This window comes from Callithrix jacchus, chromosome 1 (genome assembly GCF_049354715.1).
Source record: "Callithrix jacchus isolate 240 chromosome 1, calJac240_pri, whole genome shotgun sequence".
NCBI classification, from domain to species: Eukaryota; Metazoa; Chordata; class Mammalia; order Primates; family Cebidae; genus Callithrix; species Callithrix jacchus.
In genome coordinates this window covers 189,853,866-189,969,432 of record NC_133502.1, presented here as the reverse complement: position 1 = coordinate 189,969,432, position 115,567 = coordinate 189,853,866, and the positions used below count along the sequence as shown (strand labels likewise).

The 115,567-nt window shown below is 48.9% G+C and overlaps 3 protein-coding genes across 5 annotated transcripts; 2 read left to right on the top strand and 1 right to left on the bottom strand.

Moving 5' to 3' along the window:
- Positions 1–342: 342 nt before the first annotated feature.
- CCDC134 (coiled-coil domain containing 134) lies at positions 343–30,296 on the top strand. The gene is made up of 7 exons (XM_002807943.6): positions 343–484; positions 10,828–10,959; positions 11,824–11,945; positions 12,152–12,236; positions 15,372–15,553; positions 16,151–16,222; positions 25,187–30,296. Exons 1-7 carry the CDS (start codon positions 397–399, stop codon positions 25,310–25,312), a joined length of 807 nt encoding a protein of 268 aa, XP_002807989.4. The 5' UTR covers positions 343–396; the 3' UTR covers positions 25,313–30,296.
- Positions 30,297–30,873: 577 nt separating this feature from the next.
- Positions 30,874–107,193, top strand: SREBF2 (sterol regulatory element binding transcription factor 2). Of its 2 annotated transcripts, XM_017969242.4 has the most exons (19): positions 30,874–31,502; positions 65,280–65,714; positions 66,727–66,908; positions 68,806–68,952; positions 72,000–72,221; positions 73,532–73,646; positions 73,802–73,983; positions 75,489–75,681; positions 76,202–76,383; positions 78,973–79,249; positions 82,952–83,121; positions 92,721–92,889; positions 94,947–95,064; positions 96,218–96,327; positions 98,120–98,252; positions 99,789–99,957; positions 102,590–102,775; positions 104,540–104,651; positions 105,115–107,193. In XM_017969242.4, the coding sequence occupies exons 1-19, from the start codon at positions 31,106–31,108 to the stop codon at positions 105,333–105,335; spliced, it is 3,720 nt and encodes a 1,239-aa protein (XP_017824731.4). In that variant the 5' UTR covers positions 30,874–31,105; the 3' UTR covers positions 105,336–107,193. The 2 variants fall into 2 exon arrangements, with proteins under 2 accessions (XP_017824731.4, XP_035121965.3); XM_035266074.3 differs by lacking the exon at positions 72,000–72,221.
- Positions 107,194–109,041: 1,848 nt separating this feature from the next.
- SHISA8 (shisa family member 8) lies at positions 109,042–114,375 on the bottom strand. Of its 2 annotated transcripts, none has more exons than XM_035266081.3 (4): positions 113,469–114,375; positions 110,696–110,829; positions 109,888–110,319; positions 109,042–109,637 (listed from the first exon to the last, which is right to left on the bottom strand). In XM_035266081.3, exons 1-4 carry the CDS (start codon positions 113,996–113,998, stop codon positions 109,252–109,254), a joined length of 1,482 nt encoding a protein of 493 aa, XP_035121972.1. In that variant the 5' UTR covers positions 113,999–114,375; the 3' UTR covers positions 109,042–109,251. The 2 variants fall into 2 exon arrangements, with proteins under 2 accessions (XP_035121972.1, XP_035121975.1); XM_035266084.3 differs by having other exon boundaries at positions 109,888–110,199.
- Between the last annotated feature and the right edge of the window lie 1,192 nt (positions 114,376–115,567).

Below are 115,567 nucleotides of genomic sequence, written 5' to 3'. Positions count from 1 at the left end.
TTAAAAATCCGGCCACAGACTACGACACAGTTTCGGGGAGAGCGCACAGAAGGACGCCGGGCCGACAGAAGCCGGGGCCCCAGTTTGCTGATTAGCTTCTTAAATTGGGCACACACCCCACCTGCAGATTTACTTCCTCCAACCCAAGCTAAATCCAGAGCCAGGTACCCGGGACCCGCAGGAGCAGCAGCGTAGGATGGGCGAGACCACACCAAAGCACACTGCGCACCAGAGGCGCGCCGGAGATTTGCGGGACTGAGCGGCGGGGAGGGGCCGGAAGTGAGGCCAGCAGAGTCCGGCGGTCGCGGCTCGCGTTCATTGGCCGGGGTCGGCGCGGTGGGCGGGACGGCGCTGGATGGTCTGTGAGCGGCAGCTAGCCGGGTGCTCCTGCTTTCAATGCCTTTGGTGTTAGCGTGGTGGACCCTCGAGCCCAACTGCACTCACAGGACCCAGCCACCTGCCCTTTCCTGTACCATTTGGCCAGGTAGATGGCGGTGGGGGCGGCGGGCTGCAGTTTCCTGGGGAGGATAATGAGGAAACTGAGGGGCCTGAACCTACTGCTGGTGATGGGGAGGGAGTTTCGCGGACCTGGACGCCTCTGTTTCTTGAAAAGGCTCGTTCCCTCCTCCCGGAGCCCCGAAGTCTCGGGGACAACCACTCGGGTCTCCCCGACCCCGGGTAGCCTTAAGCTGTTAAGGCGTGCCACTACCAGGTCACCTCTGCACGTGTTCAGAGCCTCACTGAGCCAGGAGGAGCTCCGGGGAACGCACAGGGCAGGATTGGGATTGAGAGGCTGAAAAAGTGAGTGTAACAGTGGAGAAAGCAAGACCTGTCCCGCAGTCTATTGTTTTGGCTTTTCTTTCCCACGTCAGCTTCAGTCATTGCCAGCTGTCTAGTATTCTTCTTGGCCCCTAAAGTTTTGCCCTAGCCTGGTTCTGGTGGTTCCCTTGAGTTTGGAGCAGGAGGTGGAATATAGAGGGTTCGGGGTGAACTTGGACTATTCCTTCTCTAGGTTTCACTTGTCTCGTCTGCTTAAACGTAGGGGGTTCTCCGGATGACCTCTGCAGCCCCTCACTGTCTGTAACTGAGCATCTCTTCCCTGGGGCAAGTGTCCTGGTAGTTCAGTAACCAGCTCTGATCTCAGGTGTGCTCATTTAGAAAGAGGAGACAGAGTACTGGACTTAGAGCCAGACTCTTGGTTCAGCCTGCGAATAGCTGTGTGACTTTGGGCAGTCACCTCATTTTTCTGTGCCTTGATTTCACATTGGTAACATTGGGGAGTTGTAATCTGAGTGTGAGACCTCTCCTGACCACTGTGTGTAATGTTGCATCTGACTGACACCCTCTCATCCTTCTGTGCTTGTTTTACAAGTTTATTGATTGTCTCTTATCCCTACTAGAGACATAAGTACCATGAGTGCAGAGATTTTTGCCTGTCTTATTTACTGCTGTATTCCCACCTCTAGAACAGTGCCTAGATTGTGGTAGGTACTGTCAACCTAAATAACAGAGTGAGAGACACTAAAAAAAATGATGTTTACTTGGGAATAAATATTGTAGTGACCGAATATGTGTGCCATAGTAACCTGTGTACATATTTGGGGAGGTAAAAGAAGACAAAAATTGTTTCTTTTTTTTTTTTTAAGGGAGTCACACTGCCTCCCAGGGTGGAGTGCTGTGGCATGATCTTGGCTCACCGCAACCTCCACCTCCTGGGTCAAGCGATTCTCCTGCCTCAGCCTCATGAGTAGCTGGAACTACACGTGTGTGCCACCACCCACAGCTAATTTTTGTATTTTTAGTAGAGATGGGGGTTTCACCATGTTGGATGGTCCTGATCTCTTGACCTCATGATGTACCCACCTCGGCCTCCCAAAGTGCTGGGATTACAGGTGTGAGCCACCGGGCCCAGCAACAAAGGATTTTAAGGGAAAAATGAGGAGGATTACATAATTATTTTGAGATAGTTATCCTTGGCTACAAGGTTGAATAACAAGAGTGGTGCCAGTGTGATGTTGGACAGGCAGTTGCAGGGCAGATGTCCTCACAGAAATATTTTTCTGTGTAAGTTTGCAATGGCCTTTGTGCAGGGTTGTGGTTTTTGCATTTTTTCTGATAGTTCTTGTTATCAGTCGTTTGTGCATGAGAACCCTCCTTTCACAACCTTCCTTGGCTCTATGTGTCAGTTTTTCCCATGGAGAATCATGCTTTAAGTTTGTCAACATTTTTAACACAAACTACTCTGTTTTGATTCCAACAACTTTCACATTTCCCCTTTTGGTCAAGATCTTTCTCCAAAAGCATTACTGATCAATCATCCTGTAGTTAGGTCCCTCAGTGCTGGGACAGACCTATCCTGGGTTGTTGGTGTCTTCCCACGTTGGAGGGAGTTATTGGTGACTAGGAGTCATTGTCAAAACCCTTAGAGTGGCTGGGAGCAGTGGCTCACACCTGCAATCCCTGCACTTTGGGAGGCTAAGGAGGGAGTATCACTTGAATCCAGAAGTTTGAGACCTGCCTGGACAACATGACAAAACCCTGTCTCTACAAAAAACACAAAAATTATCCAGGCATCGGTGGGGGAGAGTGCAGGGGGGAGTTGGGTAGAGAATCACTTAAGCTTAGGAGTTTGAGGTTATAGTGAGCTGTGATTCTACTGCTGCACTCACTCCAGCCTGGATGACAGAGCGAGACCTTGTCTTAAAAAACCCAAAATAGGCTGGGTGCGGTGGCTCATGCCTATAATCCCAGAACTTTGGGAGGCCGAGGCGGGTGGATCACGAAGTCAAGAGATCGAGACCATCCTGGTCAACAAGGTGAAAGCCCGTCTCTACTAAAAATGCAAAAATTAGCTGGGCATGGTGGTGTGCGCCTGTAGTCCCAGCTACTCAGGAGGCTGAGGCAGGAGAATTGCTTGAACCCAGAAGACCGAGGTTGCGGTGAGCTGAGATCGTGCCATTGCACTCCAGTCTGGGTAACAACAGTGAAACTCCGTCTCAAAAAAAAAATACCTTTCAGCCACATTTGAGCAAAAAGGGAGGTTTGGAAGGAGTGGCTGTCAAGCTAAGTCTACCAGGATGGAGTTCATTGTTAAGTTCAATTTTGGCTGTTCTATAGACATTACTATTATTGCAAAGTTCTGGGCCAGCATTACTCTGTTAGGAGTGGTACTTCTCTAAAAATTTAAAAAGTAACAGGTCTAAAGCTTAAAAAGAAAATAGGACTGGGCACGATGGCTCACACTTGTAATCCCAGCACTTTTTGGGGTCAAGGCGGGAGGACTGCTTGAACTCAGGAGTTTGAGACCAGCCTGGCCAAGATGATGAAACCCTGTCTCCACAAAAAATACAAAAATTAGCCAGATGCAGTGGCTCACGTCTATAATCCCAGCACTTTGGGAGGCCAAAGTGGACGGATCATGAGGTCAAGAGATTGAGACCATCCTGGCCAACATGGTAAAACCCCCATCTCTACTAAAAATACAAAAATAAGCTGAGCATGGTGGTACACCCCTATAATCCCAGCTACTTGGGAGACTGTTGGCCACTCTCTGCTTTAACTCAACTCAGTTATGACATAGTAGGTGGTAAAAACTAGGTAGGAGAATCATTTGAACCCAGAAGGCCGAGGTTGCAGTGAGTTGAGATGGTGCCACTGCACTCCAGCCTGGGCAACAGAGTGAGACTCCATCTCAAAAACAAAAAACAAAATACAAAAATTAGCCAGGTGTGGTGGTATATACCCAGCTACTCAGCAGGCTGAGGCAGGAGAATCACTTGAACCTGGGGGGCAGAGGTTGCAGTGAGCCAAGATGGTGCCCCTGCACTCCAGCCTGGGCAACAGAGCGAGACTCTGTCTCCAAAAATAACATAAATAAATAAATATATAGGAAAATAGGAAGTAATATTAATAGCAATATGATAATCTTGGTTTGCATATTAGTTCTGAGAGTCCCAGTGTAGTGGCTTATGCCTGTAGTCTCTACACTCAGGGAGGCCAAGGTGGGTAGATTCCTTGCACCCAGGAGTGAGAGAACAGACTGGGCAACTTGGCAAAACCTCATCTCTACAAAAACAAGTACAAAATTTCTCGGCCGGGCGCAGTGGCTCACACCTATAATCCCAGCACTTTGGGAGGCCTAGGTGGGTGGATCACGAGGTCAAGAGATCGAGACCATCCTGGTCAACATGGTGAAACCCCGTCTCTACTAAAAATACAAAAATTAGCTGAGCATGATGGTGCGCGCCTGTAGTCCCAGATACTTAGGAGGCTGAGGGAGGAGAATTGCTTGAACCCAGGAGGCGGAGGTTGCGGTGAGCTGAGATCGCGCCATTGCACTCCAGTCTGGGTAACAACAGCGAAACTCCGTCTCAAAAGAAAAAAAAATTTTCTCCAGGCATGGTGGTACATGCCTGCAGTCCCAGGCTACTGAGGAGGCTAAGGCAGGAGGATTGCTTGAGCCTGGGAAGTCGAGGCTGCAGTGAGCTGAGATGGTGCCACTGCATTCCAGCCTGGGCAACAGAGTGAGACCCTGTCTCAAAAAAAAAAAAAAAAATTCTGAGACATGAACCTTGGCTTGAAGACAACCAACGGAATAAATCAAATGCCCATCGGGAGTTAGATGAGACCTATTGTAACCATGAGGCCTGCTTTATTTTTTGTATTTGAGTCTCAACTTCCCAGAGGAATGTATCCAAGTATAGGAAGTAGTATTAGGAATAGCAGTGACATTTATGAATATATAATATAGCTCAGTTTTTACCACCTACTATGCCGTAACTGAGTTGTTAAAGCAGAGAGTGGCCAACAGTTTTTGGGAGTTTTTGTTTTTCTGTGAGCACCAGTTCCATTAGGGATGTTGCCAAAGTCATCCACTCGGTGGGCTAAGGGATCTCTTTAGTGAGGTTCTGTCAAGTTCCAGCAGAAGCTACTGATTGTGAAATTTCAATTACACCATTATCCTGCCAAGTGAAAAAAAGGAGACATTGAAAGGGATAAGAGTCTCAAAATGATATGGAATCTTGTTCCAGTGTCTTTGGAAAAGCTATCTACAGTGTGAAACCATCAACTTCTTATCCTGGTTTGCAATTTAAATGTCTCTGATTATGGCACTGGGAAGTTTAGTGAACTTTCTATATGACCCATATATTAGACACAAGGCTTGTCCCTCAAAGTTCATCTAGTTTCAACTTATAGGGTTTCAGGAACAGAGCAGTGCCCATTTTTAATAATTTCATGGAAGAAAGTTGCATTGGAGGAATCTAGAATTCAGGAGCTAGTCCAGTGTATACGAGAACTCAAAAACAATGTACAGGGCTGCAGTCTAATAACAGATGTGCCATAGCTTTTTCTAGAAACAAAGTTTTCTCTCTTTTTTTTTTTTTTTTGAGACGGAGTTTTGCTCTTGTTACCCAGGCTGGAGTGCAATGGTGCGATCTTGGTTCACTGCAACCTCCGCCTCCTGGGTTCAAGCAATTCTCCTGCCTCAGCCTCCCAGGTAGCTGGGACTACAGGCTCGCGACACCATGCCCAGCTAATTTTTGTATTTTTTAGTAGAGACAGGGTTTCACCATGTTGACCAGGATGGTCTCGATCTCTTGACCTCGTGATCCACCCGCCTTGGCCTCCCAAAGTGCAGGGATTATAGCTGTGAGCCACCACGCCCGGCCCCAAAGTTTTCTCTTTACAGTGATCACATAGGAATACCAGATTTAAAAATTGTTTAAGGCTAGGAACCAAAACCAAGGCAGACTTTAGATTTTACTTAACAGTCTTAAAGTTCCTGGGCCTGCCGGAAGCGAAGATTTTACTTTCACTGTAAGTCTGGGAATCTTTGAAGGCAGGCTTTCTATGCACATTCTCAAGTGCATAGAAATAGATGAGGCCTATTGTAACCATGAGGCCTGCTTTATGTTTTGTATTTGGGTCTCAACTTCCCAGAGGAATGTGTCCAGGTATAAGAAGTGGTATTAGGAATAGCAGTGACCTTTATGAATATTCTAGTTAAAGCTGTACTAATATAAGCAATATTTATTGTATTCCGTTATAAGAGAGAAACAGGCTGGGCGCAGTGGCACAGGCTTGTAATCTCAGCACATTGGGAGTCCGAGGTAGGCAGATTGCTTGAGGCCAGGAGTTTGAGATTAGACTGGCCAACATGGTGAAACTCCATCTCTACTAAAAATACAAAAATTAGCTGGGCATGGTGGTGCACGCCTGTGATCCCAGCTACTGGGGAGGCTGAGGTGCAAGAATCATTTGAACCTCAGAGGTGGAGGTTGCAAGATCTGAGATCATGCACTACACTCCAGCCTGGGCAAAAGAGTGAGACTGTCTCAAAATAAAAAAAGAGAGAGAGCAAAGTCTTACTGGACTTTTGCAAATAACCATATTGCCATAATAATACTCGTGAATAGGCGGGCACAGTGGCTCACACCTCTAATCCCACCACTGTGGGAGGCTGTGGCAACCTGATCACTTGAACCCAGGAGTTCAAGACCAGCCTGAGAAACATGGCAAAACCCTATCTCTACTAAAAAATACAAAAATTAGCTGGGTGCAGTGTTTCATGCCTGTACTTTTCAGCCACTTGGAAGGCTGAGGCAGGAGAATCGATTGAGCCTGGGAGGTCAAGGCTGTAGTGAGCCATGATTGTGCCACTGCACTCCAGAAGGGAGACCCTATCTCAAAACAAACAAACAAACAAACAAAAAAAACAGAGTACTTAACGGATAGTTTTCAAATTTTGGAGGGATTAAATAGGGGGAAAAAGTAAATGTTTCGACCTCTCTTTACCAAAGTATTTCTTTCTTTTTTTTGAGATGGAGTTTCACTCTTGTTGCCCAGGCTGGAGTGCAATAGCATGATCTCGGCTCACCATAACCTCCGCCTCCTGGGTTCAAGCGATTCTTCTGCCTTAGCCTTCCTAGTAGCTGGGATTACAGGCATGCACCACCACATCCAGCTAATTTTGGATTTGTAGTAGAGATGGGGTTTCTCCATGTTGGTCAGGCTGGTCTCGAACTCCCAACCTCAGGTAATCCACCTGCCTCAGCCTCTGAAACTGCTGGGATTATGGGCATGAGCCACCGTGCTCGGCCTACAAAAGTATTTCTTATGAAATTTCTGTAAACTATATATAGATCGCTTAAGAGAAAAAGTTTCTTTAAATTTAGAAAACAAGTAAAGAATCAATAATGTTTCAAGTATATATCATAAAAACATTACCCTGGCAGGGTGGCTTATTCCTGTAATCTCAGCACTTTGGGAGGCCAAGGCAGGAGGATTGCTTAAACCCAGGAATTTGAGACCAGCCTATGCATATAGCAAGATCCCAACCTCTTGACTGACAAGCCAAAAAAATAAAATGATCCCAACCTCTACAAAAAAATTTTTAAAATTATAATAGCTGGGCATGGTGACATGTGCTTGTAGTCTCAGCTACACAGGATGTTGAGGTAGGAGGCTTGCTTAAGCCCAAGAGGTTGAGGCTGCAGTGAGACTGGATGACAGACTGAGACCTTGTCTTTAAAAAAAAAGAAAAGAAAAAGAAAGAAAGAAAATTGTCTTCATCAGTTTTTAATCAAGTTCTGTTTGATTTTGATTGGAGGCTGCAGGAATTCAACAGTTTCTTCATTAGAGTTCTGAAAAGTTTTTATTTAGTCCATTGATCTTAAAGTTTTTAAGTTTTTAGAAACTTGTATTTAAGATTACTTGTTAGAGTCTTTTTACAGTCTTTTGAACTCCTGGGCTCAAGTGATCCCAGGAGTGAATCTGATTGCAAATGCTTTTAGAGAAGAATCAGAACCATGGAGGACAAAGACTTGGAATAACCATGGTTAAAAGGTTTTTTTTTTTTTTTTCCTTTGAATGGATTCTCTCTCTGTAGCCAGGCTGCAGTGCAGTGGCACAATCTCGCCTCACTGCAACCTCTGCCTCCCGGATTCAAGTGATTCTCCTGCCTCAGCCTCCTGAGTAGCTGGGACTACAGGTGCGCACCACCATGCCCCACTAATTTTTGTAGTCTTAGTAGAGATGGCGTTTCACTGTGTTAGCCAGGATGGTCTTGATCTTCTGACCTCCTGATCTGCTCACCTCAGCCTCCCAAAGTGCTAGGATTACAGGCATGTGCCACCGCACCCGGCCTAATGTTTGTATTTTTAGTAAAGACAGGTGTAAAGACACCATGTTGGCCAGGCTGGTCTTGAACTCCTGACCTCAAGTAATCCACCTGCCTCGGCCTTCCAAAGTGCTGGGATTACAGGTGTGAGCCACCCTTCTGGCCCCATGGTTAAAAATCTGATGGAAGTTCATTATAATCAGCAGTTGACAAGGAAATTTGTCAATTTGTTGTTTTTGTGGCATACAACATAATAGCCAGAATTTTGACTGATGACATGTTATATTTCTAAAAGTTTTATATAATTTTGGAACATTTATATCAATAACTTACCTATAAATGTAATTGAAAGAAGATCCAGCATCAATTATCATTTGATAATGTTTCCCATTCAATTTATCAAATAGGCTTCATTATTTAATATCTCTACAAGATGAGTGATCCATCCTTTGAGGCTCTCCAGTGGCCTGACTAGAAAACCCCTAAATTAATATCAGGTTAAAAATACTTAATTTAGAATTTAATTACTGGGGAAATCCAGTAACAAATGCCAAAAAATGTAAGACAGCTAATCAAAACAGGATCCCAGGTCTGTGTGAAATACTAGTCATTCATTTAACCAGAGTGATAATCAGAGACTTCACAAGCAATACAGAAGATTACAACATTGTAAAAACAAAAAATCTTAATTCTGTCATAGCTCAATTTTTATGAAAAAGTTGTGAATTTCATCAGATGACACAGGAAGAATTTGTCCAAGATTATGAGTTTCCAAGGTTATTAGTGCAATGTAAACAAAAAAGCTAGTACCAGCCGGGCACAGTGGCTCACACCTGTAATCCCAGCACTTTGGGAGGCCGAGGCAGGTGGATCACCTGAGGTCAGGAGTTTGAATCAGCCTGGCCAACATGGCAAAACCTCATCTCCACTAAAAATATAAAAATTAGCCAGATGTGGTGACAAGTGCCTGTAATCCCAGCTACTCCAGAGGCTGAGGCAGAAAGAATCACTTAAACCCACGAGGCGGAGGTTGCAGTAAGCCAAGGTTGCACCATTGTACCCCAGCCTGGGCAGCAGAGTGAGACTCCATCTCAAACAAAACAAAACAAACAAACAAAACTAATACCTTGAACCAGGGAATACCTGGCTCTTAGTTAAAAGCATGATTGATTTCCTAGTTACATGGAATAATTTAGACACATCAAGAAAAGCCAAAAGTACAGAATCCAGTTATAGTAGAGGAAAACATTGTTTTTCTAGGCCTTCAAGACAGAACATTTGGTTGGGCATGGTGGCTCTTGCCAGCACTTTAGGAGGCCGAGGTGGGCGGATCACCTGAGGTCAGGAGTTCGAGACCAGCCTGGCAAACATGGTGAAATGCCGACTCAAAAAAAAAACATTTGAATGTCAGGCCACAACAGAAGAGTTAGAACCAGAGAAAAAAGTTACAGTAGCTGGGCGTGGTGGCTCACACCTGTATCCCAGTACTTTGGGAGGCAAAGTGGGTGGATCACTTGAGCCCAGGAGTTCAAAACTAGCCTGGGCAACTTAGTGAAACCCCATCTCTACGAAAAATACAAAAAGCAGCCAGGCATGGTAGCATGCACCTGTAGGCCCAGCTACTCAGGAGGCGGGCAAATGACTTGAGCCTGGGAGGTGGAAGCTGCCGTGAGCCATGACTGTGCCATTGCACTCCAGCCTGGGAGACAGAGCAAGATCCTGTCTCAAAAAAAAAATTACAGGAGCTGACAAAAAAACGTTAAGAGAATTACCACCCCAGCCAAGTGAAAAGATGCATCCTTTCAAAGGGGAGGAAGGGCGGAAGGCAGTGGGAATCATCAGGAAAGTGATGATTGAGTGCTTCACAGCACTCAATAAATATGTTGGCCAGGCACAGTGTCTCACACAGGCACAGTGGCTCACACCTGTAATTCCAGCATTTGGGAGGCCAGGACAAGAGGATTGCTTGAGCTCAGGAGTGGGAGACCAGACTGGGTAATACAGCAAGTCCTCATCTCTGCTAAGAAAAATAAATTAAGTAAATAATTGTGGCATGTTGCCTGAATAGGAACAGGTGTTGTAGTACTTGTGGTTCCAAAGTGAGTGAGTAGCAAGCCCCCTTACCCCAAGACTGCCCTGCCTTCCTCCCTGACCTTTGTTCCTTCTTCCTTTCTGATGACAAAAGTCAAGGAAGGAGGAAAACCCCAGAAATTTCACATCCCCTCTGATTGCCTGGGTTCCTTGACCAGATGCCTTCCTGGGAGACCAGGATAGGGGAGGGGGAGGGTATACTGTTAACGAGCCCATCCTCCCTAGGCACAGTGCCTCACCTGTACTTCCTTCCCTGCAGCAGGGAGGTGACCTCCTTATCCCGGTTCTACAGCTGAAGAGGCTGAGGCTCAGAAAGGCTGGGCAAGCTGCTTGAGGTCCCATAGTCAGGGGCAGGGGCAGACCTCCAGCCCAGAGCTCTAGCCGCTGGCCCTGTGCTCTAAGCATCCCTGTGTTACATATATCTTACTTCCTTCTCCCTAACATTCCATGGGTCTGCGTTGTGTGCCTGCTGGCCCTGGGATAGGAGCAGAGCTTCAGGGCTCCCCAGAGCTGGGTTCTTGATATTCGGAGGCTGTGCCGTGTCCAGGGCAGTTGTTGTTCGCCTGCGCCCTCTATTTTATGTAATACCAATCTTAGGTCTCACTCTCTTTCTTTAGGTTATTCCTTCTGCTCCAGAGGCTTGGATATGGACCTTCTTCATTTCCTGGCCTTTCTCTTTGTCCTGCTTTTGTCTGGGACAGGAACCACAGGCACCTTGAGGACCTCCCTGGACCCGAGCCTGGAGATCTGTATCCTTTGGGATTGGTAGTTGATGAGTTGTCTTTGAGAGGTCTGGAAATGAGGTTTCTCTACTAGGGGATTCCAGGGACAAGCAAGCCCAGCCAGCGGGAACAGGGAGAACAGGTGAGGTGCTCTGGCCAGACCTTGAGCAAGCCAAGTCTCTCCGGAGCTTCCGCATGTGGTAAATGGAAATGACAAGGCCCATCTCTAGATTGCAAAGGCTCAGTGAGGACTGTGCATGGCCTGGCATTTTGTAGGCAACATCCTGGGTGGAGACTCAGGAATTCTGGATTACTGGCCCACCTAGACCCTGGTGAAGTGGGCCACCTGCTCTAGGCCAGGCCTCCGGGACATAAAGGTGAATTACAACGAGCCCCCTGGCTTTGAGGCATCCATAAGCCTAGGGAGAGAAAGTGTACTAACAAATGATCATTTTACTCTGTGACCAGTGCTCTGATGGGCACAGGAGGGATCAGGGAGAAACACTGTGTGATGGCTTTTGAGCCAGGCCTTGAAAGGATAGAAACTCCTAGAGTAGGGTAAGGGGCATCCTGGGCAGAGAGGTGGAGGCGCTGGAATAGCAAATGCTTGTGGGAGAGGGCAGGAAGACCACAGCAAAGGGAAGGCAGGAGCCAGGTCTGGAGGTTTGGTTTCAGGCTGCTGGGTGTGGAGTGCTGTGGGAACTGGATGAATGGTGCATTGCCGGGCCGTGCACTTGTCAGACAGTTTGTTAATTTCCTGGAGGCTTCTAGCCCTGGGCATCCATGGCCCTTGCAGATACTTGCTGGTTAGGAATGGGCCTTCTGCGGCAAGACTGCTGGATTGTCCAGGCAGGGCTATCCATGGCAGCCCCTTAACTTAATGCTGCCCAGACAAAAAGCTGTTTGAGGTGAAGCGGCGGGAGCAGCTGATGGCCCTGAAGAACCTGGCACAGCTGAATGACATCCACCAGCAGTACAAGATCCTTGATGTCATGCTCAGGGGGCTCTTTAAGGTGTGTGCAGGTAGGGGGCAGCTCACGGCAGGTCCAGTCTTTGATCTGGGCACTGATGGGTAAGTAGGAATTCCCTATAGGGATGGTGTTCAGGGACAGGGAAACTGCCTGCACGTAAGACTTGAAGTGGGGTTCAAATAAATGGGGATGGGACCAGTTTGTGATGGGCACTGCGAAGCCACTCAGCCCTGGTGGGGTTCCCTCAGGTGCTGGAGGACTCCCGGACAGTGCTTATTGCTGCTGATGTGCTCCCAGATGGGCCCTTTCCCCAGGACGAGAAGCTGAAGGATGGTATGGTCTTCCCCACCCCGCCCTGTCCTCTGTGCCACCCGATCTTTTCTAGCTGCTCCTTCTGTCCTGTCCTTGTCACTCTTTTTTTTCCTTCCTGGAGGTGCTTTCTTGTGGCACCTTCCAAGTGGTCCCCTTGGGCAGATGGGCATTTCGTGAGTGGTTCCCCTCATTAACTGGCCACATTTGAACAATAGTGTTTTGTAGATTACACTGAGAGGATGGGAGCAACCCTCATAAATTAAATAGTGGACACTTTATAACCATCAACTCTAACCTCCACCATAACTCTGGGGGAAGGCACTGTTCCCTTTACATTGTAGATGAAAGAAGGTAAGTGATTTGCCTTGGCTCTTTCCTCTGATCAAGCTGACTCCTGAGTTCTCTCAGGTTCAAGATAATTCTGAAGCCCCAGGGTCTCTGCCTGACACGTCTCAGACCCACCCCGGCATATCTTTGCAATCTGCTTCTCTCTCTGCGTGGCCAGGCTAGTTCTGGTGAGGGCTACCTGGGCCCTCTCCGAAGGGCTGACTGCAATAGGGCTACTCAGAGTTATTTACACAGTTACAGTTTCTGCTAACCTGGGTCTGGGGGACTTGCTACCGTGATGCACACATGTTCCACAGTGAGTAGGTCTGTACAAACCTACCCTCAAAGGCTGAGGGAGCTGAGAGGGCCAGTTTCTCAGAAAGAAACATTTATTAGGGACTTCTGAACAGAAGCCATGTCTCACGTGCAAACGAGATGGTGATCTCTGCACCCAACCTCCAGAAAATATTCTTTTTTTTTTTTTTTTTTTTTTGAGACGGAGTTTTGCTCGTTACCCAGGCTGGAGTGCAATGGCGCATTCTCGGCTCACCGCAACCTCCGCCTCCTGGGTTCAAACAATTCTCCTGTCTCAGCCTCCCAAGTAGCTGGGATTATAGGCGTGAGCCACCGCGCCCGGCCCAGAAAGTATTTATTTGTTATTTTGCAGATGACAATGCGTGTATGGAAAGTAATCTTTTTTTTTTCTTTTGAGACAGAATCTCACTCCATCACCTAGGCTGGAGTACAGGGACACAATCTCAGTTCACTGCAACTTCTGTACCCACCCAGGGTTCAAGCAATTCTCATGCCTTAGCCACCTGAGTAGCTGGAATTACAGACGTGTGCCCCCATGCCAGGCTAATTTTTGCATTTTTAATAGAGGTGGGGTTTTACCATGTTGACCAGGCTGGTCTCCAACTCCTGACCTTAAGTGATCTGCCTGCCTTGGCCTCCCAAAGTGCTGGGATTATAGGCATATGTCACCATACCCAGCCAAAAGTATTCTTCATACAGCAAACTTTTAGGGTAAAAAATGCAGCTGGTGACTCTCAGTCTTTTGTGTGAAACTTATTATCACTAGGGAAGGTAAATAAGCATCTTTATGAGGGGTTATCTATGCGATAGGCATTGTTTAAAGACCTTGCTGCAGAATACCTTGGTATGCAGGGGTCAAACCTCAGCCATTATGGCTTTAAGATGGGGCCACTCTTGTCTTGCAGCAGGCTGTTTTCCTGTAGCACGCTAACAATACTCAGTCTAAACTGACCTGTTGAGCAGTAGAAGCACATGAGTGGGAAAACAGAAAATTCAAATAAAGTGTGTTAGGTTAGTTTGTAGTATCGTATTGCTGTTGATTTCCTGGTTTAGATCGTTGTATGTTGGTTATATAAGATGATAACATTAGGGCAGGCACAGCGGCTTACGCCTGTAATCCCAGCACTTTGGGAGGCTGAGGCAGGTGGATCACTTAAGTTCAGAGGTTTGAGACCAGCCTGGCCAAGCATGGTGAAACCCCATCACTACTAAAATATAAAAAAGTAGCCGGATGTGGTGGCATGTACCTGTGATCCCAGCTACTCAGGAAGCTGAGGCAGGAGAATCACTTGAGCCTGGGAGGCGGAGGCTGCAGTGAGCCGAGATCACACCACTGCACTCCAGCCTGGGCAACAGAGCGAGACCCCGTCTCAAAACATAATAGTAAAAAAAGGTAACACTAGAGGAAACCAAGTAAATGAATTTTATGTTGAATTATGTAAATATAAGATAATTTCAGGTCTAAGATGATATCAGGCATAATTATAGGCTCATGCCTATAAACCCAAAGCTTTGGAAGGCTGAGGTAGGAGGATCACTTGAGGCCAGGAATTCGAGACTAGCCTGAGCTACAAAGTGAGACCTCACCTCTAAAGTAATTAACTAATTAAATAGATTCATTTGTTCATTCAAAATAAGAACTTAAGCACTTGAAATAAAATGGAAAGAATAATAAAAAAGAAAAATGTGCCAGGTGCAGTGGCTCACATCTGTAATCCCAGCACTTTGGGAGGCTGAGGCAAGTGGATCATGAGGTCAGGAGATCATGACCATCCTGGCCAATATGGGGAAACCCTATCTTAAAAAATACAAAAATTAGCTGGGTGTGGTGGCACATGCCTATAGTCCCAGCTACTTGGGAGATTGAGGCATGAGAATCACTTGAACCTGGGAGGCAGAGGTTGCAGTGAGCCAAGATTGTACCACTGCATTCCAGCCTGGTGACAGAGCGAGACTTCATTTCAAAAAAGAAAAATAAGAAAAATACTGGCCTGTTCTCTGGCCATCCTAAGAGACCTGACATCTTACAGACACTCTAGTTTTATTAATACCCGGGCCAGCACTGGACATTTGGATAACATGGTGGGTGCGGGGGTCAAGCCCAGCAAAGCCTTGTGTGATGCATCAGCATCCATGTGCAGAACAACGCTCACTTCTCTGGTCCCCACAGCAAATGAGTCTTCTAAGCAGCAAGATGTGTCTTTGGACTGACATACCTGGGTTTGCAGCCCAGATTTGCCCCTCACTAGCTGCTGAGCCTCAGTTTCCCATCTGTAAAATGGGAACAGCAGTCACATCTCCCTCTAAAAGCTGTTATGAGGACTTGGTGAGCTGGTTGATTTAAGGCCCTTAGTTCACAGTATACATGCGATTGGCAGGCTGTGCTCAGTGGGCACCATTCCTTCCTTGCTTGGTGGGTTTGGTGGATGTCTCTGTTCTCTAGAGGATGCCAGGGGCCAGCAAGGCAGCCAGGAGGGCATCTGCCCTGGCCACTCATCAGGGTCCTCTCGCCAGCTTTCTCTCACGTGGTGGAGAACACGGCCTTCTTCGGTGATGTGGTGCTGCGTTTCCCAAAGATTGTGCACTATTACTTCGACCACAACTCCAACTGGAACCTCCTTATCCGCTGGGGCATCAGTTTCTGTAACCAGACTGGCGTCTTTGACCAGGGGCCCCACTCGCCCATCCTCAGCCTGGTAAGGACTGGGGTGGAGGTGGGCTGGGAGCTGTCTGTCTGATGGTGGGCTAGGATTCTCATATCTGCCTTCAGTCGGGCCTGAACGTCAGTGCCTGGTTACATTTTCCTTTTTTTTTTTTTGAGATGAAGTCTCACGGTGTTGCCCAGGCTGGAGTGCAATGGCATGATCTCAGCTCACTGCAACCTCTGCCTCCTGGTTCAAGCAATTATCTTGCCTCAGCCTCCTGAGTAGCTGGGACTACAGGCACACACCACCATGCCCTGCTAATTTTTTGTATTTATTTAGTAGAGACGGGGTTTCACTGTGTTGCCCGGGCTGGTCTCAAACTCCTGAGCTCAGGCAATCTGCCTGCCTTGGCCTCCCAAAGTGCTGGGACTACAGGCCTGAGCCACAGCACCTGGCCAGTTATATTTTCTTTGTTGAGCTTCAGGGTGCCTTGGGCCACAGAGGCCCCATAACCCAATTCCCGTGGGGTCATCACCTGGCCCATGTCTGCCCAAGCCAGGGGTCTGGATCCTAGCAGGGAGGGAGTGGCTCTTTGGTGAGCAGGATTCAGGAGAAGGCAGAGGATGACTAGCGTTTCCTCATTTGCAGATGGCCCAGGAGCTGGGGATCAGTGAGAAAGACTCTGACTTCCAGAACCCATTTAAAATCGACCGCACAGAGGTGAGCTGTCAGGGCCTATGCCTGTGTCTGCTTTGCCTCTGCTGGGGCATAGGATGCTGAGGACTGCAGGGGCTGGGGACCTTGGGTGGCTTTGGACTTGGAGACAGGCAGCCTGGGCCTGGGTCCAGAAGCCATCACTGACTCATCGGTGCCTGTGGGCAAGTCACTGCTCCCCTCTTAGCTTCAGGCTCCCTGTCTGTTCATGGAATGTGGACTCCAGCTATAGGGGGTAGTTAGAAGGCTATGAACAATCCCATCCCAGGGCAAAATAGGCATCCCTCTTCAGGTGAATATCAGGGCAGCCAGGGAGGTCAGGAGATCCTCTTACCTATCTTTGAACCTCTGACCATCAACCGGGTTTCCATCTGCACTCCTGTATGCTTCTCTTTCCAGGGGGCTGAGGTGGGCTTTGAGAACTAGAGACAAAATTTGGGATAAAAGATGGGGACAGATACAGCAGAGGGAGAGAGGGATTGGAAGTGGCAAGGCTAGGACGGGCGAGAAGGAAGGGCTGAGTGGTAGCTGGAGGACTGGACTTGTCAAGCTACATGCTGGTCCCTAGTGTGGGAGGGGCATTGGGTGTCTGAGGGGTCTAGGATTTAATTCTGCCTCCAGGCCTATGAGCTAGACTGCTGCTGTCTCATGGACACTAACAGGTCAGAGACACTGGACTGTATTACAGCAAAGGCAGTGGCTAGACAGTTGGTCTGGTTGTGTTGGTTCACGTTGTTCCCCAAGTCCCACGGGAGTGACACAGAGGGGCCCAGGTGGGTGCTGTGCATGCAGGGATTGTGTATCATAGCTGAGAACTGCCAAGCTGGGAAAATTCATGATTTTTTTTTTTTTGAGATGGACTCACTCTGTTGGCCAGGCTGGAGTGCAATGGCACGATGCTGGCTCACTGCAACCTCTGCCTCCCAGGTTTAAGTGATTCTCCTGCCTCAGCCTCCCGAGTAACTGGGATTATAGGCCTGTACCACCATGCCTGGCTAATTTTTTGTATTTTTTTTCAGTAGAGACAGGGTTTCACCATGTTGGACAGGCTGGTCTTAAACTCCTGACCTCAGGTGATCTGCCCACCTCAGCCTCCCAAAGTGCTGGGTTTACAGGCGTGAGCCATTGCACCTGACCTATTTCATGATTTTTATAGTGAATTACAGCAAACGTACTCTTTGGAAGGAGACGTCACCACGCCCTTCAAGGTTGCTCTCTGCAAACATAATCTTGAGACATGACCCAGGTAAAGAGTGGTCAGGGCTTTGTATCTTTGGTGTGCTCAGCAAGAATATGTAGGGGTGCCCAGAGCCATGATGGACTGCTTGCCCCAACAGTCTGCCCCAAGCCCTCCATGGCCTGGTTTAACTCAAATTTTCACGATTGTGCTACTCAGTCTGATTAATCTGACAGAGAGACTAGGACCAAATCTGTTTAATTAGTCTCATACTTTATTTAATTAAAGCTACTATCAACTGTATTCTGAATAGCAGGATAAGGTTAATCTAAATTATTATTATTATTATTATTTTAGAGCCAGGGTCTTGCTCTGTCACCCAGGCTCTGTCATCCACCTAGCTTACTGGAACCTTGAACTTCTGGGCTCAAACAGACCTCCCACCTCAGCCTCCTGAGTAGCTAGGACTACAGGCCTGTGCGACATCACTCCTGGCTAATTAATTTATTATTATTTTTTAGAGACAGGTTCTTGCTGTGCTGCCTAGGGTGGTCTCAAACTCCTGGGCTCAAGCCATCTTCCTACCCCTGCCTCCCAAAGTGTTGGGATTATAGGTGTGAGTCTCTGTGCCTGGCCCCTAACCTGCAGTATTAACCAGGGTCCTGGTCTAAACCATCTGTGAAGGTCCTGGGGGACCAGTAAGTCTCATTTTGGATAATCAGGATATGGTCTCAGACCAATCTGTTATCCACGACCATCCACTTAATAGAGTTTAGATTGACCTGCCAATCTTGGATGTTATTGACAGTAATTACAGGGGACAATAGATGGGCCCAAAGCAAGCCTCATGCCCCCCATAAGGAGACATTCCATGACCCATTCTCTCCCACATGTTACACTTGATTTGAGTCACGAGAACAATGTTTGGCTGAGCCTGAGGACAGGGTCACTGTGGAGCTTCAGCCTCAGTTGCTCTACACGGTATAATCCAAGGCTACTCAGACATCAGGAGAAGCAGATGAATTTTTGTTTTGTTTTATTTTTGAAGCAGATGAATTTGTATTTGTCAGGTTGAAACAAGATTGTGCTGGCTGGTGTGTCTGCACAAGGTCACTGTTGGGAACTACCTTTGATAGCATTAGGCAGCAGAATAGCTCAGTATTGATGTGTCTATGTGAGTGTTCCTATCATGTGGATTGAAATGAGACACCCAACAGTTGGCCATATTGACAGCTGCAGCTGCCACTGGGCTTGGGCAGACCCTAGGATTGTTTTGCCAGGTGGCAGTGATGGATCTAAGGGATAAAGAGAGCATTAGTTGTTCCCTGTACTTTCTGGGATCTAAGGTATTTTTTCCCCAGGTGGCAGGATTATTGCTATCAAATCCATGTGTCCTATGCCAGCACTTATCATTTCACTTTTTCTCCAGTTGTTGCCTACTCTCACCTAGACCTTTCAATCAGAAGTGTCAGGTATGCATGGGACCAGCGCATTTTTACAGATTTATAGAGACCTCTTGTATCTCAAGGCAGTAGGGAAGTAGTTCCAATCCAATATAGCTGCTATACTGGTAAGAAGCATAATGAGCTGTGGATCCCTGAGGGGAGCCTGACCCAGCCTCGGCAGGGAGGTGGCGGAGGCTGTGGGATGAGTTAGTTGCTGGGTAGACCAGCTGAGGCAGGGCTTTGCAGGCAGAGGAATGAACTTACCCAAAGGCTTAGATGCATTGCACGTTCATTCATTCAGCATCAAGTGAGCATCTATTACATCCTGGCCTTTGGGGAAGCAGGCTAGCCCTGTTTTCCTGGGAGTGTCATTCTAGTTGGGGAAGACAGGCAGTCAATTAAAAAATATTGATATTAGTCAATTAAAAATACATAAAATGGGCCTGGCATGGTGGCTCACACCTGTAATCCTAGCACTTTGGGAGGCCAAGGAGGGCAGATCACCTGAGGCCGGGAGTTCGAGACCAGCCTGACCAACATGAAGAAACCCCATCTCTACTAAAAATGCAAAATTAGCTGGGTGTGTTGGTGTAGCCTGTAATCCCAGCTACTCAGGAGGCTGAGGCAGGAGAATCACTTGAACCTGGGAGGTGGAGGTTCTGGTGAGCTGAGATCCCGCCACTGCACTCCAGCCTGGGCAACAAGAATGAAACTCCGTCTCAAAAAAAAAAAAAAAAAAAAAAAATATATATATATATATATATGTATAAAATGCATATATAATGCATATATATAATATGTGTGTCTATGTATGTGTGTATATATACACATGTACATAAAATATGGTAGGTGGTAACAAGGGCTGTGGAGAAAAAAGGCAGGGGAATGTGGTTAAGGAATGCCCAGGGTAAGGTAGGCATGCAGTTGCTATTTCACACAACTTAGACACAGTCTTACCGAATTATCCAGAGGAGATGAGGTAACCAGCTGTGTATCCCAAGGAATAACATTCCAGGCTGAAGGAGCAGCAGGTGCAAAGGCTGTGTTGGAAGCATATTTGGGGGCTGGGGAGTGTGAAGAGATGGGCTCAGAAGACCCTTAGAGGTCTTCACAAGGGCTTTGCTACTTACCTTGAGAGACCTGGAGAGCAGGGTGACAGGCTGTGACTGTCATCCTTTAAAGGGATCGCTTTAAATGGATCATCTGGCTGCTGTGTAGAGCATGGTCGGGGGCCAGAAAGAAGCAGGGACACAAGTGTGGAGGCTGTTCTGCTTATCTATGTGGGAGTTGATAGTGGCTTGAACCAGACGATGGCAGTGGAGCTGGTGAGAAATGGTCAGGTTCTGATTCTCTTTTGGAAGTAGAGCCAGTGGGATTTGCTGAGGAAGCAGATGAGGTAAGAGAAAAAGGAGCATTAAGCATGACTAGAAGACTTTTGGCCTGAGTGTCTGGGAGAATGGGACTGACTGCCATTATTTCAAATGCTTGGAGAGGAAATTAAGAGTTCGTTTCTGCACCTGGTGAACATTGGAGTAAAGACATCAAGGAGGCAGCTGGATCTATGACTCTAGACTTCAGGGAGGAAGTAGAAGCTGGAGCTGTAAATGTGAGAATCATGCCTATGTAGAAGGCACCAAAAGCCTTGAGACAGGACGCAGTCATCTGGGGCATCGGGCAGGTAGAGAAGCAGTCTGAGGACTGAGGCCTGGGATGGGGCTGCAGATAGAGGTTGAGGGTCTGAGGAGGAAGCAGCAAGAAGGAGCAGTCAGCATGAAGGTGGTCGACCCAAGTTTCCCAGAGGCCACACAAAGAAAGCGTTAGAGGAAGTAGGGAGCGATCAGCTTGTCAGATGTTGCTGGGAGGTAAGGAAGATGAGGACTGAGAATCAACTGCTGGACTGAGCAATGTGGTGGCCACTGGTGGTCTTGATAAAAGCTGCTTTGTGCCAGGGTTGGGGGGGCGGGATTGGGAACAAGAGATTGGATTTACAGAGAATGAAAGGAAAGGAAGTGGATGTGGCAAGTATAGACAGCCCTTTAGAAGAGTTTTCCTTTCAAAGAGAGCAGTCTAATGGGAGAATAGCTGGAGGGCAATGTGGGTTCAAATGTTAGTCCCATGGGAGAGACCACAACAGGCTTGCACTGTGTGGATGGGTAGAGAGGGAGGAGCCAATGAGGCCTGGGGCCAGGTTGCTGGAGCCTAATCTGGAGGAGGTGAGGAGGGATGAGATGAAGTGCTGGGGGAAGGCTTGGCCTTGTACAGAAGAGCAGAACCTTAACCTTGAACAGGAGGGCAGGCGGAGCATGTGGGCACAGAAGCAAATGAGTTAGTGGGCGTGGTGGTGGAGCTGTGGGAGTTGTCTCCTGTGAGATAGGAAGCAAGGTCATGGTCTGGGAGTGAGGGGACTGTGGAGGCTTGAGGAGAAGGTATGTGCAGGAGAGCAGGAGGGTGATTGGACCAGGGAATAAGGCTGGATTGCCAGCGCTACGGAAGGCCTGCCGTGGTTATGGTAGGGCTAAGGAGTTAGGGAAGATAGGAGGTGGTGGCCAGAATGGCATGCTTGGGGCTATGGAGGATGTGGTTGTGGGCTATGGAGAGGCAAAGCAGGGTAGCTGGAAGATAGGAGATGAGGCTTGAGAGGTAAGAAGGGGCCCGGGGCCTTGAACACCAAGCTTAGGAATCGGGCTCTATACTGGAGCTAGATGCATTTTTGCAGAGCAGGCAATGAAGAGTGAACTTGGAATAGAGATGCAGTAAATTGATGACTGGTGTAATGGTGAAGGCAGCAGTGGCACAGGGAGGTACAGTCATCAACCTGAGGTCTCATAGCCAGTGATGGAGTGAAGGTTCAAATGCATGTGGTCTACCTCTTGAGCCATGCTCTTATTTTTTTTCTTTCTTTTCCTTCTTTTTTTTTTAGAGATGGGGTTTCACCATGTTGGTCAGGATAGTCTTGAACTCCCGACCTCAGGTGATCCATCTGCCTTGGCCTCCCAAAGTGCTGGGATTATAGATGTGAGCCACTGCACCCAGCTGAGCCATTCTCTTAACCACCATACTATGTTGGCATCAGCCTGCTGATCTGACCTAGGCTGGTCAGTTGCAATCAGGGGTGGTAAGGGAAGATTCCTGGGGAGACATCTAAACTAGACTCAAAAGATGAGTAGGCACTGCCAGGCCTAGGTGGGGAAGGGGATGCCGAAAGGATGGGTGTGTTTCTCTTCTGACCCAGCTAGGTTAGGCTGAGCCTGCTGAGGCTGGAAGGTTTAAGATCTCTTGACTTGCCCTTGCCCAGCCATAGTCAGAGAGGAATGGGGTCTCTGTGGCCTAAGGGATCTCCCACCTTCCCCTCCTCAGTGGGTCAGAATTTACTCAGAGAGAGCAGAGTGTGGTAGGGAAAGTACTAGGCAAGAAAGTGGGCAGCTTGTGAGGCTAGTCCTAGTTGTGCCTACCACATGCTGTGTGACTCCAGCACATCACTTACCCTCTCTGGGCTACACTTCTGTGAATCCCCCCCATCTTCCAAAGGCGTGACTCAATCTAACCTGGTAGGCAGATTACTCCACAAGGTGGAGCTGTTCATTTGTTTTTGATACCTACTTTGATCGGCTCATTTATCACAGTTGCTCTAAGAACAAATAAAAGGGTGTGTTTTACAGCACAGCTACTTGAATTGTGGGCATAGTAAATCTTCACTTAACATCATCCATAGATTCTTGGAAACTGTGAATTGAAGTGAATCTATGAATTATAAAGCAACTTACCATAGGCTAATTGATATAAATAAGAGTTAAGTTACTACAGCATATTTCTGTTCATAAAACCATTACCAGACTTTTTTTTTTTGAGACAGAGTCTTGGTCTATTGCCCAGGCTGGAGTGCAGTAGTACAATCTCAGCTCACTGTAACCTCTGCCTCCCAGGTTAAGCAATTCTGCCTTAGCCTCTCAAGCAGCTGGAACTATAGGCGCGTGCCACCATGCCTGGCTAATTTTTATATTTTTAGTAGAGATGGGTTTTCACTCTGTTAGCCCAGATGGTCTCGATCTCCTGACCTTGTGATCCACTCGCCTCAGCCTCCCAAAGTGCTGGATTACAGGTGTGAGCCACCGCACCCAGCCTAATTTTTGTATTTTTTAGTAGAGATGGGGTTTTACTATGTTGGCCAGGCTGGTCTCGAACTCCTGATCTCAAGTGATTATAGGTATGAGCCATGGTGCCCAGCCTGCAGCCTTCTTAATAAAGACCAAAACACTCTTAATATGAAACATTGAAATAAATGTGAACTACATACACATTGAAGAAAGTTTCATCAAAACAAGTATGGTAATTATTTATCCATTTAGTCCCATTCAGGCTCCAGCCTCTCCCAGCAGCTTAGAGCATAAGGCAGGAACCAACCCTGGGCAGGACGCCCTCCCATCACAGGGTGCTCACAGATGCCTCCACACTCAGACTGGGGCAGTGTGGACATGCTAGTGAACCCAACATGCACATCTTTGGGATGTGGGAAGAAATTGGAGTGCCAGAGAAAATTGGGCTCCACACAGACGATGGCCCCAGTCAAGAATCGATTGGTTTTCTCCTCATCCACATAATGACACGACCTTGAACTAAACCACATTATTTGAGGACCTGCTGTACTATTGTATTTCCTATTCTAACGTGGCTCGCTCATTCATTGAAAAAACACATATTGAGTGCTCTCGAAATGCCAGGAAGACTCTGCGCTAAGGCCTTGTGGCAGAGGACACTATCCTCCTACCCTCATGGAATGTGCTGTCTGGGAGGGCCATGGGCACAAGAAAGAAGGAATCAGTACAAAGTTGAAGGGAGCACACCACCAGGAGCAGCCCCTCAGGGAGGAAGGGCAGGTCTGAAAGGCAGTGCCAGCTGAGCCCAAGCTAAAGTGGCAGAGGGGAGGGCGCTGGAAAGAATGTTCTGGGCCTCGGCCACAGCACATGCAAAGGCCTGGAAGTGAGAGGGTATAGGGAATCCAAGAACATAAAGGCGGGGGATATGAGATAGGAATGGAGGGGTGGATGGGGTGGACCTACAGATGCACCGTGTGGAACTTTGTCTTAAGAGTCACAGAGAGCTGTGGAAGCTAGAATGTGACACGAAGAGATTTGCATTTTGAAAAGATTTATCTAGGCGCAGTGGCTGATGCCTGTAATCCCAGCACTTTGGGAGGCAAGTGGATCACCTGAAGTCAGGAATTCGAGACCAGCCTGGCCAACATAGTGAAACCCTGTCTCTACTAAAAATACAAAAATTAGCCAGGCATGGTGGCAGGCATAATCCCAGCTACTTGAGAGGCTGAGGCAGGAGAATCCCTTGAACCCAGGAGACAAGAGGTTGCAGTGAGCCAAGATCATGCCATTGCACTCCAGCCTGGGCGACAGAGCAAGACTCTGTCTCAAAAACAAACAAACAAAAAAACAAAAACAAAAAAAGAAAAGAAAAGAAGATACTCAACTGCAGTGAGGAGAATGGCTTCAGAGGGACCAAAGGGGGTGTGGAAAGTCCTTGGGAAGCCCCTAGAATCATCCAGCAGAGACACAGAGGTGCTGATAGGGGCAGCAGTAGTAGAGACAGAAAGAGAAGTGGGTGGGTTTGAGAGAGATTGAGGGCTTGAAATGAGCCAGGCCTTGGTGATGGACTCACAGAGGGGATGACCCGTGCAGGTTGGGCTCCTCGGTTCCTGCTCTGCTGCTTGTCAGAACAGGGACTCTGGGTAGAGGGAACCATACTAAGTTTGGGGTACATTTGGGACATCCTAAAGGAAGTCTCTGACTGGCATTTGGACATGGAGATGCGAGTCTGAGGGGTGACTGACCACACAGGCCAACAGAAGCTATGAGTTAGACGAGACGGTCTGGAGGGAGAGAAGGGAGGAGAGCCAAGGGCCCGGGTTGCGGTTGTAGAATGCCCTGCTGAAGTCCTCATCCTCTGCCCCCGCTACTTGCCCTGTTGTCTGTGACTGTGGCTGACTTCCCTCCCATCCTCCCGAAGGGTGCAGCAGGTTTGTGGTGGTCTCAGCCGCTCTACCCCTCACCCTGGAGGAGTCTGTGTCATTTCTCAGATGCCCCATGTAGGTTCCCACCTCAGCATCCGTCCCTCCGCCTAGAATACTCTTCTCTTCCCTCATGCTGTTGCTTTAGCAAACTCCTGCTTATCTTCAACACCCATTCAGCAGTTCTCCCCAAACCCATTTCACTCTCTCCATGTCTGAGGCAGGGCCTGTGTCCAGGCAACCTTCCTATGCTCACACCCTGCTGGCTGCCTAGCTCAGAGCAGGCTCTTTGTGCCAGAGACTAAATGAGACTTCTCTTCTCTTCCTTTCAGTTAATTCCCAGCACCGACCCTTTCCAGAAGGCCCTGAGAGAAGAAGAGAAACGCCGGAAGAAAGAGGAGAAGCGGAAAGAGATCCGAAAAGGCCCAAGGATCTCCAGATCCCAGTCTGAGTTATAGCTCTGGAGCAGCTCAGGGCTCAGGGCCAGGAGGAGACAGTCAGGAGGAAGAGGAGGTGGAAGTGTGGTGGTGGTGGTGAGCACCAGCTAGGCCCTTCCAGAAGGGGAGGCCACATTTGCCTGGCCCCCTGGAGCTGAATCTGAGCTCCAGCTGAAGGAACTGAGCCTCAGATGGCTGGATGTTCTCTCAGGGGCCTCCTGCTGAAGGGGCCTTCAGAGGACTTTATGCTGCAAATATGACCTTGTGCAGACTGCTAGGGGAGGCAGGGGGATGTCTGCTTGGACTTCTTGGTGGCTGAAGACCACTGGCCACCTGGCTGCTGCCCTTGGTGGGGAAGCAGCAGAACCAGGTTCTGAGCCACAGGTGAGGGTGCCCCCCTGCTGTTGGCCCCACTGTGTCATTGAGTGGCCGGGCACAGGTCCCAGCCCCTCTACAGAGACACAATAAAAGCCTGCAGACCTTTTGGACTGACCAAGGCTGGTGGAGGGGCTGTGATAGGACCAGTGCCTCTCAGGGATGTAGAAACAGTTTGGAGGATGCTCCTGCGCCATCAGGAGGGGCCCCAGGCCCTGGCGGGGCAGAGAAGCAGGGACTTGGCTTGGGCCTTTTATTCCCGCCCCAGCACAGTCCTTGACGAAGGATCAGTGTTGGGAAGGGACCTGGGAAACATTTAGCTTAAGAAGACCTTGGAGCAACATGATCTCTGTCCTCAGATGTCTGATCAAGCACAGAGAAGTCAGCTTGTCCTCTCCGGCAGTGCTGGAAGACAGTTGACCTGTTGGTGGGGGCTACAGGGGGCCAGGCCGCAGCCCTGCAGGAGGCTGTGTTCCGCAGTGGCTGCTTTGAGCTGTGTGGGTCAGACGGCTTCCCATCCCGGGAGGCCACAGAGCAGGGAAGCTGCAGTGGGCATGTGGCCCTGGGTGGGGCAGCTGCCCTTCACTCATGCCCCTCCCAAGCAGAGGAGGGAAGCGCTTTAGTGGGAATTCTAGCTCTGCCTCTTTGACCTTGCCAAGTCAGGATCTGCCTCTTAAAGGAGCAGAGACAACCATCCCAGATCCCCTGGACACCCAGCCCCTACCACTGACAGAGCCCAAGCGAGATCTGAGTCTTAGCCCTTCAGATTTGCTGACTGGCCCTGGCCCACCCCTTCCCCTCCTTGTGCTGCAGCTTTATCAGCAAAATGAATCTGATGGTATCTGAATCCCCTGCCCAGCTCTAACCTGTTTCTCTGAGGTTGGCCTCCCTGCAGGGCTGAGACAGTAAAGGGAAGCCGAGCCTTACAGAGACCTCGTGGAAGGGCTTAGAACATCCTGCACCAATCAGTTACTCAGAAGTCAAGGGACAAGCAGCAGCTGGAAGAGAGCTGGGTGTGGGGGCTGGGAGGAGTGCTGGAGAAATTTCCCCATCTGAACTGCACCAGCCACCTGGGCCCCCTCGCTGGGCTGGGCAGTGGAGGCAGGGCAGTGTGGTGGGACTGACTCAACTGACCTCAGTCCGTCCCCACCCTGCCCCTCTCAGGTTATGTGACCCCAGGCACATTTCTGTGAGGATCCTATGAAGTAATGGACACTAGAGTCTGTAACTAAAAGGGCTGGGTCGTGGTGTTAACCATGGAGGGTGTCCTGCTTCTCAGTGTCTTGAACAAAGAATTGGACAAAATGCACAAAGCAAGGAAGGAATGATGAGTTTTATTGAGAATGAAACTACACTCCACAGTGTAAGAATGTCCCGAGCATAGGGGCTCAAGGGCCCTGTTACAGAATTTTGGGGAGTTTAAAACACCCCTAGAGGATTCTATTAGTTACTTGAGGTACACCCTACGTAAATGGAGAGGATGAAGTAAATTTACAAAGTCATTTACAGCATATGCCCTATGGAGAGGATATTTCCTGTTACAGCTGAAGCGTGAATTGGCCTTATGTTCCCTGCCTCCAGACTGTTTTCCTGCATCAGTGGGAAAGGGTCAGATTCACTGGCTCAGCTGTTTAGCCTGTCCTGGTGCCAGCAGCTGGAGCTGGGGGTCAGGACCAGCTCACACGCTCTTCCCTGCTGGGAGGACCAGGCCAATCACTGTCCTCTTCATGCTGAAGAGTGATTGTGGTTGCTGACTTCACAGAGAAGTTGCTTAGCCTTTCTCTTAACTGGGGAAAAAACTTTCTGAACCAGGCCTGCTTGGCAGCAGACCTAGCTTTCTTGGGGTGGCAGGGAGGTTAAAGAACCCCTCAGGACAATTGGGTGGGTCCAGGTTCAGCTGAATGACTTCTAGAGGCTCTGTCATTAACAGCATTTGTATAATTTGAAGTAGAGCTAGGCAACTGCAAAGCAATGAGGAAGGCAGCCCAGTGTGGTGGTGAGACCTGGGCAACTTGGGACCAGCCTGCGCTGTCTCTTGCCAGCTGTTATCAGAAGCAGGCTCTTCACCTTCAGATCCTTGAATTTCCCATCGCAGAATGGCCAGTGGTTGAAAGAATGAGACCTGAAAAAAAATTTTTTTTTTTTTTGAGACAGAGTTTCGCTCGTTACCCAGGCTGGAGTGCAATAGCACGATCTCAGCTCACCGCAACCTCCGCCTCCTGGGTTCAAGCAATTCTCCTGCCTCAGCCTCCTGAGTAGCTGGGATTACAGGCACATGCCACCATGCCCAGCTAATTTTTTTGTATTTTTAGTAGAGACGGGGTTTCACCATGTTGACCAGGATGGTCTCGATCTCTTGACCTAGTGATCCACCCACCTCGGCCTCCCAAAGTGCTGGGATTACAGGCTTGAGCCACTACGCCCGGCTGAGGCCTGAAATTTAAGTGATGTGTGCCCTTCTCTGATGGTTCTTTGTTCATCCCATATATTTGCTGACTGCCTGCTGTATGCAGGGCCAAAGAGAGGGGCCTAGTCACCTATCTCCTCATCTGTCCCTTCTGGCACCTCCTTCCTCCTGGGCTCTTCCTTGTACCTCTTTCCATTTTAGTTAATCCTGTCCTTTCCACCCTCAAATGGGCACCTTCAAAGAAACAACTACTCCACTTGCTCTCTCTCTATTTCCCTTTGCTGCCACTGTTGATTGTTGTAAGTCACTTGCTCCAGGAAGTCCACTTTGAGTCTTACTATAGGCAGAGCCCACCCCCGCAGCTGTAAAGGGCCTAGGGCACATGTTGGTCCAAGCCTCTTGCAGCTGGGGTTGTTAGTGACTGTAGCTCTACCAATTGCACTTCCCACGGTGTGGGAGTCGTGCTGGTGGTGCTGGCGGTCACAGGTACCAGGGGCAGCAGTGGAGGAGTGGTTCTAATGGCCAGTCCAGTGACCAGTGCCAGGGGTGCCCAGTGGTGGCAATAATGGTGTTTTCGGTGTGATCTTGGACATCGATACAGTCTATTGAGCTGCTGGGCCCAGTCTTTGGAACTGTTGGGGAGTCTGGGAGCTCCTTGATATCCTTTAAGGTAGCATTTTCCAGCAATGGCACTATTAATGTTTGGAGGCAGACAATTGTTTGCTGTGTGTGTGTGAAGGGGGGCTGTCCTGTGCATTGTGGGCTATTTTAGCAGCATCCCTGGCCTCTCCCTACTAGATGCCTGTAGCAGTCCCCCAGTTATGACAACCAAAACTGTTTCCAGACATTGCCAGATGTCCACTGGGAGGCAAAAACCTCCCTGGTCCACAGTCCTTCTCCATTCTTATTCCAGTCCCACATCTTCCTCCCACTCCCTGTCACTGTCCTTGGAGAGATGCTGTTGACAGCTCCTCCCAGGCTTGTTGTCCTGGTTCTCTGCTCATGTCTGAGCCTGCTGTCTCTTCCAGATCTTCTTTCCTCACCTGCCCCCATTTGCATGAAGTTTTTTGTGGGGGCTGTCTCTATTTTCTTCTTGGGCAGCCATACCCTCTTAAGACCTCAAAGCTGAATACCTGCCTGTTACTACCTGATAACTCTCATTGCTTATGTTTCCCAAACCAAACTTGTTATTTCCCTCTCTAACCCCATCTCTGTGTCAAAAGTGGAGTACATGCTTTTGGTTAATCCATTTGGAAGGCTTCCTACAGGAAGCAATATCTGAACTGAATCCTGAAAGATTAGGGAAAGCAGAAGAAAAGGACAGGTGGTTTTTCATTTACTTCCTCTGACATATCGCCCTTTTTGCTCACAGCAAAACCATATATAGAATTCTCTTCTGTGACCCGTAGCAGGTGCCCAACCCGTGGTAGACATCTAAACGTAGTGGTTACTCAGTCGAGTCCGTCCCTTTTGCGATGAAGAGCTTCGGTCCTGAGAAGTGACTTGTCAAAAGCTGCCCTACACCTCAGAGCCAGTCCTTGTCTTCCTGCCAGCCAGGGCAAGGTACCACCTGGAAGAGATGTTCAGTTACATGGGATCCAGGGCCAGGGGGAAAATATCAGTTTCCTGAGGTTTGGGTTTAGCCACTATTCTTCCAGCATTTCTACTGAGCCTTCACTTGTACCCCCTCAGTCCACTTGGCCAGGCATCACAGCCTCTGGGCAGGTCCAGGGAGGAACTATGGGCACAGGTGCTGTGTGCCACCTCTGCAGGGGGTTACTGAGGCTCTGGGTTATAGGTGGGTGCCCTGGGCCAGAGAGAGTTATATGGAAGTTATTGCTGAATACCCCCAGAGTACCAGTCACACAACAGTGTGAAGGGCCCTGCAGGAGCCACTGGGCAGCACAGTTGAAGGTGGCACCTTTCTGCTGAGTGCTGGGGCCAGAGCAGGGTTTAGTTTTCTGTCTTTCAGGGTGAGACTGGTGTATTCTGTACCAGCCTCCCTGTGTGTGAACAATGAAGAGAACAATCTTGTCTTGTTTTCCCCAAAATTAAGACACTATTTCTCACTAGTTTATACATGTTTATTATAAAAGGTAATTTAAACAATACTGAAATGTCAGAAAAACGTAAAATTCACCCCAAATCTCACCACTCCCGTAACTATGACTGACAGTGTGATCGCCTTTTTTTTGGTCAATAAATATACCTTTGTGTGCGTAATTTTTAATGATCCATGGTATTCCGTCGTGTGGATGTAATTTACATATTCATTTCCTTATTCTCACTTCTTCCTAGTTACAGCACTTCTTTAAGTACTTGTGATTTTATTCCTTGGGATAAATTCCTAGATGTTTACAACACGACCAGCTGGCCAGCTGCAAGATGGGGCAGTGAGGTCGTTGAAGGAGTAGGAATCCGTAGGTGGGCTGCGCTTCAGAATCTCGGTGGAACTTTTTCAAAATACTCGTGCTCGGGTCCCCGTCTCAGGAGGCCGGCGGTAGGGCTGGGCACTGGCATGGTTTTCAGGTCTTGTGGTTCCGAGGTCCCAGGGATTGAGGACCACTGGAGTAAGCGCTAGTTCACGGCGGGTGCAAAGCAGAAGACGATAACTCCTGACTGCCCTGGGACAATTCGCAACCCAGTCAAGCCTCGGTGCCAGCCTTTGTAAAGGGGCTGGGAGCAGCGGGACTTCGTTGACCCGGACTCCGGTCCTGAGCGCTGGGGGGCCAGATTTGACTCCGCCGGCTTTCTCCAGCGAGCAGGGCCCCCGGAGGCCGCTGGGAAGGTGACGTAATGTGCTTCCAGCAAAGGCTGTAGGCGGCGGCGGTCGCAGGTGGAGGGTGGTCTGTTAACCCTTCACTCCCAGGCCGGTGGACGGAATAACGTGTGGAGCAGATCCAACGGAAAAGGCAGCGGCTCCTTTAAACAAGGAGGAGCAGGTTAAGATGAAGACCGAGCGGTTACTCACCGCATTCGCTCCCAGGTTGCGGGGGGAGGGACCTCGCTATGCAAATCTGAGCTGCTGATCGATGACGCGCCATCACCCCACGCGCCGCCTCGCGCGCCCATTGGCTGAGATGAGCCTGGTCCCATTGACAACAAACAAGGGGGCGCGCGGCCTGGGGGCGTGGCCGCAGGGGGCGCGGGCTGGGGCGGGGGAATCCCGCCCCGCCCTTTCCGCGCGGCGCCAGGGCGCAACGCAAACATGGCGGCCGCTGGCATCCGCCGGTGAGGCGATACCGGACGGGGGTTGTCGGGTGTCATGGGCGGTGGCGACGGCACCGCCCCCGCGTCTCCCTGAGCGGGACGGCAGGGGGGCTTCTGCGCTGAGCTGGGCGATGGACGAGAGCGGCGAGCTGGGCGGTCTGGAGACCATGGAGACCCTTACGGAGCTGGGCGACGAGCTGACCCTGGGGGACATCGACGGTGAGTGGTGGGTGGGTGGGAGTACGGGGGCCGCGCGGGGAGGAAGGGGTTACGGTGGCGCGCCCGGGTGCGCGTGCGCCCACTCCTCGGCAGCCCCGGCTCGCGCGGGAAGCACCCCGCGCGCACAATCCCCCCCGGCGGCCCCCAACCCTTCCGGCTCTGCGAGCGTGAGCCCAGCCCAGCCGCGCCGCTCTGGGAGGCCGTGGGATCTGGGGCGCCGCGGAGCCGAAAGCAGCTCGAGGGTCTTGGGTTCTGGAGCGCGGGGCCAGCGACATCGCGGGGGCGTCTCAGGGAGCGGCCTAAGGAGAGCGCGTGGCCGCCGCCTCCCTTGCGCGCCCAGACGCCCTCTCCGTGGTCCGGTCTCCCGCCGCCCGCGGCAGCGTGTCACACCTATCACTACCTGCCCGGCCGCAGGGGCGGCTTTGAGATTCCCGGGGCCCAGCCCCGGGTCTGCGCACCCCGCATCCTTGGTCTTCCCGGGATTGACCGACGGCCGGGTCGCCGGGTGCTCTGCGAAACTTTGGGCAGTGGCCACAGAAGCAAGTTGCTGATGAAGAGAGCGGTGGCAGCGGAGTGTGGATGCATCTCTCCGGGATGGAGACCCGGGCGCTCCTGCTGTCACGCTACAAAGGGAATTGAGCAGAAGGAATTTTGAGTTGTGGCCCCTCGGGTACGGGCTGGGGAGCGGGTGGCCTTTGTTTCGGCGCCTTAACAGCGGAGTGGAAGAGCTGGTAGGAGCCTAGGGATCCTCTCTTAAAAATACTCATTTTGCGACCACGAGAATCACGATTTGGAAAGGGTCAGCGGCTTGCTCAAGGTCACCCAGCTGGTTAGAGCCCAGTTCTTCGATTTCCTGGGCCAGTATTGATTTTTTTGTACCCCTTCGTTCAGAGAGTCCAGTTGACTAGGCTAGTAATCTTACTAACTTGATAGTGTGTTCTGGGCTCCAAAATACTTTGTGTTATTTCACTTCTTCACAACAATCATGTGAGATATTCTGATTACCCCTATTGTAATACGGTAATGAAAGAAGCTGAGGACAGGAGATGCTGACTTATCTAAGGCCACGCACCTTAGAGAGCTTTAGGCAAAAACGCAGATGCATGGTACTTTTCAGTTTACAGAATGCTTTCATATCTAGGATCTCACTACAGCCTTGCAGGCATGTATGATGGCTGCATCCCTGTTGTGCAGATGAAGAAACAGAAGCAGCAGAAGATTCTCTTCAAGAGAAGAGATAAATGCAGCAGCTAATTGAAAAGGATCTGTTTGCCATATCCCCATTTTGCTTTTTGTAGTATTTCTCCCCTTGGTGTGTCCTTGTTTTCCATTTTAGTCTTGTGGACAGTGTGGTAAGACCCTTAATTGAAGCCCCACTTCTAACCACAGACTCTTCACTGAGTGCTCCTAAATTCAGAGATGGGTTAACAAATGGGGGTTGGAGGTTGGGTACCTACCAAGGGCAGCTAACATGTTTGAAGAACTTCTGTGCCAGCCAGTGTTAAACACTTATACACATTAATGTTCTTAATTCTCATAACCATCAGGTAGCGAGAACTGTTACACTAGTCATCTCCCTCTCACAGATCCTGAAAGTGAGGCCCAGGGCAGTTCATTAATTTACTGAAGATTACACAGCCAGTAGAAAGTACTGTATGTCTGTAACTGTCTACCAGCAAGGGCACAGAAAGGAATTCATGTGCATTTTGCATTCCTGTTCCATGATCAATTCCTACTTGTTTATTTATCTAATTTTCAAATTTTAATTTTTATATATTTAGTTATTTTTTGAGACAGGGCTGTATTCTGTCACCCAGGCTGGAGTGCAGTGGCACAATCACAGCTCACTGCAGCCTTGACTTTCTGGACTCAAGCAGTCCTCACACCTCAGCCTCCCAAGTAGCTGGAACCACAGACGTGTGCTACCACGCCCTGCAAATCTTCTGAAGTTTTGTAGAGATGAGGTCTCACTCTGTTGCCAGGCTAGCATAGGTCACAAACTTTTGGGCTCAAATGGTCCTCCTGCCTTGGCCTCTCAAAGTGCTAGGATTACAGGTGTGAGCCACCTAATTTTTTTTAGAGACAGGATCTGGCTCTTGCCCAGGCTGGAGTCCAGTGGCATAATCGTAGCTTACTGCAGCCTTGAACTCTTGGGTTTAAGCAATCCTCCCAGCTCAGCTTCCCAAGTAGCTAGGACTAAGGCATGTGCCACCACACCCAGCTAATATATATATATTTTTTGGAGAGCCAGTGTCACTATGTTGCCCAGGTTAGTCTTGAACTCCTGGGCACCTGCGGTCCTCCTGTCTGGGCCTCCTAAAGTCCTGGAATTACTGGCATGAGCCATCACACCCAACCCTGTCTTAATTTGTAATGCTTTTAAATTATCTAGTGGTTAATACTGTCTTAATCCCCATAGATTTCTGAATGAAATGGAAACTGCCACACTCTGGAAACTACCAGAGTGGTTCAGTGGTTTCACAGGTCCCTTAGGTTTAATCCCAGTGGAAGAAGATTCCACTTCGCTGCCCTTCCAGAAGATCTGGTTTATAACAGCACATGAGGCTTTTTCTCAAAATACAGTTGTATACTGCACAAGGTGTGGCTATTTTGTCACAAGAGACCTAGGGACCAGTTCTGGGAAAAGTGGTTCCGTGTCTTCAGTTGATTAACAAAAGTATTCAAGTGCTGGCTGTGGCTTCTGAGCTGTAAGGAATTATGAAAGATAGCGTAGAATTTTATGGCCTCATGGAGCTTGAGATGAGAAACTATAGTGCCAGCATGGAACAGCTTACAACTGCACAGGGCAACAAGTGAAAGTCAGCAGTGAGGGTAGCTTGGTAAAGGCTAGCTTACCGAGAAGACCACACCAAAGAGGTAGCTCTTGACCTGGGCCTTGGAGGACAAGAAGGGTTGGGCAGGCTGAAGATCAGTGGTCTGAAGATAATATTATCCCTTGATTCTTACCCCTTTGTTCCCCTTACTGAATGTTAGCTCCATAAGGGCAGGGAACTTCGTTTCATTCCCACTGAATTCTCTGTACCTAGAAGAGTGCCTGGCACAGGGAGAGTGCCCACTAAATATCTGTGGAATGCCTGAGTGATCCAGTGTGATCTTGGGCTGGGAAGGATATTAATTGTCTTGGTTATGGTTTAGAGTTGGATTAGATCAAGGATAGCCAGACTAGGTGCTTCTAGGAGCAAGTCAGGTGAGGAAGAGGAGAGGCAGGGGGAGTACATTTACTTCCTTTGTATGTGTATGGTGGGGATAAGGGGTAGATGCAACCTAGAGAGCCTCCAGGAGGAGCATGCAGGCAAGGATCCATTCTACAATATCTGCTGAGTTCCAGTCCATTGGGACCCTTCCAAGGATATGGGCTCAGTGAGGTCATATTCATTCACTTATTCAACACAGCTCTTGAGTGGCTTCTAAGTACTTTTGTGATGGACAAAAGTTAACTTGAGCGAGACAGACAATGTGCCTTCTCACTGAAGGCTTATATGCTTGATGGAGGAAATACAAGTTGAGTAAAATAAGTATGCAGTTTTGGCAGGGCACTGTGAAAGAAATAAAATTGGGCCATATTATAGATTGGCCTAAGTATGATTGGGCTAGCATACTTAGATTCGGTAGGCCAGGGAAGCTTCTTGGAAGAGAGGTATCAGTGTCTCTTTTTCAAGAGATGCCTAAATCTGGTTTTTTATTCGAAATACCCAGATTCTTGACCGGGCATGGTGGCTCACGCCTGTAATCCCAGCACTTTGGGAGGGTGAGGTGAGTGGATCATGAGGTCAGGAGTTCGAGACCAGCCTGGCCAATATGGTAAAACCCCGTCTCTGCTAAAACTATAAAAATTAGCCAGGAGTGTTGGCGCACGCCGTGGTCCCAGCTACTCGGGAGGCTGAGACAGAAGAATCACTTCAACCCTGGGGTGGAGGGGAGGGCGGGTGGCAGAAGTTGCTGTGAGCCACTGCACTTCAGCCTGGGTGACAGAGCGGGACTCCATCTCAAAAAAAAAAAAAATATCTCTAGGCACCCAACAAAGCATGTGTGCTAGTTGAACTCTGGGATTTTGTTCTCCTGCAGAATGTTCTCTTGTCCCAGGCCCCCCAGTAATAGAATGACTCTGCCATTTCATTTTGTGGTATATATGTCTATCTTGAGAAAGGGCCTCATGCACTATTATGCACCAGGTCTTCGGGAAGGGCAGCGAGGTGGGATCCTTTTCCATTGGGATCAGGAAAGGCACAGTCATGGAGGTGATCTTTTTGCTGGGTCCAAATAGATGGGTGGCAGGAGCAGCCTGACAAATATGTGGGAGGAGTTAGAACAAGCTGCTTTTAGAAATAAAAGATTACTACTGGAGATTTCTTAGAATATAGTGTTTGTAAGGAAACAGTAGAAGATGAGGTCTGAGAGGTGAGGTAGAGCTAAATTTTACTCCAGATGCAAGGCGTTTTATGGAATATAGGGAGGGAGTTGTTGAAGATTTTCAAGTAAGGGGTGACACATTAATCATGGGTTTTGTCGGCTGGGCACGGTGGCTCAAGCCTGTAATCCCAGCAGTTTGGGAGGCTGAGGCGGGTGGATCACGAGGTCAAGAGATCGAGACCATCCTGGTCAACATGGTGAAACCCCGTCTGTACTAAAAATACAACAAATTAGCTGGGCATGGTGGCGCGCGCCTGTAATCCCAGCTTCTCAGGAGGCTGAGGCAGGAGAATTGCCTGAACCCAGGAGGCGGAGGTTGCGGTGAGCCGAGATAGTGCCATTGCACTCCAGCCTGGGTAACAAAAGCGAAACTCTGTCTCAAAAAGGAAAAAATCATGGGTTTTAAGAAAATTGAACTATGGGCCGGGTGTGGTGCTCATGCCTATAATCTCAGCACTTTAGGAGGCTGAGGAGGGTAGATCACCTGTGAGGCCAGGAGTTTGAAACCAGCCTGGCCACATGGTGAAACCATGTATCTACTGAAAATACAAACATTAGCCGGGCATAGTGGCACATGTCTGTAGTCCCAGCTACCTGGGGAAGCCGAGGTGGGAGAATTGCTTGAACCTGGGAGGTGGAAATTGCAGTTAGCCCAGATTGTGCCACTCTACTCCAGCCTAGGCGACAGAGCAAGGCTTAGTTTAAAAAAATAAAAAATAGGGGTGGGGCGCGGTGGCTCAAGCCTGTAATCCCAGCACTTTGGGAGGCCGAGGCGGGTGGATCACAAGGTCAAGAGATCGAGACCCTCATGGTCAACATGGTGAAACCCTGTCTCTACTAAAAATACAAAAAATTAGCTGGGCATGGTGGCGTGTGCCTGTAATCCCAGCTACTCAGGAGGCTGAGGCAGGAGAATTGCCTGAACCCAGGAGGTGGAGGTTGCGGAGAGCCGAGGTTGCGGTGAGCCAAGGTTGCGGTGAGCCGAGATCGCGCCATTGCACTCTAGTCTGGGTAACAAGAGTGAAACTCATCTCAAAAGAAATAAAAAAAGAAAATTGAACTGTGGTGTTAAGGAAGATTGGAGGGAGGGAGGCCATTTAGGAAACTAACCATCCAGGTATGAGGTGATGAAGGGTGACAAATTTGGATGGGAGGTAGCCCTCATTCAAGTGCCTTTCCGTGGCACTGACTTGGGCCTCTGCTTGCTGCTTCCTTCAGACACCCAGTTTTTCACCTTTGGCAGAGTACCTTACAGTACCTGACACCGAATAGGTGCTCTGTAAAGGTGTGTCTAGTGAGGGAAGGAAAGCACCTCAGGTGTTCACACCATCGGGAAAGTTGGAGTGGCCAACTGGGTGAGCTAGGAGTGTTGGGGATGTGACAAGACATGTCCTCAGTGAAGGCTTGGCCCTGAAAGCAGAGCAGAGGTAGAATTCTAAGATCCCATTACTGTGAGCCTAGACCACTGGGAGAGTTTAGAAGTCAGCAGGAAGAGCTGGTTTGGGGAAATTTGTCTTAATTGGGCTGAAATTGGGGTGTGTGGGGGTCACCCAGTAGGAGATTCAACAGAGATACTTTAGGAGAAGGTAAAACTGGGGTGGAGACTGAAGAGTGGGCACTGTTGAGACAAGAGGAGAGAACTGGAAGATCTGAGGTTACAAAAGTGTTACCTTTTCGAGGAGTAGTCTGTAGATGATGGAGACTGTGCCACAGAGGACAGCAAGGATGACAAGGCCACGAGTGGAGTCATGGGACTTGGTATTAGGAGGCCGACCTTTGCCAGAACAGTCAGGTGAGGGAATCCAAGGCCAAAAGAAAGCAGAGGTGAGTGGGAGATGGGCAAGGGGAGGCAAGTAGTTCTCTTTGAAGAGAGTTGAGTAATTTTTTCAATGAGCTAATCTGTCTTTTTTTTTTTTTTTTGAGACGGAGTTTCGCTCTTGTTACCCAGGCTGGAGTGCAATGGCATGATCTCGTCTCACCGCAACCTCCGCCTCCTGGGTTCAGGCAATTCTCCTGCCTCAACCTCCTGAGTAGCTGGGATTACAGGCACGCACCAGCTAATTTTTTGTATTTTTAGTAGAGACGGGGTTTCACCATGTTGACCAGGATGGTCTCGATCTCTTGACCTCGTGATCCACCAGCCTTGGCCTCCCAAAGTGCTGGGATTACAGGTGTGAGCCACCACGCCCGGTGAGCTAATCTGTCTTTATGAGTTTGCCTATTCTGGACATCTCATAAATGGACTCAGACAGGTAGCTAATCATCATGTTGCAGTGTAGCGTTCCATTACCTGGACACACCACATTCTGTTCACTCCTTAGTTGATGGACATTTGGGCTGTTTCCACTCTTGGGCTACATTATGAATGAGTTTGCTACAAACTTTTGTGTACAAGTTTCTGTGTGGACACATATGTTCATTTCTCTTGGATAGGTCTTCATTTTTTTGTAGTTTGTATTTTCCAAGGGCTTTTATTAAATAGTCCCACTTACTCACATGCTTAGTTTCTATGTTCCTGTAACTAATTCAGCCCTAAATCTTGTGACAGAAAGTTTCTCTTTTTTTTTTTTTGAGACGGAGTTTCTCTCTTGTTACCCAGGCTGGAGTGCAATGGGCGCGATCTCGGCTCACCGCAACCTCCGCCTCCTGGGTTCAGGCAATTCTCCTGCCTCAGCCTCCTGAGTAGCTGAGATGACAGGCACACGCCACCATGCCCAGCTAATTTGTTGTATTTTTAGTAGAGACGGGGTTTCACCATGTTGACCAGGATGGTCTTGATCTCTTGACCTTATGATCCACCCGCCTCGGCCTCCCAAAGTGCTGGGATTACAGGCTTGAGCCACCACGCCCGGCCCTCTCTATTTTTTTTTTGAGATGGAGTCTTGCTCTGTTGCCAGGCTGGAGTGCAGTGGCGCAACCTCAGCCCACTGCAACCTCCACCTCTTGGGTTGAAGCAATTCCCCTGCCTCAGCCTTCCAAGTAGCTGGAACTACAGGCATGTGCTACCATGCCTGGCTAATATTTTTGTATTTTAGTAGAGACAGGTTTTCACCACATTGTGCAGGATGGTCTTGATCTCCTGACCTCGTGATCCACCCGCCTCGGCTCCCCCAAAGTGCTGGGATTACAGGTGTGAGCCACAGTACCCAGCGGACAGACACTTTCAATGGGGTGGTCAGTTCCTTTCTTTCCTTCCACATCTGATGGCTATTGTTTAGGTCTGCTCTCCTCACTTATCTTGGGACAACCCCTAACCATCATCTTTAGGGGCAGTGTTGAACTCTTTCCCAGTTCTTGTTTTTTTTACTCACTTATTTTAGTGGAGCACATCCTCCAGTGGCTTCCTGAGAAAGAATACATTGGAGGTTAGTTTTTGAGGCCTTGCCTTTCTAAAAAACGTCTTCAGACTAACCTCATTCCAATTTGGTAGCTTGGCTGAGTTTAGAATTTTAGGTTGGACAGAGTTTTATGTCAGAATTTTAAAGGCATTGTCTGATGATCTTCTTGCTTCTTGTAGAGAAATCTGATGCCATTTCTATTCTTGATCTTTTATGTGTGACCTGTTTTCTTCTCTAGAAGCTTTTCGGATCCTGTCTTTATGTCCATGACAACGAGCCTTGATGTGACTGGGCTGACAGTCACTGTCCCTATTGATTGGGGCTCTGGAGAGCTGTGTCTGATACCTGAATTCTTGCAGTCCTCTGCTATCAGCCTGCTCGTCACCGAAGCCTGCAGAGGAACTTTTAGTGCCTGAGCCTTTCTATGGCACCAATTTGGGCCTCTGCTTCCTTCTCCCCGAAGACACCCAGTTTCACCTTTGGCAGAGTACCCTACAGTACCTGGCACTGAATAGGTGCTCTGTAAAGGTGTGTCTAGTGAGGGAAGGAAAGCACTTCAGGTTCGGTCTGGGTGTTCACACCGTTAGGAAAGTTGCAGTGGCCAACTGGGTGAGCTAGGAGTGAGCGTTGGGGATGGTTGGGATCAGCACACCTCTGGGAGGTAGAGGTGAGGAGAAGAGTGGAAACTAACTTCACATTTCTCCAGGGAGGGATGCTTTGGAAACACTACTCTGAGAGGTGAAGCACAGATTTGCTGTTCATTCCTGTGTGTACTTTTTTTTTTTTTTTTTTTTTTTAAGATAAATTTTGCTCTTGTTGCCCAGGCTGGAGTGCAATGGTGCAATCTTGGCTCACCGCAACCTCTGCCTCCCGGGCTCAAGCGATTCTTCGGCCTCAGCCTTCCAAGTAGCTGGGATTACAGGCATGCGCCACCACGCCTGACTTACTTTGTATTTTTAGTAGAGTCAGGGTTTCTCCATGTTGGTCAGGCTGGTATCGAACTCCTAACCTGAGGTGATCTGCCCACCTCGGCCTCCCAAAATGCTGAGATTACAGGTGTGAGCCACTGCGCCTGCCCCCTCTGTGTATGTTTTTAAAGACATAAGCTGCCAGGCATGGTGGCACCTGCCTGTAGTCCCAGCTACTCGGGAGGCTGAGGTGGGAGGATCACTTGAGCCCAGGAGTTCTGGGCTGTAGTGTGCTGTGCCGATGAGGTGTCCGAACTAAGTTCAGCATCAATATGGTGACATCCTGAGAGCAGGGGCCACCAGGTTGCCTAAGGAGGGGTGAACCAGCCCAGGTCGGAAACAGAGCAGGTCAAAACTCCCATGCTGATCAGTAGTGGGATCGCACCTGTGAATAGCCACCGCACTCCAGCCTGGGCAACATAGCGAGACACTGTCTCTTAAAAGAAAAAAAAAAAGACATAAGCTGTGTTTTGACACTGGAGTATTTATGAGTGTTGCTGACATTTGGATTGAAAGAGCTGCTGTTGTTCACAGTTTATTTATTTGCTACCCATTTTAGCTCCTGGTCTCATCCAGTTGCATTTCCTAGGAAATGTTTTTGGGGGTTGCTCAGATCAGGACACTAGAGTCCCCTTGGGTTTCTCCTCCCTCCTCTATTTGTCAAGGCCTCGCCCTTGACAAACATTCCCCGCATTCACACCCAGGCCTTTGGCCTAATGTTCTTGAATGCTGCTTGCCTCTCACCGAACAGGCTTTTATTTCGTTCTCATGTTCCGCTCATATCTTGGCATTTTAAAAAATACATACTTTTGCTTCTGTCTCAACTACATCATTTCTCTCCTCAAATTTGTAATTAAAAAAGGAAATTCTCAGGCAGTTTTATTCAGTTAGAACTTTCTGAACATCAAATTGTCCATATCCTTCTGGATTCTTGTCTGAACTTTGCTTATGTGCACACATGTCACAGTGTTTTCACATGTGGGCTATTACTTGTTGAAGTAGTTGAAGTGTAATAGCCATGAAATCTAATGTAATCCATCTGAATAGGCAAATGCTTGCGTACCAGTGTAATTGTTGAACTTTTTAATCATTTGCAATTTTTGCTTAATATGAGCACTGTTCTGAATATTTATGAACAAGTCAGTTGGGAGTTCGTTCATGGGTGTGTGTCTTCCAAAGAGTAGTCTTCAAATTGAGCTGGGTTACACATTGCCAACTGTAGTCCTTTCATTGTAAAAACATTTCCAGTGCTACAAATTACTGTGGTGATTGGGAATTGTAACTTGGTAAATATTTTTATTTTTTGAAAAGGTAGTACATTCATATGAATAAAAATAAAATATATAAAAAGGTACTGTGAAAAGTCTTGCTCCCAGCCCTACCCACTATCTGCCTAGTCCCACCACTCCCGCATAAGTAATTACATGTTTAGTTTCTTTTACTTACTTCGAAATGTATTTGTTATTCCCAAACAAGCTAATAACAAATATGGATTTGAATTTTTGCTCTCCTTTTTATTTTGTCTGAAAAAGGTAGTATGCTATAAGCCCTGTTGTTCTGTGCCTTGCCTTTTCTTTTCCACTTACCAGTGTATCTTATAGATCTTCCCAGACTTTTTCACTGCTGCATGGTTTTCCATTTATCATGCACTATGATGTATTCATCCAGTCTTTTTTTGATGGACATCTGAAGGTACTTTCAGTCTTTTGCTATTAAAAACAATGCTGCAGTGAATAGCTTTGTAAATTCATCCTTTCACACGTGTGCAAGTGTCGGTGCAGGAGCAATTACCAGAAGTGGGATTGGTGGTGCTGTCTCCAACTAGTTGCCGTAACAATCCACTTACGTAAAAGGTAAGAGGAAGGGGCAGGAACGAACATTTGCTGCTGGCTCTGTGTGCATTTGTAGTTTTGTTAGATCCTGCCAAACTGCTGTCCTTAGTGTATGAACCAATTTACACTCCCACCAGTGTTTGGGAAAGGGCCTGTTTCCCCACAGCTTCCAGGCACAGTCGAATTGGGACTCTTTATTCCCTTTGTTCTGCCTGTCTCTTTGCCATTTTAGAGCTCATACTACCCCTAGCCCCAGCATGACACACATACAGACTTTCAATCCAGGCCTTCTGTCTCCTCACTCAATTTTTCTGTGCTCAAGACCACGGAACAGTCAGTGGGTAAAGACCAACTTTCTTTTTTCTTTTTTTTTTCCTGAGACAGAGTCTTACTCTGTTGCCCAGGTTTGAGTCCAATGACACGATCTCAGCTCACTGCAACCTCCGCTTCCTGTATTCAAGGGATTCTCCTGCCTCAGCCTCCTGAGTGGCTGGGATTACAGGTGTGCACCACCATGCCCGGCTAATTTTTGTATTTTTAGTAGAGATGCGGTTTCACCATGTTATCAGGCTGGTATTGAACTCCTGACCTCATGATCCTCCCATCTCGGCCTCCCAAAGTGCTGGGATTACAGGCATGAACCATCGTGCCTGGCCTTAAGACCAACTTTCTAAGTGATCCCTTCCAGTGCCTCAGATGTCCTCTTTGCATCCTTAGGCTCCTGGTGGTTGGAGTTTTCTTACACTTCTGGTGCTCTGGGTTTCATGGAGTGATCCTTCATCTGGTTTGCCTATTCTCCTTGCTTTTAAAATTGCTTCTTAAGATTTGTACAGGAGGCTGGGCACATTGGTTCACGCCTGTAATCCCAGCACTTTGGGAGGCTGAGGTGGGCGGATCACTTGAGGTCAGGAGTTCGAGACCAGCCTGGCTAATATGGTAAAACCCCAACTCTACCAAAAATATAAAAATTAGCTGGGCGTGGTGGCACATGCCTGTAATCTTTGCTACTCAGGAGGCTGAGGCATGCTTGAACCCTGGAGGTAGAGGTTGCGGTGAGCTGAGATTGCACTACTGCATTCCAGCCTGGGCAACAGAATAAGACTGTTTAAAAAACAAGGAAGTTCCACTTCAGGCCTTGTTAAAAATTAAAAAAAAAAAAAAAAAGGAAGAAGAAGAAGAAAATATGTATAGCAGCTCCTTCAGTCCTCTGCTTTGGGGGACTCGGAAAATGGTGAGATCTCTTTCATGTAGTTTCAGAGAGGGTAGTCCTTGCTGCCCCAAAATTTCAATGCATCCTCATGTAAAAATTATTTGGGGCTTTCCATCACTATAAATAGAGGTGTTCTCGATGTTGCTTCCTTTCACTGTAGTTCTCTTACAATCTAGGTGTATGTGAGTATACTCTGTGATGTTTGCACAGTGATGCAGTTGACTAATGACACATTTTTCAGAATGAATCCTGTTGTCAAGTGACACATGACTGTATTTGATAATGAATACAAACACAACTTTTTCATCTTGATCCCACGTAGAGGTGCGTTGATGTTCTCTAAGAGAACATGACTCATTCTGTTCTTTGTTAGTTATTGACTGTTACGCTAGTCACTTCTACTTTTGATCATTTACCAGGTTTTGAAATCACTGTGTAGGCAGCACCCATTATGTGCCCAGTACTGTGTCTGGTCAGACCTGCACTTCAGACCTTTATGTAGGCCTGTTTTATACTGGGCTCCAGGTACAGTATTGGCAAATAAACAAGGTCCCTGTTCTCACAGAATGTGTATGGCCCTGGGTGCCAAGCACTGTTCTGTGCCTTAACCTACATTGTCTCATAATACATTTTTGCTTTTAATCTTTTGTTCAATTCTGTGGTAGGCTACAGGTGAAGAAACCAAGGCCTAGATCACATAGCTTGTCAGAGATGGAATGAATAGTGGCCTAAATCCAAACGTGAGCAACTCCAAAACCCATGTATTTTTTCTCTACCCCATGCCCCGTCTGATGTAAGCAGGCTTCTAAGTTGCAAATACCATGTGGTGTGGTGTGCTATTCACTCAACATGTATTTATCAAGAAGTATCTGGCCAGGCACAGTAGTTCACACCTGTAATCCTAGCACTTTGGGAGGCAAAGGAAAGAAGATCCCTTGAGCCCAGGAGTTTGAGACTAGCCTGGGCAACATACCTGGACAGCATAGTGAGATTCCATTTCTATAAAACAGAATACAAAAATTATCGAGGGTTGGTGGCAATGGCCTGTAGACCCAACTACTTGGGAGGCTGAGGTGGGAGAATCACTTGAGCTTAGGAGGCTGAAGATGTGGTGAGTCAAGATCACACCACTGCACTTCAGCCTTGGCCACAGAGTGAGACCCTGTCTAAAAAAAAAACAACATATATATATATATATATATATAACATGTATTATATATTAAACACATACATACATATATAGATGTATATATGTACATAAATGTATATATATTTTTTTTAATTAAAAAAATGTCTGTTCTACACAGACTTCCCCTGGGTCCCAGGGTACTTTTCTGAGCCTCAATTTCCTCTGTAAGATGGAGGTTGGGCCTCTGTACATTCTAGGTGCTGCAAAAACTAAGTGAGCTAAGGTACAGAAAAGGAAGCGGGCAGGAGCTAACTAACCTCTTTTGGCTCTATTTTAAAACGAATGAGGAACTGAATGAACTAACTTCAGCTTGCAAGTTGATGTAGTCTGGGATCTTTTTTTAGAATATGTTTTGAAATGTTTAGTTTTTCCTTTTGAAATGGCTTTTGTAGGTGTGGTGGGTGGGACACAGAGGAGCAGTCACAGAGTGTGGTGCAAGTGACCACAAATCTCAAGGATTAAACTTGTTGACTTGATGGAATTTTTTAGAGTAGCAGAATCCCAGAGCCTGCGTCTTAAGATAAGTTTCCCTGGGGAACTTTTGTTTCGAAATTAATGCTAAACTATTGGAGGGCTTACAAACTAGAAGATTTCTGCATATCTCAGGCCTTCAGAATTGCTAATGAATATGTGTCTAAATATGTGTACCTTACAAGCTTGCTCCACCTTCTGCCCCTGTGGAACAGGTCTGTTGGGTTCAGGATCTGGTTTGAAACAGTGATGAAATTTCGAGCAGCTGAACCAGATGTGAAACTGCCTTGCTAACCTGGTGTCTGCCCAGCTTAAGCCCTCTCTATCCCATAGCTGTGAAAGGAAATCATGCTTCCCAAGTGCTGACATTCCTGTGAGGCCTTATGCTTTACCCAAGTCCTCCTGATACATTTGTCTTCCTAATAAATTCTATAAGATAGAGGCTTGATTCCTGCCTCCCCACTGCCCCCAAGACAGTCTTACTCTGCTGCCCAAGATGGGGTACAGTGGCTCAATCTTGGCTCACTGCAATTTCTGCCTCCAGGGTTCAAGCAATTCTGTCTCAGCCTCCTGAGTAGCTGTCATTACAGGCGTGTGCAACCATGCCCAGCTAATTTTTATATTTTCAGTAAAGGCAGGGTTTCACCATGTTGGCCAGGCTGGTCTGGAACTCCTGACCAACGTGGTGATCCACTCGCGTTGGCCTTCCAAAGTGCTGGGATTACAGGTGTGAGCCACCACACCTGGCCGAGGTTTGATTTTTATTCCCATTTTACATGGACATAGATGAAGGCACTGAGATAGAGAAATTAGATGATTTGCCAACACTTCCTATGCTGATGAAGTGGAGTGAACTTGGATCTTCTGATGTGAGATTCCATATTCTTCGCTGTCCTGTGAAAATGAGGTAGAAGATGCCCTGATCCAGGAAGCTTATCTGTCCAGGAGCCCCTTCTCTGGTCAAAAGTTGTTTTTAAAAAATTCTTGCTGCATTTCAACATGAATGCATATCCACTGTATTCACAGTGCAGTGCTAGAAAGTGTTAGAGATGAATGAAATGGCCTCTGCTTTCAGGGAGCTAACATGTAAACATCCAGTCATAATACATGGGAAAATACAACAGAGGCCATAACAGAGGAACACCTCTAAATTTTTGGAGCACTGAGGAAGGGAATTAGATCTTCACACGGACTTTGGCATTTGGGCTGAGTTGTGAAGGGTGAGTAAATAGGATTTTAGAAGGTGAAGGAAGAGGCAAGGTGTTGATTTAAGATGGAATTAGACAAAGTTGGGAATAATTTGGCATACTATAGGAATATGTTTGTCAGAGCACTGTATCGGACAGAGGTTCTTTTTTATTTTATTTTATTTTTTTGAGACGGAGTTTCGCTCTTATTACCCAGGCTGGAGTGCAATGGCATGATCTCGGCTCACCGCAGCCTCCGCCTCCTGGGTTCAAGCAATTCTCCTAGTAGCTGGGACTACAGGCTATGCCACCATGCCTAGCTAAGTTTTATATTTTTAGTAGAGACAGGGTTTCACCATGTTGACCAGGATGGTGTCTCGATCTCTTGACCTAGTGATCCACCCGCCTCGGCCTCCCAAAGTGCTGGGATTATAGGCGTGAGCCACTGCACCCGTCCAGGACAGAGGTTCTTAAACTTGAATGTGTCTATGAACTCCCAGGGTATACTACCAAAGATCTGAATCTGGAAGGTCTGGGATGTCATCCAACAGGAGCACCTAACTAGTGGAGGAGCAGGATCAGAGAAGCCTTCTCAATGGTAAGCTGAGGTCTTAAAGGGGTGGAAGGAGAGAGCAGCTGTGTTCCAGGCTGAGTGAACAGCCATTTTGAAGGGCTTGACTAGTGCTGGTGCTTAGGTGTCTGGGTTTTCCGCAGACCACACTCTTGATAACTGTGTTGTTTGTTATCTTCCTCAAACAGGGTTTTGGTCAGGCGCCTCCTTGCTTCAGTATGTTGTTTATCAGTCAGGATTCTTGGTGATAAGCAGCAGAAACTGCTTCTATCTAGCTTGAACAGAAAAGGATTTGTTAGAAGGGTAGTACATGGAATGACTAGAAAAGCTGGAGAAGCCAATTTGGAAAATGGGCCAGGACCTGGGAGTCTCCTGCTTAGTGTCCTCCACTTTCATGTTCTGTATATTGTCTCTGCTTTCCGGGGTCATTCCTTCAAGGGTCGTGCTCCTGGTGGGAGCATGCATTAATCATGCTTCTCTCTCTGAGCTTGGGGCATTCACTGTACTCATTCATGAATGAAGCACTTACTGAGGACCTGCCCAATGCTAGGCTCTGTTTGGTGATATCCATAGAACCAAAGCATCTGCATTGTGTGGTGGCTGAGAGCTGACTGGTGAGAAGCCTTCCCTCACGTGAGGACTGTCCAATGGGGATTCTCCAAAGAAAGATCAGGGTGCTAATGCGAGGGTCGGGTCTGATAATGGACAGATGGAGCAGAAGTGGCAAATGCCCACCATAGATTCTGTGCCTCTCTTTGCCTCTGAAATAAAAGCGGTTTCTGCAGCCAAATGTCTGTGGTCTCATTAAGTAAGGGCTTTCACAGTTCAATCACAGGCAGCTCCATCTCTCCATTTTGCTCCCTGTTTTCTCTACTTCCGCAGCTTGCAGGACATTTCATGTTGCTGTGGTTTTGCTCAGACTATTTCCTTTGCCTGGAATACCCTTCCCTCTCTCTAATATATAAAACCTTTTCATCCTTTAAGCTCGGTTTTCACTGCCTGCCAGGATGGATCAGTCCTTTCTCTACTCTGACAGCTCTTTCTTGGTGAGGCACTTGTCTGTTCTTGCCCTTGTCACAGTTTATGGAGTTGGTTAGGTTTCTCTGTCTTCTCTGTGAGCAAGGGAGATGGGAAGAAAACCAACACTTCTCAGTCCTTCCTCCATGCTGAGTGCCACACAAGGCCCATAGGATCCTCCAGCTCCCAGCCCAGAGTATATAGCACATGCAAATTTGGGTGGATGTTCGTATTTGTAGCATTATTTGATAACCTGCTTTGCAAGTATTCTTTTTCTCCTTATTTTAGGGAGATTTGGGGGCATGCTAATGAATGGAAGGGTAAGATGGTGGGATGTTGGGGTCTTTCATTTTTGCCTGAATGGTTTAAGGGCTGAAAAAGACTTGCTTTGTAGACTCTGCCCCAAGCAGGAAGACAGTTCAGCTGAAGTAGCTTGTGCCTGATTTTGCTGACCGTGGGTCACCTGTTGTGAAATGGGAGGGCCTCCTTTTTCAGAACAGGATCAGTTCCTTGGAGTCTCTGCATCTTGCTCAATTTTTAGACTCCTGTGTCAAGAGAGTGAAAGAGGGAACAGTATGATGCTAGGGCAGCAGCAGGTGAAGGGCTGGGAAATACAGGAAAGACCTGGGATGACACATCCTTCTCTTTCTGAGCTTGGGGCATTCACTCTACTCATTCGTGGGTGAAGCACTTACTGAGCACCTGCTCAATGCTAGGCTCTGTTTGGTGATATCCGTATGATAATAGAATTAAAGCATCTGCATTGTGTGGTGGCTAAGAGCCTGACTTTAAATCCCAGCTCCACGACCTGCTGACTGGATGACGTTAGACAAGTTACTGAACCTCTGTGTGCCTCATTTTCCTTGACTGTAAAGTGGAGATTGATAAGGCATCTACCTCAAAGTGTCATTGAAATTAAATGAAATATATATAAAGTGTTTAATATAATTGCTGACGTATAGTAAGAGCTCAGTAAATGTTCATTTCTATACTATTTTTTATTAATATTACTTATTCGCTCAGTTTTTCTTATTGATTGTTGTTCTCAGAGTCTAGTCTTGACCTGGTTTTAAGAGCAGGCATTTAAAAATAATAAATGGAACAAGAGACCGCCCTTCAAACATGAGATGACAAGAATCTGATGTCTCTGTTTTAGCATTATGCAAGAATTGGAGTTCCTAGTGGCATCAGAGGGTGAGGCCATTGCATGGGTGGGGACTCTGGTTGATTGCAGCATTGTGGAGCCTAGCCACTGGGAGGCGGAGGCAACCTCGAGGAGAAACTCCTAGGAGGAAGCACCTCCCTGTGGTGACTGGGGCAACTTCTGGAGCAGGGTGCTTGTGAAAAGAGCACAGGGTTTAGGAGGGAGTAAGGCTCCTATCTCTTGTCTGCTACTTGCTCCCTCACCTGCCTGAGATGTGTGCAGATCACCCCCTCTTTGGACTTGGATTTTTCTTCCTGTGTAAAAACCATGACCAACACCCTTTTCAAGCATTTATGTGCCAGACACTATCCCAGGTGATTTACATATATTAACTCACTTAAAACAGTGCTTGGAACAGCTACCTCACAGGGTGATTTTGAAGATTATATAACACAGTATGTGAAAGTGCCTATGAAGGATTTAAAAGGAAAAATAAGGGAGCCACAGTGTTAATAAAGTTATTTTCCAGTAAAAGAAAAAAATCATGTTTAAACTTTGTAAATAAATACATACGTATACACTGAAGTAAACAGCAGTGAAAAACAGCAGCAACAGCTTTTTAAGCAACATTCCAATAGGGTCCTCTCATTCCATGTATCTCTTTTTACCCTAATGCTTTACCTGCAGTCCTGGCAGATTTTCTTTTCTTTTCTTTTTTTTTTTTTTTTTTTGGAGATGGAGTCTCACTCTTGTTACCCAGGCTGGAGTGCAATGGTGTGATCTCAGCTCACTGCAACCTCTGTCTCCCTGGTTCAAGCGATTCTCCTGCCTCAGCCTCCCAAGTAGCTGGGACTGCAGGCGTGACCCACCGTGCCTGACCTGGCGGATGTTTTCACAGCCGGTTTCTTATCATAACATGTGCCTCTTTAAGGCATTTATTTTTGTATCCGGCACATAGTAGGATCTCAGTTAATGTTTCTTAAATGTTTGTCTTAAGGGATATGTCTTTTATTAACTTATATTTTACTTAGATTGTTTCAGAAAAGAGCATCTTATCAAGGCATATAGTCTCATTTGAAGAATAATTTAATAATTTGGATAGGAAGGTATACTCGTAGGCCGGTTGTGGTGGCTCATGCCTGTAATCCCAGCATTTTTGGATGCTGAGGTGGGTGGATCACCTGAGGTCAGAAGATCAAGACCAGCCTGACCAGCATGGTGAAACCTCATCTCTATTAAAAATACAAAATTAGCCAGGTGTGGTGGCGCATGCCTGTAATCCTAGCTACTCAGGAGGCTGAGGCAGGAGAATCGCTTGAACCCGGGAGGCGGAGGTTGTGGTGAGCTGAGATCGTGTCATTCCACTCCAGCCTGGGCAATAAGAGCAAAACTCTATCTCAAAAAAAAGGAAGGTATACTTGTAAAATACAGCCAGGCAGGCAAAAATATCTCTTCCCCATTGCTCTTGATGTGTCCATTACATACATGTTCACCCTGAGATTGATCTTTTATTAGCATTGAAATGAACACTGAAAGTAATGAGATGATTACCTAAGTGCCCCTCCGCATGGCCTGAAATCTCCTTTTTTGTCACTCTAAGTCTGTGTTACAGCTTTTTTACAAGTTATGGTGAGAATAAAAATGTAAAATCCAAGAAACGTTTGTTTTGTAAGAGGGAAAAAGTGTGGGTAGAGAGAGACTCAGACAAACCTAAATATAGATATAAAGTCAAATCTCAGTTCATCCACTTCGTAGCTTATATAGGGGGCTTTGGCAAATTATCTAATTTCTTTGAATCTTAGATTCCTCACTTTTTTCTTTTTCTTTTCTTTTTTTTTTTTTTAAGACAGTCTCTGTCCCTGTGCTGGAGTGCAGTGGTGAGATCTTGGCTCACTGCAACCTTCACCTCCAGGGTTCAAGCAGTTCTCCTGCATCAGCCTCCCAAGTAGCTGGGATTACAGGTGCCCGCCACCACACCCAGCTAATTTTGGTATTTTTGGTAGAGATGGGGTTTCACCATGTTGGCCAGGCTGGTTTTGAACTCCTGACCTCAAGTGGTCTGCCTGCCTTGGCCTCCCAAAGTGCTGGGATTAGTTTCCTCACTTTAAAATATAATAATATTGGTCTCAGAGTTGATATAATGTACCAAGTGGGTACCGTGGTAGCTATTATTATGTTGTTCTTGTGAAGGACATGAATGAATTTAATTTCAGTAATAATCACCTTCTGTACATTTAAAAAATATATAAATATGCTTTCTACCCAGAAAATAAGTTTATTAACTTTGTAACTTCGTTGGTTTTGTTCTTAAATATCAGTAGTGTGACCATTGGCTTTTATTCAAAGGTTTAATTGGAGTCTAACCTAGGGATGTTTCCCTTTTTAAATTTATGTCTAAAAAAAAAAAGCAGGCCAGGCCAGGTACGGTGGCTCATGCCTATAATCCCAGCACTTTGGGAGGCCGAGGCGGGTGGATCATGAGGTCAAGAGATCAAGACCATCCTGGTCAACAAGGTGAAACCCTGTCTCTACTTAAAATACGAAAATTAGCTGGGCATGGTGGTGTGCACTTGTAGTCCCAGCTACTCGGGAAGCTGAGGCAGGAGAATTGCTTGAACCCAGAAGGCGGAGGTTGCGGTGAGCCGAGATTGTGCCATTGCACTCCAGTTTGGGTAACAACTGCAAAATTCCTTCTCAAAAAAAAAAAAAAACTATGGAAAGTTGGCATGGTCTGGGGCTGCTTGGGAGCCTGAGGCAGGAGGATCACTTGAGCCCAGGAATTTGAGATGATTCTGGGCAACATAGTAAGGCCCTGTTTCTAAATACACTAAAAACAAAAACAAAGCAAAACCATGGGGGCCTGGCCTGGGAGAGAGGGAGGAAAAAAATAGAAAAAAATTGAAATAATTAAATACATTTTATTGTTTGTTTGATGTATTTCTGTGCATTGATATATATCCTTTGTTGTATTGATATATATCCATTTGTTTGGATTATTTCCATATTTTCAAGTAAGTAACTGAGTCTCAAGGAAATTAATTTTCCAAATATAGCACAGTGATATATTACTGGCGTCACAGCCATTTCTCATTGAATTTAATCGTGAACTCTCCATTCAGTTTGGCCTTGCAAAATAGGCCTTGGTTTATCTTTTTGACATCTTGCTTTTCTCCCTAAATCTGATCCCTCGTCACCCGTTCTTTATTATTGTTATTTTTTCCTCTCCTGACTTTCATCTGAAACCCTTTCTACAGGCCTTGGGAGATGACCTGTTTCCTAGCGTTGGTCGCTTTCTGGGCCATATTTATAACCAAAACTCTTAACTGGTTTTCGGAAAATTCTCAGCATCTTCATCTGTTGATGAAAGTTATCTGACTTTTTATTCCAGCCATTCTGATATTCTCAGAATGATTTTCTTTTTAATTTTTGAAGACAGAGTTTTGCTCTTTTTGCCTAGGCAAGTGCAATGGCATAGCCTTGGCTCCCTGCAACCTCCACTTCCTGGGTCCAAGTCATTCTTCTGCTTCACCTTCCGGAGTAGCTGGGATTACAGGCATGCGCCACCATGCCTGGCTAATTTTTGTATTTTTAGTAGAGACAGGATTTCACCATGTTTGCCAGGCTGGTCTTGAATACCTGACCTCAGGTGATCCACCCACTTTGGCCTCCCAAAGTGCTGGGATTACAGGCATAAGCCACTGCACCCAGCCAATGATTCTTAATTAGTTCATGATATTATGGGGTTCTAGGCAGGACAGCAGCCTCTCTGCCTCCTCAACCGCATATAAACCAGAATGAGCAATTACTGGGCTGGAGGAGCTCTCCTTCTTAGAGCATTGCTGTGGGTTCTCCTTTATTTTCAATAAGGAGAATGGCCAAGTTCACTACCACAAGTTGTTGGGCCCTTTGTGCTTTGGCCCCTAACAACCTGTCCAGTATGGTGCCCTGCCCATCACCCATTCTCTTTAACAGCCTATCATGCTGCTCCATGCCTCCCTGCCGTGGTTCATGAGGTTCCCTAGCCTAGACTGTAGGCTGATCAGCCTTCAATCCAACTCCTTCAGGGAACTGTTGACCTACTGGAGTCGGTGATTTTTGTCACGTTCCCTGTGTCCTCTTTGGTGTCTTATAGATAAATGTCTCTGCTGTGACAATCTCCACAAACCATATTGTGATTCTTTCAGAAACTCTTTGAGGTCAAGGACTAATGTATTATCTCTGTGCCTGGTACACAGTAGATGCTTAATCCATTGGAATCCTTCTGTATTTACATAGTTACCTCCCTAAAAGTGAAAAGCTTTGCAGAAATTACATAGATTTGTCCAAATTTTCCAGGCTAGTCTAACTTTTAAAAATATCTTATTCTGGCTGGGCATGGTGATTCATGCCTATAATCGCAGTACTTTGGGAGGTTGAGGCAGGCAGATCATGAGGTCAGGAGATTGAGACCATCTTGGCCAACATGGTGAAACCCCATCTCTACTAAAATACAGAAAACTTAGCTGGGTGTGATGGCACATGCCTGTAGTCCCAGCTGCTCAGGAGGCTGGGGCAGGGGAATTGCTTGAACCCAGGTGGCAGGGGATATGTCTTAAGCGGAGATAGTACCACTGCACTACAGCCTTTGTGATAGAGCAAGACTCTGTCACAAAAAATTGTGTGTGTGTGTATACACACACATACATATGTATGTATGTATATTATTCCATTATGAAGTGAAACATCTCCATCCCTTCTAGATTCTGGTTCAGAAAGCATGATCACCGTTTTTATAGGTTGCATGACAATTGCTATTAAGAGAGTTTCAGTCAGTCTGCCAGTTTTTTGGTTGTTGTTATTGGTTGGTTTTGTGTGTGTCGTTGTCTTTTTTTTTTTTGAGATGGCGTGTCACTCTTGTCACCCAGGCTGGAGTGCAATGGCGCAATCTTGACTCACTGCAACCTCTGCCTCCCGGGTGCAAGCGATTCTCCTGCCTCAGCCTACCAAGTAGCTGGGATTACAGGTGCCCAGCCCACCTGGCTAATTTTTGTATTTTTAGTAGAGACGGGGTTTCACCTTGTTGGCCAGGCTGATCTCGAACTCCTGACCTCAGGTGATTCACCCGCCTTGGCCTCCCAAAGTGCTGAGATTACAGAAGTGAACCATGATGCCCGGCCTGGTTTTTGTTTTTTTAATACTAGTATGCTTGGTGCTTGAAGTGGTACAGGGAATGGGGATTTTCTTCATGTCCTCATAGAACACAAGACATGAGAAAAACATCTTTAAAATTTATTTATTTAGAATCTGGGGTGGTGGCTTATGCCTGTAATCCCAGCACTTTGGGAGGTTGAGGTGGGCAGATCTTTTGAGGCCGGGAGTTTTAAGAGCAGCCTGGCCAACATGGTGAAACCCTGTCTCTACTAAAAGTACAAAAATTAGCCGGGTTTGGTGCATGCCTGTAATCCCAGCTAGTCGGGAGGCTGAGGCCTAAGAATTGCTTGAACCCAGGAGGTAGAGGTGGAGGCGGAGGCTACAGTGAGCGAAGTTCACGCCACTGCACTCCAGCCTGGGGGACAGTAAGCCTTTGTCTAAAAAAAAAAACCCAAAAAACCATAAAATTTATTTAGAGATGGGGTCTCGCTTTGTTGCCTAGGCCGACCTTGAACACCTAGGTCCAGGCGATCCTCCCACCTTAGCCTCCCTTGTAGCTGGACCAACAGGCATGTACAGCATTTTTAAAAAATCACTTACTATATGTAATATACCAAAGTAAAGTTTTTTTAAAGTTAAAAACATACTCTTATACTAAAATGTCATGAGCACATATCAGAGATTTATTAACGTTGTTAATGAAGATAGCAGGATGACAAATGCATCAAGGGAGATTGCAAGAAACTGATATTTACATAGTAGAAGAAAGAATGCAGGAATAAGATTGCGAATTTAAATGCAAAACTAGGGCCAGGTGCAGTGGCTAACACCTGTAATCCCAGCACTCTTGGGAGACTGAGGCAGGTGGATCACTTGAAGTCAGGAATTCAAGACCAGCCTGGCCAACATGGTGAAACTTCGTCTGTACTAAAAATACAAAAATTAGCTGGATATGGTGGCATGTGCCTGTAGTCCCAGCTATTTGGGAGGCTGAGGCAGGAAAATTGAACTTGGGAGGCCGGTCACAGTGGCTCATGCTTGTAATCCCAGCACTTTTGGAGGCCAGGGTGGGCGGATCACTTGAGGTCAGGAGTTTGAGACTGGCCTGACCAGCATGGAGAAACCTTGTCTCTACTAAAAATACAAAAAATTGGCTGGGAGTGGTGGCTCGTGCCTGTAATCCCAGCACTTTGGGAGGTCAAGGCATGTGGATCACGATGTCAGGAGTTCGAGACCAGCCTGGCCAACATGGTGAAACCCCGTCTCTACTAGAAAATTACAAATATTAGTCGGGCATGGCGGCGCATGCCTGTAATCCCAGCTACTTGGGATGCTGAGGCAGGAGAATGGCTTGAACTTGGGAGGCGGAGGTTGCAGTAAGCCTAGATTGTGCCGTTGCACTCCTGCCTGGGCAACAAGAGCAAATCTCCGCCTCAAAAAAAAAAAAGAAAAAGAAAATTGAACCTGGGAGATAGAGGTTGCAGTAAGCCGAGATTGTATGGCTGCATTCTAGCCTGGGTGACAGAGTGAGACTCTGCCAAGAAAAAAAAAAAAAAGCTAGTTAATGTCCTACAGTGGCAATGAAAACAAAACCTTAAAGGTTATCTTTTCTACCAGACAGAAATCATTTTAACTTACTAATTTTCTGAAGGCTAACATCTAACTTTATAGAATGGGTGCCCTAGTCGGTAGTAAATAGAAAGTCAAACAAGGTGATGGTTCCGTAGAGCATAAGATAACTTTTAGACAGGCAGGTTAGACAGTGCTCTAGTGTAACTTTTTTTTCCCCACTCTGGATTCAGGGGTCTTGCCCTGTTATTCCAGGCTTCAGTACAGTTGTACAATCATGGCTCACTGTAGCCTTGAACTCTGGCCTCAAGTGATCCTCCCACCTTAGTCTCCCAAGTAGTTGGGACTACAGGCATGTAACACCAGGCCCGACCAAGTTTTTTTGTTTTTTAGAAATATGGGGTCTTACCATTTTGTCCAGGCTGGAATACAGTGGCACGGTTGTGGCTCACTGCAGCCTCGAACTCCTGGCCTCAAGTGATTATCCTGCCTGCCTTTGCCTCCAAAGTAGCTGGTATCATAATATAACTTTAAAGAGATGCATAACTTTTTTTGTTCTTAATTCCAAGTTTTAGATAACTTTCCTTTCTTGTTTTCTTGAGACAATCTTGCTCTGTCACCCAGGCTGGAGTGCAGTGGCACAAACTCAGCTCACTGCAGCGTCCACCTCCTGGGCTTTAGCAGTCCTCCCATCTCAGCCTCCCTAGTAGCTGGGCCTACAGGTGCATGCCACCACGCCCCACCAATGTTTGTATTATTTGTAGAGATCGGGTCTTGCTGTGTTGCCCAGGCTGGTCTCAAACTCCTGAACTTGAGCAATCTGGCCACCTCGGCCTCTCAAAGTGCTGGGATTACAGTCATGTGCCATCACTCCTAGCCAGTAATTTTCTTTAACAAAATAAATTACAATTGAGTTCAAGAACTAAAAGATGGCTAGATTATCTGAGGTGGAAGAGTGCTTGGTAAAAGTAATTATAAATAGTTTTGAAGTAGAATTGTGAAATTCAGAGTTTGGAGAAAGGAAGAGGGTAGTCATAAGTAGAAAAGAAGAGGCATGACACTTACATTCAAAGAAAGATTGCCCCACTCCACCCTTCAAAGGCATGTGCAGAAAAGGGAGTGAGTACTTTTCCAGGGTGGATGATGAGCTAAGGTGGACAGGAAGTGAAAACCCTTAGAACATAAGGGCACAATTCATAGGAAGCTTGGAAGCTTGTGCTTAAGAATTTGATTTGATTTAAAAGGCTGTTGGATGAACAAGATACTCAAAAAAGATGATTGTCACTGGGTAGGAGGTTGAAATTATTGCTTGCATTTTAGGGCTTCTCAATTGAAGGATGTGGTTGAAAGAGCCCAGTTCCTTAAGACCAGCCTGGGCGACAGAGCAAGAGTCTGTCTCAAAAAAAAAAAAAAAGGAAAGTGGAGCTGCAGATCCCTCTCCTTTTCAAACTGAGAGCTGGCTCAGGTCCCCTTCTGTAGTGGCCCAGGAAAGCCTGGACTTGCTTTTTCCTGCAGAGCTGACCTCCTCCGGGGCTACCATGAAAGGCTGGAGAGAGAGAGAGAGCCCTAGACAGAGAAGCCAGAGACCATTTGAGAATTCCTTTGGGTTTCTTTCCTTCATGATCCCCTTTCTTCTCATTCTGAATTGTTTTGTTTTATTACGTAATATTTGGTATATGCAAAGGAATGTATGACACCTTTGTGTGTGTTACAAAACACAAGCATTTGAGGATCCCCACCTCTCCACCCAGTTTTCCTTTGTGGTTTCTTTGCCAGTAAAAGAGTTCACTCATCTGTTGCTTAAAATATAGGATGCTTGAGTCACCAGTTTGCCAGCCTGTGTCATTCAACACCTCCTCCAGATTCTTCCAAGGAAGGTGACCCAGAATCCCCTTGAAGTACATGATACTGTCCCTGTGCTCTGATGTGCCCCCTGGTGTTTGAGAGTGGAGTGATTTTTAGACAGCAGTTTGCCTTTTAAAACCGTCCCTTTGTTCCCTACATTACTGCTTGCGTTTCAGGGTGTATCAGTTGAAGGATGTGGTTGAAAGAGCCCAGTTCCTCAACTGGTCCTCTGGGTGACTAGAGTGGGGGTAACTGATGTTTTTGGACCTGGAGAAAGCAGTGGTGATCACAGAGAGCAGAATGGTAGAGAAATGGTTATCTCACATTGACCTTCAGGTTTAATACTAGTCTACATTTGGTTTTAAAAATAACTATTAGAAAAAAAACATTGTACATGGGGGGATAGGATCATTATAATGAAAGTTCTAGATGTTCAATCAGGATACTTGTTGGGAATTACATTTTGCATTTACCTCCCTCAATGGTTTTAGTCCATCTCGTTCCCAGTGGCCTACACGCATCACACACCATGCTTATTTCTATGTTCTTGTGTTTGTTGGGCAACTCTAATATAAAAGATAAAAAGAACAGAAAGTTACAAATGAAGAAAGTTTAGGTGAATATTCCTGTAATCTTGAGGGTGAGAGTTTTTCTTAAGTGTCACACAGAAGCCATGTGATTTCACTATACAATATAAAATTTGTATATAGTCAGTTCTGCTATAGTACAACACGTGTATTTCTAAAAATCACCATGCTATGCAAAATCATGCAATAAAAAACAGGGGGAGCGGGCATGTTGGCTCATGCTTGTAATCAGGAGGCTAAGGTGGGAAGATCGCATAAGGCAGGGAGTTCAAGACCAGCCTGTGCAACAAAGCAAGACCCCATCTCTCTAACAAATAAAAATAAAAATGATATGGGCATGGTGTTGTGTGCCTGTATTCCCAGCTACCCAAGAGGCTGCAGTGGAGGCCTAGGAGCTACAGTGGGCTATGATCATATCACTGCACTCCAGCCTGGGTGACAGAGTAAGACCCTGTCTCTAAAAAACCAAAACCCAGAACTTACTGGGAAATGGAGGATTAAGGATCACAACAATAAAAAATTTCATACATGACCTAAAAAAAAAGGAAAGACTTTATTTTTTAAAAAAGATAAGGACCTTATGGTCAGACACGGTGGCTCAGACCTGTAATCCCAGTACTTTGGGAGGTTGAGGTGGACGGATCACGAGGTCAGGAGATTAAGACCATCCTGGCTAACACAGTGAACCCCTGTCTCTTCTAGAAATACAAAAAATTAGCTGGGCATGGTGTCACGCGCCTGTAGTCTCAGCTACTCCTCAGGCTGAGGCAGGAGAATCAACCCAGGAGGCGGAGGTTGCACTGATCCGAGATCATGCCACTGCACTCCAATTTAGATGGCAGAGCGAGACTCTGTCTCAATTTTTAAAAAAAGATAGGGACCTAATAAAACAGTCACACAGTTTTATAGAACAGAAAAACCAAGAAACACATAAATATCACAATGTAAAGGCACGTTGGCTTGAAAAACACCTGAGGTTTGCTTGTGGGAAGTAGGTGTCATTAGGTTACAGCTTGGAAGTTATCAGGAAGTGGTAGAAGCAGGGCTGTCCGAAGTCTGATGGAAAGTGCTGACATCAGTGTGATAGATATGATTCATAACACGTGCAGTGACCTGACGAAGCTGGTAGGTGTTTAAGGTGCGTGTGTGTGTGTGCACACATTTTGTGCATTCCTGCATGCTCATTTCAGCTGAATATGGTTTTCTATATTTCCTAGTATTCCTCTTACATATAAGCAAATGCAAAATTTATGTTATGCTCAAATTGTTGCTGGATATATCTGATGCATTGGAACAAATTCACATTTTCAAAGTAGAGTTAAAGCAAAAGAGTCAAAAAAAAACCCCACCATGAATAATGCATACTAGCTAATACTAAGTGCCAGGCATGGTGCCATAGATTCCACGTGACTTATCTCATTAACTCCATGAGTTAGCTATAATTGTTAGCCACATTTGTACAGATGAGAAATATTGCAGCTCAGAGAGGTAAAACTTGCCCCAGGTTCCAAAGCTAGGACATGGTGATTCTCTACTGCTATGTCATTCTTTTTTTCTGAACATATTAAAAGAGAAATAACAAAAGTGGGGGAAATACTTGCAGACTTATAAGAAGAACAAATATCCATAATATCTGGAAGTTTTTAAAATCAATTAAAAAAAAAAAAAGGTTTCTTTAAAGTTAGCCAGGTTTGGTGATGCATGCCTGTAGTCCCAGCTACTCGGGAGGCTGAGGTGGGAGGATGGCTTAAGCACAGGAGGTAGAGGCTGCGTTGAGCCACAATCACATCACTGCCCTTGAGCCTGGGCAACAGAACAAGACCCTGTCTCAAAAAAAAAGTAGTAATAATGATAATGCTGAAAAATGGAAAGCAATCATCCATCATCATTGAGTAAATTAAACAAATTCTAATACGCTGATACTGTACAATGGCATACAACATGATACTGTGGGACTCTGAGAAAGATAATGTTATGTCCATAATGGTTGACACTGGACATTCTTCACATTTTATTAAGCAAAGGGAGCAAGGTGCAAAGTAACATATTCAGTGTGATCTCATTTTTGTAAAACCATTGGCGTGCATATGTGCATGCTTATGTGTGCAAGCAAGCCTTGTAGAGGAAGAAGTCTAGAAGGGCACACATTAAAACATTGACAATGGATGATTCAAGAGTAGTGGAATTGCTGGATGGTTTTTATTTTTGTTCTTTTCATTTATATGTTTCCTAAATTTTTCTTTAGTGGAAATATTACTTTTATGATTTTAACAAATGATTTAAAACAGGGGTAGGTGTGGTGGCTTACACCTGTAATCCCAGCACTTTGAGAGGCCAAGGTGGGCGGATCACCTGAGGTCAGGAGTTCAAGACCAGCCTGGCCAACATGGTGAAACCCTGTCCCTACTAAAAATACAGAAGTTAGGTGGGCATGGCTCTAATCCAGCTTCTTGGGAGGTTGAGGCAGGAGAATCACTTGAACCCAGTAGGCAGAGGTTGCAGTGAACAAAGATCATACCACTGCAGGCCTGGGTGACAGTGCAAGACTTCATCTCAAAAAAAGTATTTAAAACATTGTCTAACACAAGGTGCATAATGCATACAAAATATGAGAATAAATGACCTTTGTAAACTAGGTTCCCAGCACCAACAGGGCTGGATAACAAATACCTATTAAAGGATTATTGATAGATTCTGCAGTTTGGAGACACTGTAACCCCATTTGGAGGCTTCAGATTCTTAATTCTTGATCAGAATTAATCTGACCAGATTTTAGGTTACCTCATTCTCAGGTAGATGCTGCAAGGCTGAGCTGGGCAAAGTGATTTGTGTTACCTCCAGGCCAGAAGCTCCATAAAGTACATGTGAACTCCGGGTCTCTGAGAGTCATGGGGCTGCTTGCAATGTTTGGATGATAACAGGAACCTCTAATTTTAGTCAGTTGCTTTTAGAGACCAGAAGCTAGATAAAGTTTTTTGGGGCCTCACCTATTTTGTTAAGCAACTTAGCTGTAAGTTTAAGAAGCAGCTAAAAACAGGACCAGGGGAGTGAGATGAACTTGAATGTTTCAGCCTAGCTCCTGGGAGGCCTGTCTCTGGCCATGGGCTCTGTGGGCTGCTGCAGGAACTGGAGCTTCATTTTCAAAGCTCCATAAAACTTGTACCTTCTCCCAGGCCTCCCTTTTCTGGATTTTATGGCTCTCCGTGGAAATGAGAGCCTGTGTAATCACAGAATGTGAATGATCAGAGCAGGGAACAGTGAAGAGCCATTAGGACGTTCCCATGGGGTGTAGATCAGAGTTACAGAGCACAGCTGCACCCTGGTTCTTCCAGGCCTCCTCTTTTCTGGCACTGCAGACCAGATGGGGTCCTGGAGAGGCTCTGTGTGCCCTGCTGGAGCTTCCCACAGCTCCTTTCTGCAGATGCTCCTCTTAGCAGCCCCTCTGTACCACTCAGCCTAGTACCCGGCTGCCTGGCTGACTGGAGATGGTTCCACTGGAGCTTTTTGTGCGTGGGTTGAAAGGGTTTTTTTTTTTTAATTTAAGCGGTTGCATTCCATCTGCCTACATACTCTTAGGCTTTGTGAACTAAGCTTTCTGACCTTTGTAGGCTACTTCACCACACCAGCCCTATCTTCTCCACAAAAGAGTTTCAAGTGTACTTGACAAAATGAGATCAGTGTGCCCATGTGCCTGTGTAGTGGGTGCTCTGGAAGTATCACTAATAGAAACCTGCATAAGGGTCTGCCCTTCACCACGCACTCTGGATAAATTATCTTATTAATCATCAGAGCAAAGAGGCCAAGTGTGTATTTTCAAAGCAGCCTTTTGTAGTGAGGAAACTAAGGTGTAGAGAGAAGTAACTTGCTCATACTCACACCGCTGGTTAGGTGGGCCTCTGGAGACTCACACCCAGCTCTGCCAACACCAAAGCTTGTGCCCATCTATCAGGCCACCCTGGCCTTCTGCCCTCTTTAAGTCTCCATGGGTGAAAACTGTCAGCCAGTGAGTGATATTTTTCTGGCTTACAAAGCAGCCCTCTCTGTTGATTTCCCAGAGAGTTGGGATCTGGGGGGAATTCTCAAAGGTTCAACAAATTATTAGATTTCTCTTAATAGTTTTCTTTTTTTTTTTTTTGAGATGGAGTTTCACTGTTGTTACCCAGACTGGAGTGCAATGGCACAATCTCAGCTCACTGCAACCTCCACCTCCTGGGTATAAGCAATTCTCCTGCCTCAGCCTCCCGAGTAGCTGGGACTACAGGCACGCACCATCATGCCCAGCTAATTTTTGTTTTTAGTAGAGACGGGATTTCACCTTGTTGACCAGGATGGTCTCGATCTCTTGACTTCGTGATCCATCTGCCTCGGCCTCCCAAAGTGCTGGGATTATAGGCATGAGCCACCGCGCCTGGCCCTCTTAATCATTTTCTTAAATCATTTTATCATCTTGTACTTGGAGTGTCAGCACTAAATTATATTTTGTTTGAATGTGCTGAATTTGAGGACATTTCTTAGTTTAATCATGTACACGGAATTGGAATTAGTTTGTAGAAGTTGCAATATCTGTAGCAATCTGCCCATTGCTCCCTCACACAAGGCTGAGTGAGGACAGAGCTGAGTGTCGATCAAGGTGTTGGTAAATAATGCCACTATGTGGGAATTTAGTCTGTGCGATGCTGTTCTGCCCAGCAGGTGTAACTGACTGAATATTTCAGGTGCCTAGATTGAAAGGCTAAGCTCCAGTTATCCCATATGGAGGCCACACTAGAAAGCCCCAGCAGTTTTATATCTTTATTTACATTTATTTACGATTTATTTTTCCTATTCTTATGTAAGCTTCAAAAAATCTTTTTTTTTATTTTATATTCATTTCCAGTGACCTTTGATAAAAAACTCTTTAGTTTTTTTTTTTGTTTGTTTGTTTTATGTTAAGAGAAGGGATCTGGCTAGATGCTGTGGCTAATACCTGTAGTCCCAGCACTGTGGGAGGCCGAAGAGGGTGGGTTGCTTTTCAGGAGTTTGAGACCAGCCTGGGAAACATGGTGAAACCCCATCTCTACAGAAAATACAAAAATTATCTGGGCATGGTGGCTCACACCTGTGGTACCAGCTACTGGGGAGGCTGAAGTGGGGCTTGAGCCTGGGAGGGAGAGGTTGTAGTGATCTGAAATTGCAACACTGCGCTCCAGCCTGAGTGACAGAGCAAGACCCTGTCTAAAAAAAAAGAGAGAGAGTCTCACTGTGTTGCCCAGGTTATTCTCAAACTCCTGACCTCAATTGATCTTCCCACCTTGGCCTCACAGTGCATTGAGATTACAGGCATGAGCCACCACATCCAGACTCAGCAGCTTTCTGTTTGTCAGATATACAAACATGCCCCAACTGAGGACACCCTGGTGGTGGTGGAGTGGAGGTTTGGGGGAACGTTTTTTGTTTTTTGTTTTTTGTTTTAAGAGACGGGGTCTCACTCTTTTGCCCAGGCTGGAGTGCAATGGCTATTCACAGGTGAGATCCCACTACTGATGAGCATGGGAGTTTTGACCTGCTCTGTTTCCGACCTGGGCTGGTTCACCCCTCCTTAGGCAACCTGGTGGTCCCCCGCTCCCAGGAGGTCACCATATTGATGCCGAACTTAGTGCGGACACCCGATCGGCATAGCGCACTACAGACCAGAACTCCTGGGCTCAAGCGATCCTCCTACCTCAGCCTCCTGAGTAGCTGGGACTACAGGCACATGCCACCACACCCGGCTAGGGGAATGTTTATGGTGATGTGGTGGTTTTTGTTGTGGTACCCAAATCAGAGCATCATGTGGCCTTGAGGGTTTGGAAAGGAGGGGCCATAGTTCAAGAACAAGCAGTAGCTTCTTGGGATTGTATTAGAGAGAGGAAAGAGAAAAGAACGTGGACAATGTAGAGAATTATAGATCTGAAAATATCTAGGACAAAGCCGAGGCCCCTGACTTCTATACTGACCAGTCATATGAAAAGAAGGGAGTCATGAGAGATGAGGGGTTAGTTGTGGGTTAAGTTGGGTTTTAGAAAGCCTTTGGGCAGATTGACCAAGGAAGAGGCCCCGGAAGCAGGCTTGAGACCCTTTGGGCTGGGAATTTAGGGGTCCCAGGTACTTGGAACATGATCTAGAAAAGGGAGCATGGTTTCCAGGTGGACACACCTTTGGACCCAAGATCTCTTGCCCAGAGGAAAGGGGTACAGTCAGACAAGAGCCAACGTGAGCCCTCAGAAACATGTAGTCCAGGGTGGGGCTGAATTACTATGTTCTTACCTGGCAACACACGCACACTGTGTTGCGGCAGAACACAAAGCTGGGAGGCAGAGAACTTGTTCTAATCCTGTGTGACCTTGGCCAAGTTACTTTCCTCTCTTGGACTTCATATATGGTCTTCCCATCCTTTCCACTCCTGAAGATCTGTGACTTAGGGGCCATCCACTTTGTTGTCCCTGAGTGTTTCCAAGAATGTCAACAGTGCCCAGGGCTTTACTCAGCTTGGAGAGGGAGCCTCCCTGTGGTAAGGAGGAAAGTGGTTAGAGCAAGTTAGGGTCTGCAGTGCTAGGTTTGGAGCTGGCCTCCCAAGACAACGTTGCTATACTCACAGCCTTAGGACCGTGACTCCCTACTTGCTGCCTCATCATCTCCAGCTCTAAAAAAGGCTGGGCGTGGTCGCTTATGCCTGCAATCCTAGCACTTTGGGAGGCCGAGGCTGGCAGATCACCTGAGGTCAGGGGTTCGAGACCAGCCTGACCAAGATGATGAAACCCCGTCTCTACTTAAAATACAAAAATTAGCCGGACATGGTGGCAGGTGCCTGTAATCCCAGCTACTCAGGAGGCTGAGAAAGGAGAATCACTGAACCCAGGAGGCAGAGGTTGTAGTGAGTTGAGATCGCACCATTGTACTCCAGCCTGGGCAACAAGAGCAAAACTCTGTCTCACAAAAAAAAGGACGCGCAGTACCTTTGACAATGCAGCACCATCTAGTACAAAGGTAGTTTCTTTTATGATTGATCAAAATAATCAGGAAAATGAGGGAAAGAGCCTGGAGGTGGGAGTGAGGAGGGAAAAGAACATCAAACAGATAAAGTCCTGTCCTGTTGTCCCAGGACCTGGGTTGGCCATCTTGGTCCAGGTGATCCCCACAAGAGTTTCCTGACCCATTTCGGCCACAGTTTTAGGAAAGCCTTTGAGTTTTCATGTCTTAGTTTCTGAAGCAAGTTTGCAAGTGAATATTTTGGATAGCAGTAAAATTACTCCTTTTCTTTTGTTCACAGAGATGCTGCAATTTGTCAGTAATCAAGTGGGAGAGTTCCCTGACCTGTTTTCAGAGCAGCTGTGTAGCTCCTTTCCTGGCAGTGGTGGTAATGGCGGTAGCAGTGGCGGCAGCAGCAGCAATGGCAGGGGCAGCAGCGGCGGAGCTGTGGACCCTGCAATGCCAAGGTCATTCAGCCAGGTCCCATTACCTTCTTTCTCACCCTCAGCGGCTTCCCCACAGGCTCCAGCCCTGCAGGTCAAGGTCTCTCCCACCTCAGTTTCCACCACACCCAGGGCCACTCCTATTCTTCAGCCCCGCCCCCAGCCCCAGCCTCAACCTCAAGCTCAGCTGCAACAACAGACGGTAATGATTACCCCAACATTCAGCACCACTCCGCAGACGAGGATTATCCAGCAGCCTTTGATATACCAGAATGCAGCTACCAGCTTTCAAGGTGATTCAGAAATCAGATATGGTAGTGATTGGTTGGTTCCAAAGTTATGTGCCAGTTTGCAGACACTGTAAATATTTCTGTCCTCTTTGGGAATGACAGGTGTATGAATATGGCCCTGTCTGAATGAGTTTCTGATAACTGGCAATAAGAACTGGTGCAGGAGCATGTCACATCCTGCAGTTCAAATAGCTTAATATTTATTGTGCCTATTTCAAAAATACTTGGTTAAAAAAATCCAGCAAACATAGTAAACACAAGGCCATCCCGATAAGTAATGGTGGAGGCTTTAATAAAGTTAGGTTTGAAATTGGCTAAGCGGCAGCCAGATCTCAGCCACCACAGTTGAGAACTATTCATGTGGCAAACATCTGAGCATCCACTTCTGAATATGACTCTTAATATAGGAGCAGCAGCTTCAAGTAGCAGGCCTCAGGCTGGGCCCTCAGTGTGTTGAGGGAATGGATGACTGAAAGGGGCTTGTTCTTTCTGTGATGTGCTGCATCCCAGTGCCTTTTCAGCATATTTCCCTCTGACTCTGTGGGGAGCCCTGGGTGGGATTAGTATTGCCCTGAATTTCAAAGAATCTAATGGTTCTTCAGTGGAGTTGAAGAATTTGGAGGGGGTTGTTAAGGCAAAAAGCTGAGACAGTCCTCCCAAAGTACACTTTCAGTCCAGAAAGGATGGGAGGAAATGAAGCCCCAGGGGGTTGTTGATTCTCAACATCTGTTAACTCCCTTGCTGGGTGCAGTCATTTGCTGATTAGTTTCCCTTTCCTCCACCCTGGCACCCAGAGAAATGAAACAATTTGTACTCGTTCCCTCAGAAGTGGATGCAGCCCTTATGGGATGTTCTTGTTGTCTAAAGCAGCTTGTAAATGGCTACACACATCTTCTTCAGTAGCAGGTGGGGAGTTGGAATCGTTATGAGATACTCCATCCTCAGGTTACTGCTGCAGCTACAGTGACAGAATGCATTCCTCATCTCTGTGCCTTTTTTCTCCTCTTCTCCCAAGTCCTTCAGCCTCAAGTCCAAAGCTTGGTGACGTCCTCCCAGGTACAGCCGGTCACCATTCAGCAGCAGGTGCAGACAGTACAGGCCCAGCGGGTGCTGACACAGACTGCCAATGGCACACTGCAGACCCTTGCCCCGGCCACAGTGCAGACAGTTGCTGCGCCACAGGTGCAGCAGGTCCCGGTAGGTGTCTGGAAGGGATTCAAGGAGGCACTGGTTGGGGTTGTTAACTGGTCCTTGGTTGAAGATGTGGTCTACATACTGAGAAGGACCAGCCAGAGTGTACACAAAGCAGCTTGTAGGGCGCCAGGATGCACCTGTGAGCAGTGTAGAGAGACCTGGCTGGGCCCATATCTGTAGATAGACACTGGCACTCAGGAAAGGCTGGTGCAGTCTCTTACGTACACATGTAATGGGCACAGGACTGAAATGAAATGTGCCAAATTGGCATCTCACAGATCATTTTCTTTTTCACAGTGGTTTGTTTTTTTTTTTTGAGATGGAGTCTTACTCTGTCGCCCAGGCTGGAGTGGAGTGGCTTGATCTTGGCTCATTGCAACTTCTGCCTCCTGGGTTCAAGCAGTTCTCCTGCCTCAGCCTCCTGAGTAGCTGGGACTACAGCATGTGCCACCACACTCAGCTAATTTTTATATTTTTAGTAGAGACAGGTTTTCACTATGTTGGCCAGGCTGGTCTCAAACTCCAGACCTCGTGATCTGCTCGCCTTGGCCTCCCAAAGCACTGGGATTACAGATGTGAGCCACCATGTCTTCCATAGTTTATGTTTTCCATATTTTCTACTCTACTATAGATGCTGAACATATATTACTTTTGGGTTGGCAGAGGGCCACATGGTGTTTTTGTTTTTGTTTTGAGATGGAATTTTGCTCTTGTTGCTCAGGATGGAGTGCAGTGGCACAATCTCAGCTCACTGCGACCTCCACCTGCTGGGTTCAAGCGATTCTCTTGTCTCAGCTTCCAGAGTAACTGGATTACAGGTGCCTGCTAACCATGCCCAGCTAATTTTTTTTTTTTTTTTAAGACAGGGTTTTACCATGTTGGTCAGGCTGGTCTTGAACTCCTGACCTTAGGTGATCTGCCCGCCTTGGCCTCCAAAGTGCTTGGATTACAGGCATGAGCCAGCATGCCTGGCCATTTTTTGTATTTTTAGTAGAGGTGGGATTTCACCGTGTTGTGTTGTCAGGCTGGTTTTGAACTCCTGGCCCCAACAATCCACCCATTTTGGCCTCCCAAAGTGCTAGGATTACAGGCCTGAGCCATTGCATCTGGCTGGGGGGCATGTATTAGTTTTATAATCATAAAAAAATGTCTTTGTTATATATCATCATGGACTGTATTTTCTTATTAACAAGGTAATTTGTTTTTAAAAATTCAGGTTTATTTTGCTTCTCAGCCGTGTTTCTGGCTTTCCTGAGTACATCAAAGTCAGACCCTCTCCTCTCTGCCATCCACCCTGCCCATCTCTGCTCTGTTCCTGCTTGGCCACTGGCACCACCCTCCTGAAAGTCTTTTAGCCTTAAAGCCCAGGACCCAGCTTGACACCATGGCTCATACCTGTAATCGCAGCACTTTGGGAGGCTGAGGCGGGTGTATTTCTTGAGCCCAGGAGTTCAGGACCAATCTGGGCAACATGATGAAATCCTGTCTCTGCAAAAAATTAGCCAGTCATGGTGGTACACACCTGTAGTCCTAGCTACTCAGGAGGCTGAGGAAGTAGGATCACTTGGGCCCAGGAGGTCAGGACCACAGAGAGCTGAGATTGTGCTGCTGCACGCCAGCCTGGGCAACAGAGAGCGACTCTGTCTCAGTTTAAAAAAAAAAAAAAGAAAGAAAGAAAGAAAAGAAAAACCGGGACCCTCTTTAGCTAGCCCCTCTTTCTCCCACTGAACCCAGTATTCAGGCTGTATGAAATAGCTTTCGAAATGGCCTTTATGATTCTCAGTGTCATAAAAGTTGTATCACTTCTCATTCTTTCTTGGAAGGTCTGTGCAATAAGAAAAGAATGCAAAACAGAAGGATAATGCTATCATCCTTTTCCCGTTTTTCCTTCTTCATTCAGGTCCTGGTCCAGCCTCAGATCATCAAGACAGATTCCCTTGTTTTGACCACACTGAAGACAGATGGCAGCCCTGTCATGGCTGCGGTCCAGAACCCGGCTCTCACTGCCCTCACCACCCCTATCCAGACGGCTGCCCTTCAAGTACCAGTAAGAGCTGCCTTCTCCCCGATCCTACTTCTTCCTCCTTCATTCCTGGAGGTGTTAGTTTTCAGAGATGTTAAATCTCTATATGCTGAGTAGGTATGGGAAGGTCTGTAGCACGAATCAGTGGAATTGTAAATGTCACCCCTCTTAGTCATTTTTCCACTTGAGAAAAGTATTACCAGTGTGTGTTAGATGTGGGAATACTGGGGTTTACAAGAGGGCAGTAAAGGATAGCAGAAGGACCCTCGGTTCTTGCCTAATAGCTCCACACAAGATCGTTCACCTCTTAAGTCCTGCTGATGGCTTCTGAAGGAGCCTAGGGCTACCAGGCAGGGAAGGGCTTCAAGGTAAGATACATGGAAGGCACCCCATCCTTCAGTTTTAGGTTCTCAGCTGCTTTCAGCATCCTAAAGCATGAGAATCTGATAGAGCAAATGGTAATTAAAATTTGGAAGCACTAGCTTTATTCATAAAAGCCAAGAACTAGAGCAACTCAAAATATCCAGCTGCAGAAGAATAAGCACATTGTGATATATTCATACAATGAAATATGCCTAGCAATTTAAAAAAAGAACTGCTGGCCAGGTACGATGGCTCATGCCTGTAATCTCAGCACTTTGGGAGGCCAAGGTGGGTGGATCAGCTGAGGTTAGGAGTTTGAGACCAGCCTGGCCAACATGGTGAAACCCCATCTCTACTAAAAATATAAAAATTAGTGGTGCATGCCTGTAGTTCCAGCTACTCAGGAGACTGAGGTAGGAGAATTGCTTGAACCTGAGAGGTGGAGGTTGCAGTGAGCCAAGATTGCACCACTGCACTCCAGCCTGGACGACAGAGCGAGACTTTATCTCAAAAAAATAAATAAATAAAATAACATGGGGCTGTCTCTCAAAAATAGTGTGTTTAGCCAAAGGAGCCCATCACAAAAGAGTTCATGCTAATGATTCAATTTATATGAAGTTCAAAAAAAGGCAAAATGAAGCTATGGCGCCAAAAGTCAGGACAGTGATGACAAGGAGGGAGGAGCATGCAGGAACCTTATGAGCTGATAGAAATGGGCTATATCTTGGTCTGAGTGGCTACATACATTGTGTACATATGTAAAATTCATCAAGCTATAAACTTAAGATTTGTGGTTTTTATTGTGTATGACTTGTTGGCAACTACAACTAATGAAATTGAGCACCTTTTAATTTATTTACTGGCCATTTAGGTATTGAGGCCATTATTTAAGAAAATAAACTAAAATTGGTCTAGGGCCAGTGGCTCATGCCTATAATCCCAGAACTTTGGGAGGCTGAGGCAGGCGGATCCCCTGAGGTCAGTAGTTCAAGACCAGCCTGGCCAACATGATAAAACTCCGTCTCTATTAAAAATACAAAAATGAGCCAGGCATGGTAACTGGCACCTATATTCCCAGCTACTCAGGAGACTGAGGCAGGAGAATCACTTGAACCTAGGAAGTGGAGGTTGTAGTGAGATGAGATCACACCACTGCACTCCAGCCTGGGCAACAGAGAGAGACTGTCTCAAAAAAAAAAAAAAAGCGGGTGGGCTGGGGGCGGAGGTTCATGCCTGTAATCCCAGCACTTTGGGAGGCTGAGGTGGGCAGATAACCTGAGGTCGGAAGTTCGAGACCAGCCTCAACAACACGGAAAAATCCCATGTCTACTAAAAATAGTATATTTTTAGGGTGTGGTGGCACATGTCTGTAATCCCAGCCACTCTGGAGGCTGAGGCAGAAGAATTGCTTGAATCCAGAAGGCGGAGTTTTCGGTGAGCTGAGATTGTGGGAAACAAGAATGAAAATCCATCTCAAAAACTTTGTCTCAATAAAAAAAGGAAAGAAAATAAACTAAAATTAGAAAAAGTAAGACGGGAAAACAGAGATGAAGAATAAAAGGGGGAGACCTCCATGGTTGGCCTATTTACTTAATCAAATGGCTCTGATAGAGAGTGTCACTTCTGCCCTTGAGCTTTTTGATGGCCAAATTGTATAAAGAAATGCAGTAATTTGCTTAATTGTCATTTGAGAGGAAAAAATGTGTCATATACTAGGAGAAAGTTTTCTCTGGTGCCAACTCGCGGTTCACCGTGTACAAGTTTAGAGGTGGTTAACAGTTTGACAGCAAAGCAGAAATCATATGACTTGTTTCTGGCATACCTAGATCAAAAGTTAAAACATATTTAGCCTTGCTAATCCTCTTGTGGTATAGTTTATCAACGGCGATTTTTTCTTTTGAAACGAAGTCTCGCTGTTGTTGCCCAGGCTGGAGTGCAGTGGCGCAATCTCAGCTCCGTGTGATCTTGGCTCACCGCAACCTCCACCTCCCAGGTTCAGGTGATTCTCCTGCCTCAGTCTCCGGGTACACGCCACCACACCCAGCTCATTTTTTTTTTTTTTTTTGTATTTTTAATAGAGATGGGGTTTCACCATGTTGGCCAGGCTGGTCTCAAACTCCTGACCTCATGATCCACCTACTTTGGCCTCCCAAAGTGCTGAGATTACAGGTGTGAGCCACCATGCCTGGTGATTTTTTTTTTTTTTTTTTTTTTTGAGACGGACTCTGACACTGTCACCCAGCCTAGAGTGCAGTGCCTCAATCTCAGCTCACTGCAAACTCCACCCCTGTGGTTCAAGCGATTCTCCTGCCTCAGCCTCCCGAATAGCTGGGATTACAGGCGCCTGCCACCACACCCAGCTAATTTTCGTATTTTTAGTAGAGACAGGGTTTTGACATCTTGGCCAGGCTGGTCCTGAACGCCTGACCTCTTGATCCACCTGCCCCAGCCTCCCAGAGTGCTGGGATTACAGGCATGAGCCACCATGCCTTGCCTTGAAGGTGATTCTTAAAGGGAGGTAGTAACCAAGGTACCGTGACTCCTGAGACTTCTTGGGGCCTGACTTGATTAACCGAGGAAGAGTCCCAGATCTCATGAAGTACTGCCAGGTGTGGCAACATTTGGCTGGGGCGGGCAGGTCTGTGTTGAGGTTGCTTTACTTGGGCTAACGAAGGGATCATTCTGCTCTGTACCTGTGCCTGTTCTAGACCCTGGTGGGCAGCAATGGGACCATTCTGACCACAATGCCTGTAATGATGGGGCAAGAGAAAGTGCCCATTAAGCAGGTACCTGGGGGAGTCAAGCAGCTTGAGCCCCCCAAAGAAGGAGAAAGGCGGACAACCCACAATATCATTGAGAAACGATATCGCTCCTCCATCAATGACAAAATCATCGAATTGAAAGATCTGGTCATGGGGACAGATGCCAAGGTGGGTGCCAAGCAAAATCATGTTTTATGCCTCACCATCTCCCATCTACCTGTTTTTGCTTCAGAAGCTTAGAGAAGAAGTCCCAGGATCAAGATAAGTGAATACAAGAATGAGTTAGAGATCCTTTCTAATGAAAGCATCTTGGTGGTGTGTCAAAATTATAAAATATTAAGAAACATCAGGGGACTGGTGAGGGTTGTTAAGGCAGTGGCCCACTGAGACCTTTGACTCCTTCAGCTATGCTCTGCAGGGATGGGGGACCCCACTGTCAGAGGCAGAGAAAGACGCCTGCACTCACTAGTTCCAGGTACAGAACTGTGTGTACTAGGAGGCAGCTGATGGCATAGTTTTAGCTGTGTTTAGGGGTTATCTTTTAGGGAAAAGAAAGAAAAAAGGTTGAGTCTTTGACCAACAACAAGTAGAGGAAATTGATTTTCCAAATGCTTCTGGTGTTTCAATGAATGTGTCATCTGGAAATAGGAGATTTTCTTTTTAAAACCTATTATCTATTTTTAAACCCTATTTTGGAAGAAAATTGTATTATTTTCCTTGTCTGCAAATCTGAAAGGTACACATCTTAAGTAAAAATATAGGCCTTAAGATAACTGTCCAAAAATGCTGTGGTTGTTTCATTTGTTTTCCTTAAAGTTTGTTTTGGTGCTAAGATTATTATTATTATTTTTTTTTTTTGAGACGGAGTTTCACTCTTGTTACCCAGGCTGGAGTGCAATGGCATGATCTCAGCTCACCACAACCTCCGTCTCCTGAGTTCAGGCAATTCTGCCTCAGCTTCCTGAGTAGCTGGGATTACAGGCACGTGCCACCATGCCCAGCTAATTTTTTTGTATTTTTAGTAGAGACGGGGTTTCACCTTGTTGACCAGGATGGTCTCGCTCTTTTGACCTCATGATCCACCCGCCTTGGCCTCCCAAAGTGCTGGGATTACAGGCATGAGCAACCGCGCCCGGCGGTGCTAAGATTTTTATAAGAAGTAGGAACAATAACTAGTATTTATTTATTGAGTTTCAACTATTTGCTAGGCTCGAGGCTAAGCCCTTTACGCTCATTATCTCATTTAGCCCTCGAGGCAGCGATTCACATTATCTCCGTGTTAAGGAGGAGGAAAGTGAGGTTCAGAGGTATGGAATAACTTGTCCCTGGTAGCACAGCTGATCACTGGGAAGGCCAGCATCTGAACTTGGTTTCTCCCCTCACAGAGCCAGCCTCTCAACCCAAGTTCTAGGGCTCTGCTCTCTTTACCCTGTAGCCTGCACTAGTCTCACTGTGTTTTCCCTCATCTTCCTTCTCAGATGCACAAGTCTGGGGTTCTGAGGAAGGCCATTGATTACATCAAATACTTGCAGCAGGTCAATCATAAACTGCGCCAGGAGAACATGGTGCTGAAGCTGGCAAATCAAAAGAACAGTAAGTGTGCTGGCTGAGAAAAGGATTTTCAAACCATCCTGTGCTGGGCACTGGGCAGGGCCCACAGACATGTATGAGGCCTAACCTGGCCCAGCCCCGCCCATGTAGGGCTTTGTAAAAGCAGATCATTTTCACCAGCTGGGTTTTCTTTGCAGAGCTTCTAAAGGGCATCGACCTAGGCAGTCTGGTGGACAGTGAGGTGGATCTGAAGATCGAGGACTTTAATCAGAATGTCCTTCTGATGTCGCCCCCAGCGTCTGACTCAGGGTCCCAGGCTGGCTTCTCTCCCTACTCCATTGACTCTGAGCCAGGAAGCCCTCTTTTGGATGATGCGAAGGTACAGACTTTGGAAATCTCTTTATCCCTGGAATTTTTCCCATTTCCCATAAGAAAGTAGCTGGGAGGCCACAGTTAAGCAGCCAGGCCACATGTTCAGACGGCCTAGCCTGGAGAGGAACAGGAATTCTGTTAAATTAGCCAGTTCCTGGAGAATAAAGAAGACTGACTCTGGGAGGGAAACAGTCCCTCAGGTTTAACTGATCCTTGCTGATGGGCCCTGTCAGAGAGGAATGAGTGCCTGATCCAGAATGAGAATGCGAAATAGCTGTTTTGAGGGCGTTGGGAGCTGCTAGAGGCACCTCATTGCTTCGCTCTGCCTTTAATGGGCCTGGCAAAACCACTTTGGGAGGCTGATCAGTTGGTTTAGGATGAGGCTGCCTCTGGGTCCTCTTTTCAGAAATGATTACAGCTTGCAAGTCTAACAGATAACATTTCACCTAGGACCTTTAATCGTCAAAGAAAGCTCCAGGCAATTGTAGTTTAATGGAATTACTTAAGAGAGGCTCTGGACCTAATGATCTTGCTGGGAACCTATAGAGACCACTGGGTTCTGTACTGTATTTTGACGTTGGCAGTTTCTGACTCTGAAAGCACACAGTTCCCTTCTAGTTTTTTTTTTTTTTTTTTTGACTAGCTGTTTATTGTATCATATACTTAATTTTACTAAAGAAGCTCTGTTTTTTATATATTCTTATAAATGTGATTCTGTTTGGTAACAACAGGCTGTTTGACATATAAATTGAATTAGCTGGGCTTTTGAGTCATCAGAAGAAATCTTAAATGGTTTTAAAATATTGAAAAGAAGTGACATGCTATATACACATTGAGGCTCAGGGGAGATCTGGTTCCAGCCCTCCTGCTATAAAATGAGGAGTAGTGTGGGTGTAGACAATGGTAGGGTTTTAGAACAGGTAAAATCCTTTAGATAGAGTCACACTAAATACAGTCTTTGATCAACTTTATTGAGGTATAATTTAAATGCAATAAAATACACCTACTTTAAATGTACAGGACCAAGAGTTTTAACATAATGTACGGTACTGTGTAACTATCAGTATAATCAAGACGTAGAACGTTTCCATCACCCCAAAAAGTGCTTTGTACACCTTTGCAGGTAGTTTCCCACACCCCTCTCCAGCCTCAGACAATGACTGATTCATCGGTTTCCTGTTACTTTAGATTCGTTTTACCTGTTCTGGAATTAGACAGAAACAGAATCATACAGTGTGTTCTCTTTTGTGGTAGAGCTCTATTTTAAAAGAAAATGTCTTCTACCTTTGTTCTTCGGAACATGTACTTTTCTCATTTAGCAAGCAGGTGAATATGCCAGTGTTTGGGCACAGTTAGTGAATTATAGGCTTCTCAGTTCCCATCTGGCTTTAGTCCTGAGTTAATGGACTTGAATTTAAACCTTATAACCATTTCTCAATATATGTATGTATTTATAAAGTGCTATAAAAACCTATGCAGTATTTATTCCAACCTTGAGGCCTTGTTTTGAAGGTCAAAGATGAGCCGGACTCTCCTCCTGTGGCACTGGGCATGGTAGACCGCTCACGGATTCTTCTGTGTGTCCTCACCTTCCTGTGCCTCTCCTTTAACCCCCTGACCTCCCTGCTACAGTGGGGAGGGGCCCACGACTCTGACCAGCACCCAAACTCAGGCTCTGGCCGCAGTGTCCTGTCATTCGAGTCAGGTAGGTCGAGGCCCCTTGCATCACCTGGGCATGGCTGAAGCACTCTGGCAGGAGAAGGACCCTGTGTACAGACTTCTTAGCTTGGCTACCAAGTCCCAAGGGGCTTTTATGGTGGGCCCCCACCTGCTTACTTCTGATAGGGACTGGAATAAGTTGCATTTTGGAAGTAACAAGGCAAGCCCAAGTTGAGTCAAAATGAGCAAAACAAATCAGGAACTCACACTAAATACCCTGGGGTGGAGGGGTGGTACCTATTTGAAGGAGGATATGGTGTTTTTTACCTGAGTGGCAAAACCAGTGACTTAATCCCCCTTACAAGCTAACAGATTTTTGTGGTACTTGGCTCCATAATAACAAGGGTTGCAGTCATTAGCCCCGTTTAGATTATAGAATTACTTGCCCTTCCTTCTAAAAATGCAGTAGAAGCCTCTTTCATGTGATAATGTGCTGGGGTCTGTCAGGTACCTGGTTGCTCTGCAAGGCCTTTCCTGGCAGGCTCTGCTGAGACACTCCTCTTTAGGTTCTGGGGGCTGGTTTGACTGGATGATGCCTACTCTTCTCTTATGGCTGGTAAATGGTGTGATTGTCCTGAGCGTCTTTGTGAAGCTGCTGGTCCATGGGGAGCCAGTGATCCGGCCACACTCTCGCTCTTCAGTCACCTTCTGGAGGCACCGGAAACAGGCAGACCTGGATCTCTCCAGAGTGAGTTCTGTGTCCGCCCTGCCCCATCCTCCATAGGCTTGACCAATAATTCAGCAACTCATGTTGAATCCTCCCTGTGAGGGAAGTCCTACAATAGATGCTTGTGGTGACTGAGAGGAAAAAGGGACCCTGTTGCTGAACAGCTGCAGGGCAGTGGAGACGGCGTCTCTGCATAGATAATTAATTCCAGGGACATGAGAGGATCTATGTCTCTGATACAACAGAGGAAGAATAAAGTTGAGTTCGGAGGGAGGGGTTCTAGGGCTTGAGCGGGGCTGCCAAGAGCAAGAAGGAAGGGCAGGTAGGGCAGAAGGACCTTCCAACCCGAAGGCATGAATAGACAGGGTATTTGGAGACTGGCAGGTTCCAGGGTGTGTTGAGTGTGGGATATGTCAGACAGAGAGGAAGGCAAAGGCTGGTAGTGTGTCTAGGCCCAAATTGGAGAGGGCTTTTACTAGGAACTGATTTGGGGCTTTATTCTCAGTTTGCTAAAGAACCAGAAAAGGTTTTTGAATAGGAAAACTAGCTGAAAGTTTTCATTTGAAATCAACAGGAAGTTTATGGAAAAGATTCTGAGTCAACTTACAGCATTGAAAGGAGAGTTAAATATCCACATTTCAGGAGGAACAAGAACCAGAACACTCCTCAGCAGCAGTGAGCCATGAGACTGCTCTCCCCACCTCTCCAAGCTGCAGGCCCATTAGTGAGAATCTGATTGGCCATCCTGAATCCGTCAGCCTTACTGGGGCTATGGGTCTCAGAATATAGATGTGATTTTAAGAGGCCTGTTCCCAGAGCATAACATCCCAAGATGTATATCCTAGTGGCAGGCTCAGGTGTGTGTTTTACAGGCATCATTCTGGTGGCATGAAGGATAGATAGGAGGGAGATGTGAAATGCATGGAACCTAGAAACAAGTTAGGGGCTCTCTTTTTTTTTTTTTTTTTTTTTTTTAAGTAGAGACGAGGTCTCACTATGTTGCCTGGCTGGTCCCGAACTCCTAGGCTCAAGTGATCCTCTCACCTTGATCTCCCAATGTGTTGGGATTATAGTTATGAGCTACCACGCCTGGCTGAGTCAGGGGGCTCTTGAAATAGGCTAAGAGATGATGGCAAGGACCTGGAATTAAAATGAAAGGTTTGAACTGAATAAATATTTGAAATGTAATATTGGAAAAGGAAGTGATAGTGACATTGACTCAAGGACCAGAGAGGCTGGAAGATGGAGCAGACTCCATCTAGGCCACGTTGCCTGGAAAAGCTGGGAGAGGCCCCTGTAGCAAGAGCAGTGATTGAGAGGCAGGCCATGGGGACTGAGGAGGGTCTAGTTCCCAGCAATAAGAGAGAGAGAAAGCAAGTGGTCTTCAGAACGGTACAGTAGATTATTAGACCCTCCAAGATTGACAAAGATTAGTTCATCTGAATCCTAGGGTAGGATGGTTTAGCTGTGAGTTTGCCTAAAACTCTGGTTCTTTTTTTTTTTTTTTTTTTTTGAGACGGAGTTTCGCTCTTGTTACCCAGGCTGGAGTGTAATGGCGCAATCTCGGCTCACCGCAACTTCCACCTCCTGGGTTCAGGCAATTCTCCTGCCTCAGCCTCCTGAGTAGCTGGAATTACAGGCACGCGCCACCATGCCCAGCTAATTTTTTGTATTTTTAGTAGAGACGGGGTTTCACCATGTTGACCAGGATGGTCTCGATCTCTTGACCTTGTGATCCACCCGCCTCGGCCTCCCAAAGTGCTGGGATTAAAGGCTTGAGCCACTGCACCCGGCCCAAAACTCTGGTTCTTAAACTTGAGCAGGCCTGAAGCCAGGTGCTGTGACTCACACCTGTAAATCCCAGCTACAGAGGAGGCTGAGATGGGAGGATTGCTTGAGCCCAGGAGTTCAAGAGCAGCCTAGGCACCATAGCAAACCCTCATCCCTAAAAATGAAAAGAAAAACATTAGCAGGCATGGCATGAGAATCACCTGAAGACTGCCAGAGGTTCTGATTCAGTAGCCCTGGGGTAAGGTCCAAGTGCTTGCATTTCTAACAAGCTCCTAAGAGCTGATGCTACTGGCCTCTGGGGGCCACACTGTGAAACCCTAAAAGCCTAAAGGATCATGCAGTTTATCTAAATATTTGTCACCATCTTATGTCTAAAAGCTACTGTTGGCCAGGTGCAGTGGCTCACACCTGTAATCCCAGCACTTTGGGAGGCTGAGGTGGGTAGATCACTTGAGGTCAGGAGTTTGAGACCAGCCTGACCAACATGGTGAAACCCCGACTTTACTAAAAATAGAAAAAAAAAAGCTACTGTGAGGGAACTCTGACCAGCATTTGCTCAAAGAAAGAATGTAATACAATCTCAATTGAGTAAAAAGCCTGGAAGGAAATACCTCAAAATGTCAGCAGGGATTCTTTCTGGGGGATGAGATTGTAGGTTGTTTTGTTTTACTTTCTTGTAGCTTTCTGAAGTTTCCCTCATTTTTATAATGAGTATGCACTAATTCCTCTGATAACCGGCGGTGGGGGGAATAGAAGTCTGTCAAAACAGAAAGCCCAGGCAAGGCCAGTGACCATTAACACCCCCTTGATACTCTGTAGGGAGATTTTGCAGCTGCTGCCGCCAACCTGCAAACCTGCCTGGCAGTTTTGGGCCGGGCACTGCCCACCTCCCGCCTGGACCTGGCCTGCAGCCTCTCCTGGAACGTGATCCGCTACAGCCTGCAGAAGCTACGCCTGGTGCGCTGGCTGCTCAGGAAAGTTTTCCAGCGCCGGCGGGCCACACCAGCGACCGAGGCAGGCTTTGAGGACCAAGCTAAGACTAGTGCCCGCGATGCAGCTCTGGCCTATCACCGGTTGCACCAACTGCACATCACAGGTGAGGGGGCGACTGCTGCCTGGCTTGCGACAAGGCTTCTTGTGCTGCCTCACCTCCTTAGCTTGATTTGCCAGTTCTGCACCCTAGTTGAAGCCCCTTTAACACTGCTCTTTTAGAGTGGCTAGACCAACCTTCTGCCTGTTTCCATAGATGTAAGGATGGCTCGTTGCTTTAGCTTGTCAGTTCTCAGATCCATGTGTTTCCATGAAATCATCACTATACTCAGGATGTGTCCTATAAACAATGGCACATTGTAGATAAGTTGACAGTGTTTTTCTTCAGTGATACTTAAATTAATGGCAAGACTTAAAATTGATGACATCTTAGATTCAGTGAAATATGATCATTTATTTCATTCCGTAAACTCCTGCTATAATAGAAAGGCAGAGAGATCAGCAAATGAATGACAGTTCAGTGTGAATATGTTAGACTTAGCTGGAGGAACATGTTTTCGTTGGGAGGGAGCAGGGTACCCGTTGGGTAGGGTTTCACAAAAGGCTTTCTGGGGAAGTAGAGTCTTGGCTTTGCATAGAAGGATGCATAGAGGTCACCAGCTCTGCAGGAGATGAGCCTTCTGGGCAGAGGGATGTTCCCAAGGAGGAGCCCCACCTGGGGTGGCTCTTGAGAATAAGCCTTCAGTGGTCCTAAAGGGAGCCAGGGCACAAGGGCAGTGCTCAGACCATGATGGATCTGGATACCAGGCTGGGGATCTTGTAGTGTATCAGAAGGATTCAGTGAAGAGCGTTAGGAAAATAATGATGCTCAGATTTCTGCTTCTCAAGTTTAGAAGAGTCAGGCTGGGCATGGTAGCTGGCTCACGCCTGTAGTCCCAGCACTATGGGAGACCAAGACAGGAGGATCACTTGCATTCAGGAGTTGCAGTCCAGCCTTGACAATGTGGTGAAACCCCATTTCTACAAAAAATACAAAAATTAGCCAAGCATGGTGGTGCATACCTGTAATCCCAGATACCGGGGAGGCTGATGGAGAATTACTGGAGCCTGAGGGATCAGGGCTCCAGTAAGTTGAGACTGCACCACAGCACTCCAAAAAAAAAGTTGAGAAGATTCACTCTGATGGCAGATAAGGAATGGATCCCAGAGGAGTTAGAGAGGCCAAATAGAAGCTGATGCAGATTGAAGATGAGAGATGCTGTAAGGACAGATGAAAGGAAATTAGAATGTGGATTGATTGGACTGATAGATGAGGAAAGGAGTCAGCTAAAATGGTTCCTTGGTTCTTCTTGGGAGTTTGGGTGAATGGTGGTGCCACCAACAAAGGTAAGGAAAACAGAAGGAAGAGCAGCTTTCCAGGGAAAAGTGATGAGTTCCCTTTGGACACTTACCTGTGAGGTATGGAGGGGAGCTGGACATGCAGGATCTGCAGCCCAAAGACCTGCAGGTGAACGTGAAAAGCAAGGGAGCTGATGAGAGTGGATGTGGTGAAAGGGAGACCCTCAGGGCCATTCAGAGGAACACCCACATGTAAAGATGGGCTGGGGGCAGTGGCTCATACCTGTAATCCCAGCACTTTGGGAGGCCAAGGCAGGTGGATCACCTGAGGTCAGGAGATTGAGACCAGCCAGGCCAACTTGATGAAACCTCATCTCTACTAAAAATACAAAAATTAGCCGAGTGTGGTGGCGCACGCCTGTAATCCTGGCTACTCGGGAGGCTCAGGCAGGAGAATCACTTGAACCCAGGAGGTGGAGGTTGCAGTTGGCCAAGATTGTGCCACTGCACTCCAGCCTGGGTGACAAGAGTGAAACTCTGTCTCCAAAAATAAATAAATAAATAAAAGAACAGATAGAGGCTGGCACAGTGGTTCACATCTGTAATCCCAGCACTTTGGGAGGTCAAGGCAGGAAGGTCACTTGAGCCCAGGAATTTCCCACTAGCTTGGAAATACAGGGAGACTCATCACTACCAAAAAAAATTCAAAAAATTTGCCGGTCTTTGTGGGGTGCACCTGTGGCCCCAGCTACTTGAGAGACCAAGGTAGGGGGATCACTTGAGCCTGGGAGGTAGGTCAAGGCTGCAGTGAGCTGTGATCCTGCCACTGCACATGCACACAGAAATGAACAGATAGAAGACGAGGTGTTAGGGGGAGAGGCTGCCTGAGAGGAGCAGTCTGAGGAGACACTGAGAGGCTTAGTGTTGGAGAAGCAAGGGCAGAGGGTTGAGGAGGAGAGATTGTTGCTGGGATACCCAGTAAGATGAGGGCCAGGAATAATAGTAGGATGTGGTAACTGGAAGGTGTTGGATGCCCTGGTGGCTGCAGGGAGCTTCAGCCAAAAGTGGAACAGAGCCAGGCAAGTGATGCAGGAAACCAGGAGACTGACACAGTGGGGCCAGTGTGCAGCTTTAATATGTGGGCTCATGGTAGAGTTTTAGCAGAAGATCCCTATCTGCAGATTTGTCCTGCTCTTACCTTGTCTGTTTTTCAGTGTGCCCTTGGGACAGAATAAGCCCATATTCCTGTCTCTGATCAGGCTGTGTCCTCCTTGCTGCCAAGTTCTGGAGAATTCTAGCTGAGAAGCTTTACATCACTCATTCCTTCCCTACTCTCTGACATTTGCTGTGTGAGACACTGAGGGGACAGCAGTAACTACAGTATGGTTGCCACACTGCCCTCTCTCCTCCCTCCTTGTGAAGGTGAAAGCCCGGTGTCCTTGCTTTTCACGCTCACCTGCAGGTCTTTGGGCTGCAGGTCCTGCATGTGCAGCTCCCCTCCGCACCTCACAGGCAAGTGTCCAAAAGGGAACTCATCACTTTTTCCTTGCCCTTGTAGCGAGGACCAAAGCAGGTGACAGTACGAAAGCCTGAGGAGAGCTGTGATGGGCCTTTGTGCCTGTGCAAGGATACTCTGTCCCCTGATTAGGGAATCAGCCCCAGATGAGCCACTGTGTACCTCTCATAGGGGAGAGGGTAGTATGCCTTCCTGGCCTCCCACCCACTAACCCAACATGTATTTAGCTGTCCTTGCTCAGTTTATGTCACTTCCCCCCTCAAAAGTGTGTGTGCTTGTATATTGTGAAGGTGGGTTCTTTTTCTGGGGGACAGAGTCTCTCTCTGTTTCCCAGGCCAGAGCGCTTCTCCTCCCTCAGCCTTCCAAGTAGGTGGAATTATAGGCATGCACCACCACGTCCAGCTAATTTTTTCTATTTTTAGTGGAGATGAGAGTTCACTGTGTTTGCCAGGCTGTTCTAGAACTCCTGGCCTCAAGTGATCCGCTGGCCTCCGCCTCCCATGGTGCTGGGATTACAGATATGAGCTATTGTGCTTAGCCATATTGAGAAGGTTCTTTAATGAAAATAAATTCAAATCAGTTTGTCCAAAAAAAAAAATGTCATTACCTCTCTTGAATGTTTGGAGACACAGGATGTGGCTGTGCTGCTGACGCTGTTTTGGGAAATGTTGCACCGTGTGCCTCTGAGTCCCATACTACAACCTGTAATCGTGACAGCTCTGTTTGCAACAGAACTGGGTGCCATGTTCCCAGCTACCCTGTGAGGTAGACAGGAACACACAGCCAGTATGTCACAGAGCCTGGCGTCCTATCCTGTGATCTAGCCTGTCCGATCACAAAGCTCACCTGATTTCTCTCCTGGTTTCTCTCTTACTTTGATCGTACTGGGGAGAGCAGGAAAAAGTTTGGGTTGGGAGATCCAGCAATGATAGTGTGTGTTTCCGCCCACCCTAGGGAAGCTTCCTGCAGGATCTGCCTGTTCAGATGTACACATGGCATTATGTGCCGTAAACCTGGCTGAATGTGCAGAGGAGAAGATCCCACCAAGCATGCTGGTTGAGATCCACCTGACTGCTGCCATGGGGCTCAAGACCCGGTGTGGAGGCAAGCTGGGCTTCTTGGCGGTGAGTACCCTTCATTTCCCTTCTGTAAACCTCCCCTGAGCACTTACCTAGCCAAGAGCTAAGATGCAAAAGCAGGTATTGGTCGCCTTCCCCCTCAGGTGCTGCCCACCTAGAGGGGTAGGCATTCATTCAGTTGCTCATTTCACCAGTACTCCGAGCAACCAATAAAACAGACCACAATTCTTCCCCTCGTGGCCTTAACAACCATAGGCCTTGCAGGCAGGACATTTTGATGGCCTGCGGTAATATGATGATTGGTTAGATACAGATTCCAGAGCTACACTGCTTGGAGGTTAATATGCAACTTTCTGCTCTTTGGGTGGTCATAAAAATTCTTAGAATCTCTTGGTTATGTTTCTGTTCTTTTATTTACCCAAAAGGTATTTATGGGCATCTGGTATTGATCACAGCACTGTGAATCCAGAAATAAAAGCTAGTGCCTTTGCCAAGCTACAGAGTTACAGAAAAGAATAAAAATAAAGAAGACCTGTGCCTATCTACAAAGAACTCAGGTCAGACCCAGGGCAAGGATTGTGGTTATCAAGCACCCCTCACATGCCTGGCTAGGAGCCAACCTTGGGAACTCTCAAATGGGTAATTCCCTGATCCTTGTTATCAGCTAGTTCACAACATGCTGACCTCAGGCTTTCTCTTACTCTAGCAGAAACAGGCACGTTTTACTCTGTGCCCCACTATGGGTAGACTGCTGAATACATCAAGTATGTTCAAAACAACATTGTCACATCTCTGTTTCTGTATCTCAGTAATGGCAGAGGCGAGCCGAGAATGAATCAGAACGTACCCTGTGGTGACAGTGACATATTTCCTGAGGTGCATCACGATAGTCTAAGTTACAAAGGGTGCAGGGAAGTCCAGTGTACTTTCTATGCCTTACCTCTGTTTCTGGTGACCACAGATAAGAGATTCATCCCTTGATTCACTCATTCAGCAAACACGACTGAGCACCTTCTCTAAGCAGGACATTTCTTGTTCTCAGGGAGCATACAGTCTGGCAAGGAATCTAGACAGCCACCCTTCTAGGCTTTGACATTGATCTTCTCTGAGGAGGACTGGGCTCCAGGTGGGGAAAGAACCCCATCCTCACCTGTGGCTAGACAACCTGGGAGTCCACAGACACTGAAGGCACATCATTTTTCCTATTCATTTCAACCTTCCCTCAACAAATCTTCCTGGGACCAGATCTTCAGGACAGTGTGAGCTAGGGTGAGCTCCTGAGTTGTCTTGAGGGAAGTCAGGGTGGGCTTTCTGGGAAAGGTGTATCTAGGCTGAGAGCACAAGGCATTGATGAGGTCTCTTCCCTATTCGGTGTATTGAAGTGCTCTGGGCTGATGTCATTACATTTGTAACTTCCATGCTCCCCAACAATGTTTAAAAGACATTCATTTTATCAAAACATAACATATGTGCAGAAGAATGCACACATTTTAACTTACGGGCTTGAAGTAAAGTCACCAATGTTCACCCACCCACGTCAAGAAGTTGGACATTCCCAGCACGGCCCTTCCCACTCTTCCTGCTTCTTCCCGCCCCAACCAAGGTAACCACTTTTCTGAATTGTCACTGTAGTTTAATCTGCCTGTTGTTTCTCATTTCAGAAAACTTATCAAAATACACACTTAGAAGTCTGGCCGTGTGCAGTGGCTCACACCTGTAATCCCAGCACTTTGGGAGGCCGAGGTGGGCGGATCACCTACAGTCAGGAGTTTGAAACCAGCCTAGCCAGTATGGTGAAACCATTTCTCTACTAAAAATACAAAAATTAGGCCAGGCATGGTGGCACGCACCTTTAATCCCAGCTACTCGGGAGGCTGAGGCAGGAGAATTACTTGAACCCAGGAGGTAGGGGTTGAGTGAACCAAACTTGCACCACTGTGCTCCAGCCTAGGTGGCAGAGTGAGACTCCATCTCCAAAAAATAAATAAATAAATACAAAATACGAAAATTAGCCGGGCATGGTGGTGCACACCTATAATCCCAGCTACTTTGGAGTTTGAGGCAGGGGAATCGCTTGAACCCAGAAAACAGAGGTTGTGGTAAGGCAAGATTACACCACCACACTCCAGCCTGGGTGACGGAGTGAATGACACTCCATCTCAAAAAAAGAAAAGTACAATATGCATGTCAAAAAGTATACAAATCATAAATACACAGTTCAGTGACTCCACAGGGTAAGCGCATCCATGTAGCCAGCAGACAGCTCAAAGCACAGAGCCAAGATGTCAGAAGCCGTTCTTGGGCCCTTTGCTATCACTAACCTGCAACTTTCCCCAAGTCGTCCAGCCTTCCGTGGGTAACCACCATCCCAGTCACCTGAGATGTTTTGCCTCTCTTTAAACTTTATGTTAATATAAGGTGAGTCTTGCAGTATTTACTGTTTTATGTCTGATTTTTTTTTTGGAGACAGAGTCTTATTCTGTTGCCAGGCTGGAGTATAATGGCATGATCTCAGCTCACTGCAACCTCCGACTCCCTGTTTCAAGCAGTTTTCCTCCCTCAACCTCCTGAGTAGCTGGGATTACAGGCATGCGCCACCATGCCAGCTAATTTTTGTATTTTTAGTAGAGAAGGGGTTTCGACCCAGATGGTCTCCTGACCTGGTGATCTGCCCGCCTCGGCCTCCCAAACTGCTACAATTACAGGCATGAGCCACCGCGCCTGGCCTTGTGTCTGACTTCTTTTGTGCAATGTGTAAGAATCATTTATGTTGTCATGTAGAATTATAAATTGTTCGTTCTCATACTTTATAGTGTTTTGTTGTATGACTAGAATGTTGCAGATGAACTTTTTCGTTGCTTTCTGGTTTTGGCTATTATGAAGAGTGCTGCTGTGAACCTCCTTGAACACATCTCTCAGTAAACATGTGACTGCATTTTTAAGAATGGCATTGCTGGGTCAGAAGTTGTGCGTATTTCCAAATTGTTTGCCATTCTTCACTCCATCAGCAGTGGGCAAGAGTTCCAGTTCTACATCCTTACCAAACACATTAATGTCAATTTTTTAAAGCTCTTCTAGTGTATCTCATTGTAGTTTTCATTTGGACTTCGCAGGTGATTGACGTTGAAGTTGAGCGCCTCTTCTTACATTTATTGGCAATTTTGATAGTCTCTTTTGTGAAACTCAATTCAAATCTTACCTCTTTTTTTATTTGGGGTATCTGTCGTCTCATTGGATATATGCTTTTCATATCCCTTCTCCCACTCTGTGGTTTGCTTCTTCTCTCTTAATGGTGTCTAGTGATAGCACAAGCTCTTAATTTCAGTGAAATCCAGATTATTACTCTTTTCCTTTACATCCTGTTCAGTAAATCTTTGTCCTACCTCAAAGTCATGAAGATATTCTCCTTTGTTGTCTGCTAGAAGCTTTATTTGTTACTCTTTATACATAGGTACCTAATCCACGGGGAATTAATTTTTATATGAGTTGGAGGCAGGGGTACAAGATCTGTTTTTTTCCTTAAGGATATTTACCTTAAGGATATTTAAAATAACAGAGCCTGTTATTTTAAAAACTGTCCTTCCCCTGCTACACCAAGTGGCACCTTCTTTTCATAAATCAAGTGTCCGTGTACGGTGTCCGTGTCCTGCCTCCCGATCTGCTAGTCTGTTCCACTGTTCCCCCACCACCCAACCCTAACGGCCCTTATGTCTTAATGTCTAGAAGTGTTGGTCTTCCAGATTTAGTGACTGTTTTTTGCTCCTTTACCTTCCCACATTAATTTTAGGCTTATCTTTCACATCATCCCAGAAGACCAGTTTTCCTTATCACTAAGATGCAACTGCCCTCTGAAAGGGACTCAGCCTATTTGAGGCAGGCATGTGTGTGGCAGCTGACGATCAGATCACTGGTTTCCTTAGAGTCGTCTCTGCCCATGAGCCCCCAGAACACATTTGGTATGCCTGACAAGCAGTGACCAGTTCTGTATTTCCTCAAATTTTTTTATGCACATACTAACATGCATATAAATTACTGTGATTATACCATAAGCCCTGACTTTTTTTTTTGCCACTGACTTTTTTCAGCCTAACGATGAATCTTGGGTGTTTCTTTGTAGCCTCTTCATTCTGCAGAGGTACTTGGTGCTGCTGCTGGACATTTGGGTTATTTTACAACCAGCATTTGCTGTTGTAAACAGCGCTATAGGGAATATTTTGGCCATTGTCTTTACACACCTCTGTAAGAGCTTCCTCAGATTAAATCTCTAGAGATGGTGATGCTGTGTCAAAGGATATAAATACTTGAAACTTAATAGTATTACCAAATTTGCATATTCAGTAAGATGGAAAAAGAAGAATTGTCATCTCTAAAGCAGCTGCTCTTCTCTGTTTACTTCTCTTGAGAGAGAATAAAGAGACTCGGACAGTACTTTCTTATAAAGGAAGTAGCTTTGAATTTGGTGAGATATATTTAGCTAGCAAATGAGCCAGGTGTTGGGGGCAAGTGGAGGGCTGGCCTTGGTGAATATGGTTTGGACTAGAGGTTCCCAAACTTGCTCGACTCACTATGTCTCTGCAGATTTTTCATGGTGTCCCGTAGTCAAAAGAAATACCTAACAGTTCTGTTTTTGTTTGTTTGTTTGTTGAGATAGGGTCTTGCTCTGTTGCCCAGGCTGGAGTGCAGTGGCACGATCATGGCTCACTGCAGCCTCAACCCCCCTGGGCTTAGGTGATCCTCCCCCCGTAGCTTCCCGAGTAGCTGGAACTGCAGGTATACACCACCACACTGAGCTAATTTTTTTCTATTTTTTGTAGAGTCAGGGTTTTGCTATGTTGCTCAGGCTGGTCTCAAACTCCTAGGATTATAGACATGCACTACTGCACCTGGCCTCTGTTAAGCAGTTAAGTTTGAACATCCTAATAGGTATTTAAATTGTCTTAACATGAAGTTGAAAGAAGAAATAATACTTTTTGCTAGGAGTCATAGCATATACCTGTAGTCCCAGCTCCTCAGGAGACTGAAGCAGGAGGATCTCTTGAAGCCACAAGTTTGAGGCTGCAGTTAACTATGGTCATGCCTGTGAATAGAGCCACTCCACTCCAGCTTGGGCAACGTAGTGAGACCATGTCTCTATAAAAAGGCTCACACCTATAATCCCAGCACTTTGGGAAGATGGTGGGTGGATCACCTGATGTTAGGCGTTCAAGACCAGCCTGGCCAACATTGTGAAACCCCATCTCTACTAAAATTACAAAACTTGGCCAGGTGACACAAACCTGTAATCCCAGCTACTTGGGAAGCTGAGAGAATCGCTTGAACCCAGGAGACAGAGAGGTTGCAGTGAGCTGAGATCGTGCCACTGCATTCCAGTCTGGGTGACAGAGCGAGACTCCATCTCAGTAAAATAAAAAGAGAGAGAGGATATTTTGGATTCTTTTTTTTTTTTTTTTTTTGAGACGGAGTCTTGCTCTGTCACCAGGCTGGAGTGCAGTGTGCAATCTTGACTCACTGCAACCTCCGCCTCCTGGTTCAAGCGATTCCCCTGCCTCGGCCTCTCAAGTAGCTGGGACTACAGGCACCCACCACCATGCCTGGCTAATTTTTTATATTTTAGTAGAGACAGGGTTTCTCCATGTTGGCCAGGATGATCTTGATCTTCAGACCTCGTGATCCACCTGCCTTGGCCTCCCAAAGTGCTGGGATTATAGGCGTGAGCCACTGCGCCCGGCTGAGGATTTTGGATTCTTAATAATTTCTTAGAAATCATGGTTATTAAGAATCCAAAATATATATATATTATATATACATATCTATTTTGTTTGTTTGAGACAGAGTCTCGCTCTGTCACCCAGGCTGGAGTGCAGTGGCGCTATGTCAGCTTACCACAACCTCCGCCTTCCAGGTTCAAGCCATTCTCCTTCCTCAGCCTCCTGAGTAGCTGGGATTACAGGCGTACGCTACCACGCCCAGCTAATTTTTTAGAGACAGGGTTTCACCGTGTTGGTCAGGCTGGTCTCAAACTCTTGACCTCATGATCTGCCTGCCTCTGCCTCCCGAAGTTCCGAGATTACATGCGTGAGCCACTGGGCCTGGCCTTGCCTTTTTTTTTTTTTTTTTTTTTTTTTTTAAATAGAGACACAGTCTTACTCTGTTACCCAGGCTGGAGTGGAATGGCTGTTCACAAGCATGGTCTCACTATGTTTCTTACCAGTACATGCACCTGTCAAGCACTGCACACCTTTTCAAGCTTTGGGATCAGACTAGCCACCACCACTCTCTCTTTTCCACATTGATTTTCACACAGTACTATGACAAACATGACATCATCCAAAGGAAGGTAGTGTGGTTTCAATGCTGAGGCTGTAGGCTCTCCCCATGTAGTGACTTACAGTACCCAGCTGATGATGAATATCACTGTTTTCCTCCAAAGTTTAAAATAGCCTATGGTTGCCTGATCACTTGCTGTGGGACCTCAGACTACCTTGGCACCTGATTTGAGAGCCACGGGGTTAGACTGATGCTAGGGGACACAACTGGAGTTGGGACTGGCCCAGGGGTACTGAGTGGCTCTCAGGATCTAGGCAGTTGTGGGGTTCTTGCCACAGCCTCTTTCACATCAGGCAATTAGCAGATGAGTTACAGGGGAGAGGCTCCTAGGCCCCAGCTGGGGAGAATCCTGATGTCTATAAAATTTAGGAAAATTAAAAAAAAAAAAATAGGTCAGCCATGGTGGCTTGTGGCTATAATGTCAGCACCTTGGGAAGCTGAGGTGGGAGGATCACTTGATCTCAGGAGTTTAAGACCAGCCTGGGCAACGTGGTGAAACCCCATCTCTACCAAAGATACAAAAGTTAGCCTGGCATGGCGGTGTGCCCAGCTAACTTTTGTACGGTCCGAACTACTCAGGTGACTGAGGTGGGAGGATTGCTTGAACCCAGGAGGTCAAGACTGCAATGAGCCTTGATTGTGCCACTGCACTGGAGCCTGGATGACAGAGCAAGACCCTGTCTCAAAAAGAAAAAAGAAAAATTTGAAGGAAAATTATTAGAGGACTAAAATGCCAAGAAAATTAAAAGCTGTTTTCTCAGTTTCCCTTATGGAAGCCATACTTTAGATGACTGTATCCCAGGAGATATATATATGTAAATATATATGTATGTATATTTCTTGAGGTGGAGTTTCACTCTTGTTGGCCAGGTTGGAGTGCAGTGGCACTATCTCAGCTCATTTGCAACCTCCACCTCCCAGGTTCAAGTGATTCTCTTACCTCAGCCTCCCAAGCAGCTGGGATTACAGGCACCCGCTACTGTGCTAGCTCATTTTTGTATAGTTAGGAGAGACAGGGTTTTGTCATGTTGGCCAGACTGATCTAGAAGTCCTGACCTCAGGTGATCCACCTGCCTCAGCCGCCCAAAGTTCTGGGATTATAGATGTGAGCCACCACACCTGGCTTTTTTTTTTTTTTTTTTTTTTTTTTTTGAGATGGTGTCTCACTCTGTCACCCTGGAATACAATGGTGCAATCTTGACTCACCACAACTTCTGCCTCCTGGGTTCAAACTTGAGCCCAGGAATTCGAGACTAGTCTGGGCAACATAGCAAAAACCTGTTTGTACCAAAAATACCAAAAAATTAGCCAGGCATGGTGGCATGTGCCCTGTAGTTCCAGCTACTTGGGAGGTGAGGTGGGAGGATTTTACCTGATCCCAGAGGTTGAGGCTGCAGTGAGCCATGATGGCCCACTGCACTCCAGCCCAGGTGACAAAGTGTGAGACCCTGTCACAAAAGAATTAAGCTTAAAATACATTTTAGCTTCGTGATTTCCACATTGGCCCTTCCTGGTTCCTCTTGCCATATGACCTAGACCAGGCTTTGTTTCTGCTTCTGTTTGTGACATTTGGGCCCTTCTGAGGGACTAGTTGGTCCTCAGTTTCTCCTGGAGCAGCCACCAGGCTCCCTTGCTGATTGGACATGTGGAATAGGCTGTTCTGGAAAGAGAGTTGGAGCCAACCATTTGAATGTTCTGGGACCTCAGAAGCCCTGGAATCACACCGCCCTTGCCAGCCTCCATCCTGACTCAGCTTCTCAGCTACTGTTCTCCCACCACTGCAGTTACCAGCTCAGATTCAGTGAGTGTTTTGTGGAAGGTTGGTGGAGGGTCACAAGGTTCCTTTACATTTGTTCTCCAATATACAGTATCAACACTGATTAGCAAAGAGGAGATAGGACTATTAGTGCCACTGGTCCCGTGATTAGAAATGTAAGTGAAATGCCCCACCTCGTGCCATAAGCTGCCATGAGATTATATGTCTATAGAACAGGTTATTTTCTCTCAGATTCAGGCAGTATCTCCAGGTTCTGCCTTGAAGGGAGACAGACTTCTCTGTCTGTCCTTGAGTGGCACTCTGACAGTGCTATTTCTGACCCTGGCATTCAAGTCTTCTGAAGCTGTTACATTTGCTGATAGCTACTTAGTGCCCAGTAAAGGTCAGAACCATCAGACTGAACCAGACCATGAAACAGCTCCCCTCCTGTGGGGGCAAGAGCTGGGGTGTGGAGGCTGATGTCTGCAGGCCTTAGCCTGGCAGCCCTGCCCCTGGGCTCCTTGGACTTTCTATCTTATGCTTCTCCCTCCCTCCTGTCTTCCTGTCCTCAGCTCCTCACTCACCCTGGCCTGTTTCAGGGAATAGTTATGGGTTGGAAGTTGTGAATGTTACTGAAGATATCCTCACTCAAAAAATGACAGAACTGAAAACGTGATAGATCATATTGTCCCTGCAGTTCTTGTCACTGGGGTCCTGGAATTATATTATCCCCGAAAGTGGAGGAGGGGCCCAGAGACCGGAGGCCCTGGCCCTTTTAATTGTCCCACAAAGAGGCTTTCCAAGATCCCCCCTGTTGTTTCTCGCAGGCTGGTGTTCACATCAGGGGCTCATGCAGGGGTGCTGTGGGGTTTCTGTAGGGGGCTGCAAAGCTGGCCCTGCAGGGAGAGTCTCTCACCCACCCGCACACAGATACTTGCCTGCACGGGGCCTGGGCTGGCCTCCAAGCTGCCCCTTCACTACAGTGCCATCTAATGTGATCCTGACCGCGGGCCATGTGCTATGCACTCTTCTAAACTTTATACACAAAGTAAAAGAAATATTAGTGAAAGAAGAATAGTTTTGCCTAAAATAGTCTAAAAGATATGTAATTAAAACAACATGGTGAAAAGTTCCAGAATAGAAGGGGCTGCCTGGCTTGGCACTCACAGGCCGAGGGTGGAATACAGCAGCCAGGGGGCCTCTGAGCCCTCTCCTTGGGAAACTCCCCTCCCAGTTTACCCTGCAGGTTGAATGGCAGTAGGATCAGGCAGCCCCAGCAGGACAGGATCCAGCAGGGGCCTCACACATGTCTCATGGCTGCTCCCTGCCCTCCTGCTGGGATTTCAACCCAGTCACCAAGTCTAACACACTCCACTGGTAGGCTTGCCCTAGTTTCCATGGTGGGGTTTACTTCCAGGTACCTGTGAGAGTCCTAGCCCTGCACTGATCTTTCCCAGTCTCCCCGCAAGCCCATCTCCACCGTGGTGCTTTCTAATGGCCCCACAGTGGCTGCAACCAGCATTCTGCCACCTTGGTGTTAACGGTCCTTGTCCTTCCACAGAGCTACTTCCTCAGCCGAGCCCAGAGCCTGTGTGGCCCCGAGCCCAGCGCTGTTCCTGACTCCCTGCGTTGGCTCTGCCACCCCCTGGGCCAGAAGTTTTTCATGGAGCGGAGCTGGTCTGTGAAGTCAGCTGCCAAGGAGAGTCTGTACTGTGCCCAGAGGAACCCAGGTGAGAATAGCTCGGAGCCGTTCAGAATTGGAGAAAGCCATGTCAACTGTACTACAGAGCTACTGTGCAGCAGACATGTGGTGACACGGTTGTCTCTCAGTATTTTTGAGTCTGTTTGTTTGAACTGAAGTTCAGGGAGGTCACATAACTTGCCTAAGGTCACAAGCCCGATCAGAAATTGTCAGTGGCTAAGCCGGGTGTGCAGCTCTGCTCTCTCTGACATTCAGAGCCCATGGTCCTTATCTCACACAGTGATGCATTGTGATTAAGCACCAAGTGCGAGCTCTTAGCCCTTGTTTTGGGGCTTTGGAGACACAAAGGATGTGTGAGCCTTGCTCTCCCTGGCCTCCAGAGTTCGGGAACAATAGATGGCAGGCGGTCATCAACTGCTGAGAGTGGTGACAGGGACGAGGCTCCAGGCATTGGAAGGAGGTGCTGGCTTTCTGTCCCTGGCATTTGATAGTGATTGGAGTTGACTTGCCTGGCCTTGGAGCAGTAGAGGCTGGTCGGGATTGACTTAGACCTTGAGTGCTCAGTGGCTCTCAGCTTTCTGCTGTACTTTTCTTCCCCTCTCAGAATTGAGAGTCTGTGGAGAGCGTGAGGTTCGGCAGGTTCAGGGGTGTGTGTCAAGCATCATGGGGGTTCGCTATCCTTTTTTCTTCTTTTTTTTTTTTGAGATGGAGTCTTACTCCGTTGCCCAGGCTGGAGTGCAATGGCGTGATCTCAGCTCACTGCAACCTCTGCCACCTGGGCTCAAGCGATTCTCCTGCCTTAACCTCCTGAGTAGCTGGGATTACAGGCATGCACCACCATGACCAGCCAATTTTTTTTTTTTTTTTTTTTGAGATGGAGTTCCGCTCTTGTTACCCAGGCTGGAGTGAATGGCGCGACTTGAGCTCACCGCAACCTCCGCCTCCTGGGTTCAGGCCATTCTCCTGCCTCAGCCTCCTGAGTAGCTGGGATTACAGGCACGCGCCACCACGCCCAGCTAATTTTTTGTATTTTTAGTAGAGACAGGGTTTCACCATGTTGACCAGGATGGTCTCGATCTCTTGACCTCATGATCCACCCAGCTCGGCCTCCCAAAGTGCTGGGATTACAGGCTTGAGCCACTGCGCCCGGCCCATGACCAGCTAATTTTTATATTTTTAGTGGAGATGGGGTTTCACCATATTGGCCAGGCTGGTCTTGAACTCCTGACCTCAAGAGCCATTGCGCCCGGCCTTCTTTTCTTTTTTAAATAGTAACTTTATTGCTCAACATGAGGAATTATATGCTACACCAAAATATAAAGGAGGAAAGCAAAAGCAATCCTCAGTCTTTCTACCCCACTCCTACTGGCTAGCCCTGGACTTCCCAGTGGCTTTGTCATTTCTGGCAGTCTCTGCTTCCAGGTCTTGTTACCTGGAATACATTCATAAGTGTCCCTCCTTCTCCTGGTCATTAGATCAAGAGCCCACATATCTGCCACATATGTATCCCACATACCTCACCACATTCGAGGAGAGAGAAGGGGCTAATGATTTCAGGCCTGCCAGTAAATAAACTTGCTGGTAACTGTCAGCCGTCCAAGCATTGCAAGGCCCTGTGTCTAAGCAGTTCAGACAGGTCACTGCTGATGGCACATTCCATGACGAGGCTCTGGGAAAACAGGAGCATGGGAGCAGCCACCACCTTTTTCTCCTTGCCTGGTGGTTCTTCTAAGCCACATGGAGAAGAGACATCCTCTGAGACATTCCATTTTTTGTTTTCTGATCCAACTCCCCTGACAGCTCCCAATCTTGGAGTACTGAGCACTGTGCCAGGAGGCACAGCACCCTCCCCATCCCCCCTCCCCACTGGAGCTCATATGGAACTAACCTGGGCTCTTCAGCCTGGGAGTGAACACTCTCCCCCAGCCTCCAACTGTTCAGCACAGTCATTCTGGGCTTCGGTTGAGAAGGGGGATCTGATCCCCATTCACAGGGCATGGCTGTGTTTTGAGTTTCTCTCCATAAAGACAAAGTGGATTTTTAAATGAGCCTCATATAACCCTCCTTTCCTGTCTCTTTTTCCAGCCGATCCCATTGCCCAGGTCCACCAGGCCTTCTGCAAGAATCTGCTGGAGCGAGCTATAGAGTCCTTGGTAAAACCTCAGGCCAAGAAGAAGGCTGCAGACCAGGACGAGGAAAGCTGGTAGGGTCCCCAGACCAGTGCCCCTGCCTCAGGGCTTGTCCAGCCAGGCAATTCCAGGACCACCTGAAGACCTGCACTCCTAGAGGGAAACGGCCCTGGCATCAGGTTGGCAGGGCAATCAAATGGTTCCTTTGTATTTAACTTCTCAAAAATGAGAGCCCACATGAACTCTCATCTGGCCTTTCCTCCTAGACCACGTGCGTCCATTTTTATGTATCCCTTTACCAAGCGGAGTCAGTACTTGGACCAAATCAGGAACTTCATTTGCTTGCTTTGCTGTTTGGGGTAGGGAGCAGTGTTGAAAGGGGTTGGGAATAAAATGTGGCAAGTTCAACAGAAGGGAGATACATCTGGCCCGGACATCTTGGGGACCCAACCCCTCATGGAATGTGCAGGCAATTTTTGTCTCTGACATAGTTACTGAATACAGTCCTTTCACAGAGTAAGACCTGAGGGGCAGATGGGTGCCAAAGTCACTTTCTTTTTTTGTTATTTTTGTTTTTGTTTTTTTTTGGGGGGGGGGAGGTGGGGGCATTGAAATAGTGTCTCACTCTTTTGCCTAGGCCAGAGTGTAGTGGCACGATTTCGGCTCACTGCAACCTCCACTTCTTGGGTTCAAGTGATTCTCCTGCCTCAGCCTCCCAAGTAGCTGGGATTACAGGCACGCGCCACCACTCCTGGCTAATTTTTGTACTTCTTGGTAGAGGCGGAGTTTCACCATTGGTCAGGCTGGTCTCGAACTACTGACCTCAAGTGATCCACCATGCCTGGCCCCAAAGTCACTTTCATACAAGGCCCAGATCCTGATTAGCGTGCACTAAGTAGAGGGAAGGGGAGTCCTGCTTGGTAGATAAGAAAACTTCTGGGAGGAGATAACACTGGACTTGGAGCTTCAGGGCAGGAGTGAGGGTAGGCTATGGGGGATGTTAGGGAAAGGCCTCCAGTAGAGGGAACAGTATCACGACAGCCCAGAGACACGGAGGAAGGATTCCTGGGGAGTACAAAGGGTACACAGCGCTTGTGTGTGCCTGGGATGATGGGGAAGGGACCAAAATGGCCATTGGGTCTTAGAGCTGGAGAGCTGAACAACCAGACCATGAGGTGGGCCTTGTGTATGTTTTGATGTACATGAGACCCTTTTTTTTCTTCCTAGTGAATTCTCCAGTGCTCTGGAGTACCTGAAATTACTTCATTCTTTTGTGGACTCTGTGGGGATTGTGAGCCCCCCACTCTCCAGCAGCTCCGTGCTCAAATCTGCCCTGGGTAAGCATCTGCGGGTGGCCCACAGTCTCAGGGTGCTTAGTTCAGGTCTTCACAGTGCTTTTGCCCCAGGGGTCCAGGATGTTAGGAGCGTAGATGCCAGCTTCTTCTCTGGATCCTAGGTTCATACCTATGAACCTCATATGGCCCCAAGTCACAGTCACCCCCTCCCAAACAGCACTCAGAGGCAGGAAACAATGGTTTTCAGAGAAGTAGGGCAATGAGTGACTGAATGCCTTCCTCAAGCGCTGGCTGTGTGGCCCAGGAGACAATCCTTCTTAATGCCCAGAACAAGCAGAGTGGCCCAGGCACCAGGGCAGGAGGGGGGTCACCTTTCAGATGCACAGTGACTCCCAAGGCAGCTCTTGGGCCTTACACTCTTTGCAGAAGAGACTTTTCATCTTGGCATCTCTGCCACCCTCAGCCCCTCATCGCCTCAGGGTCACAGCGTAGCCCGCTGACTAAGTTGACACCAGGACATTTCTTTGCTTCTGTCCCTAAACTGCCATCAGGATGATAGCACATCAGCTGCCAACTCTTGGGCTTCTGGGGCCACTGGGGAAGTTGTGGGTACCAAGCTACCTCTGGTTGCTCTCCCTAGGGAGGGAGAGATCCCAGAAAATCAGCTACCCCATCATGATCCCTGACCTGTGGCCTCTCTGTGTTTTCAAGTTGAGGGAAGCATGACCATTCCTGCTGGTTTTGTGGGACCACTACTGTCATCGTTTTACAGCTGAGAAAACTAAGGCTGTGAGAGGAGAAGACTTAAAATATTCTAACAGGAGCCTGTTCCAGAGTCTTTGAAGATATTCTTCATTGCCATTGAAAGCTTAGGGTGTATCCATCTTTTTACTTAAAAACAACACTGCGGTGAACATCTGTGTTAAACTATTTTCTCTCTTTAAGCCAATTTCATTATGATAGACTGCCAAAAATGGGATTACTAGCTTAACGGGAGTAAACTTTTTTCTTCTTTTTTTTTGAGATGGAGTCTTGCTCTTGTTGCCCAGGCTGGAGTGCAATGGCACGATCTTCGCTTAATGCAACCTCCACCTCCCAGGGGTTTAAGCGATTCTCCTCTCCTGCCTCAGCCTTCCGAGTAGCTGGGATTACATGTGCCCACCACCACAACTGGCTAATTTTTTAATATATTTTTAGTAGAGACAGGGTTTCAGCATGTTGGCCAGTCTGGTCTCGAACTCCTGACATCAGGTGATCGCCTGTCTTGGCCTCCCAAAGTGCTGGGATTGTAGGTATGAGCCACCACGGCCAACCAGGAGTGAACTTTTTTTTTTGAGATGGAGTTTCGCTCTTGTTACCCAGGCTGGAGTGCAATGGCGCGATCTCGGCTCACCGCAACCTCCGCCTCCTGGGTTGAGGCAATTCTCCTGCCTCAGCCTCCTGAGTAGCTGAGATTACAGGCACACGCCACCATGCCCAGCTAATTTTTTGTATTTTTAGTAGAGACAGGGTTTCACCATGTTGACCAGGATGGTCTCGATCTCTTGACCTTGTGATCCACCCTCCTCGGCCTCCCAAAGTGCTGGTATTACAGGCGTGAGCCACGGCGCCTGGCCAGGAGTGAACATTTTTAAGGCTCTTGATACATATTGCCAAATACTTTCTAAGATCTGTTCACACCAGAATCCTGGGCATGGGAGCCCAGAGGCTGCTGGCCTATTGCCAGCAGACAAAGATGTTACCCACCTCCTAGGAAGGAAGCGTAGCAGCCTCTGAGCGCTGCAGGTCTCATTTGTATGGGTGCTGGAGTACATTTGGTGCTGTTCCCCTCTAGGTCCAGACATCATCTGTCGGTGGTGGACGTCTGCAATCACTGTGGCCATCAGCTGGCTCCAGGGAGATGATGCAGCTGTGCGCTTTTATTTTACCAAAGTAGAACGCGTCCCCAAGGCCCTGGAAGCAACAGAGTGCGTAAGCCTCCTTGGCCACTCGCTTCTCTCTAGGGGAATCTTATCTGAGTTAGCGGGAGCAGGCTGCACTGGGTGGGCATGTTCGGATTAAGGGTCAGGACTGCATGACGTGGGGAGCTGGAAAAGTCGGGGGTGAAGAACTCAAGTTGGGCCTCCAGGTCCTATGTGCAACTGTCCTGCTCTGCACAACACGACTGTTGTCCCAGCAGCTGTCAGCACTGTCTCCTCCCTGCAGCTTTCATGGCACCACAGGCTAAAAGGAAGAGACAGAGCAGCATGGCTCCCAGTACCTTCAGAAGCTTCGTGGTGGAGGCAGGCAGGGTGCTAGTGATTCTCAGTCAGTGCAGAGAGGCCACAATTGCCCCCAAAACTCACGTGTACCGGAGCATCCTGCCCCTGTGTGCCAACATTTTATCCACTTTCCTTTCAGCCAGCTCCAGCCCACCATCAACCCTAGCAACCTTGTCCTGTAACTAAAATAGCCTTTAGCACATGGCATAACCAGAGAGCTTTTGACATTCCTCTTTGGAGATTTATGTCGGCATCTTGGGGACATTCAGCACATAGTGATGGGCAGCCCTGCCTGCTGACTCCCTGGCTGTTTCTAATTGGATCTGAGTGTTCTGAGAGAAACTGTAAAATGCTCCAAGATAAAAGGCCCCACAAGGTCCTATCCTTAGAGCCAAGTCTGTAACATTTCCTGTCAAGCAGACTCTTAACCAGGAGCATAGGAAGGAGCTGAGAAGAGTGAGTATACACAGGCTTGAAGCCCTGTGCTCCCTGAAGTAGATGTGACCCCCTAATTCATTGAAATAGCCTCATTTTAAGCCCTCTGACTAGTAAGCACCTACCCTGCCCCAGACCTGTGTAGCATTCCACCTGTATGTATGTGTCTCCCAGTCAGTGTGCCTGAGGACACGGAAGCTCAGCAGGTAGGTTGTCCCAAAGTCATCTCACTCCTGAGCAGCAGAGCTGCCATGGACAGCCAAGACACCCCTGCAGGCACTGCTGCCTGCTGGTTCACTTATCCCTGGCTCCCTCTGCTCTTCAGGGACTAGAATGCTATGAGAACTCCCCCAACCCTAGCCTCCCCTTTCACCCCGCAGTCTGCTCTGCAGAAAGAAGCTAACTAAGTTTTTCCACAGAGTTTAACACCACATATTTGGGAGAGTGGTCCCTTAAAGAACGGGTACAACACCTTATTGTGGCCACTTTATAGGTAAGGAAACTGAGGCACACATGTTGGAACGCCTGTCTTAGATGGCTTCTTAGCAGCAGACCTAGTAGTGAAGCCTGTGCCTGACTTCGTCCAGCATTGAATGAAGGTGTTACAGGGTTGGAAGCCAACCCTAGCTCAGGCCTGGCATTTCAGATCTGGAGCTGGTAGCCTGGAGCCATCATGGTAGCACTGCAGTTGACAGACCCACGTGTCATGTCAGTGTGGGGTGTGGTGGTCACTGGCTTGGGCTCCTCTACCTGTCACACAGGTGATACATAGTGACCTGCTTCTCACCTCCCTTGTCGCTGCTGCAGGAGCCCCCTGGTGAAGGCCGTCTTCCATGCCTGCAGAGCCATGCATGCCTCACTCTCTGGGAAAGCAGATGGGCAGCAGAGTTCCTTCTGCCATTGCGAGAGGGCCAGTGGCCACCTATGGAGCAGCCTCAATGTCAGCGGGGCCACCTCTGACCCTGCCCTCAACCACGTGAGTTGGGGCTGAGCTGGCCCCTGGGGAAGGTACTCTGCCCTGGTTCATGAGAACACTCCTACCCGCTTTGAGCTGACCTCACAGGTGGGGTTGTACAAGAGACAGATAAACCAAGACAGCAGCCCCCTTTCAAAAAAAGGTGGACTCCCTTGTCAGTCTCTGAAGCAGGCATGTTTCTATCTACACCTTTCTTAGGCTCTCAGAGTCCCAGGTCCTGCTGGCTCATACGCTCTGTAAGCCCAGGTGCACCCCAGCTGGCCAGGGCTTCACCCTGCATTTGTTCCAGCGGCTTGCATGATTTTCCAGGCCTCTGTAGGCAGCCTTGGAGTGGGCCCCTGGCCCTGGCCCCTGGCACACGAACGGAGCTGAAGACTGCCCTGGGCACCTGTCTGGCTGACCGCATACCTCCTGGCGGGCAGCTGTGGTGCATTGTAGTTGCATTGCATGTTCTGGTGGCATCCATGCAATGTTTCCACAGTGCATCACAGAGGCCTGCCTGGCCCTCGAGAGATGCCCACCACGTCCTCACCAAAGGCCCCATTACTTGGGGAGGTGATTCTAATAGAGGGTACTGCTGCCACTGTTGGGGACTAAATCACAGCCATCCCAGGAAAAAGGGGAGGGCACCCAGCTGAAAGTGGAGCATCACCTGGTCTCCTGGGGAACGTGTCCTTAACTCCATAGAGGGAAGGGCAGGCAGAATCCTGGAGGTTCAGATCCTCAGCCACTCCCTGGGGTTTGATCTCAGGTACTAGGCTAGTACTTCATGCTAGATATTGTCAGTGGGCCTTGGGATTGGGATGAACCCAGGGCAGCATGCCAGCCCCTACAGGGACAGGCAATGTACAGAAAAGGCCCAAAGCAACTGGGCGCCATGGCTCACACCTGTAATCCCAGCACTTTGGGAAGCCAAGGTGGCCAGATCACCTGAGGTCAGAAGTTTGATACCAGCCTGGCCAACATGGTGAAACCCCATTTGTACTAAAAAAAACAAAAATTAGCCAAGTGTGGTGGTATGTGCTTGTAATCCCAGCTACTCAGGAGGCTGAGGCAAGAGAATCGCTTGAACCCAGGAGGTGGTGGTTGCAGTGAGCCAAGATCACGCCACTGCATTCCAGCTTGAGCAATAGAGCAAGACTCCATCTTAAAAAAAAGAGTCCTGCCAGGTGCGGTGGTGCGTGCCTATAGTCCCAGCTACTCGGGAGGCTGAGGCTGGAGGATCGCTTGAGTCCAGGAGTTCTGGGCTGTAGTGCGCTCTACTGATCAGGTGTCTGCACTAAGTTAGGCATCAATATGGTGACCTCCCGGGAGCAGGGGACCAGAGTCCCAAATTCTCCTGGGCTGCCAAGACCAAAAGCAGATGGCGAGCCACATCTCAGCTTCTCTTTTGGGCTTTCCATTAGTCTCTTCCATATTTGTCTTCATGAGAGAACCAAACGATACAGGCTCAGTATGGGGTTCTTTGGTAGCAGCTCTATGATAGGAGAGTGAACCTAGAAGACAACCGCACGCAGCCTGGTGGCCCTTGGAGGGCAGAATCCAGCCATAGGCCTGCTCCCTCCATGCCCACAGGCACTCCTGCAGCACACACAGCTTAGAAGCACCAGGTTTTGTTTGAGGAGAGGACTTCTTATCCACATCCTCTTGAAGCAGACAATAGCTGGAAAATTGTAGGCAAGGATCCAGGCCTTGTGCAGGGACAGGGCAGGGTCTGGATCAGCATAGGGACTTACTTCCCCAGGCCCAGTATCTTGGGAATGAGGAAAGCCAGGGCTGGGTGGGGTGAGGCTCAGCCTGAGGAAGTTCCTCTGGACGAGAGGGCTGCTCGTGGCCCATCTCAAGAAGAACTTGCTGCTCCTCACTGCTCGGTGTTGTGCTGGTATGCTGCTGGGAGCCAGGCAGGCAGCCCAGCCTCATAGATAGTAGGCAGAAAGTATGTGTGGCCCACACGCAGTGTCTTGTCATATGACACAGCAGCCCTGTGGTGGTGCCATTTCCTTTTTTTTTTTTTTTTTTTTTTTTTTTTTTTGATAAAGAAACAGGCTCAGAGAGATTAAGTCCTGTACCAGGGTCACGTAGCTAGTAACTGGCAAAGCTAGGTCAGTCAGCCTAATCCCCAAGCACCAAACCACTCTGCGGTTCTGCCTTCTGAGACACCTGTGTCCCTCTCCTCCTCCTCCTCCTCCCCCCAGCCCCAGCTCCAGCTCCAGGGCTCTGCTGCCACTTCAGGGTTTTCCTTGGCACCTTGTGGGCATCACAGCCTCCTAGGCAGCCATGGTGGGGCTCCCATGAGGTGAAAGAACCTGTGCCTTCAACCCACAAGGGTTTTATTTCTGTCCTTGCCACCTGCCTGTGCTGTGTCCCCTATACAAGCTTCTGTCCCTGTCAGAGCCTTGCTTTCTCACCTGCAGAATGGGGAGGGCCTGTCTCCCACCTCCTGGGGCCATGGAAGGGATTGGTTCTCCCTTGAGCTGTTCTCATGTCCTTAGTAGTTTGCCAGACTCTGGGGCTCTCCGCTTACTCCCAGAGCTGCCTGGTGTTGGTCTGGGGGAAGCTGGCAGGTGCTGGGATCCTTGCCTCAGGGATGGGCCAGTCACTTGTCCCCCCTCTCTCATGGCTGACCCCACAGGTGGTCCAGCTACTTACCTGTGACCTGTTACTGTCGCTGCGGACAGTGCTCTGGCAAAAGCAGGCCAGTGCCAGCCAGGCCATTGGGGAGACCTACCACGCATCAGGCGCTGAACTGGCAGGCTTCCAGCGGGACCTGGGCAGCCTGCGCAGGCTGGCACACAGCTTCCGCCCAGCGTACCGCAAGGTGAGGCCCAGCTGGCTGGTGGGGCAGGGCAGATTGGAGTTTGTGGGGCCTGAGCCCAGAACCCAGCATGTGGTTGTGGAGTTGGCCCTTTGAGGTCAGCCTGGTGACCTGTGGAGCACCTGCTTGGCTTGTGCCCAACACTGGGCTGGGCGCCATGTATCCCTGTGTTCAGCACACATTGGTTGAGTGCCTGCTGTGTGCCTGGCCCTGGAGCTCAGCAGGGAGCAGGTCATACTTTGCCGCCACAGACGGGCCAGCAGGGAGCCACACCTCCCCAGGCACATGCTGGGTGGGAGGACACTGAGGGCAGTGGCAGCAGATCAGGGCTCCTGGCCTGGTCCCAAGCTCCACTTTGACTTTTATAACTGTTGGCCAAGTGACAGAATTTCTCTAGAACCGCACTAAGGGGAAATTGACGTTTATTCTTTTTCACAGCAGCTGGGGCTTTGGTTTTTCTGCTGGGTAACATCCCCTTGGCAGTGGCCACATTATCTGAACTGAGTCTCGGAGGAAAGTTCTATGACCGGCCTTGCCAGGCTCCAGCCATTTCCTTTGTTGTTTATTTTTATTGTTACTTAATGTATTCGACATATTTGTACCTGTATTTTTTTCTAAGAATTTGAGTAAGATGGCTCAGAAGTGTCATTGAGGGGGTAAGGCCTGGGCTGGAAGGAGGAGGCCTCAGAGCAAGGCTGCTGCTGCAGAGCCTGGTATTTGGCCCCCACATCTATCACCCTGAGTTGCTGCAGGACCCACACAGGGTTGTACTGTGACCACTGTGTGCAGCAAGCCAAGATGGACACAGCAGACAATATCGTCAGAAAGCCATTCCTTACCGTGGAAAGAGGGCATGTGCCCCAAGGCCTGGGGCAGCACCCCTGCCTCCTAGAGCCCACCCTGGTCAGCTCTCTGGTCTGCTCACAGCATGGCTGGCATCAATGGCTTTTTTTTTTTTTTTTTTTTATAAAGAGGAGGGTGGTCTTGCTATGTGTCCCAGGCTGGTCTGAAACCCCTAGCCTCAAGCTCGTGCTTTGACCTCCCAAAGTGCTGGTTTTACAGATGTGAGGCACCTCACCTAAGCCCAAAGGCTGCCTCTTAAATACCATTTCCATCCTGCTTCTCCCTGCTGAGAGCCCAGCAGTGGCTCCCTGTTGCCTACCAAGACCAGAATCTACTTGGCAGCACTGAAGACTGAGATATAAAGCAATCAAAAAGAGCTTGAGATCTTAAGAAATGACAGACTTCGTTCGGCCTTGCCCTTCACCTACCAGCGACTCATACCTCAGCGCTGCAGACTTTTACCCGCACACCTCTAGACTCTGTTCCTTTCTAAAGATACGGAAGGAAAGAGGGTACCGAACCTCTCTGGTACCAGCCCAGCTGTCTCCCTCACCCCTCTGTCCCTGCCACACCTGTCCTTTTGTCAAACTGGCAGCAGCCTCCAGGGTCTGGAGGCTTCACCCAGGCCCTGCTTGTCTGCCAGCTCCACAAGGTGCGCCCACGGCTTTCTTGTCACCAGTTGAGGAAAGCAGGCATTTTGCCTCTCTCTCCTTTCCTCCTGCTCCTGCGGCTCAGCCAGGTTTCCCGCCTGGCTCAGGGTCGGAATAGGGGTCAACAGAGGTTGCTTTTCAGTGTTGAGCAAGGCAGGGTGGTATGGGAAGGGATGTCATCAGGTGGCAGGCAAGATGGCTCAGGGAGAGCTACCCTGAGCATAGACAGGTGGGGACCAGGAGTATAATGGATATCACCCCTGCACCTCCCCAGGTCTTCCTGCATGAAGCGACTGTGCGCCTGATGGCAGGAGCCAGTCCCACCCGCACCCACCAGCTGCTGGAACACAGTCTGCGGCGGCGCACCACACAGAGCTCGAAGCACGGTGAGTCCACCGCTCTCCAGCTCGCAGGCTGGGGCTGGCCCTGCCCCCGGGAAGAGAGGAGGGTTGGGGCCAGCCCAGCTCCCACATCTAGCAGCTGTGGCCAGCACACCTCTCTGAGAATGAAAGAAGCCTGAGACCGCTCTTAGTGGGTTGCAGGGGTTGGGGTGGTCATGGGTCATGCTGTGATCAGGTAAGGAGGGTTGGGGTGGGGTCTGAGCACAGGTGCAGGCGTAGAAGCAGAGGCTCCAATCAGACCATGTGGCTCCATCTCAGCCCCAGCCCCACCACAGGCTGGCCGTGGAACACTGGACAAGTTCACTTCTTTTCCGTGGACTGGGTGGGGCAACAGACTCCACCTCCCAGGATGAGTGTCAGTGTTGAGTGAATGAGTCCAGGTAACGCTGAGGGACAGCACCGGCTGCATGATGGACTCTCAGTTCTGACACGTATCTCTTTACCATAGGAGAGGTGGATGCCTGGCCCGGCCAGCGAGAGCGGGCCACTGCCATCCTGCTGGCCTGCCGCCACCTTCCCCTCTCCTTTCTATCCTCCCCGGGCCAGCGGGCAGTGCTGCTGGCCGAGGCTGCCCGCACCCTGGAGAAGGTGGGTGACCGGCGCTCCTGCAATGACTGCCAGCAGATGATTGTCAAGCTGGGTGGTGGCACTGCCATTGCCGCCTCCTGACCACCAGGCTCAGCTCGCCCCTCCACCTCTCTCGGTTCCTCTCTCCCCCCACAGCATCCTCCTGCTGAGAGTGGTAGGGAGGAGCCTTGTCTTCCTAGCTGTCATCTGCCGAGGCTTCTGAGCCACCTCAGGCCAGTGGGCCCCTGGACAGAGCCCCTTAAAGCTGCTGTCACTAGATGCCCATGGTCCAGGGTCTGGTGGGCATGAGAGGAAAGGTGGCGGGGTAGAAACTGGTTCTTAAAAGCAGCAGGGGGAGCTCCCAAGCTGCCAAGCCCCCTGCCTTCAGCCTTCCTGACTTTCTCCTGAACCTCACTCTCTCCTTTTTGCTTCCTCAGTTTTTATCAGGCTTTCTCTGGGAGACAGCAGTCTCTCAGCACCAGGGAGCAGCTGCCCTCAGGCCTGTGCCTGGCATGCCCTCCCCGCTTTTTATACGAATGTTTTCTATCAGCGTGCTTGGGTTTGCCATGATGTGAGGCTGAGTTGCCGTAGCATCTTGATTCTCTCCCTGGGTCTGCGTTCCCTCCCCTGTGCCTGACTGAGCCCACTCATTGTCTTTCCCTTTATTACATAGGACAGCCAGGGGAGGAGGGGACCCCAGCCCTGGGAGGCTGGTGGGAGGCAGGGAGCATGCCTGCGGATGGATGAAATTATGTTGGCATTATTTTTTAATTTTTTAAGAAATAAATGGTATCTTATTTAATTGTCCTGTTCCTTCCCACTCTCCACCTCCTAGGATGTCATCCCAAGCTCAGGGTAGGCCCAGGGGCCTGGGAGAAATGAAGCCACCCATTGGGACTGGGAACCAGGGACCTTCAGCATGGTGTCCAGGTTCCCCCCTCCCCGACCCCAACACCTACCTCCACAGTGCAGACTGGCCCCGGCTTTGCAGTGGTTCACTTCAACCATGGTTCAACTTTACAGTTGGTCTGTCGGGGTATTAAATGAATTTTTGAATTATGATATTTTCATTTATGATGGATTTATCAGGAAGTAACCCTATGTAAGTTGAGGCATATCTGTATATTTTTATCCCTAATTCTTTTTTTTCTTAAGACGGAGTCTCACTCTGTTGCCAGGCTGGAGTGCAGTGGCATGATCCCAGCTCACTGCAACCTCCGCCTCCCGGATTCAAGCGATTCTCCTGCCTCAGCTTCCTGAGTGGCTGGGACTACAGGCGCATGCCACCACGCCCAGCTAGTTTTTGTATTTTTAGTAGAGATGGGGTTTCACCATGTTGGCCAGGATGGTCTTGATCTCTCAACCTTGTGATACACCTGTCACAGTTTCCCAAAGTGCTGGGATTACAGGCATGAGCCACTGTGCCTGGCCTTTTTATCACTAATTCTTGAACTGAAAAAAACCAACGTGGCCCAACCCCTCCCCAGTGGCAAGCCCTTCTTTACAGAGTGGGCAGAAGGTTGCCTTTGGTGGGCACTAGGAATGAGGTCCCCTGCCTTGATGCAGGTCCTAGGAGAAAAAGTCCCACTTTTCTGGACTCCCTGTGCCTCATCCTCAAGCTGGTTGGGGCAGAGGGTGGGCAGGAGCCCTAATACAGACTGGGGGCTGCTCACAGTAGGGCCCCTTGATGCAGGCTGGAATGCATCAGCTTGTGTTGTCCCTAGGGTGTGCTTGGACCCCACCTGCTTTCTCTCCTGCCCCTCCCCCACTTACTGTAATTTATGGACCCTTCCCACCCGAGTGTTGTGTATATGTCCTGTGCCTTTTCTCTCTATTGTTTAGGGGTGGGAGGGGGTGATTTTACACTGAAAATGGGGGTACACCTATGGCTTCCTTGATGTTCAGTCACTGTGTCCCAGACCTAGGTTATTCAATAAACACAGATTGGTACCACCCAGCACAAGGTGTGTGAGGGTCTGTAATGTGACTGCTGTGGTGTCCAGCCAAGGGGCTGCATGACTTGGTGGGCAATGGGCCAGGGGCTGTGGGTGGTGCTTTGGGGGTCAGAGGTCGTGCTATCCAGGTTCCAGCTTGTTCTCTGGATATAATGCAACTGGCTGACCTCTCCCCTGCTGAGTAAGCTGCTCCCTGGTTTCCCTTCTGTGAAGGCAGTGACCTTCTGAGCCAGGAGACAAGTCAGACCCAAGTCCAGGTCCTGTGCTTGTCTCCACTTCCACGTGTGCAGAATGGGGATGCTAAGCTCCGCCATGGACTGTAGTTCCACAGGCTTGTGTGCCCAGAGTGAGTGCCTTGTGAGGCTGCTGAGACACACCAGGGGCAGGACCACAGGCTGGGATGGGAGTGCTGGGCCTTGTTGCAAGAGAAGTCAGAATGGGACTGAGCATAGGGCTGAATCCCTTCCACTCTGAGCCACTTCCTCTGAAAGGTAGTCACAGCAGGCTACACTGCCGGTGAGGCCCAGTTGCAGCTGGTCCCATGCATGGTTCCATCATTTTCAGGGATGGCCACTGTCCACAGCCTCAGCCTGGTTCCACTGGGATAGAGATCCAGGGCCCTTGGGACTGAGAATGAGCAGGGGGAATTGCCGACTCCTGGCATAGCTCAGCCACGGTCTTCGTCATGTGTTTGGGGACAGGGGGTGGGAGGTGGACCGAGAAAGAACCAGATCCCTTTGTGAGTCTGTGCAGCCTCCATGACTCAGCCCCCACCCCCCTCCTCCAACTCTACACAGCTGTGGGACAGGGTTAGGACTGTGGGCCCAGGGCTCTGTCCTGGGGTTTCTAGGCCTTGGTTGCCTTAACACCCTAAAGGGACAGGGAGGTGCACCCTTCACCTGGCAGGAGCAAAGACCAGGCCTGGTGGGTTCTGGGGCCTCAGGGCAGCCCAGCCGGCAGAAGGAAAGCTCCAGACTGTTTATATATACCCTGGGAACAGGGTGCCCTCCCTACCAACACTCAGAACTCTCTCTCCCCGCCAGACTGCCTGTTGCTTGCCATTTCAGCCGATTCACAGCAATCCAGGAGGGTCCTAACCTGGGAGTCCACTGGGTGACCTTGGGCAAGCTACTTAGGTCTCAAAACCCAAACTTCCTCCTCTGTAAAGGCGCACCCCCATGAGGCTCTTGCAGATTTCTTGAGAAAGGCCAACAAATGGTAGCCATTGTTCTTAACACAGTACACCACACCTCAGGTACTCAGGAGGGAAACGGACCCACCTGGATGGCTTTGTTGAGGTCACACCCCTCAGCCAGCCACAGCCCTGGCCCCCAGTGTACCCAGCGTCCCCTGGCACAGGAGCTCTGTGGAAAACGCACGTGAGCTGCTAGCAGTGCCCTGGGCCACAGCCAGGTACCAGGAGCCCTCCCGGAGGGGCACTGCCAGGGACCCTGCTCCAGCTTTCCTCCACTGTTTCAAAGAAGCTACTTGGGAGGAGGTGCCCCCATCCTGAGCACCAGATGTCCCCACAGCCCACACCCATTAAGGGGGGTAGCCCCAGGCCAATCTGGCCAAGCGACCTGCAGGCCAGGGGCTGGCCCACAGCCAATGGTCAGTGAGCATCAGCCAGGTTCAGCCACCTCAAGCTGCAGTGGCAGAAATCTAACCATCCCCTTTCCCAGGGCTCCCACTGGTGTGGGCATTAACCCTGACATTCAACCCTGACCACCCTCTCCAGCCATTGCTCCCTCGCTCTGGCCAGTGCACTGGAACAGTCCTCCACCCTTGCACACGCCGTGTCCTCTGAGGCCTGCACTGCCGTCTGTCCAGTCAGTGACCAATGCTGCCTCGCATCCACGCTGAGGGCTCTTTATTCTCAGGAGCGGGAACCACATAAAGGGCTTATTTACAAGACCAACCCGCGGCCTGCGGGCTCCAAGACCCCCGTGCCCTTGAGGCAGACGGAAGAGCTGACCTTCCAGGAGGGCTCCCTGTGGCCTGGGGCTCCGATGGACAGACGAGGGCCCCAGCCCAGGACGCCTCGAGAGGACCGCGGCCCCGCTTCACACGGTAACCTCGGTCTTGCTGTTGGTCCTTAGGTACCGAGACCCGCGGCCCACGCTGCGGTAAAGGCCGAGGGGCTGCGGGCTGAAGGCCTCGGGCATTTTTTCCGCGCTGAACTGGCGCGGGGCCGCGCGGCCAGGCCTCCGGGGTACCTGGAAGGCTTGAGCCGCCGGGTGGCCGAGCGGGGCAGGTCGGACCGGGCGACCGGCGGTCCAGGCGGCATAGGGACCCGGCGCGGCAGGGGGCGCGTAGCCGGGCGGGGCCCAGGGGCAGGCGTCCCGCGGCGCAGGCAAGTCCGGGGGGGGCCGCGGGGCCCGCGATGGAGGGGGACGCGGGGACCGCTCGGGGACGGGGAAACGCTGGCAGAAGTCCCGCGGGGTGGCCTCTGCAGGGAGAGGGCAGGGAAGGGTCAAGCCGCGCCTCGCGGGGACCTCGGCGCCTGGAACTCCGGACGCGACGAGGGGTCCCGGTAGGGGGCGGGGCCGAGGCGGGCCCGGCCGGGGCGCGGGAGCCGATTGGCCGAGCGGCGGGCGCGCGGGACTGAGAACTTGGAGCCGGGAGACTGGGCCCCGCGCCTCGCAGTCCCGGAGCCCGCGAACCCGGGTTCCCTCGCGCCGCCCGCACCCCTCACTCACCTGCGGCCTTGAGCGCGGCGGTCTTAAACGTGGCGTACTTGGCGTAGTCGGGCTGCAGCGTCAGGCTGCGGCCGACTTGCAGCCGCGGGCCTCGCGGGGGCCCCGGGGCGGGCGACCCCCGGGGCGCGTTGTTGAGGTGCTTCTTGTCTGCAGCAGGGAGTGAGACGCGGCTCGGCCCGATGCCCCGGATCACTGCGTCCGCGCTGTCACCTCTCCGCAGCCCTCTCCCCGAGGCTGTCCGTTGAGAACCTGGGGGACCGTTCTCCGGGCGCGGCTGCGAGCCCAGCCTGTGTTCGCGGCAGCCTCCAGCGCCTGGAACAGGGCCTGGCTCCAAATCACGCGCAGCGGCGGCAGCAGCCAGCCCGGGGGGTGCCACCCTCATGAACGGCTCGCCCGGAGGCGACACTCGAGCCAGGCGTGGAGTCCCGGGACCTGCTCCCGCCGAGATGGGGTATGTCTGAGGAACAGAACCCAGACGGGGCGTGGGGGCTGCCAAGCCTGCCTGCTCTCGAGAGACCCAGAGGGAGGCTCCGGAGCCCGAGCCTAAGACCACAGTCCCAGCCAGCAAATCCTGCATCTGGAACCTTCCTCACATCACAGCCCCCCCAGACTCGAGGCCGCAGGACCCATGAGGGGTCCCTCTCCACCCTGTGGAGCTGGCTGACCGGGCAGGCCCCTCACACCCGCAGAGGCGGCGGCTCATTTCCACTGGGGAAGCCTCCACACCCCAGCCGAGGGACCCCCTCTCTGTCTCTCACGCCCTTCTGTGTGCTCCGCTGCCTTTCAGGCCCGCCCGCCACCGACTCACCTGCGCTGTTGTGGGGGGAGACCTGGGGGAGGCCGTCCCCCATCTGCACCTGGACACAGCCACCCAGAGGCGGGCCCAGGGTGGGAGGTAATGGCTCCTGGGGGCCTGGCTGCTTCAGAAGCTCCGTCAGCGTCCTGCAGGGACAGAGTGGTCAGGGGTGGCCCTTTCTGCCTCCCACCTCATCAAGGGCCTGCCTGGGCCACCACCACCTCACTCTGTGGCCCTGGGCAGTTCTTTCAGCCTCTCCAGGCCGTCCTCTCTGGTGCTCGAACTCACACACGAACTATCTGTCAGCCTTACATGTGGCCCCAACACAACTGCTTCCCAGAGCAGGCCAGGAAACTCCCCTTCCCACCCCTCCCTGGAGCACACTCTCCAGGACCCTCCTTGGTTGAGCCTCCCCTCCCAATGCAACTTGCTCTGCTTTCCTGCCCCTCATCCCATAAAGCTGCTACTCATCCTTCAGACTCCACCAGCAGCCTCCTCCAGGAATCCTTTTTTTTATTTTTTATTTTTTGAAACTGAGTCTTGCTCTGTTGCCCAGGCTGGAGTGCAATGGTGCCATCTCTGCTCACTACAACCTTCACCTGCTGGGTTCAAGGTGCCCACCACCACACCTAGCTAATTTTTGTATTTTTAGTAGAGATGGGGTTTCACCGTGTTAGCCAGGCTGGTCTCAAACTCTGCCTGTCTCGGCCTCCCAAAGTGCTGGGATTACAGGTCTGAGCCACTTTACCCCACCCAGGAAGCCTTATTTACCTGCCTGCCCAAATGCCCCTGCAGCTGCGGCTTCCGCTGGGACCTGGGATGAAGTTGCCAACACAGGCAAGAAGGACAGATGGATGAGGGTAAGGGGATGCTGGGAGACTTCTGTGGCAGCCCAGGACCCACAAGCTGTGTGACCTTGGGCAGCCACCTCCCTGGACCCAACACCCAGCCCCCACCCAGCTGTGATATGACAGTGTCTGTGCGGCCCAGCTGCCTTCAGAACCTGGAATCCATGATTCTCTCCTACTCAGCCTGATCCTCCTTCTGGGGCTGGGGCCTCAAAAGGCTGATTCGTGAAGGGCATTCAGGAGGCAGGAAACCAGGGATGGCCAAGGTTTGTCTTCAGGTTTGGTGACAGGGTCTGAAAGCATCCTAGTACCTGCCTGGACTGCCCTTCCTCCCCTGCGCACTGCCCAGAGGCTCACCTCTGTGGCCTCATCTCTGGGAAAGCACCGCCAGCTCCTCTCTCCCAGACAGCTGAGTAATCACCATGCCTCTGGGCTTTTGCACAAACTCTCTCTGGATGCCCGCCCCAAGCCCTCTGAGAAGCCTTCCCTGGCCTTCAAAGCCCCAACAAGCAGAATTAAGGGTGAGACTTGTGAGGAGGGCAGGGACTCAGGACAAGCCCAAGCCCTGTTCCAGGTCTCTCCAGCAGAGAAAAGGGAGTCAGGGTCCATGGGAGCCTGAAGCCCAGAAAGAAGGGACTGGCCTAGGCCATGCAGCACGGCAGGGGTGGGTGCAGTCTTCCTGAGGCATCACCAAACCTGCTGCCCCTTCCCCAGCAGGCACAGGGAGTTGGGTGAACATGTCAGCTGGGCTGCCGCAGCCACCCCTCATGGCCTTCAGCTCCTTTTGCCCTGCCCCTGTCAAAGACATACCTGGGCCTCCTCCATGCTACCCTCGCCCAGCATGAGGGACCCCCAAATTGGGGTAACTCAGTCCCTACCCCTGTGGTATCCAACAGCCAAGCCAGGAGGTTCCACCTCCTGGAGGCAGTGCGGGAGCTGAGGGTGGAAGCCAGGGTGCCAACTACCCTACAGCTCCCTGGGAGAAAGTGGGCTACATGGTTTCAGGAGTGAGGGGTGCTGGAGTGCCAAGGGAGCCCTCACCCCCTGCCTCTGAGGCCCAGGAGGGGGAAGTGTCCACATCTGTCCCCCATAGAGGGCATGGGGGCTTCTCTATGGTCACTTCTAAATACCAGCCTGTCGCATGCAGTGTCAGCAGCTCACAGGCCCATAGGGTGCTGGGACCAGGTGGATGACAAAGGTACAGGATCCAGGGCATGGGGGTTGCTGGGGGCATGTGAGTGCCACCTGCGGCATGTGGGTGAGAGTTCCAGGATCCAGACACATAGAGTCCCAGAGTCCTCATTCCAACCGAGAAAGGGGACCTGGACCCTGTAGCCCACTTCACACCAAGCTCAGAATGCAGCAAGCACCTGTCCTGGCCTCAGCAACACACGACTGTGTTCCAGAGTCCTACACAGAGGGAGCCCTGACCTTCACCTGGAAGCTGTGGCATGGGGTAAGTGGGGGTAGGCCTGTGAAACCCAAGGAGGGAAGGGCAGCTCTGAGTCACAGCTACCGGGGCAGGGGAGAGGCAGGAGGTGGGCAGGAAGAGGGGAGGGAAGAGTGGGGAGAAGCAGGAGAGGAGCAACCAAAGAGCCAAGGGCCCCTTCCCTTCCCTGTGCCCAAGACACCCAATACTACATCAGCCCGGTCTCCCTCCCGGCCAGTGGCCCCGTGGACGGCGACCCCGTGCCCTCTGTCCAAAGCTACCTAGTCCCCCAACCCCTCCAGAAGATACTAGAGCAAGGGAAAGCGACGCAGCGCCCAGCACAGGCGGAAGGTCAAGGGGAGTCAGGGCGGTGTCAGGTGTCTCCCTGATGAAGGTGAGGGGAGACAGAGACAGAAAAAAACCAGAGAAGGGGCCTACTGGGAGAACTAGCGGGCAGGGAGAGCAGTCTGAGGAGCGGGCGGGGGGCTCCCCGGCGGCGCGCGCTCACCTGGTCACAGTGCGCCGTGCGCGCGGGCTGTGCGCCCTCTCCAGGCCCAGGCGCGCCCCGATGCCGGCCAGCACCAGCAGCGCGGCGACGCCGCACACAGCGTAGACGGCCGTGTGGCTGCGCTCGCGGCCCGGGTCCCGGGGCGCAGCGGTGTCGCGGGCGCGGGCGGGCGGCCGGCCGGTCTGGACCCAGGCCGGCGTGTCGTAGTTGGAGCAGCGGCTCTGGTCGAGGCGCCGCGGCCCGTCGTGGCAGCAGAAGCGGTAGCCGCACGTGCCGCAGCAGAAGCTGTAGGCGCCCGAGCTGCAGTTGAAGGGCGGGTCCCATTGGCCCATCACGTCGTAGTAGCCCCGGCAGCGGTCGCCCCCCGCTGGGGCTGTCGTGCCGGGCGCCGCGGGCCCCTGCGCCTCAGGGGCCCCCGCGCGACCCGACGGCGGCCACGCTAGCAGCAACGCTAGCCGAAGCGCGAGCGCAAGCCGGAGCCTGGGCGGACGGCGGCCGCCGAGCAGTCCCTGCGCCCCGGCCCGCGCCATCGGGCCCGCGCCTCTCGCTACTGCGCCCGGTGCATGGCCGGGCGCTGCAGCTCCCTCCGGCTCGGCTCCTCCGCTCCCGCAGGGATCGCGCTGGCTCCCGGAGCACGCCGCCTCGGCCGTCAGCCCCGAGAGGGCTGGATCTAGAGCTCCGAGGCCGCACCTCCGGTGGGCGCGTCCTCCTTCGGGGCTCACCTCGGACCCGAGCTGCCCGGTCCGCGTCCTGGGATCTCCCCCGGGCCGGACCGCAGGTCCTCGCCCGAGCGCGGTCCCCGACTTCTTCCTGGCCCAGCAGGTGTGCGTGTCTTGGCCCTAGCAGGGGTCGCGGGCCGCCCGACTCCGCTGCCTTCCCGCCGCCCGCTCGGTGCAGCCAGCACTCTGGCTCCTGCTCCGGCTCCGGCTCCGGCTCCTGCTCGGGCTCGGCGCGGGCTCCGGCGGGCGGGGGAGGAAGAGAGGAGGGAGGGCGGGAGGGAGGCAGAGCCGGGGGAGGAGCGCGGCCGCCGCGAGGGGCGAGAGGGGGCAGCAGGGACCGCGCAGCCGGGGCACCCCACAGGGGACCCTCCCCAAAGGCTGCCCAGAAACATTCCTCTGAACTGGGTGCTCAATGAGGATCAAGTCTATGACCCGCGACTGGAGCGTCCCTCTCTTACAGGTGCGGGGACGGAGGCGCGGAGGTCAAAGCAGCCCGGAATTGCCCCGGGACGGGCAGAGCCACCCTCCCACCTCCTTCTGGCCCCTCTGTTCCTTCTAATCATAACATGAGGAGGACCCCTTCCCCTCTCCGCGCCTCGATTTTCCCATCTGTCCCGCTGGCAGCGCCGCTTCAGAGGGCCAAGGATTTATCCCAGGTCGCGAGTTCAGTTCCAGAACCTCCCGAACCCTGGGCTGGGGTCCCGGGATGTTTCCATACCCGCGTCGACGGGCACGGCCAGGCTGATGCATTCCCGCGATCTGCTTCCTCCCCAGGTGTGTGGAGGGGGAGATTGGGTTCTCCCCCCGCCCTGAAAACGGAAGGCCTGGAAGAGGAAGACCTCTGCACTGCGCGAACCGCAGGTCCTTTCACAAACCGAGGGGAAGGGTATGGGGGCTGTAAGGAGCTCGGACCTGGTCCCAGCACGGCCCAGTGGTGTTTTCCGAGTTTAGCTGAACTGGAGAATATGGCGGTGCCGCTGTGCCTGGCTTCTCCTTGCCTCAGTAGCTCATCTTAACATCAAAAACTCTTCCTGGAGGGCACACTCATAATCTGCCCCTTCCAGGAGGTAGGGGTCGATATGGAACCTCCCCCTATCCAGATGGAAACAGCAGGAGGGCAAGGACTGGGCATGCAATTCACCCAGTGTGCAGCACAGCTCAGGCCCCTGCCAGCATTTGCTGAATGAATAACTGAACGAAACGTCTCCAGCGTCTAGTTTCTGTGAGATGAAGCAGTGGGACTCCCTAGGGTCCCTCCTAGACCCCTTCCTATCCGTCCTTCACTCAGCAACTGGGAAGAGCTTATTGAAGTGGAGGAGGTCGGGGAGAAGAAGAGGAAGGATTTACATTTTAAGGAGGATCAAGTCTGTTGCCTGACAT

Bases quoted from the DNA above. Each gene is read 5' to 3' on its own strand.
- CCDC134 (XM_002807943.6), top strand. From the start codon at position 397: ATGCCTTTGGTGTTAGCGTGGTGGACCCTCGAGCCCAACTGCACTCAC. The intron at 485-10,827 runs GTAGATGGCGGT...CTCTTTCTTTAG, and splicing joins TTCCTGTACCATTTGGCCAG to GTTATTCCTTCTGCTCCAGA. The intron at 11,946-12,151 runs GTGTGTGCAGGT...GGGTTCCCTCAG, and splicing joins TGCTCAGGGGGCTCTTTAAG to GTGCTGGAGGACTCCCGGAC.
- SREBF2 (XM_017969242.4), top strand. From the start codon at position 31,106: ATGACGCGCCATCACCCCACGCGCCGCCTCGCGCGCCCATTGGCTGAG. The intron at 92,890-94,946 runs GTGAGAATAGCT...CTCTTTTTCCAG, and splicing joins CTGTGCCCAGAGGAACCCAG to CCGATCCCATTGCCCAGGTC. The intron at 104,652-105,114 runs GTGAGTCCACCG...TCTTTACCATAG, and splicing joins CACACAGAGCTCGAAGCACG to GAGAGGTGGATGCCTGGCCC.
- SHISA8 (XM_035266081.3), bottom strand. From the start codon at position 113,998: ATGGCGCGGGCCGGGGCGCAGGGACTGCTCGGCGGCCGCCGTCCGCCC. The intron at 110,830-113,468 runs GTGAGCGCGCGC...CTGTCCCTGCAG, and splicing joins GCACGGCGCACTGTGACCAG to GACGCTGACGGAGCTTCTGA. The intron at 109,638-109,887 runs GTGAGTGAGGGG...CTCTCCCTGCAG, and splicing joins CGCCGCGCTCAAGGCCGCAG to AGGCCACCCCGCGGGACTTC.